Source organism: Chinchilla lanigera, unplaced genomic scaffold (assembly GCF_000276665.1).
Source record: "Chinchilla lanigera isolate Chin_1 unplaced genomic scaffold, ChiLan1.0 scaffold00028, whole genome shotgun sequence".
In the NCBI taxonomy this organism is placed as follows: Eukaryota; Metazoa; Chordata; class Mammalia; order Rodentia; family Chinchillidae; genus Chinchilla; species Chinchilla lanigera.
This window is the reverse complement of record NW_004955429.1, coordinates 10,282,279-10,384,968: the sequence shown is the minus strand read 5'-3', so window position 1 is coordinate 10,384,968 and position 102,690 is coordinate 10,282,279. Positions and strand designations below refer to the sequence as shown.

General features: G+C 38.3%; 2 protein-coding genes and 1 pseudogene across 2 annotated transcripts in view; 2 read left to right on the top strand and 1 right to left on the bottom strand.

Moving 5' to 3' along the window:
* Positions 1–18,896: 18,896 nt before the first annotated feature.
* Stam (signal transducing adaptor molecule (SH3 domain and ITAM motif) 1) lies at positions 18,897–78,012 on the top strand. The gene is made up of 14 exons (XM_005386961.2): positions 18,897–19,137; positions 34,131–34,215; positions 49,639–49,714; positions 49,795–49,890; positions 51,660–51,806; positions 56,661–56,751; positions 58,199–58,391; positions 60,203–60,297; positions 63,751–63,839; positions 67,704–67,791; positions 68,453–68,507; positions 69,242–69,395; positions 71,684–71,859; positions 75,965–78,012. Exons 1-14 carry the CDS (start codon positions 19,098–19,100, stop codon positions 76,197–76,199), a joined length of 1,620 nt encoding a protein of 539 aa, XP_005387018.1. The 5' UTR covers positions 18,897–19,097; the 3' UTR covers positions 76,200–78,012.
* Positions 78,013–87,515: 9,503 nt separating this feature from the next.
* LOC102015227 lies at positions 87,516–92,954 on the bottom strand (annotated as a pseudogene).
* Positions 92,955–95,099: 2,145 nt separating this feature from the next.
* Tmem236 (transmembrane protein 236) overlaps positions 95,100–102,690 on the top strand; it is a 42,411-nt gene continuing 34,820 nt past the window's right edge. The window contains exons 1-2 of the mRNA XM_005386960.2: positions 95,100–95,136; positions 98,710–99,147. Of these exons, the coding sequence (XP_005387017.1) occupies positions 98,792–99,147 (356 nt within the window). The 5' untranslated portion in view covers positions 95,100–95,136; positions 98,710–98,791. The remainder of the gene's footprint in view (positions 95,137–98,709; positions 99,148–102,690) is intronic.

Genomic DNA, 102,690 nt, shown 5'->3' with positions numbered 1-102,690 from the left:
GGGGGCGCACGGTCTGGGATTTCCGGGAGGGCGCTGTGGTTTTGCGCTCCCAAGCAGATGCCTGCGCCTGCTGGCGGAGGGCGCCTCTACCTGGGGAGCCCCCGAGGTCCTGCGCCCCAGAGGAGTGCACCTACCAGGGCCCGCTGTTGGAACAGACCTAGAGCACCTGGACTGGACGTGGCCCTGCCCAGCCCTGCCCTTTGGAAAGCGCTTTCTGGGGGGATGCAGACAAGTAGTGCGGTTTTCCCATCTAAGACCCATTCTCAAGAGCTCCTAGGCGAAAAGCTCCCATTTCGCCAGTTTCGCTGTCCCCAGCCAGATGCGCGTGCAGAAAGTGAGGACAACGAGGCTGACCCTCTTTCGTGGGTTTAAGGGCATTGGTAGCCGTTCGGTGCACAACGCTGTTGTGGCGAAACTGGAGGAAAAAAGGAACGACGAGACACCCCGAAAGGAAAGTTTGGTGTCTAGCCATTGGGCCAACGAGAGTCCTTTCCAGCTGGAAAAGTGGCCTCGCCCTGTCTCCCGTCCTCTGTATCTCTTTCACTTTTTCTCTTCCTTTCAAGATCCGTGCTTGCGCCTAACAGGTCTTTCTTCGCCCCCTTACAGCTCGTGGTTAAGAAGGCAGGCTCTGGAGTCAAGTTACTGAAATCCAAACCCTCTAGTCCTGACTCCACCTGTCTTATTAGCAGTGTGAACTCGGGTAACTTTACCTTCCTATGCCTCAGTTTCCTCAGTGGAGATATAAAAAAAAAAAAAAGTTAAAGCTCCTAGAGTTGTGAAATTGTCCTTGAAAAACACATACAGGCCTGAAACAGTTTGTCACGCCCCCCCCTCCCCCCCGGTCCGTGTGTTAGTGCTGTTCTGGTGATCTCGCCCTTAATTCTGCGATAAAAATTCTGCACAGGCGGAAGAAGCGACCTTCGTGTTAGGCAGGTCTCCTGGAACCAGAGTGGAGCCACTGAGGAGGACAGGAATGGGGACCGCAGGACGACAGCTTACACGCTAGCCAGGAGGTCCTACAGGTACCAAGTCATCCGGAAGAGTCAAGTAGAGCGCACCAATGGGAAGAAAGGCCAGGTCCATGTGGGTCTCTGCCGCCGTCCACCGTCCGGCCGAAGCAGGTCCAGGAGATTCCTGCAGGAGGGAACGACACTGGCGCAAGAGACAAACAACAAAGACACCAGAGGTCCTTCTGGTGGGCCAGAGCAGCAAGCTCCTCTGACACAGAGAAATGTTTTTTTGCTTTATTATATACTTTTGCAATTACATATAAAACTCTTAGATACAATGAGGTTTCTATTTTAGTTACAGATTCAGACATGGTTGACCTACCATCTGGCCGCAATCCTAGCAGGAAATCAACCTTTCTAAAGCACATAAAAGGAAGCAAAAAGATCAATCACTAGGTGTTCTCCATTAGGTATAATTTTTCATAGAATTGTTCACTTGTCTGCTGGACAACAGGACCCACATTTACAATATCTCCATCTAGAGCCGTTCTAGCGCACACAGGGCGTTTGCCTAATGTTTTCCCATGCAGTGAGGTTTGCGCTGCGCTCCCCTGCTGTTCTGGTGGGTGAACATTGCCACACAGGGAGTAGGAGACAGCCGCAAATCTCCATGGTGGCTTTTCCTTGCCCTTTCAACCCTGAAAGGGTGCCTTTTATTCTGAGCTCTGATTCCTTAACTACTTTCAGTTCTGATCCTTCAGGTTCCCAACCATCCTTTATCAATAGCACAGTGAATATTTGGAAAGCTATGATTACTAGGAGAGAGAGAGAGGCCGCACACCCATCCTAGCGGTGCGTGCTTTGCAGATAACCGCTGCCAGTCCTGACTTTGTTAAAGAACTGGCATTGGAAGGTCTCCGGTAAGTCTCTGCTCTAGCAGCTATGCCGAAGTAGCACTACCATCCTGCTGTCTGGAATTTGGAAAACTTCGAGGAAGACCGTCCAATGGGGGAAGAAGAAGGGAGGGCATAGGGAGAGACAGAAATGTCCGTTAGGAATAACCAAATAGCTAAAATTGCTCAAATATGATAAAAAAAAAAAACAATACTAAGAACCCCTATAAAAACACTTTTAAATTAGAAAAGAGAAAATGCAACTAGTATTTGCAAGTGGCAACACTGCTTGGTTAGGATATCCTAGGACTCCTTCGAAAAAAGGCTACGGGAGCTAGTGGCAGATACAAGGTCAATGCAACAAAAATCAATGTTTTTTTCTACATATGAGCCAAAAAAAGCTGGAAATGAAATTTTAAATAGAATTTCTATCAGCATCCAAAAACATGAACTGTGGAGGGATAAATGTAACAAAATATGTGCTAGTCTTGTACACTAAGAGCTATAAATCACGGCTGAAAACTAAATCACTGATGAAGGAAATGAAAGACAAGTAAATAACAATTCCATGTTCATGAACTGGAAAACTCAACACTGTTAAGATATCAGTTCTCCTCCGTCCTAGGTATTTTTACTGTGGTAAGGTAATTCTAATATTTATGGGAGATTCCTCTTAAGGCTCACTGTGAAATTACAAGATTCAACACAATGTAGTAGGAATAAGGAGAGACAGATATAGATCAGTGAAACGGGATGGTGTCCATATATAGAGCCATCAGTATATGGCTAATTGATTTTCAACTAAACATCTGTGATAATTCAATGTTAAAAGTATAATGTTCTCAAGAATACAGTATGACTAGTAGATGTCCATATAAAAATGGATCTCAATTTTTACACCATAAATATTAACTTGAAATGATGGATCATAGACCTAAATATAAAAGCTAAAATTATAAAACTTCTGGAAGAAAACAGAACCTTTGTGACCTTGGAGAGGGCAGATATTTCTTAGATACACACACAAAAAAGCAATAACTGAAAAAATGTGAAAGTCAAAGCTTTTAAAATTAAAACTTAGAAGCATAAAAATATTCACTATACGTTTATCTGGCAGGGAACTTGTATCCAGAATATATTAGGAATCCTTACAACTCAATAAACAATGTGATATTTTAAATGGGAAAAAAATCGAGCACACACTGTACAAAGGAAAAATAGAAACAGCCAATAGCATATGTAAAGATGTTTGATCTTATTAGTCATTTTAGGAAGTACAAATTAAACCACAAGGAGTTATCACTGCACCACCACTAAAGTTGCTAATATTTCAAAATGCTGGCAAGGGTGTGGAGCGATTGGCATTCTCATGCAAAAGGAAAGAGATGAGTGCTTTGGAAAACACCTGGCAATTTCTTTAAAAGATCAACATACACTTAATATTTGATCTAGCAATTTCATTCTTGGTGTTTAACCAAGAGAAATAAAAGCATATGTGCACAGAGATTTGGATATAAATGTTCCATAATAGCTTTACTAATAGTAACACTAAACTAAAAATAACGATGCATCCCTTAACATACGAATAGACAAATCATACCATGTTCGTACAATGGGATATTACTCAGCAAGAAAAAGGCATAAACTGCTACAGCACAAATAAATCTCAACAACTGTATGCTGAGCAACAATAGCCGGATATAAAATAGTACATAGTGTGTGATTATTTGTATACGGAACTCTAGAAAATGAGAATCTAATGTATAGTGACAGAGTTGTCTGGAGCCAGGAATGTCTGCAGAGAAAGCAAACTAATAATAAGCCCTTTTCAGAAATCTTTTTATGATAATATAAATAGGCTCAGGAGGTTGATTTGGTAGTTATACAGGTATACCTTTATCACAATTCAACATACTGAACACAGAAAATGGATGCATTTTTGTATGAATTATTACTTAGAGCTGATTTTAAAGTGTCATGAATAACAAGTATCATAAAGTGTGATATTGACCATATTATTCATGTTTAACATACAACTGAAGTATTGTGGCAGAATGCATTTGTAGTTTCTGGTTATTAATTTCCATTTGAAGTGTTTTCTGTTTAGTTTGGTTTGGTTTGGTTTTGATTTTTTGAGACAGGGCCTTGCTATGTAGTTCAGGCTAGCCTTGAATTCACTACATAGCCCAGGTGGTCCTTGAACCTGAAGCAATCCTCCTGCATAAGCCTCCCAAGGGCTGGAATTATAGGTATGAACATCTCATTTTCACAATAGTTATGCTCCTTACAAAGTTTAATACATTTACGTTTTAAAAACTGTGCGTGTGTGTGTGTGTGTGTGTGCGTGTGTGCGGAAATGGGGACTGAAACGTTTTAAAAACTGTGTGTGTGTGGTAATGGGGACTGAAATCAGGGTTTTTGCACTGAGCTACACCTCAGAATTCTGGGATTAGAGGCAAATTTGCTCAAATGGTGCCAGTTGTGCTAGTTTCTGCTCAAGCAGAACAAAAGAAGATACAATAATGTAGCACTGTGATTCTGGGCGTATGCCACCATATCCTGCTAAACAAAACAACAAAACAAACACTTTTAAATACCCTAGGAATAAATAATGTCAACAAATTTGTAAAAATGCCTTTTTAAAAAATTAGTAATTCTTTGTGTACTAGTGATCCAAAGGTGATCCCAAAATGAATGAAAAGTGAAGGCTTATCTTCATGACGCTAACAGGGTTTCATGGCAGATAAGAAAATTGTACAAATAAGTGTATTCCAGTGTGTCAGTAACATATCAGTTCTCATGTGCTGGGAAGCTAAACCACTCTCTCTCTTTTTTAGGATTGACCCCAGAGCCTTTGCACTGAGCTACAGCCCTCAATTATTATTTTGAGATGGGATCTTGCAAGCTAGGCTCTAGCTTGAAATCCTCTTGCCTCAGTCTCCAAGGGGCCAGGGGATTAGATTCATGTGCCACCACCCATGGCTAGCTTCCTTATTTTTTATGGTTATGAAAACTGAGTATGTCCTTCTAGAGCTTATCTAAAATCTCCTTCAGAATAAAATCAAATCTGGGGGCTGGGGATTTAGCTCAGCGGCGAAAGCACCTGCCTGGCAAGCGCAAGGTCGTGAGTTCGGTTCCCGGTACCGGAGAAAAACCAAAACAAAAAACAAAAGAAAAAAATAAAATAAAATCTGGCTCCAGGCTAACAGTTGCAAATCAAGCTGTTGCAGGTAAAAACTTTATACTCTACAGGTACATTATTATAGATAAGAATTTCATACTTAAAGAACTATTTAATAACTTTAAAAATTAATCATGAAAATGAATCATACATGTATACTATAATAAAAATTATGCATGACTAGATATAATATAAAAATGCAGTATTTTAAATTCTCCTTTGAGAAAATGTTCTATATTCAGAGAGATATTACCCAGGCAGCTTTTGAACAAAAATATTCTATGTATTTTTTGTTGTGCTGAGGTTGGAATTTCCTGCAAAGCTGTTGTCATTTTTCTGAAGCCTTTGAATGGTCAATGATGAGGGGAACAAACTTTTCCTTGATAAGGTCTTCATTTTCAAAGAGCCTTCTGGATAGTCCAGTGGACATCGAGTTACAGGAATCAGGATAAAACTACACAAGCTGCTAAGTGTTGCTAATCCACTGTCAGTTATTAGGTGTTAGATATACTCTTTATAGGACAGAAGGAGAAAAAGTAGAAGACTGAGTTGAAATAAAATAAATTGATGGAGTTTATATGCATTATACAACTGTCATTTATTGTGAAAAATTTATTTACAAACACTGGCATTATAAAGATTGGCTCACTTTTCTCCAAAAACAAAATGCTAAACCATGCCAGAAGAGCAGATGCCAGAATACCTCTTAGGGAAGGGATAACAATCTAGATTCAGGAGAATAGTTAGTCTGAGACTGTGATTTTCAAAAACTTTTGATGTTTTTGAGCTGCAAACCTCTGATATTTTTAAGTGATCATCTAAAAATGTTCATCATAATTGAAAATCATTGCAAAGGAGGTAATTTCTGCTTATTTGAAACAGCTTATAATTGAGATATAATTCACCAATGGTATTTCTGTGCATATTGAAAAAGTATAATTTGATAAATATTGACATGTATACATCCATGAAAGCATTATTCCAATCAAAGTAATGAAGCTGAGGCATCACCTCCACTTGACCCTCCCAATTACTTCGAATCTCCTTTTTAATATCCACCATGTAAGTGATTAAAAGTTTTTAATAAACACATTTTCTTTAGCAAATTCAGTGAAGCCATCTCAGTCTGTAATTAGCCTTATTAAAGAAATTTTAAGGAAACTAAATTGTTAACAATAGCTCTACTCAGGAAAAATATTTGTTGGATGATATTTAAGTTTGTGCCTTTGAAAGTATTTGCCATTTCTGATAAGTTGGTCATGATATTTTGTTATCTTTTTAATATCTGCAGCATCTGTAGTGAGGTCTCTTCTCTCATTTCTAAAATTAGTAATTTGTGACTTTTTTTTCCCTCAACAATCTCCCTATAGATTTATCAATTTATAGATCTCCTAAAAATCTTGATTTTGGTTTTATTCATTTTCTCTATTATTTTTTATTTCCTTTTTTAGTGATATGTATGCTGATGCTTATTTTTTCTTCTGCTTACTTAGGGTTTCATTTATTACTTTTTAGCATTCTAAGGTAAAAACTATGATAATCCATTTGAAATATTTTTCTTTTCCAGTATAGGTGCTATATTATACTATAGATATCTCTCAAAATATGCTGTATTTTTCTTTTTCACTCCATTCAAAGTGTTTTTCTTATTTCCATTTTTATTTTCTTTCACCCAGGATATTTAGAAATGTATTAGTTTCCAGAAATGTAGCAATTTAAAAATATCCTTCTATTGTTTATTTCTAATTTAGCTTTACTGTAGTCAGAGAACATACTCTAAATGACTTGAATTCTTTTAAAGTTATTGACATTTGTTTTATGACCCAGAATATGACCTGTTTTGGTAAGTACATCATGTGCACCTAAAAAGAACATGTGTTCAGCTTTTATTGGATGTAGTGTTCTATTGATCTCAATAAAGTCAAGTTGGTTGATAGGCTTGTTCAAGTCTTTTACAGACCTACTTTCTTTTTTTTCTATCAGCTTTGAGACAGTGGAGGTGATGATTCCAATTATAAACATGAAGTTGTCTATTTTCCTTTAAGTTCCATCACTTTTTGTCTCATGCATTTTGAATTTTGGTTATATACAAAAGGTAATGAATTGTTACATCCACTTGATTATTTAACCCTCTTATTATTTAAGGATTTCTATATCACTGGTAATACTTATTTTTCTGAAATATATTTTGTGTGATATTAGTAGAGCTACTATTGCTTTTCTATTAGTGTCAGCAGAGCATATCTTTATATTCCATAATATATTCTTATATTTAAAGTGAGCAAAAATAAATAAATAAAGTGGACTTCTTGTGGATAGTGTGGTAATTTTTGATTGGATGTCAGACATTGTATATTTTCCATTGTTGGGTACTGGATATTTTCCTGTTCCTATAACATTCTTGAACTTTACTCTAGTACACAGGTTATCTGAAAACAGCTTGACCTTTTCAGGTCTTACTTCTAATCTATGCCAAAGCAACTTTTAGTTTAAAGCTAATTTTGCCCTGTTCCTGAGGAAGAACACTTCTGCATACACAACCCTGAGTATTTTATCCAATAACCTTTGCGATGAAATATGAAATGTAATTCTGGTCTCTGCCCCATTTCTTGCCACACAGCTCCTTAATTCCTTGGAATCTCTGACCTAATGTCTTTTTGTGTACTAATGAGATGACTAGTGCCTGGGAAGTCCTGGATAGCCTTAGGATGGGGACAGGTAGCCAGGAAAAACAACCATGTGATTATACAAGTTCAGAGCTTTCAGTCTCACCTCTGTGAAAGGGCCAGAGTCTCAAGACTGAGTTAATTGCCAATGGCCAGTAATTTAATCTACCATACCTGCATAATTAAGGACATAAACACTCAAAGGAGAGAGTTTGCACAGTTTCTGAGTTGCTGAACGTGGGAAGGTGGCAAATCTGGAGCAGTCATGTGTTATATGCTTTTCTTTATCTGACTTGATTTTGAGTTCTCTGTCATGAGAGTAGCTATAACCTCTAGCCATACACTGACTTCCTGTAAAGGATTTGGCCAAGTATGTTTACAATGTGTCTTTCTCACATTACTTTCTAATCCTGGCAAACTACCTAAAGTCTAAGTGTCCAATTCATGATCAGATGTCCTGCCTATAGGAAGCTCATTTAAACAGGTATCCTTGAGTTATGATGGTTCAACTTAGGATTTTTTTAATTTGCAAATGATGATACAAAAGTGATACACATTCAGTGGAAACTATAATTTTCATCTTGATATTTTCCTGTCCAGGTAATATGCACTGCAATTGAATCTTGAGATGCTGGCAGTGACAGCAATTATTACCTCCCAGTCATCCACCCAACTGTGAAAATAACCAGTGTACTCCACAGTCTACTGTGTTGCTAAGCTATGATATTCAGTAGGTTAGGTACATTAAACTCGTTTTTGACATAATATTTTCAACTTCAAATTGGTTTTATTTGGGGATCAATCAATCTCATTCTATGTCAGGGAGCATCTATGTTGATAAATACCCTTGTAACACTTGTTGGACTGGTATCCAGTTAATCCCTACCAAGATACCTATTTTCTAGATGAGCTCTGACAAGGAGAGAAAGTGGGTTCAGGTATGTTGGTTAAAGAAAACACATGGAATAACAGAGGAGCTTCTTTCTTATAGATCCTAGAGGTAAGAGGACAGCGTGCTTTAAAGGACTAACAGGAAGGAGGTAGCTCTCCAGGACATGGTGTTCAACCAGTAGAAAGGAGAGGTGGCAGTTTTCTGTAGGCCAAGGCCTTTATGGAAATCCAAGTTGTTACCCAAATTGATTTCCCTTTGGGGAGTTCGAGCTGTAGGTACAGAACAAGCAGGCACATATTCTATGACTGAGAGTCATTAGCACAGCTGTGCAACTCATGAGGTGTGTGGGTGTCAGGGAGGTAAGTCAAATGTGTTGTATCCAGCTGCTTCATAGGGAAGTGGTCACCAGAAGACAGCTATCTGGATGGACCACACTTGGTAACTGGGAGAAGGCAGAGAATGAAAATGTATGTCAAGGGTGACTAAGCCCTGCTTCTCATACAAGAAGATCCAGGTAGCATAAAATTAGAACTCACCACAGCTCAGAAGCTCCACTATCTTTTCCCATACCTTTCCCTTTGTATCTCTTCCATTAGATTATTCCTGATTTATAGCCATTATAACAAACAGGTAAATGTAAATAAAGTGTTTCTCCCTGAATTGTGGGAGCCATACTAGCAAAAAACTAATACAGGGAGGAAATTGTGGGGACATCTGATGTATAGTGAGTCAGTTAGAAGCACACATGACAAAGTGTCTGCAGTGGGGGACAGTCTTGTGGGAGAGAGCCCTTACTTTGTGGGATCTGATGCTATCTGCAGATACATAGTGTCTGAATTGAGTTAAATTGTAGGACACCCAGTTGGTGTACAGAGAGAACGGGGCAATCACTTAGTGAAAAACCTCTAATCCATTGAGTCACAAAAGTGTTCTGTGTTGAGTGTGAATACAGAGATAAGTGGATGCTTTTCCCTTATATATTCTCTGAAACGTAAGAAGGGAAAAACGGAAAACAGAAACACTGTTATGCATTCTGATACTGCATACCTGCCAATCTGTCTGTACTTTAAAATAGCTTCCTTACACGCATCCTATTCTTTTAAGAATCCAGTTTGACTATCTTCACCTTTTAATTGGAGTGCTGGCCTTGTGCATTTAATGTTAGATTTAAATCTGTCATATATTCGGCTCTTTTTTGTCTTCATTTACTGCCTTCTTTTGAATTATTTAAGTTTTTAAAAAATATTCATGCATTTCCAAGAATATCTATTAATATAGATACTCATAGAAATTTGCTTTTTTCTTAGAAGAGGATATTGATCTAGGACTTATAGCATGCATTTTTAACTTACCACCATCTACTTTAAAATAATATTTGTATCACTTTTAAGTAACATAAGATTTCTTCAGCACTATTTCCACTTTCTCCTGTCAATGATTTGACACTGTTTTCTTGTATTTAAATGAATTTTAAATGAAAAAATATTGGGAGCTGCTGAAGCTGGAGAAGGATCACATGTGTGGGGCTGAAGCAAGGCTGGTTGGAGAACAAGGAGAGCCCGAGGGGAGCCATGTAAACAAGCTTCTCCAGTCCAGAGAACACCAGGCACCCAAGGCAATCCAAATAGGTTGATATGCAGAGAGGGGTCATGGTGACATCAGCCTGCTGAATGTATAAATAAATGTGCGGCAGCGGTTGAACAGTTTCTTTTCCTCCCATCTGGAGAGAGGGCTCCTCCCGATCCCAGCTTTCCGTATCTTGACTTCATTTCTTTACCTTCCTGTCACCCTTCATGGTCCTCACCCCAGGAAGTTCAAGAGTCACGCTGGCCACAGCAAAATGTGTCTTATATTTTTTTCATATGACCATTCTGATACTTCTCATTCCTTTGTGTGTATTCAAATTTCCAAGTGATACCATATTCCTTTTGACTTGGCAATTTTTCTTGTTGTCATTGATTTGGCCATCTCTCATTATGTAGATTTTGCTGATGATGAAAGCTGTGTGCCTTTTGTTTTGTATGTAATTCTTTACCTAATCTTTCTGTTTAAATTTTATTTATTTATTCTGTGGGACTAGGGATTGAACTCAGGGCCTTGAGCATGCTAGTCAAGTACTGTACCACTGAGCTAGTATCTCAGCCTTCACCTTTATTTTTGAAAGGTATTTTTGCTATTATGGAAAGCTGTAGTGACAATTTTTAAATTTTAGGGCTTTAAATATATGGCTGCATTGTCATTTTTGGCCTTGTTCTACTTTACTTTCATTAGTGCACATTAATTTTGCAGAATATAGATGTCACTTGGTGTTTCATTGTTTAAAAATTTCTGTAACGTTTTATTGTTAGTTTACTGTATGACATGACTTTTTATTTTTAAAATCTTCTAAGATCTTGTCTTTATCATTGATTTTCGGCAATTTGATCATCTTGTGTCTTGGCATAATTTTTGTTGTTGATTTTGGTTGCGGTTTATTTGCATTCTCACATCTGTGGAGACACAGGTTTCATAGAATTAAGAAAAATTTGGCAAATATCTCTTAAAGTATTTCCCTTTTTTTACTTCTTGTGGAACTCTACATGCTATATGCTGTACTACTGTGTATTTTCCTACTAATTAAGGTTCTGTTAATTTTTTTCAGTCTTTTTTTAGTATATTTATTAATTACTTTTGCAGTGCTAGAAATCAAACATGAATGCTAGGCAAGCACTCTACCATTGGCTTTTGTTCCAGCCCCAGTACTGGGGCTGCAACTTCAAGTTCACATCTCTTCTCTAGTGCCTAATCTGTTAATTCCATCTAGTTTGAATTTATCTTATCTGACTTTTCATTTCTAAAATTTCCATTTCCTTCTTGCTTCTACTTCTCTCATTTTACTCATCTTTTTGTGAATCCTTGAGATCATAGCTATTATGCCTCTTAGAAATTTTTATTTAATTGAATCATCACTTTACCTAGAGGGCCTATTTCTATGGCCTGATTGCTCTATTTTCTTTTCTTTGAATGGATTCAAATTTCTAAGTAGCATCTTATTCCTTTTGCCTGGAGAAATTTTGAACATGTTTGTCTGAACATCTGTCATTGGATAGCTTCCCAGCTACAGATGATCCTTCATATATTGAGTAATTTTTTAATGGAGTTGACCATTATAGAACTTACATTTTGGAATGATCAATTTTTTTTGGGGGGGGTGCTACAGTTTGAATCATAAATATCCTGCCCAAATCCCATGTATTAAAAAGGTTTGGTCCCCAGCTTGGCACCATGGGGAATGATAGAAAATTTTAAGAGGTAGAGCCTAGTGGGAGGTCTTTAGGTCATTGGAGGTGTGGCCTTAAACATGACTGTGGGATCCCACTCTCTTCCTGTCTCTTTGCTTCCTGGCTATGAGGTAAATGGTTTTGCCCCACCATGTGCTCCTGCCCTAATATGTTGCCTTGGACAAAGCAACATGGCCAGTTGATCATGGACTGAAACTTCTGAACTGTGAACCAAAAAAACTAGGTTTTCTTTATAAATTGGTTATCTCAGTATTTGTTATAGTAATCAAAAACTGACACAGGGATGGGGAGCATTCCTTTTAAGAGTTCCATGTTTCGCTTTACCCTAATCACGTGTTGCTCAGCTTTATCGTTTGAGAGATACATTTTAAGCTTTAAAAGAGTAGCCTTATTCTGAGAAGTATGTATTTATCTCAGATGCCCATTTTTGGATTGGGTCTTTGAATTTTGGGGGCCTGATTCTTAAAAATTCTTTATATGTTCTAGATAGCAGTCCTGGGCCAGGGATATAGCTCAGTGGCACAAGTACCTGCCTGGCAAGTGCAAGGTCCTGTGTGCAAGGTCCCGAGTCCCAACACCAAAAAAAATAAATAAATAAACAACAGATAGAAGTCCTTTGTCTGAGGGGCAGTTGCCTAAAATTTTTTCCCAACTCGTGGATTTTCTTTTTCCTCTGCTGGTGATTTCTTTTGATGTGCAAAAACTTTTCAATTAGAGGAGATTCCAGCTGTTGATTCTTTGAAGTATTTCCCATATGGAAATCAGTCTGGAGGTTCCTCACAAAACTAGGATTAGAGGTCTCATCTGACCCAGCTCTTCCTTTCTGGGTATTTTCCCAGAAGAATTAAAAACATCATACCACAGCGATATAGGTGCACCCATGTTTATAGCAGCACAATTTGTCATAGCTAAATCTTGGAAACAACCTAAATGCCCATCAACTGAGGAATGGATAAAAAAGATGTGGTGCTTTTTATACAATGAAACGTTACTCAGCTATAAAAAAAGATGAACTAGAGGCTTTTATAGGTAAATGGATGCAACTAGAGACCATACTCATAAGTGAAATAAAGCAGACCCACATGTATAGACATCATGTTGTCTCCCTCGTGTAAGAACATGAAAGAGTAAGTGGAATCCAAAATGTATAATAGATGTTGGGACAGGGAAAGAACTTGCTTAAAAGAGGAAACAGCTGGGATGATGGAAAGGAGAAAAGGAAAGAAAGGAGGAAGGGAAAAAAAATATATATATATATATACACAGAAGGACAGCTGGGATAACTGTACTGCTGATATCTGGTAGTGTGTTGAAAGGAACAGTTAATGCTTTATTTATTTATTTATTTATTTTACCAATTTTGCATGTCTATATCTGGTGATCTAAACAACCAATTTGAAGATAACAAAATGCAACATAACAACCATTGTTGAATTCCTATCATCTTGTTTGGTGAAACTCTGTATCATTTATATTTTTTTTGTTATTTTTTGTTTTCTTTAATGGCTTGATTAATCTTGCATTCTTACATCCAGTAATCTGACCAACTTTGATGAAGATAAAAATATGTAACATAACAACCACTGTTAATCTTTCTCATTTTGGTCTGAAACCCTGTATCATTCTTATCACTTTTGCTTTGTTTTGTTTTTGTCTATGTTGTTGGCATTTTACTATTGTTTGTTTTTTTTTAAATTCTCTTTTTAAAAAAAGAGTAGCCTTATTTCTCAGGCTACTCCCTATTACTAAGGCATTCCTCTGTTGGAGTATTTACTTGACACTCCAGGTATTCAATTAGGTCTCTGCCCTCTGGCTTTGGGAACTGAAATGATTCCTAGAATAGTATGAAATTTTGATATTTTCATGTTTGAGTTCCCTGGTAATAGTTTTTTCCTTAGACTTGAAGAATTTGTTCCCGACCCATGCCTAGATTAGCATATAGCCAAACTATCAAGATTTCTGTGCAGATTTCTGGAACTCTTCTCTGCACAGCATGCTCCTAATGGTCTCGCCTTCAAATTCTCTTCCCTTGGCTGCCCCAGATTCTGATTTTCATCTGTTCAATTCAATAAGACCTTCTGATACTCCTTGGATTCATTGTCTCTTTGGCCTAGCCAGAAACTGATTCTGGGGAAAACAAACAAACAAACAAACAAACAAACAAAAAGCCTGTTGGCAATCATAGGACTCAGTGCATATTTCCTTTCTCCTCGGGATGATAGCCCAGTACCTCGTGTCTCACGTAGGAAATAATTTGTTCCTTGTGTTTTTGTCCAGGGTTCTATTTGCTTATGTGACAAGATAAGACCAGATCCTATCACCTTCTACAACCAGTGATGAAAGTATGCCATTGTAACCATAATGTATCTTATTTACTGAATTTAACACCCTTTTACAAACAACACTTACTCTACAGAGCCCATAAATGTAGAGATTAAGAGGAAAGGATTTAAAATCCAGTGCTTAGATAAACAAGTAAAACGTTACAATATTATTGCAGCATTTAAATACGACCCCCCAAATTCCTTAAAACTTTTTCAACATTTTATCCCCTCTCCCTTTGTGTAGAGACATTGTGACTACCTGGCCAACAGAACACGACTGCAATGACTCTCTTCCTATTCCAAATCATTCTGGCCCTTGAGCAGCTCTGCTGACATGACCCAGTGTGGAAGATAGGCTTGCTGTTCTGCTGAGCTCTGACCACATTTCTGATTTGCAACGAGAAGAAACGATTGTTTTTTCCATGACACTAGATTTGGTGTGGATTTTATATAGTAGTCAATATCTGGAACAAATATCATACCATTAAGTGCTGTGATAAAGGTAGCAAATCAACCAATTAATTAAACAAATATTTCCTGTGTGCCTAGTACTGGTCAGATACCGAATCAGGAAATACTTTTGGGAAGTGAAATCGAGTGCAGATTTAGAGAAGGTCTAGGACCCATCTAAATAGAAGAAGCAGAAGAAGCAGAAAGAATTGCTTGTTTGAAGACATGAAAAGTACAAGGATATTTGGATGGCTGCTGGTAGTTTAGAAATGAAAGCAGGAAATAAAAAATACTGAAGAGTTGAGGAACTAACCATCTATGTGGATGAAATGCTAGAAAATTAGGGATTAATATTGCAGGCTAGAGACTCTTTGAATATGTAATCAAGAAATTAGTTGAATTAATGACTTTCTTCCCAATAGGTTACTCTCCAAAAAAATATTAAGTTACATAAAGCAGTTATCCCTATGATATTTCCAGCATATAAATTGGTGCCTGGAAATCATAAGGAGCTAATAAGCTTGTATGGAATGACTGGCAGAAGAAACAGGTAAGAATCTTAAGGGAATTATATGATCACATTTGTGTCTTAGAAAAATCATTCTGGCAGTAGAGAACAATTTGGAGATAAAGAGGTACATTAGCATGCACTGCCCTAACAAAATACCATAGTGTGAGTGATTTACACAGCATAAATTAATTTTCTCACAGTTCTGGAGGTTTGAAGTCTGAGATCATGTGTCAGTGTAGTCAGTTTCTGGTGAGGATTCCCCTACTTGCTTGCAGACAACTGCCTTCTTATTGTGTCCTCATATGGTAGAAGAGAGAGGGTAAGCAATATGGTGCCACTTACAAAAGGACACTAATCCCATCACAAGGCCCCATGTTCCATAACCTAATCTAAATCTTACTTTCCAAAGCCCACATCTACAAACTACCATTATGTTGGTATGTTGGTGTGGGGGCTTTGGTACAGCAATTTTAGGTGTATACAATTTATTATGTAAGCAGTAAGAAAGGAGGAAAAAATATTAAGAGGTGAATATAATACAGTAGTCTTTCCCCCAACCCCTTTATTCCAAGGGAATTTTTCCCCCAACCACTTTATTTCCAAGCCCTCTAAAGGATGCCTGAAACTGGGTATTACTGAGCCCAATATATTTTATGTTTTCTTTTCTACACATATAAGACAGGATAAAGTTTAATTTATAAGTTACACACAGTAAGAAATTATTAACAATAACTAATAATAAAAGAAAACAATTATAACAATATAATAAAAATGATGTTAATAAGGTCATCCTGATAACCAAAATGGCTGCTAAGTGACTAATGGGAGGTAGGATATACCACATGGATACACTGGACAAAAGGATTACTCACATCCTGGGCCACATGGAACAGAATGGTGGGATAATTTCATGATACTACTCGGAATGACATGCAATTTAATACTTGCTCATTTGTTGGAATTTTTCATGTAATATTTTTAGACCACAGTTAACCTCAGACTCTATGGATAAGAGAATTTACTGTAGTTCACTTAAGAGATGATGAGGATGGGTACTAAAGTAGTGACAATGAGGCTGCAGAGGTTGAATTTGAAAAATATTAATCATTCTCACTGAGTTGAAATGATTAAACTGTTAATAACCTTTCTGAGATGTTCCTTTTCTGGAGTCTTAAAATTATAGATGTTTTTCCTGGAGTAACTCCATTTGTATGTCAGTATCTTTATTTTTAATGTAAAAGAATTTTCAAAGTCAAATTGAGAATAAAGGAATATTTTAAAATTAGGCACAAAATTTATTAAACATAGTACAGAAACAGTTTAAGGTGAAATTGATAGTCTCTAAAATGTTTAAAACACTACAAATATGAATTTAATAATTTTCTTTATAAGTGCATATAACAAAAGTGAAAAATCTTGTAATTTCAGTATTTCAAAGGGAAGTTAACCTCAGAAAATAAACTTATTTTGTCTTTATGTGTCATTTGTCAAATATAATATCATAAATTTTGTATTTTGATAATGTTTATTTTTATAGCATATTAATCATAAAGACCAATAGCTGACATTGTTCTTGTAGGTCACAATACCATGGGTAAGGTTTATGATTGCTAATATGTTATCTTCATTGGTCATGTATTGATAATTAAGGCTTGGACAATTCAGTGTCATTATCAGAGTACAAAGTATGGTCAAATACATTTTCTTAAATACCTGGCTGATATAAGGAAAGTATGATAATGTACCCAAGATACTGTTTTGTAAATTGGACAACTTGTTACACGATTCTGTCAGCCTAGTAATCAAGAGAAGGTTTTCTTAAAGACAATGCTCTGATTCCTATGTCAATACAGTTTGGAAAAATTTTATATGTGTCATAATAAAGCACAAGCAAGCTTTTGATACTGGCTCTTCAAAATGTCAAGAGCTTATTAGTACTACTATATCACATTGTTTTGGATTATTGTAACATGTTTTTCTGCTTGTCAAAGAAAAACATGCTTGCCATTAAAATATCTGCAAAGTATAAAATGCACAAAGAACAAAAACATCATTCAGAATCTTACTATTTGGAGATAATCACGTTATAATATTTTTGTGTATTCCTTATAGACTTTCAAATTTGTAATTTTACATGGTTCTGGAAATTTTCTAAAAATTTATGTATTCAGATGTGTATGTAAATACAGATCTATAGTATCATCTTTCAAAGGCTGTATAGTTTTTACATCATGTGTACTAGAACTTCTTTGACCAATAATAATTTTAAGTTAGGTAAATGTACGTCATTTCTAATTTATGTGCAAAAATGAGTTTATATTTATTGTTTACTACACGCCAGGCACTGTTACAGGGTTTTGCTTGCACTAGTCTATTTGATCCTCACAACCTTATTATTATTCTTGTTCCTTAGAGATAAGGAAACAGATACCAAGAAACGAAGCAATTTGTCTAATTTCTTAATTTTGGACATTTTAGTGGTTAATAATACTTTGGTATTATAAACAATGTTGCCATGTATACCTTTGTTTGTTTTCAAAGAGTATCTTTATGATGAATTTCAAAAAAACAAAAACGAAAACTGCAAAACTGCTGGGTCCAAAAGCATTAAAAAGCCTGTTACAGGCTTCCAAGTATTTCCCTTAGAAAGATTGCTAACTTTCATCCAACCAACAATATGTGAATGTACAGTTCCTTACATTCGATTCTGTTACTTTGATTGATGGAAAACATTATCTGCTACTTTAATTTGCATTTTCACTTTTGGAAGTGGAACTTCATTGCAAACGTGCTTTTGTAATAATGCTTTCTATACTATGATACTAATTCTGTTGCGGACACGCCAGTATTTGTTTCCATGCTACTTTCTGAAGCGTTGTGAGTTAGGTAAATGTACATAATTTCTAATTTATGCGCAAAAATGAGCTAAGCTTGTACCAAATGCAATGCAAAATCTAGCAGATGCTCCTTCCAATTTCTCCATGACAGTGGATAATTTCTGTTACCTACACTTATATTAAATTCATATTTGAGGTCGCTGGAAATCATGAATCAGTTTCTAGCTCCGTTTCTTCCGTTTTCCTTTTTTTGTTTGCTCCGTTTGGAAAGGCTATCTGGGGCCGTGAAAGACCCGTTTTCTCATCAGCACAGTTGCTTGCTGATCGCACGCTTAGTCAGGAGGCGCCGACGCTGCTTTCCGCAGACTCGGAAGCAGGGCGCCTGGGGACTCCCGGGAAGGTGCCAGCGCCCTGACACTCCCCTCGTCAGGGATCCCAGCCAATTCTTTCGGCTCACATGACTTCATCAACCGAGTTCTTGTCTCCTCACCCTGCGAATGAAACTCATAGTTTTTTTTTTTTTTTAAACTTACATGACCCAAAAGAGTTTTTAGCACCCTTTGCGGGACTACAGTGTCCGACAAACGATCGAATTTGGGGCTGGGGGAGAATAATCGGAATTGCTAGGATCCTAGCTCGACCCACTTTATCTTTGCTCAGTCTCTGATTCACCCCTGGGGTTGTTAGTGGCCTTCGGTGCGCCTGGAGGACCCTGTTCTCCGGAACCTTTTGGCCAGGGAAAAAGCAGAAAATACAGCTATGAATCTTACTCCTTTCTGTAAGTAATCATAAGAACAGCTAGGCCGCGGGTGTTCCTTGAGGGGTTCTGCGCTGGTGGGGGAGACTCTGGACAGATTCTCAACAGGCAGAGCGGAGGGCGCCTACATTCCCGACATGCTCCGCGCGGGGGCCTAGCGAGCTTCTTTGCTGTTGCCGCCGCCGCCGCCGCTGCTCCCGCGGTTGCTGGGGGTGGATGAGAGGTGGAGCTGTCGAGTGCCAGGTGGTATCCGTCTCTTGCTGCTTTTGCCTGGGGAGTCTTCCTTCTTACGTCGCACCCTGACTCCGGTGGTGCCAAGGGGGAGTCCCTGCGGACACCTCGACACGCAGTGGCGATGCCTCTCTTTGCCACCAATCCCTTCGACCAGGATGTTGGTGAGTGTTCTTAGCGCTCGCTGTGCGCTCCCCGCCGACTGCGAGCCCCTTCTGTCCGCCCCCCGCGTGCCTTCTGGACCCCGGGGTCCCGGCCGAGCTTTTCCCCTTTCCGGAGAACCTTTCTTACGGGCTGGGAGAAGGTTGAGAGCTTGGCGCATCCTCTTTGAAAGAACTGGGACTCCGAGAACCTCTGAAATGGGCCTTGGAGCCCAGACCGTGGGTTTCGAAGGAGCTGCGTGAGGGGCTGGAGTCGGGGGCCCGGAGGAGCAGCTGGTGTGGCGTCTGGTGCTGGGACTTGGCTTCTGGAAGCACCGCGAAGGGCCGAGGCGTGCAGCGGGGAGAGTGGGATTATAAACCGTGTAGCAGAAGTGTTTGTGCGGCCACACGTTAAGCCTGTGAAACAAGCAGGGTGTTTCAGATTAGGATTTTGGGGGGATTAAGAAAAGATCGTTTTTAGTGGTCGCTGGAGGAAAGAGCCCCTGATGAAGGGCAGACTGTCAGAAAATACTGGGAAGGATGAAATATGTGGTAATAACTAAACTGAAGACCTGAGCCTTTGGGATGCCTTTCTTAGGTTGGGTCGAGAACTTCTAATCTGGAAAAGCGTCTGAAATGCTAAATTGGGGCCAGGGATGTAGCTCAGCGGCACAGCGCCTGCCTGGCAAGCACAAGGTCCTGAGTTCGATTCCCGGCACCCCCCCCCCGCAAAAAAAGCTGTATTTTTATTGCTTCCTGAACCATTGGTATTAGGTATGATCCATATCATGACACTTCAACAACCTATGTTTTGTTTATTTATTGTTACATTTTCTGACCTGAAGATAATAATTACGAGATTTGAATTTCTGGGTAGAGAATTTTGGGGTGCTTTGAATGTACTTAGAAATTACCTTGGTATGCAAGTATGGAAAGCAAGGAACAAATACCATATTCAGGTCCTGTAAGGTAGAACTTGATGGTTATTGCAGAAAAGGGATATAAGGATAACCCTGTGGAATTACTTTATATATCTTTGCATGTTTTGATTATGAAAGGTGAATTTTGAATTTTTCTCTTTGGGCTCTTCCTTACCGCGTATCATCGAAGCTTAGAGATTTGGGTTAAGACTACAAAACGGTTCAGTTCTGTCGCTGCCACTATCTAGGTCACAGTAAAAACCAGAAGTAAAGAGGCAAGGTAAATTCTTTGAGTTCCAGTGTCTTCATCTTTTAAACAAGGGAAAACACTTGCTTCTGTTCTGTAATTAAATGAAATAGTACGTGTAGAGCCTATACAGTGCCTTTGTATAATTAGATGCTAGCTCCCCCATCCCTAGTTTAAATGTCCTGAATCTTAGCAGTGGATGAAACTTTAGAGATCACCGATAATTCTAAATAAGTAATGAATTGGAAAATTGCATTTAATAAGCATTTGACTCGTTCTTTACAGGACAGTGCTCAGTGCCATAAGAGATACAATGATGAACACAATCTTGTAGCTGCCCCTCAAGCAATTTTACAACTTACTACATCAACTGTAGGACATATGCTTAGAGTAAAACAGCACTCCTTTCTTCTGTTTCTAGCGCTTTTATGTAGGTTTAATGATCCTATATAATAAACTGTCAGTGAAGCAGAACCAACTTTATATTCTACTGAGTTGTGAATTTGTTTTTTGGTGCAAGGGACTGAAACCAGGGCGTGCTCTGATTTTTTTTTCAACACACATATGCTTTGGATTCTGATAAATCTCTTAATGCTAAACCTGTTTCTTGAACCTACACCACCCGGTTTGAATACAGGCTCCTTCTTGCCTTTATGCTTTTGTTTTTGTTATCTTTCTGCATCTCCTCATGCTTTAATTCCAATTTAGAGGCAAGTTGTTTTACCTGAATTATTTCCTGAATGCTGTAGCCTAGGGTTTCTCAGTAGTAAGGGTACTGACCTTTTGAACTAGATAAATAATCTTTTGGGGAGTCTGTCCTGTGCAGTGCAGGGTGTTTTGCCTCATCATTGGCCTTTACACACTATGTACTAGTTGGCACCCTACTGCAAGTCATAATTTAAAAAGTCTCCAGGCATTAGTAACTTTCTCCTGGGCTATGGTCGGAGTAGCTCCCGGTTGAGAAGAGTGTTCTAGCCTATTGCAATTTTATGCCTTTTTCCAAATTTCTGCAAATTATATTAGTTTTTTTTTTGTTCATTTACCAAATTATTTAGCATTAGAGACAGCTATATTCTCTCTCTCTTTTTTTTTTTTTTTTCCCCCCCGGTACCAGGAATCAAACTCATGACCTTGCTCTTGCCAGGCAGGTGCTGTGTCCCTGAGCTAAATCCCTAGCCCCTATATTCTCTGTTTTGCTCCTTAATTATTTTGGTAGTTGCTACCTGGCAGGTGTTTTATATTTTCCAGAAAAGCTTACTTTTTAAACTTAGTCAAGTTTTATGTCTGGATCATTTCTCTTCTCATGACCCATGTATTGAAATATCACAAAATGTTTATCTTAGAAGAGCCTTTAGTCACCGGCAGTTAGTAACCCTTGGACGGAGTCCAGTGGATTCTTACGCCGTTTTTTTCTTTTTAATTAGTATAGCATATAGGGTACAATATGTAGACTACAGGATACATTTAACTGTTCCTTCTCACCGTGTCCACCAGTGTGTCAGTTATGTTAATTAACCCCAACTAATTCATCTAAAGGAATTAACAATCACTTTACATTTGAATACATTTATACTCTTTCAAAATTATTTTCAACTTTGTACACTGAAATTGTATGTACTATAACATTTCCTGTATTGAGGCAAAGTACTGGTGCTAGCCTTTTTCTTGAAGAAATGCCTGAACCTATCACTGCAGTATGAGCTCTGTGAGGATGGGTTTTTCATTTGTTACGTATCCCCAGCATGCTGACCAGTGTCTGGTGCTAATGGACACTCAGTACACTTCATGACTAAATCTGTTTCATTCTGGGCATTATATTTCTGCTTAACTCCTTTTTAGCCTTTATTGCTTCTGCTTTTTGCAGTATCCCAATGTTGAATGCCATGAGGATCAGTTCTGGATCCTTTTCTCCTCAGATGTTTTTCCTTTTGATGTCTTGGGAGGAAACTTACCCTAGTGTTAAGAATTTAGATCCTGGAACCCGAGTTAAAGACACTGCTTGAATTCAAGCAGGTTTGTTATCAGAAATGTGACTTTGGACTAGCTGCTTAAATATTCTCTACCTCTGTTTTCTTATCTTTAATATGGAATATGAGGATAATACTAGTTCTTAACTTAACAGGGTTGTTAGAGTTGGTGATAATACTAGTTCTTAACTTAACAGGGTTGTTAGAGTTGGTGTTTGTGAAGCACTTAGAAAAACTTCTGTGTTTTTATTTATAGAGATTTAAAAAGACCTCATCTAATTCCTTACTTTAAGTACCATGACTACTCAGGTGACTCTCGAATTTATGTACTTAATCTTAGCCTGAGTTCAGGCTTAGGTATCTATATACTGAGCATCTCCACTTGGGTTCTGCTAGTAGTCTGAAACAAACAAGTCAAAAACTCAATTCTTAGTTTCTTTCCTCTAACTTTCTGGGTTTTTTTTTTTTTTTTTTGAGTCAGGGTCTCACTAGGTAGTGCAGGTTGGCTTTGAACTGACTTATGTAGCCAAGACCGACCTCAAATTCATGACAGTCCTCCTGCCTCAGCCTCCCGAAATCTGGGATTACAGTTGTGTGCTGCCATGACTGGCTCCCCAAACTTTCTTATTCTTTCATCTTTGCCTGTTTCAGTAGATGGTGCCATTAATATTTCCTGCCACTCACTTCTGATGTCCAGAATTCATTATTGATTCTTTTTCCTTTGCATTCTGTACCCATTTTATGTGTAAGATCTTTTGGCTTTCTTTTTTTTTTTTTTTTTTTTAATTCTCTTTAAAATACTTAAAAAGTATATAGATCCAGAAACTCATCACTTCTCTCTACCTCAGCAGTATTATCATATTTGGTCATTGTAATCTCTTTCATGCATTATGTCAAGAGCTTTGTGGTATTCTTTTTTACTACGGTACCACTTACAATCATTTACAAAAGCTAGGGCCACTTTAAAAGTGTTCCATAATGTTGGTTACCTGCTCAGAACCTCCACTGTGTAGTTTCCGTACCACTCACAGGCAAATGCAGATCTTTGTTGTGGCCCATGGCCTGACCCCTTTCTGCGTCCCTGACGTGATTATGATTTCCTGACTGTCTTTGTCATGCCATACTTCTTGGACACTGTATGCTCATTTCTGCTTTTGAACTTAGCTTCACTTTCTTGGCTGAGGTTATTGCTGTCCTAGGTATTTGTTTCCCTAGTTACTTCCTGTAAAAAAAACAGTCCATCTTTACTCATCACTGCTTCTTCTTACCATATTTTTTTTTATAAGTACTTAACTACCTGACGTCAAGTGATTCATCAGTCTGTTGTTGCAGAATGTAAGCTCTATAAGGATGAGAATTCATTTCTGCCCCCAGTACCTTATGGACAATACCTGGTACTTAGTAACAACTCAGTGTATCCAAAAATGAATTATTGATATTTTCTAGGTTGTCAGTCTTGTATTTCTATTTAAAGTTTTGTTATGACATAAGGAATTGATTTATAATTGAACTTATCTTTCACTGTCTAGTTCTTCATTCATTATATGATAATTTTATACTGTTCTAGTCTGCAGAAGTGTCTTTGACTCATTCCCATCTCTGCTAAATTATTATGTATGTCTTTGTTTTTATAACAGTGCCTTTTTGTTCCTGAGCATACTACCTTGGATAACTCTACAATCTACAGACTTGGACATGTTTTTAATCCATTTGATTAGTCCAGTCGGTATCATAAACCATAGGCAGACTGATTTTTCTTCTGACGTGTGATTAGATGGAAAGACCTTGGCGGTGGACTTAAATTGTACCTGTAGCATTGACTATGAGGAAATGGGCAAAATTTATGGTAGGACAGGTACAGAACCCCTTTGGTTCACTTTTCACTTTTGCAAATTGGGATAAAAGTACCTAACTCACAGGATTGGTATGGGGATTATCTGTTAAAACACGGTATTCTGACTCCACTGCGGTTGGGTAAGCTTCAAAATCTCAGATTTAGGTGTTCAAGACTGTATTGGAACTTTGCTTCTGTTTTGATGACTAGTGCATGAGTTGTTTACTTAGTCACGTATTTTAAGAGCCCGAGAGTCGTTCTTGACTTCTGTAATCGTAATTCTCTATATGCCAAACAAATACACACTGCCTTCTGTGTGCCACACATACTGAACGTGCCTCTCAAAGATTCTCACGTCTTAGGACCTCTTAGCATTTGGCTCCTTTTCAGCTCATCACCCTCACTTTTCATTTTTTCCTGAAGGCATATTTCACTCCTGATTGGCTTTACACTACCCTGCTTTTCAGATGTGAAGCTTTTTTGCCTGACATATTCTCTTGATTTGTTCTCATCAGGGTTTTGTTTGTTTTGTTGTTTTGGCTTTTGGAAATTGAAACTTGAGCCTTGTGCATACTATACTGAGCACATACTACCAGAGAGTCAGACTCTACATTGGCCATTTTTGAAGAACTGTTACGTCTGTAATCTGACTTAATGACAGTCCTGTTCCTGTAGCCTGAATGTGACGGATAGTCATCCTTTGGGCATTTCTCATTCCCCAAATGTTTGGCAGTCATAAAATTTGAAAAAAATATCAGAAGTATCTGCTTTTCAGAAAAAAAGTTCCATTAGGAAGCCTGTTGAAATTCAGTTGAGACGCTTATGTGTGATTTTCTGTGTACTGCTGGACAAATTTCTTAATCTCTTTTAAATATCAGTGTTAGGAAAATCTGAGGATGAAATGAGATCATTATGAAGTTTTAAATTCTTTAGAGGCAAATCTTTGTTATTTTTGTCTCTTTCTGCCTTTCCCACAAGCCCTGTTTTTGTCTTAGAAAATAATAGTTTTGATTTCATTTGCTACTCACAAAACCATGTTGAACTGCTACTAGTATTTTATATTCTTGCAATTTGAAGATATTTCTTCTTTGATATCCTAAGAATTGTGCTACTAATTTTGTTGATCTTAAAGGAGCATCAATAAATGATATGAGCAATTTAGAGGTCTCAGATGAGTTGCATTTCTGATTTACATATCTATGTTTGAGTCAGGGGCTGAATTAGTCACTGTTCTGTTACTGGGACAAAATACTTGAAGCACACTATAAAGGAGTGTAGGTTTATTTTGTTTGATGGTTTCTGAGGTTTCAGTCTATGGGAAGCTGGCTCTGTTGCCTTTGGGGAAGCAGAAACATCATGGCCAAAAAATGTGGTAGAGGAAAGCTGCTGACTTCATGGCAGCTGGGAAACAGGGAGGAGCCGGAGAAAAGATGCGTCCTTCAAAGACAGACCACCAGTGCTCTACTTCTTCCAAGAGGCCCCATTCTCCTTACGGTCCCTTGAGCTATCAGATCATCAGCACACTGCTCCATTGATGGGCTTAGCCCCGTGATCCAGTCACCTTATGAAGGTCCCGTCTCTGAGGAGGTCAGTGTGATGTGGCTGTAGATAGCCCCACCCCTGAAGGAACACATGAGTCTGAACACATTTGAGATCCAAACCGTAACGGATGCTGATCCTGCTTGTGTGTAGCAGAATTGAAGGGGATTGTCTATGAGCGTCAGCCCATCTGCCAATGACTGTACTACACGTTCTTGTTTATGTCATTAGTTCAGCTCTCTTAAGATTATAGTTATAATAGCCAATTCATATTTGATCATAGTCTGTCATCTTTTAACTATAACTTTTTAATAAGTTTAATTTTAATTCACTTAGCAATTATATTTTTAAATAAGATAGTAAATTTTAAGAGTAAAGTATGTTCTTTTAAAAACAATATACTTAGAGCTGGGTATAGTGGTGCATACCCATGAGAGACATTGTCTCAAATTAAAAATTGAAAAAGGACTGAGGATGTAGCTTGCTGGTAGAGCATGCCTAAGTTCAATCCCTAGTATCAGAACAAAACAAAACAAAATGTACTTAGGTATTTTTTTAAAAAGAGAAGTCTGCTTGGCTAGCAGTCAAGAATAATGTATTAAAATACACTAGCAAATCAAAGCAATAGCGGGCTTTAGTTTTCTATATTGAAATAAATATTAAGACAGTGGTATATTGTTCTGGATGACTCGATCTACTTTGGGCTTCAGAGGGCTTGAGGATTTTGGGGGTAAGGTTTTGAGGTGTAGAAGCTTTATGTTTGGGACTCAGCATTTTCTGTGTTCTTAGGCTGAGGACATGGGTATTGAAAAGGTTACTCAAAGTGGAGTTTAATATCAAGGGCTCTACAATACACTATAGATGCTTGAATAAACACAGGTAAATTTAAGACAGTTTACCTATTTTCATACACTTGGCTAAAAAAAAAATATTGAATAACATTCTGAGCTGTTTTTTTTTCTTTTTAGATAAGGTCTCACTGTATAATTCAGGTTGACCTTAAAAGCAGTTTGTAGCCCAGGCTAGCCTTGAACTCACACTGATCCTCCTATCTCAGTGTCCTGAGTGCTGGGGTTATAGGCATAGGCTGCCACACCTGGCACATTTTAACATTTGTATTCTAAATAACCCACTTAGTTACTGGAATAATGTAATTTTCTGTGTTTTCTTTTTTCTTTCTTACAAACATTTTACATATCATAATTAAAAAAAATTTTTTTTTTCAAAAAGCCCAAGATGATCGTATCATTTCCTCCTTCAGAACTCTTTCTTGGCTATATCATGTTGCTTGAATCAGTACAAATATGTACCTCTTGTAGTATTTTAGTGCTTGGTGTGGTTCTATCTTCTTATTCCATCTTCTCACAAACTATTCTGTATTTCAGGCAGCCTAGATTCTTCAAAATACATTTTTTGGTTTTTGTAACTTTATTTAAATGCAAAGAAGAGTTCATTACTCAGTTCTCATGATTTCTAAGTATATCAAAAAGCCTTTTCTGATTCTCTTTTCTCTCTAGGCTCTTTACCTTTCTTTCAGCTTGTTTTAAGCTTTGTATTATTTCTGTGTCATCATTTCTATTTTATGAGATAGAGAATATACCTAGGCCTCATCTGCTAGTTTTCAGTTCCTTTTTTTAAATTTTAAGCCACTTCAGATAGGTTCTGACAAAGTTGAAAAACTTATTTCATTTTGTTGACTATGTTTCCAAATTTTATAAGTTCCTGCAAGTAAATCACCTTAGCAATGCAGGAGTGGAAAAGGGGATGATCCCTTTCTTCTCCTACATCCTTATAGCAAGAGACCAGTTAACATGAGAAAAACATAACAAACTTGATCATAGTTTTACTTGTCATAGGAGCCTTCAGATTGAAAACCCAAAAGCACAGGGTGAGCTGTTAGTTTTTATGTTTGTGTTTGGTGAGGCGGAGAAAGCCATGTGGAAGTGTTATTGACAGTGAAGGGTAGGAGCTAATGCTAATAGAGTGAGTAGGGAACCTCTGCAAACTTCCTCAGATGCTTTTTCACCCTTTAGTTTTAGCTAGCATTTCTTCCTCCTTAGTATGAGGCAAGACCCCTTTATGGGGATCAGCTCCTAGACAGAAGAGTAGGGGAAAGTTAGGATAATAATTCTAGTTTTTATGGCTGTGGGAGAAGGGGCTTGTTTCTACGACCCACCCTGAGGAAGAGGGGTTGAATTTCCTGGGGCTTTCCTGATGGGAGAATGAGGGACAGGAGATAGAGGGAAGGGTGAAATAAAACACTGCTTATGAGTTTTTTACTTGGGGGTCTCATTCTCTGAGCTCCAACCCTGAGATCACAGATGTTTTGGACATTTTGTATTCTTGCACAAAGAATAAGAGGCTTTTGTCTTCTCCAGTGTTAGAGAATTGTGGGTTGAATATGGTTTGAGCACATCCCTCAGAGTTCATGTGCTATAAGCTTGGTCCCAGTATGGTAGTGTTGAAGGTGGTGGAGCCTTTAAGAAACTGGTGCTAGTGGGAGATAAGTAGGTCATTGGGGCATTGCTCTTGGAAGAGATTAATGTAGTTCTGATGGATCCTGGTTTGTTTCTCTAAGAATAGGTAGTTGTAAAAAGAGTGACCCTGGCTTCTGAATCCCTCTGACTTGTGTTTTGCTACAGTATCTACATATACTTCTATCTTTGTTGTGCCATGTACCAAGAGGCCCTTAGTAGAGGCCATACAGATGGGACTGCCTCATCTTAGACTGCTGGCCTCTAAACTTGAGCTAAATAAACCTCTTTCAAATAAAGTATGCACTCTCAGGTAGTTTGTTATAGCAACTGATAATACACATAGCTAGTCACAGATACCCTATACACCAGTATCCATTAGTTGTCACTCACTGCCTCCGCTAAGTGCTTTGGCTAATTCACCAGGGCTGGTGGGTGATGGTGTATTCCTTGGGGCTGTGGTATATAGATCAGACAGTATAAGCCTGAAATATGAACACATTTGGGTACTGTCCATTTTCTGCCATTAAAGTCATCATGACCTACCTTCAGTTCTCAGCAGAGAGGCAAAAGGGGAAGGAAGAATGTTTTGTCCTGACCCAGGAAGAGTGCTGAAGAGACTAGGGAAGCAGACATTTTATTATCACTTGATCGTGGTCAACCATTACAAGTAAGAGCCTTGGTATTGGTTAGTCTATCTCTGGTTAAAAAATGGAATTTGTTACTGGGGATCTTGGTAACACTATCTTTCACAAGGTCTGTTCTTTGCATTTATTGTTGAGTTGTAGTGCTCCTTATCTTCTGCTTTTGTATTGTTGTTGCCTTGGAATATAGCAGCCTCCCCACCTCATAAGTTCTGTTTCTCCCATATTGTAGTCTTTCCCTGTTTTCTTTTTTTCTTTGTTTTGCTTATTTGTCTTTTCCTTAATCTTCCATGTTAGAGAATTTTCTCAGCTGATAATCCTTGTTTCTCTGTCCATGTCTAATACTTGAGAAATCAGAAGTACACTGAACATGCTGTCATGTGGTTGGACCTTCTTGACTTCAAACTTTATTATAGATTGGTCTTCACCAAGGAATCTCTCACTCCCTTGACCCTCAGTATCATATTTTCAGTATTTGTAAGTCTTTCTTGGGCTGAGCTACAGGGCCCAGAAAAGTCTTTGTCTTTCAGAGGATGATTGATAGTTTAGATGTTGAACAAGTCTTGCATAGGTAGAGTAAATCTCACTTGGCCATTGGTAAATATTGCCTTTTTACATATTGCTGAATTCAGTTTGCTGATATTTTCTTAAATATTGTTGTGTTTATGCTGGTTTATAGTTTTCTTGTAATATTGTCTAGCTCAGATATAAGGTGATGTTGGCCTTATATACTGAATGAGGAAGGATTCCCTCTGCTTTTATTTTCTGCAGAAGATTGTAGAAAATTGTTATATTTTTTTCCTTATATGTTTGGTAGAATTCACTGGGCCTGATGTTTTCTGTTTTGGAAGATTATTAATTTTCCTGGCCCAATTTTATTACTAGATTTATTTCTTCTTGTATGAATTTAGGCATATTATATTTTGAAAAGGAATTGGTCCATTTCCCAAATTTATCAAATATGTGGGCATAGAGTTCATAATATTTCTTTATCTTTTAACATCCATGGGAGCTGTAGTGATGACCATTCTTTTGTTTCTGATACTTACAATTTGTGTCCTCTTTTTTGTAACTTGGCTAGAGGCATGTTGGTTTTATTGATCTTTTTGAATAACCAGTTTTTGGTTGTGTTGATTTTTCTGTATTGCTTTTTCCTATTTGCAATTTGATTGGCTTCTGTTCTAATTTCTATTATGTCTTCTGTTTGTATTTAATTTGCTTTTCTAGTTTTGTAAGATTGACATGTATGGATTTTGTTTCTTCTAAGCACTGCTTTCATTGCATCTTACAAATTTTGATGTTACCATTTCTATTTAGTTCAAAATATTTTAAAATTCCTTGAGATTTTTTGATTCATGTTATTTAGAAATGTGTTACTGGATTTTGCAGCTATTTTTTGTTATGGATTTTCTAGTTTAATTCCTTTGTAGTTGGAGACCAAAGATTGTATGATGTTCTGTTTTGAATTTCTTTTCATGTGTTTTAGGGCTCAGGTCATGGTCTGTCTTGATGGATGTTGCATATTGTTATGGCTTATATCTGGGTGTTTCCCCAAAACCTCATGCACTGATAGGTGGGACTCTTCGGAGCTGGCTGGACAGGGTGTATGATGCTGGGATTAAGGGTGTGTGGTTCTAAATTAGTCCACTTATTGGAGTAATTCTGGTGTGGCTGAATAAATTTATTGAAGACAGAAGCCTCACCATATATGTGGCTGATACCACCCAAAAGGGTTGTATCCTGGATGGGATAAAAGCGAAAGGTAGGTTCGCATGCTGATGCTCTGCTGCTTGCTGCTTCATTGTCTCTTGCTTGCTTACCATGGACTGTTTCTCCTCTATGATGCCCTTTTGCCTTGCCACCCTGCCCTGGAGCCAGCTGACTGGATTGAAACCTCTACAAACTCTGAGCTGAAATAAACCTTTCTTCCTTTAATGTTCAGTATCATATATTTCATCTCAGCAACAAGAAAAGTAACTAAGACCCATGTGAACTTGAGAATTGTATTGTTCTGTTGTTGGATAAAATACTCTATAGATACAAATTACCTATAGTCTATGTTTTGCGTTGTTGAGTTCAACTATTTCCTTACTGATTTTCTGCCTGCCTAGTGTGTTCCATTCTTGTGGAGGGATGTTGAAGCTTTTAATTTTAATAGTGGCTTTCTTCTTACCACTCTTAATAGTTGATGTTTTATTTGTTTTTGTTTCATATATTTCAAAGGTACATAAACTAGAATTGCGGTGTTTTTCTGGGGAGTTGACATCTATTATGTTAGCGATGCTTTTTATCCTTGATAACTTTTCTTGCACTATAAGTCACCTTTGTCTGAAAACAATATACATAGTTGCTTCTGGGATTTTTTGTTTGTTTTTGGGTTGTTTTGCTTTTTGGGTAATGGGGATTGAATCCGGAGCCCTTCACACTAACTTACATCTCCATCCACTTTTCTAATTTTTTAATTCTGAGACATGATCTCTCTAAAGTTGCCTAGGCTTGGTTTGAATTTATGATACTCTTGGTTTGACCTCCCAGAGTGCTGAGATTATAGGTGTGCACCAGCAGGCCTGACTATTACTCCCACTTTTTTGTTTCTGTTTTTTCACTAGTGTTAACATGGTACAGGTACTTGGCTCACATGAAGTTACATTTAGTCTTTTAATGAATGAGCTGCGTCTCTGGACTGTGGACTTCATACCTCCTTTTCAGTCTTTCTCTCATTTAGGTGAGACAGTAGAGTGGGCTGTAGCTGAGTATTTCTGTTTGCTCAGGTAGCAGATGAGAGCAGATAGAAGCTGGGATGGCCCCTTACCTCAGGTGAATTAATATATCTAATCTGTGATTAGACTTAGTGACATCGTTTCTCTTACGGGTAGGCCTTGTTAAGAAAAAAAAAAAAAATGTATTTATTTTGACTCCTCACTGGCTGAATTGCAAGCATTCATAGGGCTCCTGTGCTTATCAGGGATTTCTCATGGTAATTGCAGGAATGTAAAAGACTTATGAGAGAGCTCTGGGTCAAAATATGACATAAAAATTTATGCCTTTATAGATGTGAAGAGTAATTATGCTTTCAGTTTAGAAATTTATCCTGGAACTCAGCCGTTAGGTCCTTATTTAGATAGTAATAAACTGAATGATGTTGTGAACAGTCTTGTTGCTTTGATCTCCCAAACTAATCAGAATGTGACATTAGACAGTTGGTTTCCAGTTTCCAATTTGATGTCGTATTTGCAGACCGAGCAGAAGTTGACCAGTGCAGGAACTATACACAGGAACAAAGCAGAAACTCCAAATGGAATGTTGCAGTTTCAAAGCAGAGAATTGTATAGTATAATCTGTGGATTTCAGAAAGATTTAATTGGTCTTGTATATGGCAAAGAAAAACAAACTGGTACTGCTGATGTCAGCATTGTACCGTGATGGAAAAATAGGGAAACCTCGACAAAATGGAAGCCAGAGATAGAAACTTTCTACAACAAAACTAAAAGTGGAGTCGATGTTGTTGATGTTATGCAGCAACTATGATGTCACTGGAAACACAGAGCACTGGCCAATGGTTGTGTTTTACTTGATCCTAGGCATGTATGGCATAAATAGTTTGATAGTTTTCAAAGACAGTAACAAATTAAAAATACCACAGAGAAATTTTCTGAGATAACTGTGGCTGGAACTCATAAGAGATCATTTACAGCAGAGGAAAGACAAAGTGTTTCTGACCAGGGAACTATGCAAAAATATTGTGGAGTATACTAGTGAGCTGACGGGTGAATAGGCAGGCACAGCATCCAAAGTTGTACTATGACAATAGAAAAACCAAAAAGATGTCAACTGTGCCCTACAAGAAAGGGACGGGAAAACAAAACATACATGCCATCAATGTAAATGATACTTGTTTATGATACATGTAATTTTCATGTGTGAAGAGTGCCCTTGGTGTGACGGTTGAAAACATTTTTTGTTGTAGAGTTCTATGGGCATTTCCATTATAGTTCGCATAGATTTTTATTTCTGAAGTTATCTGTTGGGTTTTATAAGCAAGTAAACAGCTGATGTGAAAATGTTGATGTTTATTCTAAACACTCATTACACATTTGATACTTTATTTTATTAGTTCTTATTTCTCAGCTAAGTGCATATTGTACAACATAGTAGGGAGCTCCTGACAGAACAAAAAGAGAAGAGAGGTGACAAGAATGGCCTGCCACATAGCACATGTGCTATCAGTGAAAGAAAGATGTGTGCCTGGAACGCACACTTGTCACGTGTGAAGACTGCCTTGGGTGTGGCAGTTAAAGTGAAGATTATTTCTGTGGTAGACTTTATGTTTACATGGTAGCTCACATAGGTTTTTATTTCTGATGTTGTGTCTTAGGTTTTATAAGCAAGTACCTAACTGATGTGAAAATGCTGATGTCTATTCTAAGCAATTATTATACATTTAATATTTTATTTTATTGACATTTTATTATTTAGGTGTGATAATTGAACTAAAAATTATTGGTTTTTTATTTTATTTTTTTTTTTTTGGTACTTTTTTTTATTTTATTTTATTTTTTTTGGTACCAGAAGTAGAACTCAGAACCTTGAGCTTGCCAGGCAGGCACTGTGCCACTGAGCTGTATCCCCAGCCTGGTATTGGTATTTTCATTGTAGTTCATATAGAAATTTATTTCTGAGGGCTGGGGATTTAGCTCAGTGGCACAGCGCCTACCTGGCAAGTGCAAGGTTGTGAGTTCGATTCCTGGTACTGGAAAAAAAAACAAAAAAAAAGAAATTTATTTCTGATGTTTTAGGTTTTAGAAGCAAGCACACAGCTGTGAAAATATTGATGTCTATTCTAAGCACTCATTACATATTTGATATTTTATTTTGACATCTTATTTTCTTATTTAGGTGTGATAATTGAAGTAAAGATTTTTTTTGTAGAGTGCTATTGGTATTTTCATTGTAGTTCATATAGAAATTTATTTTTGTTGTCTTTTAGACTGTGTACACCAAAAGCCAGTTGATGTTGAAATTTTTGATGCTTTTTATAAACAATAAATATTAAAAATGTAATACTTTACTTTTGTGATTTTTTTTCCTGTTTAACTCTCATTGTTTAATATAGTAAAACTCTTAAAATTAATAGTTCATCAATAAAAATATTCTAAAGAATAAAAATGGGTTTGAGACACCCATGACTATGCCCCTTTATGACAAAAGAATGTGTTATGCTCCCAGGGCTAAAGATGGATATGAAGGTCTTATTACCTGGTGTGCTGGCAGCTGTGTAGGTTTTTGTTAAAGCTTGATTAAACTAAACCTTGGTGATTTGAATGTGGTTACGTGTACAGAACTTTGAAGATCTTAAAAATAACATTTCTGCAATTCCTCTTGCAATCTGCAGAGAAAGCTACCAGTGAGATGAACACTGCTGAGGACTGGGGCCTCATCCTGGATATTTGTGATAAGGTTGGCCAATCCCGCACTGGGTAAGTGTTCTAAGTTTCAAAGGATGAAGAAAAAAGTAGGAGGTAAAGTGTGTTACATTTACAATTTAGTTTAAAAGGGGAATGTTTTTACAAGAACACTTTGAAGAATCATTCCATTTAGATTACTCCTTGTAATCTGCATGACCTGGTTGGTAAATGGTTAGTACTTTATTAATCACTTTTATTATTTTTCTTTTGTGAAATCTACATTTTTTCATTAGATTTTAGTCATTATTGTTTCCTCACTTAGCAAATTTTGTGGTTATGTCTGAGTTTTTTCTTTGTCACTTCTGTAGTATTCCACCCAACTTGATTATTGACTATTGAAAGACACAAATTAGGGAAATATGATGTTAAACTTTTGGCATGTATTACAGAGTTTTCCAGGTAGCACAGAAATGAATTAGCAGGTACGCATGTGATTTCCTGCACTCCTGGGGTAATAGCATTCAGCCATCAGTGGTCTTATTTACCATATATTGCCACAAATAGTATTGTCTCATTTGTGTACTTTCATATGAAAAAGACTAGGAAGCACTGTTCCATTGCACTTGGTTCTTCTGAGAGATAATCCTCACCACTACGCGGTACCTTCTTTGGCTATTCTTTTCTTATAGATATCGATGTTCCTTAAACTTTCCTTAGTTCTTTTTTCCTAATACTTTTTCCTTTAGTATCTTACAACTTTCAAGTATCTTTGTACGGGAGAAATCTGATTTTCACTTCTATTCTTCTTATCCAAGGACTGGTCCTGTGGACATAATACCATTTTTACATTTCATAATATGTAGTTCTTAATCTCACCATATAGAAAACTGAAATCTTGCCTCTTTTTGCTTTAAACCTGCTTTCACTTCTTTGTTCCCTGTTGGTGTTAATGACAAGATAATTTTTTCATTGTAGTTAAAACCTCAGAGTCTCCTCTATATTTATTTTGTTACTAAATTCTTTCACTCTTCACAGTCCTTCTCAAAATGTTGACTACAGAGTCGCCTTAATTCTTCAGCCTGTGCCATCAGGCAGGGGCAGCATGTCTTCTGTTGGGGGCCTGCATACCCCTTCACTCTAGCTTTTAGGATCCCTAGTGCACTTCCCTACATAGTTCCCAAAGACTGTCTTAGATGTGGCCCCACCAGGCCCTTTGTTATCTTTGCATTTCAATGTATTAAGTCTTGTTCTTTCTGTCTCTGCTCATTAATTTAATTAGAATTTGAATAACTGTTATGTGCTACATATGTATTCCTTTCTCCATTTTCATGTGGCCTGCTTTACTTGAGACATTCCTTACCTTGCCTGGAGTTGTAGATTGACATTTTGATATTTTTTTACAATTTCATCTCTTTTATATCTAATTCTTGCATTCACCTGCCGTATAACAGCCATGCTCATGAGTTGCCAGTGCTTAATTAATCCCACCTCCCTCCCCCGCAGTGCTGGGAATTGAACCTGGGGCCTTTACCCAGTCTTTTAATTTTGAGACAGGATCTCACTAAGTCTCCAAGTTGCCTAGGCTGGGCTTGAGTTTGCAGCTCTGCCTCAGACTCCCAGTGTGCTGGGATTATAGGTATGGGCCACTATGCATGGCACTTTGGTTCTTTTATTCCTTCTGTGTGGATATTTTCCTCTCTCATTTCTTATCTCTGTGACTTATATTTTTTCAGAAGCAATTTAGGTATCATTTCTCTCAGGGAGCCTCTGCTTAGCCCCTTTAATATCAAGTTTCTTAAAACACTATCCAAAGACATTCTTAGGGCTGTGGCTGTAGCCTAGGGGTAGAGTGCATGCTTAACATGTATGAGACGTTGGTTCAATCCCCAGCACACGCGCACATTTTCTAATTGTGTGTTGTCCTATGTTTTAGTAACTTGTAGGTAGTAAACTTAGATTTGTATTGTTTTTTTTTTTTTGTTTTTTGTTTTTTTTTTGGTTTTTCTCCGGTACCGGGAACCGAACTCACGACCTTGCGCTTGCCAGGCAGGCGCTTTGCCGCTGAGCTAAATCCCCAGCCCCCCAAACTTAGATTTGTAGAGTGAACAATTCTCCAGATTTTATGGTATAGAGGAAAGAAGTAAATAGCTTAGTAATTGAGACTGTGGACTGTGAAGTGAGACCGGGTTCAAATTCTGACTCTAAGCACTGAGCCATGTCGCAGTGGTAAGTAACTTGCCTTTCTGGGGCTTACTCTTCTAGTTTACCACATAAAATAGAATCTTTTTCATAGGGGGATGGCTGTGACTGTGAGATAGTTAACCGGTAAGGCGTTTGTAGCAGTACTTGGCATATATTTAAATGGGTGCAACTCTGGACACTTTTGATGAAAGTCGTATTTTGTGACGGTTTTTCTGTCGAGGGCTGGATGTCAGCCAAGATCTGTCTTCTGTATAGTTTTGAGATAAAACTTTTATCTAGCATTCTAATTGCAGAGTCCTCCTCTCACTCTGTTCTCGTTTTATCTTTACTTTGGAGTTATTTTATAGACACTTTTATACTTGATGAGTTGCTTGAAATCAAAAGACAAACTCCCTTTTATTACTAGAAATATTCCGTAGTTTTCTAGTTTAAAAAATAAGTTTGTAACCCATCTGAAATTCTATGTAGTATGTAATGAAGGTGTAGAGGTAAGTTCATTTTTTTTTGCATGTTAATCTTATTATACCAGAAATTCATTAGACATTCATTTTCTTATTTTGTTTCCTCACATTTGAAATGAACTGATTTACAGTTTTGAAAATATTTTTTGTTTGTATTTTGTTTTTATCCTGTGTCAATAGAGAGACATGTTTATTTTTTTAGTTTTTCAAGTTTATTTTTAGTCCATATGCTTTTTCTCAGGGTACTTTCTAACATTTGAGTTTTCACTTGCGGATTTTAATTAAGATTATATCACATCTTTGAATTGCTTAGCAAATATTTTCAAATTTAGTAATCTAAACAGTAATAATGTGTGGTTCTCTGTGTACCTTTGATGATATTTTTTCTCTTCTCCTTTTTACTGTCCTTCTTCTTTTCTCCTCGCATTCATGCTTTCCTCCTTTGTTAGTGGTTTCTAGTTTTTTTTTTTTAATTCCCCACTAATTTCCAAGTATTTATTTGTTTATGTAAATGGGTATCACTTTGTAGCTCTTGTTAGTAAGGAGTTGTTTGAAAAGTATTAAATAATAGATACCATTTTGATATTATTAAGGTTTTAAAAAGCATATTCCAAATAGTTGCTCATGTATGTATTTTTCTTGAGTACTGTTTTACTTACCTATGCATTTTTTTTGTTTCTGGTGTTCTTGTTGTCCCTTGATATTCTTACATTAGGAAATGGCATACACAAGCACTGCCTGCATGATTTTCATGCACTCTACCCACTTTTGCTTTCCTGGGCGCCTTTCTTCATTAAAAAAAAGATATGATTGCATTGTTAGAGAGCAAAATATATTTATATTAAATCTTGAAACATTTTCTTTGACATAAAAGTACATTTTCTCTTATTTAATTTAAAATATCTTTATGTGTCCCTAAAATTACTGCTCCTAAATGGCTAGTGGATAAATATTATATATTCCCAGATCAGCTAAATAGTACAGAATTATTAAGGTTCTTTTCAGATGAGCAGTGAAGTGCTTATGGTGGCATTCTTAATATTTGTTTTAAATTTATTTTTATTGTGGTATTGTATATATATGAAACTTACCTGTTTAACCATTCTGAAATGATTCAGTAGCATTGAGTATATTCACACTGCTGTACAGGTATCACCACTATCCACCTCCCTAATTTTTTTATGATCTCAAATTGAAATGCTGTACCCACTAAAAAATTAACTCATTTCTTCCCTCCAGCCAGCCTCTGTCACCATGTGTAGTTTGTTTTTGATCTTCAGATCATCTTTTAAGTAGTATTCATGAACAGCTTGTGGAGAGCTGGTTTGCTATTTAAGAACCTAGATAGATCTGTTTAGATACGGGTTGCTGATGGTAGCATAAGAACATTGAACAATATTTTCAGTTGCGAGTGAGATCTTCTAGATGCTTCCTGTGATTTAGAGAAGATTGACACGCGGGATTGGGGTGAGAGGGGGCATCAGTCCTCCTGACAAATTCAGATGGGGCAGATTGAAAATGGGAGAATTTGTGGATTGGAATGTATCTTAAAGGTAACCATGTATTAGGCAACAATCTAGATTTACTGTTCCCATTTGCTGTTAGCCTGAAACTTTATGAAAAAATAGGTGTATTTAAGAAGACAGATTCAGGGCAGGTAGAAGGATGTTAGGAAATGCATTTTCTTTCAGTAATATTGTATATCTTAATCAAAGTGATTTGTAATATGTAGAATTATTTACGTAATAATTTATTATCTCTTTTCTCATTTCAAGCCATCTGTCTTAGATTTGTGACAGTTTGGAAAATATCTTAAGGTTTTAAGAGGAGAATAAAGAACCATGATTGTGAAATTTCATTTAGTCATTTCTGTAACCTAGAGGCATGGCTCCCAGTGATGTTTTGAAAAATTGTCATTGAATCCTTTTTAAGCGAACTTTTGTATTCTCTAAAGCCTGCACATACACATATGCATGTGTATATTTGATTTATAAAATACAGGTGCGAACAGAAAGCATATACTTTCAAAAAAAATAGGTAAATACTCACATGGCTCAAAAATTAAAACAGTTTAAAAAGATGAAAGTTGACAAGTCCTAACTTAGGTCTCCATGTCTCACCCTTACTTCCTATATGGAGGCAGTTTTGTTTCTTTTGTATCTTTCCATTGTTTCTTTACACAAATGTAAAAATATTACTCCCATCCGTATATAATAAGTATATTATGTATACTATTCTGCACTTACTATTTCCTTAATGTATCCTGTTAATTTTAGAAATAAATTTCTGTTAAAGTCTGTTAGTGGAGAAATTTAGAAACCATTGTCTAATTTGACATCAGTTTTAGTGACAGATGGGATTTTTGACTCAATAATTATTGAAGAAATTGTGTAATAATTTTTAGTAATGATATCAATTGCAGGGAACTGAGTAGATGTAATCCTTTGCCTCATGTAGTTTGTTTTGCTTAAAAGCTCAGAATACCTCACTATGCTGAACTTAAAACTTTTAAAAAGCATTCTGAGAAATTTTTCAGACCTCTCAAGACATTCACATGATTTTCAGCGTGTAGTTCAAGTGCATGAGTAAGTGGTGAAGAATGCCAGCTGGGTCATGTGATGTGCTTGAACAGTCTCTGTTTGTCTGGAAAGTGAGAGAACTTTCAAGGTGACAGCAACAGTTTTCTTTAGCCTGCCTTCACATAATAAGTTAGTTTTGATTAGTTTATGTTTTATATATGTAAAAATAGATGTGGGGGTAGGTATTGACTGTCTACAATAATAAATTCAAATTATTGGTATCACTGATGTCTGTGTTACTTTATGCTTTATTATATTTTTGGGCTGTATAATATTTCTTCTTTCTGCAGTCTTTATTTTTTGTTAGTGCTTGTTTGTAGTACGTAATGGTGACATTCTTCTTGGTGAGGTGCTGCATGCCCATAACACATCTTCATTCTTTTCATCTCTTCTTTTCTCCTCCCTGCACTGTCTCCATCTCTTGGTCCCCTTTCTTTTTGCAAAAGATCTGTCTCCGTATTTCCCGTTATCTGTATTTCCCTTTGCTTCCTTCGATTTGGGGTGGCTGTACATATTTCTTTTTTATTTTATTTTATTTTATTTTATTTTTTTTTTGGTTTTTCTCCGGTACCGGGAACCGAACTCACGACCTTGCGCTTGCCAGGCAGGCGCTTTTGCCGCTGAGCTAAATCCCCAGCCCTCTTTTTTATTTTAAATAAAATAAAAATGATACAGAATTTCAAAACAAGATGATAGGAAATTAACAATCGTTATTATTTTGCATATTGTTATCTTCAAAGTAATTTCTCAGATTTCTCAGATATAAGCATGTAAGATTGATCAGATAATGTAAGCACTAACTGTTCCTTTCAGTGAACTAATAGAAATTAGTAGTACAATTATCCAAGCTATCTTGTGTGTGTGTGTGTGTGTGTGTGTGTGTGTGTATGTATGTGTATATATATACTCACTCCTTCCTTCTTTCCTCCTTTACCGCATCCCAGTTATTCTTCCCTTTTTGAGCAGTTTCTTTCCCTTTCACAATATCTGTTGTACCTTTTGGATCTTACTCTCAGTTTCTTACCCTAGGGAGACAATATGACGTTTACACATATGAGTGATTTATTTCACTTATGAGTATGGTCTGTAGAATGGATGTGCTACATTTTACATGTTAGCAATTTTTGCTTAGCTGTAATCAAGGTACAGTTGGCTGATGTGGAAAACATGATGTAATTCTTTCCTTGGCTAATAGATACATTTAGGTAATAAATCTTCGATTTAGTCAACGGAGAAGGATAAAATGGTTAGGGTTAGTGGTATTTTGTGAACAATATAAATGTGAGTTTTCAGGAAGGAATTTGTTAAAAGAGTGTTTCTTTTGGCTCTGTATTTTCTTGTCCAGGACTGGATTATGATTATTTCAGACCTTCAACTGGAAATTAATACAGCAGTTTTCTGAATTTTATAAGGGAAAAAAAATCTAGAGAAACAGACTTCTTCTAGTAGGAAGATGATAATTCTCCTTCCTCCCTCCCTCCCTTCCACTTTCCCTTTCTCCCTTCTTTCTAATTTACAGGCCTTAGCTTTCAAGTCTTTGAAGTGCTCTCAGAATAGTAGCTAACATTAATTGACTATTATTTGGTTTGCCACATGCCGTTACAGTACCCTGTACACATTTTACCTAATCACAGCTGCCCTAGAATACTCTAGGTTTTCTCAGTGCACAAAGGAGAAATCAGACTCGTATTTAGCATTCTTCTTAACATAACTGAAGTTCTTAGCTAGTTTCCTCCTCCATTCATACATTGTGGAGACTGGTTGTCTGTTTTGTGTGCATAGTGGTGAATCAAGTGGGCATGGCTTTTGCGATCAGCAATACTAACAGCCTACTGGTAGAAGATAGGAATAAATAAGAAAGGGATTGAGAAGACGGTAAGTGAGGTCCTTTAATGGAGCACAAAGGAGAGATCTACTTAGGGCTTTGCTGGAAGGATTTGAGTGAGTGAGTAATGCTATGCTGATTGTAAAGTTGATAAGAGGCCAAGAGCAGAAAGTAGTGCATCAGAGAACGAAACTATGGCATGTGGGGCCTGGGGATTTAGCTCAGCGGCAAAGCGCCTGCCTGGCAAGCGCAAGGTCGTGAGTTCGGTTCCCGGTACCAGAGAAAAACAAAAAAAAAAAAAAAAGAAAGAAACTATGGCATGTGAATGCTGCACGGTAGGGGAAAAACTTAGTCCCTCTTAAAAACTTGAGAAATATAGTCACTAGAACAGAGATGAGGTGCCCTAACTGTGCACATTTGGCTATCTTGTTTTGGGATGATATGCTCTGTAACTTTTTCAGACTGGTTCTTTCACTTAGCAGTCAGGTTCTTTCTGCCTGTTGTGGCTTAACATCTTATTTTTATTCCTGAATGATGTTCCATTGTAGCTTATGTATTTGCTGCAGTTTATTCATCCACAGGGTTGCTTTAGTTTTTTATAGTTATAAATAAGTCTGCTATAAGCATTCATACATAGGGTTTTTTTTTGGTGACTTAGATTTTCAGTTCAACTAGGTAAATAGCAAAGAATATGATTACTGGCTCCTATGATAAGAGTCTGTTTAACTTTGTAAGAAACCACAGAACCATCTCCCAGGTTGCGGTATGGTTTTGTTCTTTACACTGAAGCCTGTGATCTGTTTGGAATTTACTCCATTGGACAGGAGCAGGTATGATTCTCACTCTTCTTTACTGTTTGGCAACACAGATGGGCAACACCGTTTACCAACGAGCCCTGTCTTATCTCCTTTTAATGTGAAGTACTGCCTTTACATATTATATTCCTCTATGTGTTTAGATCTATTTTTGAGTTTTCTCTTTTGTTTCTTGATATATACCTTTTTATGTGCTGTTACCATATGACTTTATTAAAGCTTTATCATACTTTTAATATTTGATAGAATTATCTCCCTCGTTTATTTTTTTCTGGAGTTTTTCTAGACATTTTTGCCCTCTCCACCACCCTACGATAAATCTTATAATTGACTTGAATAGTTTTAAAACAAAACTTTCTTCTTAAATTGACTTGGTTTTAAATTAACAAATTTATGTCTTTTTCGATATCAAGTCTTCCTATCCAGGGACATAGCATATCTTTTTAGTATCCTTTAGTAGTGTTTTAAAGTTTTCTTATAAGTCTTCTACAGGTTTTATAATATTTCTTATGACATATTTTGTTCTTTTATTGGTCTTTAAGTGGGCTTTTTCTTTCACTGGTTTTCCATGGGACTTCTCTTCTTTTAGAACTAGGTTATTATAACATTCATATATCTAGAAGAGAATGTTCCATTGTAAAGGGGAAATTCTCATGATGATTTTGGAGAGAATAGGGATAAGAGGAAACTGACTCCTTGACTAAACAGTAGGGAGTGATAGCTGAATATATCTGAGTTTTCTGTTTTTACTTGCTTAGGAAATGATTTATTTTTTATTTTACTAACATTTATTTATTTATTTATTTATTTATTTATTTATATTGTACCTGGAATTGAACTCTGGACCTTGTGCTTGCCAGGCAGGCACTTGTGCCACTGAGCTATATCCCTGGCCCCTATTTTACTAACTTTTAAAACATCCTATGTTTTGTAGAATAAGAACTATAGAGTCCTACTGGCATTAGAGATTATTTTACACACAAACTGAGGTCCCAAGAATGTGGTAGAACTTATCCAAAAGTAGTAAGCAGAGGTAAGATTAGAAGTCAGGTTTCAGTACTTCCAGTTCTGGTTTTTTTTTCCCCACTTCGCTGTGCTGTGTTCTTACAACACTGACCTGTTATTTGTTTTTTTTTGTTCTGTTTTGTTTTTTGTTTTTTCCGGTACCAGAAATCGAACTCACGACCTTGCACTTGCCAGGCAGGCACTGTGCCGCTGAGCTAAATCCCCAGCCCTGACATATTAAAATCACCAATTAAGGTGGGATTTCATGTCAGCAAGGTCAAGTTTCATGAGATTATTGAGATTGCCGTGTTGTAATTTCCAATAAATTTGTCCATTTTTCCTTTCAGCTCTATTGGTGTTTCCTTTGTATAACTGAAAATTCTTTTGTTTCATATGTACGTACACATTTAAAATTGTGATGGTTTCTGGGGGGTATTAACTCTTTAATATGTAATGTTCCTCTTGGAACATTTTTAGTTTATTAACTAAACTAAACTGTAGTTTATTAACACATTGAAATCTTAATTTGCCAGTTTTAAAGATCATTTGTATCTATTTCTTCTGTTTCTTTTTTCTTTATTTCCACTTGTCTTTTAAATATCAATTCAGTTTTTATTGTTTTGTTTTATTTCCATGTAAAAAATAATTTTAGTGTTAGCCCTTTTTTACTTTTTTTAGCCATTGTTTTCTGTCTGTGCTTCAGATACTTTCAGGATATTTTCAGGTTTATGACTTTTTTATGCTTACCTGATTAATTTTAACCAGTTTTTAATTTTGCTATTTTTCATCTCTAGAGTTTTGTTTCTTTTTGTACAACATTTTCTTGATATTTCACTTTTTTGTACATCAACAAGCATATGTGGCAATAGCTCATTTGAAGTCTTTAACTGCTGATCCATCCTGAATTTTCTCCTAGCTATTGTATCCTAGTGTTCAGCTTCACATCATATCTAAATTTTTTGTTGAATATTAGGTATTCATGTTGTTGTTGGGACACAACAAGCTTTTTGCGCCCCTGTTAAAGAATGTTGGATTTTAAGTTTAGGCAACTTAGCAAGACAGTGTCTTGAAAAAGAACTAAGGATTTAGCTCAGTGCAAAGTCCCTAGGTTCCACCATCCTTAGTACCGAAAAAAAAAAAAAGAAAACAGGAATGTTGGACTTTATTCTTTCAAAATGTTACATCATTCTGTAGTTTATTTTTCAGTTGTTATAGTGTGGATTTAGGGAGCGTGTAGCTCTGTCTTAATTCTCTATTCACCAAATGCCCTGGATACTCAACAAGGACCATCCACTCTAGTATGATCTGTGACACCTTTGGGAGCTTTAAGAAACTTTTTACATATACTGTAGTTGTTCGTCACTTTCTGTCCAACCTCATGTAGCTTTTCATGTATGGTATTTTCCACAAAGGACCTGAATAGATGCCTTTGCAGTAATCTTGAGTTCTTTCTTCACTTTCTATTCTGTCTTGCAAATTCTAGCTCCCTCAGGCCTCCTGAATTCTGTTTTCTTTCTGCTTAATTCACTGGGATCATAGCGGTATTCCTAGGATCACCCTCCTTGCATTTGGGATCACCTTCCTTGTTCTTGGGATCACCTTCCTTGAAATACAAACTGTTACTCAGTTCTACCAGGCTCCTAATGCCCCCAAACAGTTAGTTACCTCAGTGTATATTTTACTTCTTTTTATTTGTCTCCAAAATATTTCTTTCTTTCTTCCCTGAATTTTATCAGTATGTTTTTGTGACACTTAGTAAATACATCCACGTTGTCTTCCTTTTCTGACACTTTGCCCTCACACTGGTGAAGGCTGCCACCCATGCTCTCCATTAAATTTCCCGTCATCATCTGTCTCTGCTTGCTTTCTCTTCCTACTTTCTAATCCTTCTCTGAAGTGGTCATTCATGTATTGTCTTGCTTAACTCAGTTAACTTGCTTAACTCAATCTATTATTTGTTTATTCTGTAACGTTGTTGAACATTTTATTGGTGAATCCTTTGTTTAATTAAATCCTCTTTGAGCTTGTTAAACATCTTATGCATTTGCTTCTGTGTTTCTTTTATCTCTTAAAACATTTGGACCATTTGTTTTTGAGTTCTTTGCTTATAGCTTCCTCTACTTCAGTGTTCATAAGATTGGATTGGGAGAAGTTGGGGGTTTGCGGAAACATGTTACCTTGCTTTTTTTTTGTTGTTTTTTTCTTGGTACCGGGAATCAAACTCATGACCTTGCGCTTGCCAGGCAGGCGCTGTGCCGCTGAGCTAAATCCCCAGCCCCTGCCTTGCTTTCTCTAGTGTTTATATTATTTTCGTGCTGTGGGCTGAGATCAGTTAGGATAGAAAAACTGACACTGCTGTGGAGATCTCTTTAGTCAGGTTCTGTCTACCTGTGATGTGTCCGTGGGTTTGATTATGTTTTGCTATTTGTAAGCCTATTCAAACTATTTAGTGTTAATATTTGAGGATCTTCTTAGTGTCCAACTTTCTTCTAGGGCTTAATCCCCTATGCCAATTAGAGAGGAGAAACAAACTACAGTAATATTGGCAATAGAAAGACAACTTACATATTGGCATACAGTAAAAACCAATTAAAAGCAATAGCTCTGCCACCATGAACAATAGAAAAATAATCAGCAGTATTAATAAAGTCAAGGGCTAACCAGTTATTGACATTCTATATGAATCAATAATAGCTATAGCCATACCATCCCTAACAATAGGAATGAGATGTGCAGTAATGTAGAGACAAATACAAGCTAGTATTGACATACAGTAATTATTTAAGAAAAGCAATAACTACCCCGCCATTAACAATAGAAAAGAATTCAGCAGTAGATCCGGGAGGCCTATGGCAGAAGAGGTTTGGGCCCTTGTGGCAGCTGAAGCAGAGAGGGCTAAGGACATATACCCGCCCAGCACCTTTATCGCCCAGATCATTAGGGAGGCACTCCTGGATAGTGTCAGCATCCCCAAGGGAACCTAGAGCTGCAGTCCACTGCCAGCATCTTGGTGCTGTGAGCCACATCCTGTGCCAGCGATCTCTCCATGAAAGGTAAATGCAAGACACTCAATGCCAGCGATATGCTTTTCGCTGTGGAAGACATGGAGTTCCACTAGTTCACTACCCCATTAAAAGAAGTTCTGGAAACAAACAGGTGGGAACAAAAAGTCAAGGAGGAAGTTTTAGAGCAAAAGAAGAAAGACAGAGACAAAAAACAGATTCATAGGAGCAAGACAGGCACTGGCATGAGGATAGTGATGAAGATGAAGAAAAGCAAAAAGAACAAAGAAGAGAAAGTAGGCAGCTAACAGAATGGGCAGGCTGTGGCACTGTGGAAGCTGCCACACTGAAACGTGGTATTTATGTGAGGTTTTTCCTTGCTAGGCAGAGGAGTCTTAGGTACAAATGCCTGAGAAGATCAAAATAAAAACTGACTATAAGTGTCAGAACCAGTGGTTCACCGACTCAGATCATCTGGGTAGCAGGATCCCATTTTTCTTAATCAGTCTGATTATGGCAAGGGGGATTCTGAATGACTAAAGTAACGCCATGGTCCCCCTTACATACTTACGTGTATGGCTAGATAGTTTTTTGACTACCAGTCTTCTTGACCCTTGAAAAAAGTAGTAATAACCTCCATGTTGTCTGCTGTGTTCCAGCTGTCAGAAGCATTGAGGGTTAGGAAAAATTGGGGCTTTGATCATGGTTAGCCAATATTTGATTGTACAGTAGCCTATTAAGAATAGTTGTAATGGACTGGGCATAGTGTCACACGATTATAATCCCAGCTACTTGAGAAGCTGAGGCAGGAGAATTGCAAGATTGAGCCCAGTCTGGGCAACTCACTAGATCTTGTCACAAACTTGAGAGCATAGGATAAGGCTGGGGATATAGCTCAGCACTCCCTGGGTTCACATCCCCAGAACTGTTTCTTTTTTTTTTTTTTTAACAATTCAGTATTAATAGCATAGCATCAACATAGCATACCTAAAAATGAAAGATTAATAATGGCAATAATAAAAATGTAAGGGGTGGGGCAGAGGAAATAAAAGAGGTAAAATTTGAATAAGAAAGAAGGGTGATGATGAGGCGAGAAAAGTGAGATAACAATCCAATTAAATAGTAAAAGAAAGTAAATAAAATTAGGTAAAGATAACAGAAAAAGGCAAGAAAAATAAAAAGTAAAAACAGAACAAAAGATAGGGGAAAATGCAAACAAAAAAAAGAAAAAGAGAAACGAGTAAAAAAAAATTCATTCCTGTGTTTGGGTGAGTGATTCCTTACAGAATCTGTGGAATTGGGATTTATCAGATGTTTGTGGAATGTAGTGAGTCACCTCTAAGGGCCTATTTTGTTTCCACACCCATTTTTTGCTGTGTGGATGCTGAGTCTCGGCTTGCTTTTCCCTCTGGGCGTTGTGAGTCAGTGGTATGTTGTCTGCCTGATGGCTCTATTCATGCCAGCTGCGTAGTGTTTGTGCCCTTCTGTGCTCCCTACCTCACCGCTGTCTCCACTGGCTGTATGGACTGTGGGCGTGTAAGGTGCCTCCCTTGCCCCAGAGGCCTTTCTGTCCATGCACCCCGCGACGTGGCAGCTGTGCAAGCCGGGGTCCATACCTGATTATGCCGGCAGATGGGAAGAGCAAACAGACCACTGAGCTTGGTGCTGAAGCAGGCAGTGAGGAGGGCCAAGCAGTCTGCTGGACTTAAAGTCAGCACTTCTAGACCCAGCCCCTTCCGAAACCCTACCTGCAACCTGGCTTCTCCCCACAGAGTGGTGTCTCTTAATCACCAGCCTCCTGTGTCTTTCATAACATCCACACACTGCTGCTTCACCTTCGTAGGGGTTCTGTGGATAGCCCGGCCCTTCTCCATGACTGCTTTGTGGCTCCTCCTGTCCAGTCAGTGCGGTAGGCTGACCTCAGAGACCCTGGCATGACGTTGTTCAGTGACTTCTGATTCTCAGCATAGCTCCGTCTTAATAAACCCCTTTCCAAAATGGCTTCTGATTGATCAGTCCCAGGTATGGTGGAGGCTGCAGTGAGTTCCTTCTCCAACTCTAGCCTACACATTCGGAGTACAGGCCCAGGCCGTATTTGCAATTTGTAATACCAGGGGATTTTGTCGGGGCTGGTGCTGCGCACCGAGGCTTTGCTTTTCCTGGGGGCTTCTGGCCCTTTCCGGGCTTACCTTGCGCATGTGGGGGTTAGTGTTTCTGATTGCTTTGTTCTTTTCCCTGTGTTGTCTTCAGTTTCTCTGTACTTCCTAGTTTTCCTGTTGACTTTTTCTTGATTCTCAGAGCTCTGCTTCTGTTTTCCTCCCCGAGGTTGCTGCTTTCCAAGTTTCTTGATTCCAGGTTTCACAAGGCTACATTTTCCTGCTGGTCCATCATTTTTAACCCCCTCCAACTGATTTACTTTTTGAAGGAATGAATTAGGGGAAAAAAACCCAGGCAAGGGAAGCATGGGGGGTTAGAAAACACATACACTCACGGGCTGGAGATGTTGCTCGGTGTGGAGCACTTGCCTCCTGTACACAGGCCTTGGATTCAATTCCTAGCCCTGAAAAGAAAAAGCTGTTCTGCCAGTTTTTAAGATAATCGTAACTGCAACAGAGAATCCCCTGAAAAAGCAATACAAGTTTGAGATCGAGGTGCTCCAAGCTGAGGATTTCTGTGCGGCGAGTGGAATTGAAGGTGCGGTACTGGTTTTGGACACCTCACTGGGAGCGGCACAGCGCGTGCTGCTAGCCAGACTTGAGCAGGAGAGTAGCCATGTGGCCCAGGTAGACGTAGAGGGAGTGTTTGGTTTCATGTGTCACCTGACTACCGAAGTCTCCCCATGATGCAGTGCCGGGCGAGGTCGTACACTTCGTCAGACTTCCCACTTGAACTCGTTCCTCATCACAAAGATCTTAACCTCACTCCTGTACGTGGTAACCTGTACATCTTAACCTCACTCCTATACAAAGATCTCAACCTCACTCCCATACATGTCAAGCGAGAACACTTGATATGTGCCCAGGTGGCCTTTTCAGTGTTACAGCTCTCTGGTGCCTGAGCAGTGCACTCTTCCCAGTTCCGCTGCATCTTTTCCAACGCGTCTGTGTTTTTGTCACTGCCTCGCTGTTGCACCTGGTTACTGGGGAGCAAGAGCTGCTGACGGTAACGGTCTCCCCTGGGGAAGTGCAGCCCCGTCGCAGGCCCAGGGGAGCTGTCATCACTGTGGAGGCCGTGGGCTGCATCCGGTATATATTTTAAATGTATCTTTTCCTTTTCTATTGTTTACTGAAAGAGTATACATTTGGTTGCATTTATTCTGTCACAACTAGAAGTAGGAGTCTTGGCCTACAATTTTATTTTCAAATGTTTTTCACCCAGCATTAGCCTGAGATGCCTAATGCGTGATTGCCAAGTAAATGAGCCTGTTAACTCTTTTTTAAAAATTTTAAAGGAACTAATTAGTGTACAGTGTTTCAAACATGTCATTATGAAACATTAAATAACTGCCATGTTTTTCCCTTTTGTGTAGTATCCTGTTGCCTGCTACAGTTAAAGGGAGGATGCTAGATGCGTAACTTATTAATTGTTAAATTTCTTACTTTTTAGACCTAAAGATTGTCTTCGGTCTATTATGAGGAGGGTGAACCACAAAGACCCTCATGTTGCTATGCAAGCACTGACTGTAAGTGATTCTGTTTTAAGCTTACCAGAAAATTCTCTGTCAGCGTTGATCCCTTTTAACTTCTGATTTTATGCTTTTAGCTTCTAGGAGCATGTGTATCAAACTGTGGCAAAATTTTTCACTTAGAAGTATGTTCAAGAGATTTTGCTAGTGAAGTAAGCAACGTATTAAATAAGGTAAGGAATGTTATTTCTAGAAATTAAGGTTACCTTCTTTCTTAATGTGTTTTGTTGTTCAGTCCCTCACATTTTAAATCACACAGAACTGTAGGATTATTCTGTGCTTGTGTTCATCTGCCCCCACCCCGCCTTCTAGGCTGTGTCTATCCATTATATAAGCAAGATTTTGCTAGAGGCTACAAATCCATGTAACTTTGAAAGTTGGCATTTTCAAGCCATATTAAAGTGTAGGTAGCTTCTTGTTTATATCATTCCTTCCATCTAAGAAAATATTTATCTTTCTATATCTAATGAAACAATAATACAGGTCTACTTTAGGCATTTTTGTTTTGTAGACAGAGGTATTTTCTGAATGTGGAACCCTTCAGAAGTACTGCCAAAATGTAGAACCAGAACACAAGACTCTTGACTGTTGAATTTCTATCTTATATGAATAAGACCATGACCCATCAGGCTTTTCAAACTGTACTGTTATTCTGTCTGGCCATACCTGCAACCGGAGCTGGTACATTGTGCTTACAGGGCATTGCTGCCAGAGATAGCCCCAGAACATCCCGAGATGGGGTGGGGTGTGAGTTTAAAGAAGGACTCCCTGAAGCCAGGGTGATGGGTCCAATGCATTTGTTTGTGGCACTTAGGAACTGAGGGCTGCACTGTCAGGATGGACAGTGAACAAGGTATTCTATGCAAGTACATCTGTAGCACACGGATGTGTTAGGGAGTTTGTATGAGAATTCACCTGCTCAGGGCTAGGGCAGCTCTCTTGGTTTACCAACATATTTGATCTTTTAGTGTGTCAGGCAGCAACAAGTCGTCAGTGGCTGGGAATGTTCAGAGCCCTGGCTTTGGGTCAGGCCTATAGAGGAAAACATGTAGCTGGCCAGGCCACAGTCCAGGTGCTCTGCATTTCTCCATCACGGCAAGAAAGGAAAACGGGCCCTAGGGGAGCCCACATGTAACTGCAAGGAATAAAGATTTGCATCCCACAATTCAAGAAGCTTTAAAAATTTAAATTAGTAACAAATGTGTGAGTTTTCCTCATAAAAATTTATATATTTTAAAGGTAATTATTTCTGGCTTTAGAAATTTTTTAGCATAAGACATCAAGAAAAAAAATTTAAATATTAAAAAGGAAATGTCTCAGGTGTTTTTGCAAAAACATGAGTAGTGCCAGGTTTTAGTAGAAAAAAGTGTCACAGAAATTTGATAATTTAAAATTTTGTGCTTTTTAAACATGATTAATATGATAATCCTTTTTGTCTTTTATAGTTATTTTTAGCTATTTTCTAATAATTAATAAGTGTTATCTTTTCCTGTCTTGAGTGTTTATGAAGAGATTTTAATATTGTTTTCTATAAGGTACAATATACAAACTTAGGTAGTGGTGCAAGCAGCTGTTTTGAAAAGCAACTACATATAAGTGAGTGGACTTTATTTTCCAAATGTTTTACAATTTATGCATTAGTTTTATACATAATGGGGTGAAATATTTTGAAAAACAAGGTTTTTGAGAGATTAGCCTGTAAAATCCCACAAACCAGGCTTCAGAAGATTATCGTGAGGAAAACACAACATTCATGAACACTAAAAATCAGGAATTAAGACTAAAAGAGCTGTACCATTTATTCTCTCACTGCAGTAATGTTTCACTGTTCTTCCAAAAGCAAACCAAAATGAACTACTTTTCCTTGTCTTCTTAAAGAGTCTGTTTACAGTCAATACCTAGGAAATAGAAATTTTCATTAATTTTTTTTCTGATGTCTTAGGGTCACCCTAAAGTATGTGAGAAGTTAAAAGCTCTTATGGTTGAATGGACTGACGAATTTAAGAACGATCCGCAGCTTAGTCTGATATCAGCAATGATTAAGAACCTTAAGGAGCAAGGCGTTACTTTCCCAGCTATTGGCTCTCAGGTATTTTATAAAGTTGTGTATGCTTCAGTTTCTCTAAAATAGCTACATGTACTGGAAATTTTCTTTTTTCTTCCATTCCTAGGTTTGTTACTCAGGAGAATTTTTGTTAATCATAATCTAGTATTTAAAGGTGAAAGAAAATGGTACAGTGAAATTTTAATATGTTCCAACTTCTTTTTTACTGTCTCTTCTTTGTAAATGAAGTGATTTACATTTTATAGTTTTTATATGGACAAGATGTCTTTACTGTATCGGATAACACTACCAGTTAAGTGCTCTTAAAGCTACAATTTTATCCACAAAAAATGACAGCTTAAAAATGAGGGTATTTTTAAAATTTAGAGATGAGTTTACATGTTTTATTGAGTAGGAAATTTATGAAGACCTGAATTTTATTTTCATTTTAAATTTTTTATTAGTCTGTTGCGTGCATTATGTAATGATCGCATTACATTCCTGGTGGGGAGGTGACATGTACGGAACACATCTCAGTTGTTCTTTCAGCTGCCCCCGCATCTCTTCATCCACTTCCCATTTGAAAGAGATCTATCTCCCTACCTTATATTATCCATCTTTTATCTTGCTCTTTATTTGTATTTCGGGTTTCTCATATAAGAGAAACCATGTGATATTTGAGCACATATGTCTGATTTATTTCACTTAACGTTATGGTCTCAAGGTGCATCTGTTTTCCTACGAATGACTCAATTTCAACCTTCCTTATGACAGAGTAGTACTCCCTTGTGTAAAATACCATGTTTTCTTTATTTCTCTATTGATGGACATATGGGCCAGTTCCAAGATGTGGCTGAGTTGTGAGTTTATGAGTTGTGCTGCTGTAAACATGGATATGCATGGATTGCGGTAATGTAAAATGACTTTAACTCTTTCAGAAGGATAGCTAGAAGGGAAATAGCTGGGTTGCATGGAATTTCTAGTTTTAGTTTTTTGAGGCATCTCCATACTGATCTCCATGGTGGTTGTACTGGTTTGCACTCCCACCAGCGATGTAGAAGATTCCTTTTTCCCTGCAGCCTCACCAACATTTGTTTGATTTTTTTGATGGTGGCCATTGAAAATGGGAAGAGATAAGAGGGGTTAATGGGAAGAGGAGCACATGAGATACCTTATTTCTTACTAAGACCTGATCAGTGCACAAGTCTCCATTCTCCCCAGCAGAGTTAGCTGAAGGGTTTACTCTCCCCTCACACCTGACATACAAACATACGTGATTGTGTAATGGGATCACTCTGAGAGATGTCATATAGGAACAGGTGACCATTCCATAGAGGCTTAAAAGGTATGGTAATTTGGTATACTTTCTCTCTCCATGATATGTATCAGGGCATATTACGAGTAGCCTGAGCTCTATGTGGAACATTGTCAGCTGTTCAGGGTTACCTTTGGGCCGCTGACCCCGTTCAGGAGTCATCTGGAGTATCTACTTTCATCCAGATCTGTCTAGATTTTCTTCCCAAGGTATTCACATTTTCTCTTAGTGCTCTTGAGATGTGAAGATCCAGAAGTATATCTGAAAGAAGAGGGAAGCAAATTTTCATTTGAAAAATCATACTATGTCTTTGAGAAGTATTTGTTCATAATTGGCTTTTACTAGGAATGATTCTAAGGGTGTGCAGTTAAAGAATAATTTTATGCAGAGTAACCCAAGATAGTAAAAATCCCTTGACAATAGAAAGAATGTTTATTTATCAAAGAGTAGGCTCAACACAAAGAATCAAAGAGCGCAGACGTTTAGTGGAATGGCATTTAGTGTTAGAATTTGTTACACAGAATGTGATGCATTGGCCAGCGTCCACCTCACCTGGAAGCATGTTAGGATGAAGCCGTTCAGGTACCACACTCCATACTGTGGACTCTCGGTTCGATGCCGCAAGGTCCCAGGTGACTGAGTGCATTTGAAGTTTGAGAAGCAGTGCTGTAGGTACAGCTTTCAGTGCAAGCATCAAACCATGTTTCACTCTACAAGTGGGCTGGCTGTTAGAAGGCGGTAATCATCGTGTGACATGTGTGCTTGCTTGGTTAATCTAAAATGTTAGCTGTGGGAACAACTGTAGGGGTCCTCTGATCTAATCATCTGATTTTACTGATCAGGAATGTGAGGCTGAGAGCAGTAAAGGAACTTGCCCAGGGTCGTGGCTTGCAGCTGACAGCTGGAACTAGAACACAGGCACGCTGACTCTTGGTCCATCGTTCTTGGCACTGCCTGGTTCTGCCTTCCTTTTGATAGAGTTTAGTAGAAATGTGTCTGTCCCTGCTGGACTTCAAAGGGTAAGAAGTACAGTCAACAATGGCAAGAGGATTTCTTTCGTTATTCTCTTGTTCGAACTGTTTAGGACAGAAAAGACTAATAAGAAAGTTAAGATTTTTCTTCTTTTCAGCTACATATTATAAAATATGCAAAAGCTAATTTTGTTAGTTGTTATCTTGCAGCCACAAGGAATATTTGAATACCTGTAATCCCAGCACTCTGGGAGGCTGAAGCAGGAAAGTTGTTCAAACCCAGCCTATGTTCAATTTCCAGGACCCTCCTCCCAGTAATAAGGAAAGAAATTATATATAATTTCAACTGCAGAACTTCGTCTAGATTTTAAACCCACTTAAGTTGCTTAGATCATCATTATGTTTTTATCAGGTTAGGTTTTTGTCAGCACATACTGAAAACATAATTTTCTGAGTATTTATTTTTCATTCAGGCACAGAAGAAAATAATGTAAAAATATTAAGAAAATTTATGCTTGAGTATCTACCACCGTGAAAAATGTGAGTTGGGAGCATAACTCTTGCTGCAGCTTGTTTTTGCGCTCCCTGTCAAGTGACAGACAGTCCTTCAAGGGCCACAGAAGATCAGGGTGTCCGGTGACATTCACCAGACTGAAAAAAATTCATACAAATGATAGAAGCTGTCTCAGACTAAGTATATTTTCAATTTTCAAAGTATATGATAGTTGTGTTTCAGAGATTACAGCTAGTGATGGTTCAGAATTGAGAATGCTTAAAGTTATATTAAGGGAATTCCAAAAAGTGTTTTTCTTATCAGCTTTTCTAAAATCAGTTCCTGTGCATTCATTTGACAGTACAAAATACAGTAAGTGAAGAATACAGGACTGTTCTTTACAGTAACACTGAGTGTTTTGCCTTCATTACGTTCAACAAACATTTATTGATTGCTTTTAATAGTTAGCAGCATTCCCTCAAGGAGCGTGCACTTCAGTTATAGAGACAGAGAAGAAGCAAGATAATTCCAGTAGGAGCTGGGATAGAAGCATGGTTCGAAGCGCTACTGTGTGACTTTTCTTAATTGTTTGCTCTGGGGACTGCAGATGTGGTTTGTAACGGTGCACAGTCTGCATCATTAATATTTGTCATTTGATGTAAAATATGAAGACCTTGCAACTGTGTAGGTCCATTGACTCCCAATCTCAGCATCCTTTGTGCTATGACTGTGAATTACCTCTGCTGACCTTATAGACCCTTGGAGATAATGTTACACCATTGCTTTAAACCTGGATGGGTGTCATCTCATCTTATTTTGGAAGCCGTTTGTGTTAATCTAATCTTCCATATAGATGGAGAGGCGCCCATGAAGTACAGGCGCTATGATTATCCTCAAAGAGGCTAACCTACCTCATGTTGCACTGCTAGAAAGTGGTGTGGGATTTGAACCCATGTTTGATTCTATATTTCATTCTTAACCACCTTTATCAGGGTGTTATCAGAGGAACACAGGAGGGAATGCTTGGTTAAAAGGTTTAGGAATATTTCATTGAGAAAGTGATACTTTAGCTGTTTACTAATTCAATAAGGGAAAAAAGTGTGGAACAAAGGGAGTCTGAAGAGGAAGCACATTAGGAGCAGACGTGTGTCAGAGGGGAGCAAGTGCCTGTATGTAGACTCAGAGCTGCCAGCAGTCTCTGGGAACTGATAGCAAGGTTGAAACCGAGGCTGGTAAAACAGGTTGGATTCTGATTTATGTTCAGTGAGTGCAGAGACTAAGGCCATGGAAATGATGAGTCTTGGGAGCTTGTCATTCCAGGAGTGTGAACCAGTTTGTCTGTTTACTAGCACGTTGCCTCAGTTACAAAATATCTTCAGTATAGGCAGTAACATGCTGTCAAAGTTAACTGTGCATTTTGGTTTACAAAGTAGGATTTTGTGAGCATTTATATTGTTAAGTAGAAATATGGGTTCCTAAGAATAATATTCCGACTTTTGATCTGGAAGGAAGCAGTAAACTATAACTTGAATAGGCATTACATGTTTTAAAAAAACTGCTTTTAAAATAATCTGCTCCCCTTTCCTCACTCCTTTTCTGTTTTTAATTTTTTTTTTAAACTTTAAATTTCCTGTAGTTTTTTTTTTTTTTTTTTTTCTGATTTGCATGCTGTTAAACTATTTATACAAATGTAGGGGTATGTATTTGACCTGTGTCCAGTTGCTCTCAGTCATTTTCTCCTAATGAATTTCTTCTTAGTGGTGTAGGCACTGTTTATTTAATTGTGCTTAGGCTCTACTTTTTTTTTTTTTTTTTTTTGCTTTTTAAACATTTTAATGTTTATTACTACATGCTTGCAGTACATGGTGATTACATTGATTGTAGGGAGTCTGTACATGTACGTGATATGTCTTAATTCTTCGTATGTCCCCTTCCCTTGCTCACCCTCCCCTCTTGTGGTTTGCCCCAATTCTGACTCTTCCCTCTCTTCCAAGGAGGATGTCATCCAGTTTGGATGTCTGTCTTCTTCAGAACTGTGTGGTCGATGGTGAGAGATTAGGTGTGAGCACAGGAACTGGTGAACAACCCTCAAATATTGTGTTCTTTATTTTTTATGCTAGGCTGCAGAACAAGCCAAAGCAAGCCCAGCTCTGGTAGCCAAGGACCCTGGTACTGTGGCTAATAAAAAAGAAGAGGAAGATTTAGCGAAAGGTGGGTTTTGAACTCCCTGATGGTGCACAGAAGATAACTTCCTAGCTGAGTATTATTTCCCTGGGATATTTGAACGTAAAGCAAGTAGAAGTTTACAGCTAAAGCAGAAATCTCCTTGGTTCCCTTCCTGGTGTCATGTCTTTCCTCTCTGAGAGGCATCTGCTGTGTCCTACGGCAGTGTGCTGATGCAGTGTGCTTTTTCCGTCCTCTCCCTGTGGACATTTTTCTGATTGTTTTCACTGTAACAAGTGTTAAAGTGAACACTTGCGCATGTTCTTTGTGAATATGGTGAGACTTTACTATGTGTGACTGAAAGTGGTGTTGCAGGGTAGGATAGGTCTCTCTTCAACCTTGCTAAATGGCTATATGGCTTTCTTCTTCCATCAATGATGTATGGAAGCTATTGTTGCTATGATGATCATTTTTAATCTGACAATGCTTGGTATTAATTTTTCTGTATCTGATAGTTTCGGAGTAATAGTGAACTATTTTTATTTTTTATATCCATGACTAATTGTGAGGTGGATCTTTTTTTGTATGTATATTGACTATTCTGATCTTGTCAGGTGAATTGTCTTTTTTTATTGTGCTTTTATTTTGATGATAATATGTACAAGTCTTTTAGATATTAATCTATTGCTGTTGTTTCTATTGCAAAATACTTATCCTGAATCCTTACCTTATATTTTAGCCCTGATAATTGTATGCTTCATAAAATAGAAGTTTGAAGGGCTGAAGGTATGGCTTAGTAGTAAAGCTCCTGCTTAGCATGCATTGATCCTGCATTCAGTCTCCAGGACCACCACACCCGCAAAAATTTAATATTACGTGGGTTTTTTTTGTTGTTGTTGTTTTTTTTGCCATGTTTTACTTTTTGAGGATATATCTTCCTCATGGTCCTAAAAGATATTTTCTTATATTCCCGTAATGGGGGAGAGAGAGGAAAGGCACTTGAGAGGGATCTGTTAGGTGAGGTTAGAACCTATTACATGACAGTTACCCTTGTGACAATAAAATTCAGGTTCTTATTCCATACTTTTGTGATTCTTATTAAGTAAATCTATAGCAGGGTGTGGACCTCTTGATGCTGGGGTGATTTTGGTTATCATTTTGTGAGTTTAAATTCTAAGAAGGTGAAAGAAAACCTAAAATTTCCGTTGTTAAGTTAAAAAAGAAGTACCTAAGAGTTTTTTTTTTTTTATTACCTAGAGTAAATTATATCTGTGTGGTAAAAATAAAAATGTGATGTTTTGTCAATTTATTTTTAAACTTTCAATTCAAAATACGTGAATACAATTGACAAAATGAGTTTTGTTTACTCTGTTGTATCAGGATATATCCAAGTTTCCAGCTGGAGTTGAAAGACTAATACCTTTCATGTTGAGATATCTGTTTGTACTTCTTTGCACTGTTAGCAAGATGAACATTTTGGGTCTTTATTTTCCAGCCATTGAGTTGTCTCTCAAGGAGCAAAGGCAGCAGTCTACTACCCTTTCCACTCTGTATCCAAGCACGTCCACCCTTTTAACCAACCACCAACATGACGGCCGGAAGGTTCGAGCCATATATGACTTCGAAGCTGCTGAAGATAATGAACTTACTTTTAAAGCTGGAGAAATTATCACAGTTCTTGATGACAGGTAATGGCGAATTGTAAATTGAACATTCATGGACATACCTAATACTTTCGTGTTTCATGTTATTTTTGTTGAATGCAGTGACCAAATCTAATCAAAGTATTGACTCGATGTTTTCTCAGAATGACAGCTGATTTGCTTTTGACCTGCTGTGTACATTCTTACTCTGTAGTTTCATTTTTTTCTGTTATACTATTTAAATAGTTTATTTGTTTTGGAGGTCTACTTTTATCTGTTCATTTTTGGTTTCATCTAATATTATAAATGTTAAATCAACCAAGAAGTTAAATTTTAGCAACTATACTGAATTTGTAAGAAACGCATAGTCTTTTGATTTTATTTATACAGAACAATATCAACATGTGGGAGAGAACTTTACGTGAAGTTATACATTTATATTATAGAGGAAGTGGTCCAGTCTATCAGTTTTGTTTTTAAGCTATAACTCTGATGTTGCAATTGAAAATGAATTATTACAGATTATTATTACTAATGATGTACTGAAATTTGCAAATGGTTTTAAAAAATAAATTCAGATTGATTTAAGGTTATTTCTATAGTGTCACTTCCTGTGTTAGTCTTGTTGCACTGCTCTAACAGACGTGCATAGACAGGGTGGTTTTTAAACAACAGAACTTTCTCATGGTTGTGAATGCTGGAAAGCCCAAGATCCAGGCCACTAGGCTTCCTGTCTTGTGAGGACCCTCTTCCTGTTCATAGACAGCAGTTCATTCACTGCCGGGACATGGCACTCTCTCAAGTCTCCTTATAAGGTAGCTACTTCCATTCTAGAAAGTTTTGCCTCCATGACCAGACGAACTTCCAGAGGCCCCACCTCCCAGTACCATGGCCATGAGGGTTAGGATTTCAGCATAGGAATTTCAGGGGGGCAAATATTCAGACCATAACATTTATACTTTAATATGTTTTCTTAAGTGAGGAAAAGCAGCTGTAAAGCTTGAGCTGGTTAACCGGAAATTGCACAAAACCTTGGTTATGTGTTGTTTGATAAAATACCCACTGCATGCTTGCCAGCCTTCCGGGCACTGGGCATTAGGGGCACAGTGGTAAAGTAGGCGTGGGTGTACACTAGGGAGTGTTCTCTTTTGTTGTTGTTTTTTTTTTTTTTTTGGTTTTTCTCTGGTACCGGGAACCGAACTCATGACCTTACGCTTGCCAGGCAGGCGCTTTTGCCGCTGAGCTAAATCCCCAGCCCCTAGGGAGTGTTCTCTTTGTGAGTGTTTAGTGCGAAAAATGGTGTCCTTTTCATATGTGTTTTGTTAGGAAAAAAAAAACCTTGTTAATATGTACTAGAAAGAGCAGTGGTTTAGGAATGAAGGTTTACATCTATGCTAGAGCCCAGGGTCTACCTGAAATTGACATGTTTTGAGCAGAAGAGCCTCTTTTAGATGAGAATTCACAGCTTTTATTAGATTCTCAAAGGATTCATTAGCTTTCAAAGAGATAGAAAACTAATAGTTTTCATTTGCTCTTGAGGGCTCACTTCTTATTTGTAATAAATGCACATTCAGTGAGTCCTTTACTGGGTTGTTGTGGGATTCCAATCTGGTAATAATTTAAATACATAAAAGAAAGATTTATAGAAATAAAAGCTTATAGGAATCCTTTCTGTTTTGTTTGTTTTTTTTTTTTTGTTTTCTGAGACAGGATCTCGCTATGTAATCCAGGCTGGCCTCAAACTTGGGGAGATCCTCCTGCTTCAGCCTCCCAGGTGCTGGGATTACAGTTGTACACCATCGTGCCCAGCTCTGGGAATCCTTTTTATAGTAAACTGTTCCTTTTGTTTATCATAGTGATCCAAACTGGTGGAAAGGTGAAACCCATCAAGGCATCGGGTTATTTCCCTCTAATTTTGTGACCGCGGATCTCACTGCTGAACCAGAAATGAGTAAGTGCTTTTCAGTGTGTTGATGAATGGCAGGTAACCCATAAACTTCTACTTAATTAACTTTCTGAAGCAGTGACTCACGGATACTAGTACCGCCCAGGCCCCCCCCTTAACACACACCCAAGTGTCAGGGCAGATTATTTATCAGAAAAAAAATCTCTAAGAACTGAAATCCTCTACCAAGATTAACTTTACACACATAGTGGACTTTTAAAAATTATCTGTATGTATCTGAATACATGCCACTGAACAAGTACAAATCTATTAAGTGTTACGGAGTTACTAGGTTTTTTTTTTTTAATCAGCTGTTAGAAGTATAAGAATGCACTATAATCTCAAAGGGTTTTCCTCCTCACAGGTCAGGGCAGTGTTCTAGTATCTTGCCCTATGTTTGATAGCAGGAGGCTCAAAGCATCATAATGGTCCTAAGCCGCCATGTCTGATGTACAGGAGCAGTCATATTGACTGATATTTAAATAATTATGGTTTTTTTGTTTGATTTCTAAACTTTTGCTGATGAGGAATGAACTAAAAATAAAACATTTATTTCTAGAAAAGCTCATTTCTAGAACGTTCACTTTTGGAGGAAAAGCGGTACCAGTGGCATCCGTGATACCTGCAGGAGGTGTAACTTACTGTGTTCTGTTAAAGCACTGGGAGACAGTTAGCTCCCCCTAAATGAACTTCATAGTGGTGAGCTTCGAGTCATCAAGATCTAAGTCGTAATCGCCCTCTACTTAAGTAAACAGAAAAGCTTGTGCAAGCCTTGAAAGATTTATATTAATGATTGAAAGGTTTCAGATTTTTAGAGTTTTTATATATAAGTCAGTAGGTTGTAGTTCTGTGGCAGAATATCTGATTTCATCTTTGTGCAGTGTCGGAAGAGATGAAAGAAAGTTATAAATCACAAGATTATTGGTTCTTACTTAGTTTATAAGAATTTGAAGAAAGGACTTTGTCTTGGCCATCTTTTTTCCCCACATTATCCAGTAATAGACCACATAAGTATCTACAGGAAAAGTAATACATACACACTATTGGCATTGAAGGGACTTCACTGCGCTGTGAAGAGAAGGCATTACCTGGAAATTACAGATCTGTAAGAAAGCACCGTCTTCTCATAGTTACAGCCACTGTGTTCACGTTACCTTTGTAGAAACAGGTTCCTGACATCCATACTTCTTATCAGGGTCCTTTTTCTTAGAACTTTGTGTAAATGGCACTGTGTAGTATGCTGTGGGTGTGTGTTGGGTGTGGGGTGGTAATTGGGGATTACTTACAGGGCCTTCACCTTCACTTTGAACTATATCTCCAGCCCTCTAAAAAAGTTTTTTTTTATAAGTCTTGTGACAGTGTCTTGCTAAGCCACTAAGTTGTCCAGGCTGTGCTCATGTGATTCTTCTGCTTCAGCCTTCCAGAGTGCTAAGATTATAGGTGTATGCCCGCATGCCCTGTAGAGGATTTTAGTCTTATCTTGTCCTGTCTTGTCTTGTCTTGTTTATGTACTGGAGTTGAGTTCAGGACCTTGCAAATGCTAGGCAAGTGCTCTACCACTGAGCCATATCTACGTTACTGCGCTAGCTTTTTAAATAACCAGACTTGTGGTGGCGGTATGTGTGCGTGCATGCATGTGCATGTGTGGTTTTCTTTTGGATTTTGGGACTTTCTTGATCCTTAAATCAGCTTTTGGGAAGTTTAGAATTGTCTTGGACAGAAATTCTGCTCAAGACAAGATTCAGGATCTCATGAAGAGCACGTAGCCATTGCACCTCTTTCTCTTCCTATCACTATGCAGCTTTAATGTAAGTCTGCTAGTCCTCCTGTGTTTCTCTCTGGGCAGTCTAAAAGAGAAGCAGAGATTAAGTAATGCAGCTGTTTCTCAGGCTTGGAAGATGAATGCTAGCATGACCTCCTTGTGTTAGTCTTTTAGAGGGAGTAGAAGCCCACTTCTTTTAACCTGTCAAATGGAAGCATCTGCCCTAATTTGTTTTGGAGATATAAGATATAAAAACACATTATCGTTCGTATATATAAATAATTTTTATATACTACATACACACGTATTAGTTGCTTGACAAAAAGAGCTATAATTTGCATATCATCAGCTATATGAAATCTGCCATGTCTTCTTATGGATAACAGCCATAAAAACAAAATTACCTGTAGTAGATGGCAGTTTCCCATGATGGGTGAATGAATCAGTTGAAACTTTTTGTATGTGGAATGCTTTGTTTTATGCTGGCTCAGATGAGATGAATATCGAATTTATGTTGGAAATTGAACCATTTCTGTTTTATGTGGAAGGACAAAACACAAAGCACTTAAGTGACAGGACTTCTTTGCTCGCAGTAAAATCACAGGCCAGATTGCAGGACGAGGATGGAGGAGTAGAGCGTGGCAGAGTGGTATTCAAATCCCGGCTTTGCTGTTTACTAGTTTTCTCTTGTGAATGGATTTTTAGTCTTTGTTATCCACCTTATGTATAAAATGGGCATATGACATCAAATTTGTTTAGAGGTTCTTTGGGAGAAATGGAATATTCTTCAAGCGCAATGATAGTGTAGTAAATACTTTCCTTCACTGATTCTGCCACTGACATTTTCCTGTCTGTCTTGATTCTTAATATTTTTGTGAATTCTGGTTAATCTCACAGAGGGAAGAAAATACAGAAAGGAAGTTCATTCCTTTAGAACTGCATGTGCCTCTTACTATTATTGGGAAATTCCTCATTAATAACTTTACATTTACTAGTTATATGAAATAGTTTTTAAAAATTGCTTTTGTGAGCAAGAGTTGTGTTTTTATCCATTGGCTTGCCATTCTCTTAATGACCCCTTTGTCTTTTCAAAATCTAACATAGCTAGAAAATCTGAGCTGATGTGTAGGACAGACAGCTCAGGGCCCAGCAAGGCCACTTGCAGAGTTCTTCGCTGGCCTGGATGTGACTGTCCTGGTGCAGGCTGGGTGGCATGCCAAGGAGCAGAGAGCTGGTGTTCAGTTCGCTACACTGAAACAGGGTGGTATTTCTGTCAAGTGGGATTTATCCTTAAAAGGACTGATAATTTAAAAAGAGAATTGATTTAAAGTACAGAGTTCTAAAAAAAAAGAAATACAGAGTTCACTTATACCACCGTAAAACTGTTTTTTCCCTAGAAGTTTATTGACTCTTCTATAGTGGGTGATTCATTTTTGTTTTAGAGGCATAACATTTTACTGAAGTCTTTTTTACAGAATCCATAAAATCTTTGCAAGGGAAAATTAAGAAATTTTGATAGAATTTGAAGAATGTTCTTAGCAGTGTTTTTCTGTTAGCAGCCCAATTCTGTCAGTTGAGTCTGTTTGAGGGGAACAAGTGGAAAAAAATCTAAGTTTTATCTTAGATTTTCAACTTAGCATTTCAAATATAATCTTAAATTTATTATAAGGAAAAGGTAATGTTTACGTATTTTACAGTTAAAACAGAGAAGAAGACGGTACAATTTAGTGATGATGTCCAGGTAGAGACGATAGAGCCCGAGCCGGAACCAGCTTTTATTGATGAAGTAAGTAATTTCCTCGGTGGTCACGGTTGTACTTTACGTTGAAGTTGGAATGCCTTTGCTTTCCTTTAAAATAATCAGTTACTTGACTAGTCTTGTGTTTTCTTAATTATAAAAATTCAGACAGTACTAAGTGTTCTTGACACTTCTTCTCCAGCCCCATTTTGACCCTGTCAGGACCTCCCCTGCAGGCTGGGGATGTGGCTTGGTGGCAGAATGCTTGCCTAGAGATGTGAGGCTCTGGCTCCTGTCTCCAGGAGGGAGCTGGGGAGAACATTCCCGCCTAATGCTGCAGAGAATGGGTTCATGGTTTAGTTATTCTCTTACACACTATGGATATTTCCAAGTTTTACTGCTGCTGTATCGCAAACAGTATTACAGTGAGACTTTTCGCACTTACGTCTTTCTGTGTCTTTAGATAGCCAAGAATGGAACTGTCAGGTTGATGGATCTGTGTGTTTTCCGTGTTAATAGATAGTGCCAAATTATTATGTAAATGGGGTTTTTACACTCACATTGATATTATAGCAGTACCTGTTTCCCCTTGTACTTAACAAGCATTTTAGAATTATTTGCTCATTCCTGAGAGACACTTACTGTCTGTTCTGTGAATAAAACAAGTTACTGTTTCTAAAAATTAAACTGCCATTAAATTACTACTGTGTAAACTGTTTCATGGGACTCTCATGGTTCCTCCTGGGATGGAACACATTTAGGTACTTTGGGAAAGCTGATGCTAGTTCCCTGTGAAATGTCTTCGTGTCATTGTCACATCTGAAACAATGCATGTTTTCAGTGATCATTCTGAAAGTACATTGTCGGTTGGACGGCAGCTCAGTCCATAGTCTCTGGAGCTAGATAGCAGTACCTAAACTTACACATCATTATGATTTAAACTTGAGGTAGTCTTGGATTAAGTTACTGTATCCTACCCACTTTAGCTTTATGAAAACCTCTGCTATTGTTATATATAAGGAAAGGAAGATTAAACTGGTTACTTTTTCATCTTTAAGCACGCTTGTGGTTTCCTTTTTCTATTCAGACATTGCTTTTCCAAATAACAATTTTAACATAACTGTTGAATTAACAGGACAGTATCAGATTATGGAACTAGCAAGCCATGTAAGATATCATCACCTCCAGGTCAAATTTGGGATGCAGCTATGTTTGTTTGCATATTTTATATGGCTCTACATGGGCAGACTTTTGTAATAGGAGCAGAGGATCATATGGCCTGCAGTGCCCTGAAGTTTCGCTGTCAGAAAGTGTTCGCTGGTTCCTGGTATAGATCATTAAGTATTTTTCCCTAAAACTGACCCGCCTGAGCGCACTTGCTGCCGCCGTCCATCCTTTTCTTGCTCTCCTTTGCCCTTGCGATTTTCCTCTCCCACTGTACAGGAGACAGCCCTGCCCTTTGCTTGTGTTGAAGCTTGCAGTGGTGCTTTGCCCAACAGCACAAAAATTTTCAGGTACAATTTTAAATATTGGTGTTGGCTTTAGGAAAACGGTGACTCTGATGACTGGGTAACACAGTGGAGATGGTCTTACATATTTTGCTACCAAAAAATAGAGGAACAAAGTGAATTATCAGTGAGTTGATGTTAAAAAGCAATAGGGCACTGATAGGGCACTGTGATTCTAGCATGAGACTTAAGATTAAAAGAATGCAAGAATATTGGTGGAACAACTTGTATTGAATTTGGGGAGGAAAAAAATGAACAGTTTGAACTTTCTGACAGAGACTGACTGTTGTTAGCTTTTCTGTGGTGCTGGGATGAACCCAGGGCCTTGGAGCTGAGTGCTGTGCCACTGAGCCACATCTCCTGTCCCAGACGGGTTTTTAACAGGGATGAATGTACATTGCTGTGCTGTTTTAATTCCTTTGGATATCTTTAGATGAAGTAACTTTTTGATATAATATCCTGGAAATCATGTCCTTTGAAACATATTAAACTTCTGAATATGAGAAGTCACCTTTAAAATATGTAAAGGGCTTTAGAGGTTTTTAGCATTCTTTTAGAAGAGACAGGAGGAAATGGTTAGAAGATGGTTCTTTTAGAGAAACAGTGTATAGAAGGTTGCCAAGAGTCCAACAGGGCCAGGAAAAGTTGTGTTAGGCGAGATTGCCTCGCAGGAGGAAATCCACGTAGACAGGCTGGTGCTCTATAAAGAAACGCATTTCTTTGACAGCAGATAATTTCAAATAGTATATAATATTCTATAAACAAGCAAACAGCTTATCCAAATGCTAGTTGACTGTCCATTCTCATTTTACCTTTTTTTTTTTTTTGGCTGTATACAAACTTTTCTGATACATGCCTTCCTCTTTGTAGACTTCTTAAAATTAAAATGGTGAACCGTTTACTTTGAAAAGTAGTAGCCATTTCAAAATCCAGAATTCATTTGTTCATCTGAGTTGAGTTTTTAAACATTTTTATTATTTTCACTCTAATGCTTAATTCATCCTCAAACTTCTCCTTCACAATTATTTTGGTTTTTTTGAATTACTGCTTTTCTTAGAATTAATAGCCTTTAATTATTATGCGACTTCTAACCATATAAAAGCTGTGCATGGAGAAGGCTTTGTGATTATTTCAGTTGTATTCTTTGGGAGCTTAGAACTAGTTTGATTAAAAATATATATGTACTTATCCATATAATTATGTAATGATGATTTTAGTTCTATTGATCCTTACAACCAAAGATCCTGAAATAGAGCTGAGCCATGAGTTGGAGAGATACCTTCCCGCCTTTTTCACATGCGAGAATACAGAAACTGCAAGTTTTCTGGCTTTTAGTGACACACTGAAACATTGGTGGAAAGAAAATGCAGAGTAAATCCTTACAGCCCGTCTTCCAAGAACAGCTGTAATAGAGCTGAGCTTGCCTCACTGAAACAGCAGCTGCTCTCACCACTGGGGAGAAGGCATGACTGAGTGGTTAGTCATAGCAAGCCATCGTTAGAGGGGTGTCACACCTGTTGTGTGGCTAAGCTACAGCTGCTCCAAACAAAGTGAAATCCTTCAGCGTGATATAAGGGGTAGAAGAACTCACACACTGTAAGTTTAAATGCGGCTCTATATCTTCTAATTTAAGAGAATCTCTGTTAGCAAAAATATAGAGGAATGGCTCTCTAGGGTCTAAGTTTACATGCTATTAAAGAGAATTCTTATAGGTAAATGGGTGCAACTAGAGACCATACTCATAAGTGAAATAAATCAGACCCGCATGTGTAAACACTGTATTGTCTCCTAAGAACCTGAAAGAGTAAATAAAACTTAAAGGTACAGTAGATATTGTGAAAGGGACAGAAACTGCTTAATAGGAAAGAACAACTAGGATGAGGGAAAGAAGAAAAGAAAGAATACACACACACACACACACACACACACACACAGCTAAGATAATTGTACTACTAATTTCTATTGGTTTATTGAGAGGAACAATTAGTGTTTAATTGTTTGTTTGATCAATCTTGCATACCTGTATCTGGTAATCTGAGCAGCTACTTAGAAGATAAGTAATAGAACAAACATTGTTGATTTCCTGGTTTTGAAATTCTGTATTGTTTTTATGTTGTTTCGTTTTTGTCTTTGTTTTTGTTCTTTTCTCTTTAAAATAAAAAAAATTTGAAAAAAAATTTAAAAAAATAAGAATTCTTGGGAGCTACAAACATAAGCAAAGTTGAAGTCTTCATAACTATAAATTATACCTGGCAAGCATGAGGTTGTGAGTTTGATTCCTGGTACCAGAAAAAGAAAAAACTATAAATTATGAAAGTTTTATACCCATTATCTGGTTAATAGAATGAAATACAATGTTTCATTGCAATTGGATGCTTTTATATTAACTATCTAATTCCTGTAGGATAAAATGGACCAGTTGTTACAGATGTTGCAAAGTACAGATCCCAGTGATAATCAGCCAGATCTGCCAGAGCTACTTCATCTTGAAGGTAACTCTTACTTTTTTGTTTACTTTGCAAAAACAAAGAATAACTGGAGAGTCTATCTGCTATACAAGAAAGGAACGAGTTTTGAGAATCATAAATGTAACATTTTTCACTTTTCTTTGATCCAGTTTCACTTTTTAAACCTTGGATAAAGCCTGAATTCTTACACTTTTTAATCCAGATTAAATATTTTACTCAACATCTTAGAACCTTGTAAAACGAAAAAGGTTTAAATTTGGTGACTAATGTTTTAGATTAAGTTATCACCATTATACTTTTTTTTTTTTTTTTTTTTTGGTTTTCCTCCGGTACCGGAACCGAACTCACGACCTTGCGCTTGCCAGGCAGGCGCTTTTGCCGCTGAGCTAAATCCCCAGCCCCTCACCATTATACTTTAAGAAAATCAGGGGCTGGGGATTTAGCTCAGTGGCAAAACCGCCTGCCTGGCAAGTGCAAGGTCGTGAGTTCAGTTCCTGGTACCGGAGAAAAACAAAACAAAACAAAACAAAACAAAAAAAAGAAAATCAATTTTGAGTTGTTAACTAAGGTTAATTAATGTAATTTGTATTATTCCAAATTAAATCTTTTATTTCTTTAATTATATGAATATTTCTCAGTCTCATTTTTTGTTGTTTTCTTATGTCTTCAATTCTTACCATTTTAGCAATGTGTCACCAGATGGGACCTCTCATTGATGAAAAGCTGGAAGACATTGATAGGTAACAGAACATGTATTATATCTATTTGTGTACCTTCTTCCCTGAAATTATCTCTGTACACTACAGAGTAGATTATGTCTGTCTTTTTAAAAAAGATACTTCAAGTTGGGCATGGTGGTGCACCTGTGAGCCTAGCGATCTGCGAGCCTGAGGCAGGAGGTTCACAAATTCAAGTCTAGCCTGAGCAGCTTAGCAAGACACTGTCTGAAAATAAATAAATAAATAAAGTAATTAATTAATCTTTTTAAAAGTTGGAGCTGTAGCTCAGTGCAGAGGCATTGGGTTCGATCCATAGTTTTGCCATCACCATTGCCAAGGGTTAATTAAAAAATATTCTAAAGGAACCATTCCTTATTTTCCCATTTTTAGCCAAATGTGAAGAATTGGGCTCATCTTTTTTTTAAAAGTAAGGACTTTGTTGACCTTTCTTGCATTAAGTCTTTTTAAAAGTAAGAGATAGCATAATCATCTTTCCTATAGTGGCATTACCAGGTCCCACACATGAACTATGGGAAAGCCTACCTATTTCAAGGTAGAATCAAGTACAGTACATAAATCTTAAACAATCTGGTTGCTTCTGGGCTAAAATATAAAATATTTTTATGGCAAGTTAAATATTTAATAGTCTTCTAGTGTTAATTTTTGTTATTATTCACATTTTGATATATTAGTGTTTAGAACTTTGTATCGTTTAAGTGAACAGCTGTGTTTCAGATTGCTCCTTTATGTTTCAGAAAACATTCAGAACTCTCAGAACTTAATGTCAAAGTGATGGAGGCGCTTTCATTGTATACTAAGTTAATGAATGAAGATCCAATGTATTCCATGTATGCAAAGTTACAGAATCAGCAGTATTACATGCAGTCATCTGGTGTGTCTGGGGCACAGGTATGCTTTGAAAAACTCAAGTATATTCTTTTAAGTTCTCTAATGCACATAAAGTTATTGAGAGGAGCAGTATTTTTGTGAAACGTGAAACTGAAAGTAATGTTTAGAATGAAAATAAAGCTTAATCAAATTTTCTTTAATGAATACAATGTATGATATGCTAAGTAAATCAGTCTTTTCTGTTTTAATTGCTGTTACACAGCCATAGGCAGTGGAATTGCTCATCAAGTTTTAAAAAAAATACACTTTGGCCCTGTCCCAGATCTACTGAATCAGAATCTTTAAAACTGAGGGCCAAATAACTATATATTTTTAGAGCTTCATATATAATTATCTGGATAAAAATAGTTTTTGTCATATTTAAGTCAAATTTCTAGTTATTACTGAATTCTTCAGAGAGTCTACAGGTTTTTTTTTTTTTTTTTAGAGTGAACTGCTTAATTTAGGTGTTCTTATCACAAAAAGAAAAAAAATGGGGAGAGGGAACTCCTGAGTCGATCGCTATGTTCATGGCATAGCTTACAGTGATGGCTTGAAGGGTGTATACTCACCTCCAAACCTATCAGGTTGGATACAATAAATACATACAGCATTTTCTATGTCAGTCATAGCTCAATAAAGTATATTTTTTAAAAAACCCATGAATTAAAATGTACCATTTAGAGAAATAAAAAGCAAACCTCTCTTAAACATCTAATGAACTTCCACTTATTCTTAAAAGGGAGACTTAAATGGAGTGGAAAAGAATGAGTTGAAAAGCTGTTATTGGGGCTGGGGATTTAGCTGAGTAGCACAGGGCCTGCCTGGCAAGCGCAACGTTGTGAGTTCGATTCCCGGTACTGGAAGAAAAACAGAAAAAAAAGAAAAGCTGTTATTAACCAACAAAATTCAGTATTTCTGTCTATTTTTTAAAAGCCGCCTTAATATGGAATTGCCCCCTCCTTTACAGTAGAATGCATGTCATGCAAATATAGAGACCCTTTCTTTCTTTATCTCACACAAATGGTGCGTGTTCTGGTTATAAGGAGTAATTAGCCAGATAACTCTGTTTTGTCCACTTACAGTGGCCACAGACTTTGTTCGGATTGTTTTTTCCCATGGTCCATTTCCCCTGAAATGAGGGTCAGCACCCAAGAGGTGAACAGCCAGGCCCAAGAAACACAAGGCTAGAGAATACCTTCGTCACCCGATTTGACTCAGACAAATAACCAAACTTTCACATTCAGTTTGCAAAGAACAGTGGGATACAGTTATAAGGACTGGTACAGGTGTGTTTGCAATGATACAGCACCATCATACCATTTTGGGTGCTGGTATGTGGTGAGTCTGTTAGGATTTAACAGAAACGTTAGATGACTATTGTCCGTGTCTCTTGCTGGTTGTTACTGTCTTAACACGTGACTGGTCTTACCACATAGACAATAGAAGTTCTTTTTAAACATAGGTAATGAATACTACAGAAAATTAAAACATATTTAAGACTGAGAGTATTGGAAACTTCCATCTCTCTAGATTAAAAAATTACAGATTTTAAATAGAGGAGTAGGCAAACAAATCCAGCCTGTTCCCTATTTCTTTTTATTTTTCTAGATAATGTTTTTATTGGAATGCACCTGCTGTCACTTGCGTCTTCATTGTAGGTGTGTTCTGCACCTGTGCAATTAAGTAGTTATACGGCATAATAACCGGAAATACTTGCCATCAAGCCCTTTGTAAGAAGCTTTGCTGACCCCTGCTGTAGGAAGTTAGCTTGCTCAGGGTCCAGTAAGTTTTACTTCTAGAAATGTGAGTTACATATACAGTCTATGACTATAAAGCAGTGAATTCACACCTCCTAAATACCCTTTAAAAATATCAATGTAGAAAGCGTTAAATATATTTAATGAAAAATCAATTATATTATTACAAAGTTTTAAGATATATTCCTTTAATGCTTCCGTGTGGAGATAAACATGAATCCGTTCATTGGTTAAACACAAAAGTCAGTAGTCCCTGTCACTTAAAAGTGTCTTTTTGTAAAACAGCTGGGGACACAAATAACTTAATTTTTCTCGACACAGCAAGTTTTGAAAGTGTGTTAAGCTGGCCGTGGTAGTGCATGCCTCTAATCTCAGTACTTGGGTGGCTGAGGCAGGAGGATCATTGCAAGTTCCAGACCAGCCTGGGTTACAGAGTAAGCTCAAGGGCAGCCTGAACTGCATAGTGAGACCCTGCCTCAAAAAAAACCAAAATAAATAAAGTGTGTGAAAGCTTCATAAGGGAATATGTTTTCTCATTGGCTGCTGTAGGTCTACCCAGGCCCTCCTCAGAGTGGTGCTTACCTGGTTGCAGGGAGTGGACAGATGAGCCATCTGCAGAGCTACAGCCTTCCCCCGGAGCAGCTGTCTTCTCTGAGTCAAGGCGCAGTTCCTCCGTCCGCCAGCCCAGCCCTTCCTAGCCAGCAGACCCCAGCTTCCTACCCCAAGTAATTGGATTATTGGTGTTGTTTGAAGATGGTGCTATTACAGTTTTTTCAATTGCCTGCAGGCAGATGGCCTCCTTTGTGGTGCAGAGTGGGGTCTCCAGGAAGCCCTCTGGCACTGAGAGGACCGGTTTGTTTGACTCGCTAAGCTGTACTTTAGTGTTAGTTTTGTACTTTTTTATGTTCCTATCAAGTGTTTTTGTTGAGTCTTTGATAGTTGATAATGTCTTTAACAATACTAGTAACTATATCATTTTTCCCCCCAAATTTCCCACTAAATGCTGTTACTAGAATATATAATCTGAGCTATTTCTTTAAGAAAATATTTTCTTATTTTTAGCCTATGTCAGAATTTAATTTTATTGTAGAAGGCACAAGAATATGCTTCTGTGGTCCCTGGGGCAGATAGCTGACTATGAGATGGCGGGTCCAGTTATTTTTGGCATTTACTTATGATGTTGTCTGCCATGCAGTTAAGTGGTTATTACTTACATAAATGTCTTACTTGAATTAATGGAAGACGAATTTGTTCCTTGAGACAGTAAGTCATAGGTTAAGAGGTTACCGAGCTATATTCTGCAAGTCATGGTATTCCGACTTGCGGCAGAGCTGTCGGGGTGGCATGGGCACAGTTTCTGGAACCTTTCCCAGCAGTGCTCCCTTACTGTCCTCAGTATTGTACTCACCTGCAGAGTCCGGTGTGAGAGGTGCTTAGAGATTTTTCAGGCATTATCATCTCGACCCATCTAGTATTCTGAAGTGACCTTAAGAAGGAAGATAATAGGGAGGCCTAACATTTATGGGGTGTTTAACGTATGCCAGGCACTGTGCCCTATGCTTTACACACACTAATTCATTGCTTCTCTGAAGGAGGTAACCCACTCAGCCAAGATTCAAAACCAGGCAGTCTGGCTGCAGAGTTGACACCTAATTAGTGCAATTTTGTGGTCCATCCTGATATAAATAATGGTACGAGCGTTGACTTTGGTTGTAACTTTATATTTTACAGTGCAGCACATATGGAAGGATAATTGGTGATGCAAATACCACGGGCCTGGCGTGTGCTGAACATTCCATAAATATTAGCTATTAGCATGTTCTCTCTCTGTACCGTATTCCTTATCTCAGTTTACAGTTCCACCATCCACCCGATGGCCTGGGGTGTAACCCTACAGTTCGTGCAGTGTTTCTCTCTCTTATCTCTGTTCTGTACGTGCTCCCTACCATGTCACCCATGCACGCAATTATTTGTTACTCTTCTAAATAACTCTTTCCCATTAATATCATTTCATCTTGTAGTTAGACTCTCATCATTTCTTGCCTGATCTACAAGGTCCCTGGCTTATAATCTTGCCCTGTGAGTCTCTCTATCCTGTTGCTATTTAAAGCTCTTAAATTTTTTTTAATTTATTTTTTATGAGAGCATGTTAGTAATATAGAATGGTGAGGTTCATTTTGGGAAATTGGTACATGCATTTAAAATATCTTGATTATTTTTAATCCATTAACCCCCTCCCTTTATGGCTTTCTCATTGTCTATAATGTAAGGCTCATATTCCTTACATTATAGATATGCTACTGAGGGCCACTCCTTCTTCAGACCTTGTCAGTAACTCCAGGTGTGTATCTGACTTCTCCTACCACGTACTGTAAGTCACAATAATAAGGTACTGGTGGTCATGCCGGCCACATACCAGGCCTTTGAGACTTTCCATCTTTGCTTATACTGTGGATAGCTCCCATGCCGTTCCCGACTGCTGCTGCTGTTCCTGTATATCTGTGCTCGTAATAGACTTAGTAGATTGACCAACCATCACTCTAGGTGGCTTTCGGAAACTATCACTGCCACCTTTCCCAGTGAGCAGTAAGTTTGACCTAGGATGACAGAAGTCTGAAAAAATACTGACTCTAAAACCAAAATTCTATGTAAGGGAATAAGAAATAGGCTTCTGGGTGTGAACTGAAGAACACTTTTAAAGCAACATCTGAAGCAACTGCCTATCAAAAACAACTACAGAAATCTTCATTGTCCCTGATTTGCAATCAGAAAGCTTGACTCGTGTATGCAGGTCATTAATGCAAGTAGATAGGTATCTTACCGTGACCCTCACTGCTGGGTTTATCTAGCAGTTTTCTTGTCCATTTAAACACATTTTTTTATATATTTATAAATATCTACATTACACATTCATATATAATGAAATTGTCTCAGAGCCTTTGCAAAGCTGGAAATTGTAATCGTTAGTGCTTAAGCATTTATCTGGTATTTACTGAGTTCCTATCTGGCATAGAAGTGTGTCATACAGTGTGCTATAAAGGTGCATGGAACTCAGTTCTGGCTCTTAAGATAACTCTAGTATGTGGGCGTGAGACAAGTAAAAAGGTAGCTGCCGGGGAGGAAAAGTGACAGGTGTGCCGTCGGACCTTCTTAGGGCACACGAGAGGTGGGAAAGCAAGAAGGCGTCTTAATGCAAATGAAGCTAAGAACTAACAGATAGGAATAAGCCAGGCTGAGAGGGCTAAATGTTGCAAGGTTGCGCTAGGACAGAAAGCACCTGTGGGCATGAACACGTGTTTCTTCAGAGGTGACATCAACAGCTTCGCTCTTTTCGTAGGATCAGGTTCCATATACCTGACGTCACATAGCATCTAAAGTGATGTAGGCACAGATACATAATAAATAGGGTGGTGGGTATAGAGAAAGCCTCTTACTTCTTTTGTATTTCTAAGAAAATAAAGAGAAATGAGATTATCAGACTTTCATCTTTACTCTTCCACTGGAATTTTTTTTGTCAAGAGCACTGGTGATTTCTCCATTGCCAGCTCCTGTAGTCAGCTGTTTCTCCTACCCTGTTTAACAAGTCAAATCCCTTTGTCATTTTGGAAATACCTTTTCCCTGGCCGTGACCACTGTCTCTGAGTTTTCCTTCTGCCTCACTGCGCCTCCTCCTCAGTCTCTTTTGCCTGGTGTCTCTAGCTCCTTGACTTCTGGATGTCTAGGGCTTGCTCTGGGGACTGCTTTTTGGCTCTTAGTGGTTAGTTCCTAGGGTCTCTTGTAGCCCTGTGATTGTGAACATCACACTTGCTGATGGCTCCCGAGTGGACGTGAATAGCTGATTGCCTGTGTGTTACCTTTTTGTGTGTGTCTTCGGGAATCTCACTTGACATGTCCAAAACTATTCTTTCATTTTCTCACACCCTTCCCATCCTAGTCCATTGTATTCCTGTCTGTATTTTTCTCCTTCTCAGTGAATGGGCACTCAGCTTTTTTTTTTTTTTTTTTTTTTTTTTTTGCCAGTTATAGAACTTCAGGCATTCTTGACTCCTTTGTCTATTAACCAATTGCAGTGAGACTTTCTCCAAAACTGACCCTTTTCCCATCTCCTCTGTCACCTGTCACGTGGGAGAATCTAATAGCCTCTAGCATTCTCGCTTCTATTCTTGTTCCAAAGAGAGCCTGTTAGAATCTAAGTCATCACATCACCCTTCTCAAAACCAGCCAGTGTCTGTCCATCTCACTCACAGAGTCCTCCCGGCTTTCACGACACTGTGTATTCTAAGACGCCTCTCCCTTAATCCTGCTGCTTAGCGTTAGGGAATTCTCAAGCTTGCTCTCTCGCAGTCCTTGTGGCCCGCTTGCTGTTCCTTGAACTTACCTGGCATTTTCTCTCTCAAATCCGTCTTTTTTGTGGCCTGAAACTTATTTTCCTGGATAATTGATATGACCCCCTCCTTTTAGGTTCTTGTTTAAATGTTGCCTTTTCTGAAAGGCCTTATCTACCACTGAGGATTAACTAGAATCCCTTGGGCCAAATGCTTTTGGTCCTCCCTACCACGCTGTTTTTCTCCATAGTACTTAGAACTTGCTTACATACTACAAATGTGTTTGTTATCCTCTTCCTACTCAAATGTAAGGTCCACGGTGACTTTTCTTTTTCTTTACAACAGCTCAGTTCCAATAACAAGCGTTTGATACATCATAGATATTTAATAAAAATTATCAAATGAATTTAAATGAATAGATGTTTGATAAATAGCTTTTCCGTGTGTCTCTGAATGGCTGTATAATGCAGTATTTAGCTCATTGGGTGTTTTTCTCCATCTGCAGTGCAATGGTTAGTTCTGTTCAAGGAACTACGTATCCCAACCAGGCCGCAATGTATAGTCCTCCTCCTGCCGCCGCTGTTGCTGCAACTGCTGACGTCACAATCTACCAGAACGCAGGAGCTAGTATGTCCCAGGTGCCAAACTATACCTTAACGTCGTCCGCCCTGCCTCAGCCCGGAGCCAGCCAGCAGCCACCTCAGCCACAGCAACCCTATTCTCAGAAGGCTCTGCTATAGGACCCGGCTTTCTTCTTTGTGGCAGACACCTGCTAAATGCCGCTGACAATGTTACAAGATCCATTAATATTGTAAGATTTGTTTCTCCTCGGCTTATAGGAATCTGTCTTGGTCAACAAATGCAAATATTTAAGAAGGTAGAACTCTCCGATCAGCACAGACATTTTAGAGGTTCACCTCTCCTCCCCCAGAGGAATGAAACTACTTACAACATTTAATTTCTTTCATAATATGAAGAATTGATACAAGATTATTTGTCTCGTAAAATTACCTGGTCTGCAAAAAAGTCAAACTTACAAAAACTGTTGTGGCATATGTTATGTACATATATTGATATATAACTTCATTAGTGGCCATTTGAATCACAATGGTGATCATGTGAATATATTTAACACTGTTAAATTAATTTACTTTGATATTTTATTTTAATCATGACAGTTACTCTGTTTCCTAATGTTTTCTGTAAATTTAAGGTAATTACACTATCCTTTCAACTGCGAGAGAACAAAGTTGTAACATGTTCATGTGAAGGCGTTGTTGTCCAACCTTCCTTTTAATAATTGACTAATTGTGAGCTAAACTTAAGTATATTATGTCTCTCTGTAGCCTCTGTGTACTACTGGCTGTCATCACACCAGCGTACAGTAGCTAAATTTTTGGTGCAGTTAAGAGAAATGACCATGTTCCCTTTTCAGCTTACGTTTTGGCATGATATTTCGGATACTGTGGGACCATGAGACAAAATTAAGTAGGATCATGTTCTTTATATCTTCTTTTTAAAGAAATAATGTCTATTTCCTTTTTCCTAGTTGAAGATCGTAATTAGGTTTCTAAGCTGTATACTGTGTTAATTGGTGGCAGTGACACCAAAGATAGAGGCAATGGATAGAAATTTTTAAACTTGAAAGAAAACGTGAGTTACACTACATTTTCAGTGTCTTGTAATTATTTAGGCTAGAAACAGAGTTTGATTCATCTGTCTTACCCTACTACTACTAGTCTTTTAAATATGTCTTTAACACATTGTATTCTTTAATTCTTCATTAAAATGGATACAAGTTGATCTTTCAAAGTAACTTATACTCCTGGCTTTGCTTATCAGTTTATGTATTTCTTGTTACCTTTCAAACTGGAGCTGTGGTCTGCTCTCTGTCCTTTAAAGTTCTGATGGAATAACTGTGGCTCGTATTTGGAAGTATTTTTGAGTGAATGTTTTTTTTTTAATCCATACAAAAAATGTTTTTCACTGACATTTTAATCATAAATATTTTTAATTTCCCTGGTTGTGCTCTACTATAATTTTAACACCATAATTTTAAAAAACTGAAAAATTGAGTTGAGTGCCATTTTGAATGAGTTGACTTAACAGGTTTTATACCATAAATGCAAATTTGATTGGTATTTTCTAAGGTTATTGTAATGAGGTAGATTATTTGACAAATGAGTCCATCTCTGGCAGATAATCTTAATGGTGACTGATTTCACAGATTAGGCTTTAAAGCACCCTCTTCAGTTAAGTGTTTTATGCTGATGTTGTGTTTTCCTGAGTTTAAAGTATATTGTCCTCAAATACTAATTTTAAAATTTCCATTCAAATTGCATTCTTTAAGTACTTTTATAAGTTACTTTTAATACACATTGTTGAAAAGATTATAATCTTTTTTGTTTCAGTTTGAATATTGTGGTTTAACTGATACATTTTTCCCAAGTCATATTGTATTTTTGTCATTAATTTTTGTTTACCACTGTATTCTCTTATCACTTTAATTTTGATATCCTTCATGTTATAAGATCAATTAAATATTTTCCAATATGCTTTTTGCCCTGTGAAAGTCAAAGAATAGTGAATGCAAAAAAAAGAAACCAAACCAAAAAACCCACAACCCTGCCTTTATTACAGTGAACATACAGTTTTCCATTACCTATTCGATTGCTGGGCTTATAAAGATTTAAATTATAAGCACTTAAAACTGATACCATATTAGTTTGTGCTTTTCACTTACTAAGAATAAATGTGCCAGGTGAAAAATTTTCAGTGAAAATTGTAGCCCTGGCTTTTCCTCTTTCAAATATCACAGCAAGGATGGAAGTAGGAGGAGGCCAGTTAAGTCACAAGTGATTTTCTTTTTGTTTTTTTGTTTTTTTTTTGGTTTTTCTCCGGTACCAGGAACCGAACTCACGACCTTGCACTTGCCAGGCAGGTGCTTTTGCCGCTGAGCTAAATCCCCAGCCCAAGTGATTTTCTTTTGAAACCTGTTGTGTTGCACTTTCAAGGAATCTCTCATTAGTATATTTCCTTATTTTGAAGGAGTAGAATTTATAAAATCAACTAACTATAAGGTAAACTTCTGTGAAGCCATTTTTATTTCTCAGTTTGTTTATTTCTTTCATAAAGTTTGAGGTATGTTTCCATAAAGGTGACGCTAAGTGGAAAAAATTCAATCCAGTTACTATGTAGCATAAATGGGCAACAGACTCCATGGTTCATTGGATGTAATAATATATGAGTGTCCTAAAACTATTACTAGTGACTTATAATATATGCTAATATGATTTTACAGTCTTTTCTAACTTGGTGGTCTTCCTTTACTGTTATCTATCTCCCCTAGTCAGTGAGGGCCCTTTTGATATGCCAAAGGATTCCCTTCATATTAAATACGTGTGGAACTTTTTTTTTTTCTGTACCTCTTAGTCTTATACTTAAAATCCTTAAAAGTCCATTATGGTTCATTTTGGATAGATACAGGTTTCCTGTATGATCAATGTCTTAATTGAGCTTGAAAATACCTTTTATCCAAAACATCAGGGTGGTGTGAGAAAATCATGAAGCCCTATGTGATAAACTGCAACCATAAAAATTACAGAACTTATTTTCCAAAAAGAGGTTGATTGGTATAATCGGTCAAATCTTTACCTATTATACATTAAAATCACTATTTTCTTTTTTCTCATCTATTTCCTTGTTTTACTTACCAGTTGTACTAATAATTATACTTTTTGGTTATGTTGCTTTTAAATTTTAATAACAAAACTGTAGTTTAACTTTTTTACTCTTGTATTTTCTGTGTTTTGGTGGTTTTCTTTTGTTTTTTGTTTGTGTGGCTTTTCTTGGGGAAGGAGTTGGATTTTGTTTTATTTTGGTTGATGAACTGCTTTTCTTCTTAGAATAAAAAATGTAGAAGAAACTTACCTATATTTTCCTTAAGGTCTTTTAATTACCTTTTACTTCAGAAGGGGAATAGGAATTACTAAGTTGGCTTCCTAAAGTTAGGTATCTGGTGCTATAAATGATGTTTGCCAGTAACTTTTTGTATTAAGACTTTTCAAGCCTACAGAATGATTGAGAGTAAGCTGTCAAACACCCAAATATTCTTCATCTAGATGCACTAATCATGAATAGTTTGCTTTATCTCCTCAGTGTATGTTTATGTGTACAAATCTGTATGTGTACATAGATGTGTCATCTACTCACATACACATTTTTGTGTGAATATGAAAGTTAGGGACATTGTAAACTGTACTTCTGAGTACTTTGTGCCTTTCATAAGGACACAGAGGGACAGTCTCTTGTAAAACCTGAACCATTATCACACATAAGAAAGCTAAAAGGCATTCTGTAGTACATCACCAAGCGACTCCCAAATTGCCCGTATATAATCTCAGTTAATATCCATGTCACTCCATTCCTTCGTTATACTGAGTTTTTAAAAATCTACACCAGTTGTTTCATGGAAAGTCTCACATTGTGGACACATCTGTGTTTTTTTATGGTGTCGCTTCACTTGATGCTATATTCTTGTGATTGTTATTTGTATTTTTAAAAGCACTTTCATCAGAAATATATGCTTTATGGTTCTAAGTAGTGAAACTAATTTTTTCAAGCTTATATCAAAAGCTGTACACATACCTGAACATTGTTAACTTTTCAGTGTCTGTATAATAGATCATAACAGGTTGTGGATGTTACTACAGCTTAGTATAGTTCTGTGGTCTTCATTTTCAGTTGTATTCAGAGTAACTGAAGAAAGTTTGTGCAGAAAAGAAACACAAGAAGAAAGAAGCAAAACCTCACTTTCTGCCATTCAAGTGAAAATCAGCTTTGTTTAGATTCTTTACCCACTCAACTCTCTGTGGATGGCTGCTACGTCATGTTAGAAGTATAATCCGCACTTACAGTACTATATCCTTAGGTGCGTAAATTTTGGAATGTTTTAAAAGATTTCTCATTACTTTATAGTCATGCCTTCTATGAAGATATTGAAATTGCTGGAAGAGGGAAATTTCATAAAAAAGAAAAAGTCCTTACTGTTTCTTAATCTCCTCTAGGTTGGTACCAGCTTGGGTGCATGTTGAATAAAATACACAGACAGCAGTCAAGTTAGGAAACACAGGCCAGTTAAAATGGTCTGTATCACCTGGTTTATTTAAAATAGCTGCTTTAGGAGCTTAAATTATTTTCATTAATGACTTTTAAAAAATAGAGATGTTTGCAGTCCATTATTTTTATCATGCATGTTCGAATGCAAGGTTTCTTAGCTGCAGAACCATTATGTGTCTTGCTAATTTAAAAAGTTACGGTATGTGAACAGTTTAGAAAGTACTCAGTTGAATTAATTTTCTATCATATCACATAAGGTAGGTAAGATGCAAATAGGAAAATTTATGTAAAGCATCCATATGATGTGTTTATTTTTCTCTGAACAAAGGAAATAAATCAGTTTTACTGTTTTGGAGTTTGTTCTTCAGAGAAAAAGATTTCAGTACAAGTATCTTTGATATTCTGTAGTTTGATATTCTGAAGTTGTAATCAAGAATGCAGATAAATTCACTTCATACTTGTCAAAGACACTTCATAATTTCATTTCTAAAAATAGATGCCACATGATAACAGTTCATTAATTTACATTGTAAATGTATTTATAATTTGTAGGCATCAATTTCTTGTAAAGGTGCTGGATGGTGATGATGGTATTTTCTGTTGAAGATAAAAATAACTAAAATTGTAGGAATTTAAGTAGGAGTTTCCATTTATTGACTCACGAATTTTAACCAGATACAGTTTTTGTCAAAAGATGTCTTGGTATAGATAATGTGATCTTGGGTACTCCATGCTTCTCTTGGAGTTACCTTCTACTTATTTGTAATTTCCAGGGCTAATGCAACTGCCTAATTCTTTGTAGCTTGTAAAAATTCAGTGCTTTATATCCTCTACTCCTGTCTGCCCCAAATGCCCCTGACATTCAGCCTGAGTAACCCACCTGTGCCACAGAATTCACCCTCTGGTAGCCTAGAAGAGGGAAAAGAGTGAAGTGGTGTCAATACTATGTGCTGACACTTGGGAACATGATTTTCAGCAGTCTTAACAGTTTACTTTCTGCAGATAATGTGAGGATACTGTATTTCCATTATTCAAATGACAAGGCTTTTGTTTCTGTTTGACCCTATCAGGGGCGTTTGCACTCTGGGTAGAAGTGCTTTCACGGGTACTTACTTGGGGTGAGGACAAGCTCTGGGGCATACTGTTCGTGTGCTGCTTTAAAGCAAGGAGATAGGTAATAGGTCGCATCAGACCATGTGAACTTTTACTGTTCTTGATGTTCTAGTAGGCAGAGTGGTGCAGGGGTCCTACTGACCCAAAAATGGTAATGGAGGCCGTGTGCTGCAGTTACCACGGTGTAGCTCTTTGGGTTAAGTGAGCAGCTTCCTAAGATTCTAGAGCAACGTGGAAACTTGGGGATTTCCTGGTTTTTTTTGCTAGCTAAGAGGATCTTCAAATAAACTGCAAAATGTAGGCATCACAAATGCGTGGCCTAGAAAACATGCCATTTATGCTACTTCTTTACAAGTTACAAGTAAAAGTAAGGTAGCCATTTAAGAAAAGTCGATTGTGGTGTTCATTACACGAATCCATGTTTATGCTCAAAGCAATGCCACGTGTATCTGGTTTTAGTTTTCCTGCTTTAGAAGATTAGATACCTTGTTGGCGTTTTTAAAAATAACTTTCCTAAATTAGTTTCTATTATTTAATGTAATATGATAAAGAAGTAATGGCTGATTTCAGGTATTGAGTAAGCTGGATGAGGTTTTTATTCTTTGTTTTGTAGAGGGAAAGAAACTTTTCTATTTATCACGATTGTAATATATTCTCCCTTTTTAAACGGATGTCTTTTATAAATTTTTTTTCTGTCTCATCATATTTTCAAGAATTGTCATAAAAGATAATACTAATTAGGCTTTGCTCCCCCCACCAGAAAAAAGTTTCTGTTTCATAGTAAATACTGATACTGTGTTCATACAGTTCATGTTCTTTCCTTTGAAAAGCAACTGAGCTTGTCCTAGAGTGTAGGGAAATACTTGAATATCAAAACTTCAGGTCTGTTTCATTTATGTGATTGGCAAGTATTAATTTACTTGGGGGAAAGGTAGTCCGGTAGATTGTCTTCAGGTTATTTTAATTTGTATTTGAAATTGAAAGATCTGTAGCTAGGACAGAATTACACTCGGCTGCAAGTTATTTTGCTTGCTCATTAAACTAGAGTATTTTTCCTTTTCTGTCTGCCTTTCATATTGGAAGAAGAAGATGTTTCTCAAGTTTTCTGCACCGTGGGAACAAATTCTTTTTGTAACTTTATTCAGCCTTTGTAGCTGTTAGCTATATAGAGTTGTATATTTGAAAGGCAGGAAATACCCCCCAAATTTTTATTTTCTGGAGCATAATTATTGAAACTTGATTCTGTTTATGCTCTTAGTAAAGTAAAATTGAATTAGTGTCAAGATCATGCCAAACGTTTTATGTGTGCTGTAATTAAAAACAGGAAATTGTTTTCAAAGTCAGGTAAAAGAGAATAGTAATATAAAGGAAAGGTGTTTGAGTAATACATTTTAATAGTTTTCTCAAAAGTAACCATTACGCGGGCGTGGTAATGCATTCCTATAATCCCAGCACGCTGGGAGGCTGATACAGGTAGATTCCAAGTTGGAGCCCAGCCTGAGAAACTTAGCAAGATTTTCTCTCAAAAAATGAAACAAATGCTTGGGATGTGGCTCACTGCCTCTCTCCCCCGCCACGTAATCGCTAAATTAAGACTTGAATAGCCTGATTTAAATTACCATGTTAAATGTTGTTTTTGGAAGTGATATGCCTAGTCTTTGTATCTGTTCCTGTCTTTTTAATCAAGTACTGTTTCTAACTCACTATTTCGGGACATTTATTGCAAGAGCTGTCATTTAAAATGCTTTACAGAACGTTTAAAATTAGGTGAGGAGAAACCTGAACATTGGTGGTGCTTTTCAGCAGATAACTTTTTGTGTATTGTTCTTTAATTGTTACAATTTTTGATGAAATGGAACTCAGTAGGTGAATTCTGCTATATATAATGCACATGATGCATTGTAAAAATCACTGTGTTCTGCAAAAGTCTTCAATAAAAAAGCCCCAGGGTTTGTGGAAAAATGAGGTCAGAGACAGCACTCGAAAACTTCAGTAACGACGTACTTAAGAATAAAGGTAGGAACCTACCTAGTCACAGTGTGGTACGTGCTGAACGGTGAAGAAACACATGAATATGACCACAAACATGGCACTTGGCCTTGGAAAAGACCTGAAGTGCGTATGGGAAGAGCTACAGCTGTGAATTACTGTGAGGCTTTGGAAAGAGAATCTGCCAGAACAGAGGGCAGGTTGTAAGGCCCGGTGTGACTGAGCACTTGTAAACTGCGGCTGCTGGCGATTGTGTGTGTGCGGGCACACGTGTGTGTATACCTGTAGGTGTTTTGTCTATTCCCTTACTGGCTGTTGATTTCCTCATTTCACAGTTTCTCCTCGGATAAAATGATACATGTGCAGATGTGAAATTTATGTTTTCCCTAGTTTATCTCCTGGAACAGATACATATTTTTCCAAGCAAGTGCAGCATCAGTAATGACTCTAAAAGTCATCTAGAGAAGGAGAATGAATGGCAGTCACCATTTATTTCCAAGTTAATACCCTTTATACTTTTAAGTAAATGGTAACAGCTCTAGGCAACATCTAGGATAAAAAAACTTCTCTCTTACCGTATCAGAAATGACTCCAGTTTAACATAAGAACACCTTCAAATTCAAATAATTGTTTTTTAGCTATTGATGATGGTTCTTCATTTGGTTGACCCAAGTATACACATGAATTTCAAGATTTACTAACTTCCTGCTACATTTTTACAGAGCACTAAGTAGCACTAAACTTGGCAGAAATTTCTTTAAATAAATGAATATCTACAAATCTGAATGCTTGAATCCAGGTCCTCACAAATTCAGTGAGGTAACCTTATTGAAACAAGAACAATAAATGTAGCAATGGGTCTGCTGTGGTGTCAGAATTAAATATTACACAATATACAAGTTGTCTCTAGAGCATATATTCTTCAGCTCACTTAGGACACTGCATAAAGAAATACACTATGAAGGATCCTGGGCTTGGTTCATGAGGACGCCAGGTTGCAAGCTAAGCCCCATTTAATCCCAGGATGTAACCAAACTGTAGTATTTAGGCAATGGTATGTTGGGTTTAAACACCACAGATGCTTTATAGGAAGACAAATGGAGTTGGAACTATTCTCAGGAGTGGGTCTCCTCGTGCTTCTCTCCGCCACCAGTGGGACTCGTCTCAGCCCTCAGACTGCTCACGTGAGGCTGGCTTGCTGTCTCCCATCCTGTTGAAATCCCAGAGATAAATCTACGGGATGTTTGCTTTCTGCTCTCGGGACTTGCAGCTTGAGATCACATTTTCTTTTTACCTGATCCCCTGGAAGACTAATCACTCAACTTCTTCTCTGTTCCCAGAACAATTATTTTTGTGGTTAAATCTGACAGCAGGTTGACATTTTGTCTGCACAGAGTGAATTTTTTCAAAAGAAAGAAAAAGATGTTGGGACTAAGTGATTTCCTATGAAAAATAGATTTTTGGTTTCCTGAAAAACCTGAGACTAATAGCCTGGAGTCTGACCTTTCCACGCCATCCTGTCTCCAGTTTGCCAGTGAGCTTTTGGAAAACCACACACCCTGCACCTATTAAAGAGGACCAGGACTGACCACTCGGCACTTGGAATTTTTGAGTGAAATTGTGAAACTGAATCTTAAATCTTATTTAGCTTGAATTTAGAACTAAAAAAGAGCAGTATAGACTGCTTCATTGTTTGGGTAGGACTCTTCCACTGTCACTGTTGCATCAATGAAGTAGGATTGTTTTGTTCACTTTTTGGTTTTTCTAATGGGACTATTAAGTTTGATATGTCTATGGCTCACATTCTGATTGTTTAGATTTTCCATGGTGCTCAGGATTGAACACCTGCCAGGCAAACAGTGTGTCCCTCAGCTACACTCCCCAGCCCTCATGTCCTATTTCTGTCAGTGCTTATGTAAGGCTTGACTGGAATCTTAAGGAAAGTGTCTGACTTGTAGCAGGCAGACTCTGGAGTGGTTCCCTATGGACTTCCCCCGTGATGCTCGCGCCTTTGTTGAAGTCCCTTCCTTGTGTGTGAGCAGGATGTTTGTGTACTTGCTGATAACATAGGCTGTGGTCAAGGTGACAGGAAGTCACTGTAGTGGTTATGACACAGAAGACTTCATCTTGCTAACAGACCCACCTTGGAATCAGACTCGGGGGGCTGAGCTGAGCCTCCAGAGAACCAAGCCCTGGCCACCATCATCCTCACAGCCTTGAGGAGGACCAGACTCCTGGCTCATAGGACCTGTGAGATAATAAAATCATGTTGTTTTAAGTCACCAAGCGTGTGATAATTTGTTCTGCAGCAAGAGACAACGTACAGGCTGGGAGGAGGCATGTAGAACTATGAAAGTCTAGCAGAAGGAAATTGGGTGAGTAAATCTTAGCTCATATGAGATGAGTATTCAAAGTCCCTTGCATAAGCTGTTCCTCAGGTGGAAATGTGTAACACTGCTTCTGAACAGCCTGCTTGCCCTTGTTTTGGTGTTACAGTCACAGAATAACTTGGTGATAATTATTTGCTTCGGGGGGGTGGTGGTCCACATTAGTTAGCAGTCCAGGTCTTTCTGATTTTCAAAGGTGAATTTTGGTGGTTTATGGGACTTGTTGAACTACCTGGAACCAGGCTGCAGGGGCATGGCTGCGGTTGGCTTTGTTCTGCTTGGAGGCCCTTTTGCTGTGCTTTCCATTGAATGTTGTGTGAGACTAATTGAACAGGTCTTGTCTCAGCCTCTGTCGAAAAAGATGAATCAGAATGACAGGTTGGTGTGCTCCTGGGAAAATCTGTCAAACACTAGATGAAAATGAGGCATAAACGTTGGCGCAAGATGACTCTGTAGTTCTTTCACATTTGTGCACGTCTTGCAAGCTGAGGCACTAACTTGCAAGCTGGGCTCTTTCTGAACATGTTGGGAAGGTAGAGGTAGTGTCTCGCAAAAAGGAGCAGGTCTGCTTACAGCAACTGGGAGATTCAGTTAGTGTCTCCTGAGAGCAGGGTAGATAGGTTTGTTGTAGATTTGGGTCCTTTAAGCTCAGGGAGTCCTCCTGGGTCCCCTAGCCCACTATAAGTGCAGGTGTCACCAGGCCACCTTCTTACTTCCCTGTGCCGTGAGTCATGCAGTCTTCTGTCGCCTCTTGTATCTTCAGTCAGCTTCAGGGAACTAACGCTGTTTAGCTTGGAACATAAAATCTCAGACCCCTCACAGGTCTTGAAAGTTGCATTGGGTGATTATAATAAAATCAACAGATTGTTGACTGTGGAACGTAAGTACATCCACTCATAACAAAACCTTTTCCAGAACGGGTTTGGATGCCCATGTGGTTTTTGTTGCTGGATAAAATTATTTCTAAAATATGCTATGTCGATAAGCAGATCTTCTCCTGAGTGGTTATCTGGGATGATTTCATGACTTCTTCACTCGCTGCATTCACTTTTTCTGGGCTTCAGTTTTCTTGTCTATAACATGAGAAAACTGTGTGTCCTAAGGTCCCTTCCAGGGTTAATACCTCCATGTGGTATACAAATTCTTTAATTTGATCTAGTCTACAAGCACATAAGCCCTCTTCAGGCCCTACTCAGGCTGCTTAGGTGCCAGGCTTAGTGCTTTTCAAAGGACCAGTTTAAACTAGGGTGCTACTACTATCCCCATATTACACATAAGGAAACTGGGACAAGAAAGTGTGGTAATGTGCCTGAGAGTGTTTCGATAACTCAGGCATAGGTAAAGTCTGTCTCTGTGTCTGTGTCTCCATCTGTGTCTCTGTCTGCCTGTCTGTCTGTCTGTCTCTGTTTTTGAGATGGGATCTCATTATGTAGTAGTTCAGGCTGACTTTGAATCACTGTATAGCCCTGGCTGCCCTCAAACTTGTGGCAGTCCTGCCTCAGCCCCTTGAGTGCACTGGTTACGGGTTTGTGGCACCATGCCAGGCTACAATCTATACTCTCATGCGCTAGGCTAAGTTGCCTGCCATCTCATCATTGAACAGTTGACCCACTACTGTGTGAGCAGTGTGTGCTGAGAAGGCAGCAAGCCACAGGGAGGAATGAGTAGGTCCTTGTTCTCCAAGATCTTGGCACTCTTGGAGAATTTGTGTGTGTGTGTGTGTGTGTGTGTCCCACAGCAGGTCTTTAATGTGAGCACTTGTGAGAGCACCTCATTAGAATACAAAATTATACATTAAAGATTAAGCTGGCTACAGGCTTTTTTTTTCAATCAAGGTCTTTTATTGTATCATTAAAATATCACATATTGGTCTTACAATCCAGAAGCTTGTTTCTCTGGCTGGATAACCCTTGGATCTCACTCATCTGGCTGCTGAATTGTTCCCTTTGCAGAAACATAGATACCATCCAAAAATTTTCTGATATCCTTTTTTGGCGGTCGTGGCTTGGTGAATCAAAGCAGCTGAATTTGAAACAAGCGCAATATCATTTCCTTCAGGGATTAGTTCGTCTTTCTGGGCTTGAGATACTAAGCAAGAAACAGCCCTCATAGGAACCCGGGAAATGTATTTTGCACCAGGAAATTCTGGATTTCAACAAAAGATCCATTCTCCTGAATAACGATGTTGATGGGGAAGTGAGCGTACACGGACCTCAGCTTGTACTGGAAGCCCAGCGTCACACTCTTGCTCATGTTCTGTGCATGACGACAGATCGAATGGATGGTAGCCTGTTCCTTTCTGTTTCCCTGAGCCTCTTTTTCTTTCCAAGGAGACTGAGTTCCACATTGGTGTGGTCGAAGTCCCTCCGCAGGGTTCCTCTGGGCCCTTCACAACAACTGTGCGTCCCTTCAGAGTGATGTTGACATTTTCTGGAATGTCGACAGTCTACTGAGAATGGTCTTCACTCTTACGGGAGATGCGCCAAAGGGAGGCTACAGGTTTTTAATTGGCTTCAGATTGTTTCTAAAACCCTCAAGGTTCTAATCTGATGCCAGTGAACTAGGTCAGACTCTTGCGTGGGACTATGGAGACATAATGGGCTCACAGCCTGCCTATTTGATATCTAAGTAATAAAATTGTGTGAAGAAATTACGTAGTTATGCTGAAGTGTTTTCCTGAAAGTTTAGGCAACCCAAATCCCCTGTATAGAGCTGCTTCGTGATAGTAGTATAATATTTATTTTGCATCCACCATTCCACTAAAGGTCATTTTTTTTTATAGCATTCACTTACTAAATGTTGAGTGAATGATCAGTTCCACTTCATAGGACATAGGCTGAGGCTCCAGAGAGCTCTTTGTATTGATCAGGTCCTGGAGGAAGCACAGTTACACTCGGGAAGCTCAGGGGAACAGGCTTTCATGGGACAATTACTTACTCAGGACTACAGGCACACGTAAGGGAGGCTGAGGCACCCTCACCTCTTCCCACCTCAGTGCTGACGGTGGTGAGTGGTGGGGGTGGGCTGCCCGGTGACAGCTGGCCCTGTGGAGGAGGGACACACTGCACAACTGTGGCTGCTGTGGCAGGCAGGCAGGAGGGACGGGGAATAAATAGCCAGCTCCTGCTGCCCTCTGATCTGCTGCCAGTCTGCTACTGGCTGAGCCCAGCTGGAACACAAGTGTCTGGCATTCCAAGGGGAGGGAGGCAGATGGCCAGGAGTGAGCGCGCTAGATGCGTATTTGGGTTGCAGTATGCAGTGTCATTTAATGCAATTCAATTCGCCACCTGCAAAAAATCAGTTTTTTCCCTCCAGCAATTATGCCATCGTACACATTACTTTATGTAAAGCCGAACATGTTCCACTTAACTGTTTAACATGCACATTGCTAAGAATTTATATAAAGTACTGAATTTATAAGTATGTGGTGCTGCTGAGACTGAATCATGAAAAATGCAAAAGAGACTTTTAACAAAGCTTATTTAGATGTCCATCCAGTTATAGAGGAAGGAGATTAATTCTGTAGGGCAGTCAATTTCTGATCTGTTGTTTTTCTCCAATATCTATAAGGCATTGATTTTTCAGACTTGATTTACTTAATGTAGAGAATATTCTAGGTTTGCCAAGCAGTCAAAGGAACAGCAACTGATTAAACTGCAGAATCTGAAGGAAGAGCATATTATTGGACGTATTGATAACTATCTGACATGCTCTGGGGATAGTAGCTGCCTTCCTAACATGATTTACTGTGAGCAACCCAAGGAGAATAATGTGTATATCAAGATTTTTTTAAAAAGTTTTTGAGTTTCCCAGAGAAGAGAATCACATGCAAGGAACACCTCTACCTTGGGGCAGCATCAGTAATGACCCTCTCACATAACGTTTTCCTGTCAACTCTCATAAGAGTTTGACACACCTTTACCAACAGAAATAGGCTCATAAGAAACCAGGGAGTTATAAAATGTCTAACCAGGCGTGCTGTCCAAGACACTGACGTCTCTGATCTCCAAACTATGTCATAGAGATGTTTGGTAAAATGGCCTGAAGAGTTTGAGTAATCTGGGATGCTGGTGCAAAGCTATCATTGAACAGGTGTCCCAAGATTTTCTTAGGTCCTACTGGTTTTGAAAACATTGCTACTAGGCATCACCATCCTTTGGAACAAACTTTCTTCTCCCACCTGGTCTGAGGCATCCGAGACATTCTGAGCAGCTGAAGAAAGCTGTGCACCGTCTTCCCCAAAAAAACGCTCTTGCCACGAGTTTTGCCTGTTATTTCAGGTGCCTCAGAGACCTCTGAGAACCCATGTGTGTAGCCTAAGTTAGGGAGTTCCGTCTTGTAGAGCTTGTGTTCCCCTCCTTCCTCTCCTTCTTCCCCTTTCCCGGTCCCTTTCCCAATCTCCAAGCTTTCCCTTCATCCTCTCCCCACCCGACCAATTGAGTCTCTTGTCTCATTCCCCCACTCTAGCCAGAGGTTGTAAAAATTGACAGAGGTTACAGTTTATATTCCTGAACACATGAAAAAATGAAAATCAGAGGAATCGGTATAGTTTCCATTTAAGCTGGTTTTCAAAACACAGAGTACATCTGTTAATGAAATACTCTGGCCAGGATTTCACAAAATATAATCTTTGGACTCTTTGAGGGAGAAAAGACAACGGAGGAGACCGGTGATCTGGGAAAATACGTGTTTTGCTTTCTTCTGTTGTCAAGGACATGCTTTCTGTTACAGAGCCTGATACGGGGCCCTCTTATGCCACAGGAAAAGTCATCTTTGGAGTGCAGAGGTGAAGCACAGATGTCTACTCAGGCTTGGCCAGAGTCTTGCAAAAATGTTCGGGGCCTGGATCCCACCAGCAATTACAGGGCTCCAGTCACTCAAAATTCTTAATTATAGAGACTAATTGACTTGTTACTAATTGGAATCAATCTATCAATCTGACACTGGCTCAGTGATAAAAATTTGAAGTGTGTTGCAGAGGAAGATCATTCAGATAAACTTAGATGCCTTAGTTCAGATAATCAATGTTAAAAATAGAAATCATTTGTGGGTGGGCCACAAATGATCACTGTACTTTAGTGATGGTGATTTAAACCCTTACATTTTGTGTATTTCTGTATTTATTATGATAATGAGCTAGATGTTTACATGGAATTGGTTTGCCCACATTTAAGTAAATAGGGGCGAAAAACAAATGGAGTTTTTAGAAACCTATATGTAGCCATCATATTTTGTATGTCGGACATTTCCTTTTTAAATTCCCGTTGCCGCATTGTAACAATAGCACCATGTTGAAAATGTGGACTTCATCCCTTGGGTGCTAATGGGGTCTAACAATGCGCAGTAGGAGGACAGTAAAGAGTTTCCATTATAGGCCACAGTGCTGGCTTTTCAAGGGCTTGTTTAGAAGCAAGGGTGGCCCTTGTCGGACCTCTGGGAGCTCAGGTTCAGGTGCCCGCTATTCCCGGAGTGATCAAAGTGGCTCACTGTGCCTGAATGACATGGTGTATGGTGAAGTCTGGAGTTGGGATGGGTCTCAGGCAGAGAGTGCTGACACGATCAGCCCCCTAAGCAAAGCTGTAGGCACCGAGTGTCTCATGAGCTTTCCTGGTTGGTAGCACGTCATAGCCACTGTCAGGAGCGGTCACTGGGGCATGACTGGGTCCTGGGTGACTCTGTGGGAAGAGGAAACTTGGTAGCGTGCTCCTTTCTGGCCCTTGTCCCTTTACTCAGTCTGCTTCGTGTCTGTTTGGTGCAGTGAGTCATAGCGATGAGTCTTGTGAGTTCTGGAAAATTATTGGAAGTGATGGTGGTTGGAGGCTTCCCCGTCGACAAGAAGATACAGTCACTACCTTTAAGGAGGTCGTGGATGAGTAAGGGAGTCAAATACATACATCTGAAACCACAGCACAAGGTTAGGGTTGGGTAACAAAAGCACTATAAGAAGGGATGTGGCTGGCCTGTAACACCAGCACTAGAGGTTGAGGCAGTAGGATCATCATGACTTCGAGGCCAACCTGGGCTACATAGTGAGTTCAAGGCCAGCCTGAACTGCATAGTGAGACTTTGTCTCAAAAATAAGATAATAAAAGAAAAAAGGGGGACCAGAAAATCTCAGCACTCCAAGAGGCTGAGGCAGGAGGATTACAAGTTTGAGCCCAGCCTTGGCAACTTAGCAACTCAAATTTTTTTTAAAATTACAAAAAAGGGTAAGGGATATAGTTTAGTATGAAGTCCTTGGGTATAATCCCCAGTGCCAGAGAAAAAAAGGGGGTGGGATAAGAACTAATATTGCTTACAACTAGATAATTAGATATGGACTTCAGTCATTTCAGTGTTTTATAACAAATTTAATAGTATTTCCTATTAGGATTTTTGAAAGAATCCCACTAGACTCGGGTTAAATGGAATTTATGGGTGGTCATCACTTTGCTAGAACTCAGCAGACCAGACCAAACCAGAATGGGTTCAGTTGTGCTAGATGCCCCATAGTCAAGCTGAACTTAAAACCTGAACCAGTTTAAAACAAAAACAAATTCACAGCCACCAGTCAGAAGGAGCACCGCAACCTGAGCTGGGGTTGAGACGTCTCCTACAAAGAAAGAAGTTTGCAGTGACCAATCTGCTTCTCGTTCCTCATTTCTGCTCACTTCAGCCCTTTCCTGCCTGGAAAACCAATGCCCGCTGCTTGACTCATTGGAGCTCCTCCTCCATTTTGTAGAATGGGATGCTGCCCTGATTCAAGAGCTGGAAGTAAAAGCAGTTAGATCATTAAATGTGTTGTAATTTTGCCTTTTGAAGCAAATTTTATTTTCTAAGCACAGGGGTGGTGTCTGCTTTTGGTCAGGAAACATTTACCTGAGCCTCCGGGTTGACTGTTGGCACCATCTCCCCTTTGCTCCCCCCATGCTGCGGTTATACACTTCCTGCTGCGTCCCTGTTGAAATTACCGATGGATCTGTCGGCTCCCTAACAGACTAGAAAGCCCTCCCTTAGCACTGTAGCTACTTGGTGAATCTACTTGGTGCATTTGGGAATTCATTCAGTCACTCATTGAACAAAGATGTGTTGGGATCCAACATGCCAAGCTAGCTTGAGTGTGTTACTGAGATCAAAATTGTTTAAAAAAAAAAAAAAGAAATTCCTGTCCTCCGAAATGTACACTGTACTTGGGGAACAGACAGTTAACATAATAAGTATATTCAATAAACATGGTATTAGTGTTAAGAGGTAAAAATGAGCCAGAGAGAAGGACAAGAAATTGGGGAGTTGATGTTGTAGGTAAGTGGTCTCACTGAAAAAGTGTCATTGATGAAGGGACACAAAGGAAGCAAAGTGGCTGCCTTTTGGGGTATTTTGGTGAAATATTTTCAGGCCAAGAGAACAGTTGGGACTGAAGCCTTTAGGTCTGTGTGTTTAAAGAATTTTAAAGGATTGAGAAGAAAAGTAGTAAAGAATTAAGGCAGAGAGAATGGAAGTTAAGGGAGAGCTGGATAAGGCTTCACAAGCTATGAAAAAGCGCAGGGCTTTTACTCTAAATGTGATGGAAGGGCACTGAGGCATTTTGATGAGAAACCATAACTCACCTCGCTAAACGCTTGTCAAACTAAATGGGCCAAACATAATGCAGAGTAAGCGGGTACAGTGTCTTACCTTCCACAGGACTCACACGTTCATCACCATGTTTAAAGAGGATACTTTAGGTTAGAAGGTTCCAAACTCATTATGTCTCCCAGAAGATCAACCCAGAATTGTGGATAAAATAAAAGAAATCCTGCCCCATTCAGTGGACTTATACACTGCAGATTAGCAAGTCATGTGGAAGGTTAAGCTAGTTTATTTGCAACGGCCAATTAACTCGGGAATTATCATTTTTGTTATTTTGTGGGAATGGGGGTAAGACACTGGAAGTGATTTCAAGTTAAGTTAACAGATGTGAGTAAAAATTTGATAATCTTTACTAGTAAAGATTAGGGAAATTTAAGCCAGAGCACCTATGTTAAATGTGAGGATGAATTTATGCTGATTAGGGCTGTACCTTACTTTTAAATGTTTTAATTATTTGATTAAATTTGTCATTATAATTCCTAGCTAACTGTGTATATAATTTGTTTGATGACTATAGTGGAAGAGAAAGTCTTCATTTATTTTCTTTCTTTTTTTAAGATCTGAGCAATTATAATAGAAAAGCATTTCAAGGTAGCATAAAGACTAGGGGTGTAGTTCAGTGGTAGAAAGCTTCTCAGATTTCTGGGTTCGATCTGTAGTACTGAAGGAAAAACACAAAAGGGTAATTGATTCTGTAAATGACAGGTCCATAAATTTTTAAAAAGTAAGAACATTCTGTATATTTTGTTCATTTTAAGAAGAGTCACCAGCTCTTTGGAAATTATAAATATCAGTAAACGAGGCTCTAGGACACGCTTTCACCTCCATAAATCCAGCTTTCTCCCAGGAGCAGTTTCACTACCACCAGCTCCTGCCTTTTTGCACATCAATATCACAGGATCACAGGAAACCAACCACAGATACATCAAAACATTCCTGGCAGTTGGTACATTTTTTTTCACAGACCTTGTCCCGAAAACAATGAGCAAACCTTGAGATTACAAATGATTTTACTAACAATTTTAGAGACTTTCAATTTTTGACTTCCTGCCTGCAGGAAGGAAATGACAGTTGGAAGCGTGGAGAACAGGTGTTCCCTCTGGACAGAGTATCTTCTGCTTACTAAAATAAAAATCACTGCATCAACACTCCTACGTGGAAGTGAATTCTAACCACAAGAGTCAGTCTTTCCACCGAGGGTTCAGCTTCAGAAATTCAAATCTGTTTTTTTTTTTTTCTTTCCCTACCAGGAAGTTCTTCAACCCAGCATGAAAGTACTGGGTACTAAGACTCAGGGTTCTTTGAATCAGTACTGAACTAACCCAAGTAGACAATTTAGATGGTTTGAAAATGTCCCCATTTGTGTTTTTCCAGTTATTGGCAGTGCGATTGTGTGGCAAATTCATCAGGGGACTTAGAAGGGAAGGAATCAGGACTGGAGTAAACTGGTCCCAGCTGAAGGGTAGGTGGCTTTAAACCCTCTTTTAATTTCCCTTTGTTTTTGTCTCCAAGTCAGGCTCTGGCGTTATTTTCCTTCCAGTAGCTTAATGTTGGCATAATGGCATTCTTTGGCTTTGCCAAGCTCACTAGTTGCTCTGCCAGTCTGTGGGGTATAATTCAGTCAAATGACTCTTTGAAAGAGCTTAAGATTGAAATCACTGAAGGCTATGCCTTGGACCAGACAAATATCACGCAGTCCTCTCCAGGCTGCTTTGTTAATGGCTCAAATCCATCATGGAACATGGAGCTTTTGAGGGTCCCCAGGTTGGTAATGGTTGGGAAAGATGTTGTAGCACTGGCACCTGTACTGTCTTTGCAAATACTGAGAAAGAGTGTATGTAGTGTTTCTTCCAGGATTCGTAATGAGATCAGTCAGTTCTGCAGTCCACAGGGACTTTATCTTTTCTCTCTTACTTTGGGACCAAAAGGAGCTATTGCTGTGGCAGAGAGCGACATGGTGGCTGTGACTGGAATGCAGCCCTGCAAGGATAAGGGGACCAAGGGAGGAAATCAAGGGACTGAGTGGATAGATTATATTGAGACATATAGAATATGGCCTTCCCTGAAATCTCAGTGGCAGCAACGGTATTCTCACGGAGTAAAGGGCAGTTAGCTGTTACTCAAACCCGGCACATCCCTTACTTACACTTCGCATCTTCGTTCCTTCCTTCCATGAATACGTAGTAAGGCTCCCTTATGTGCTCGATATGGTGCTGAAAATGGATGGATTCAAATTCCCATTATAAAAGAGAGAGAGAAGGGTGCAAGAGAGGAGAGGGCAGGGGAGGACATGTCTGGTCGGGAAATCATCCAACTCTTGCCCCGTCTTCTGCTCGCTGCTCGGCTATCTTGCCGCGCTGTAGTACCGCAGCTTTGTGGAAGTGAAATTTGTTTATCTGGCCCCTGCTTACGGAGAAGCAAGGGAAAATAAACCGGCGAAGGAAAGATTTAAAAACAAATAGATCCTGAAATTTCTTCAGTCACATTTACTATTTTAATCGCATTTTCTTCGTCTAAAAGCCTTTGCTAATTTTTGTGCCTGTGAAATATGCAAACTATGATGATGTTTATTTTTGTGTGTTTTGTTGCTTTTCTGTTTTTACTTTTTTTTCTTTTGGCAGTGTTAAGAATAGCTAAAAAATGTCCTTCATTCTCCCTCCCAAGCTCAGGGACAGCACTATTAACAGTTTGATGGGTAGTTTTCTGGATTTGCAAATTTACATATAAGTCTACAGCTATATTTTAAAACAAAGTGGCATCGTGTCATTCATATTGTTGTACAAAGCATCTTATCTGTATTGGTCTCTCCCCCCTCCATGTCCACATAACTCTTTCTCTCTCTCTTTCTCTTTCTCTCTCTCTCTCTCTCTCTTTCTCTCTCTCTATCATCTCTCTAGCTACCTTTCATGAGCATTCTTATGACTGATTTTCAAAGGAAAGGTTGTAGTCACACACGGAGAGGATTGCTGTAGCAATACATGGCTACTGCTTTGAGTTAACAGAAAGATGAACACAGGTCCAAAGTCACCTCCTCTGAGGAACCTTCTCTGATTCACTTCGCTTTGATTTTTATTTTATTTTATTTTATTTTATTTTTGGTTTTTCTCCGGTACCGGGAACCGAACTCACGACATTGCGCTTTCCAGGCAGGCGCTTTGCCACTGAGCTAAATCCCCAGCCCTCGCTTTGATTTTTAAAAATCCATTGTTTCCCCCCGAATCATCTAGTATATTTACATGCTGTCTCCAAATATTTGGCCCCTGCTGGTAAACACACTCCTTTGTTTGTTTTTTACTCGAACCCTTTTATTTGCAAAGAGCAATGGTCCTTTCTGTAAGAACACATACAAACCGGGAAATTCAGTACACGAGGCCCCTGTGGAAAATGGTCTTCCATGGGATGCTTGCTTCTCTCTGTCAGTCTCTTTCAACTTCTCACTGTCCAGCTCAGCATCCTCACTCTGCACACTCTTATGTTCATGTGCTGTTTGGCTTTTATTCATTCATTCATTCATTTATTCACTGACAACATTCACTTATTCATTCCATTCTTTCATCATGTAGTTAGTGACTATCCCTAGCATGCCAGGGATTGTTCTAGCATGTACAGTTTGGCTTGCTCTAACTCTAACTCCAAATCCTGGCCTTCTTTCACTCTGCTTAGTGCTTCTTAGCTCAGTTCCGGGGGATGAGATCTGACTGGCTTAGCTGATACCAAGCCTTGTGTTGATAGCTGGATATTCTGTGGCCCAAACACAATTGTTGTTTTTTAAATATTTGATGCACTTTTAGACTAGGGAGATTTGCCTGGAGGAGGCTGGGTGGTGGCAGGGTAGAGCCCTTCATTCACAGCCCTAACCTGCCTAGCCCACTCAGGTTTTACCTGCGGCTTTGGGTCAGCTCCCGTGGGGACCATGCTGATCCACCCACAGGAAATGTCCAATAGACAATGTTAACATGGCCGGTCCTCCTGGCAGCGCCGCACCTGTGTTCCATGCGCGTCACTGACTTTCCTTTCCAAAGGATCAAATGATTGCTTTTTCACTGCCTGCCATCTCCCTTCCCCAAATCCTTTATGGAATGTGAAGGAATATATCCTCAGTGGAGTTCTCTAGCATCACTTTCCCTAGTTCCTGCTGTGCCCCAGCAGATTCTTATTTACCACTGAAACCTGCCTGAATTTTGTTTTTTCTATCAGAAATGTCACCAACACCCTGTCCATCTTGATTGTCCTTATCTTACCTTTCCCTTGCCTGAGCTCAAAGATGAAATCCTCCCATGTGTTACTATAGCATTTAGCTTATCCTCTTGACCTTTGTCCCTTCTTGTTGTTTCTAGGTTTATTTTCATCACTGAACTGTGAACGTTCTCAGGAACCCCTGTCCTTAACGCATCTTCACGCTTTTAGGCCTAGTAAAGAAAGCAGGCACCACAGATACCCAAATATCTTTTCTGAAGAAAGGATCTGTGAACACAATTGTGTTTAAATATTGGATTTGCTTTAAGACTAGATATGGGTAGCTCTTAGCGTGTTAGTTCTGATAACAGGTTTCTAATATTGCCATTTTGGTTTCCTGACCAGTGAAATAAAAATAATGTCAATCTGTGTTAGATAGCAACCAATCTGCAATAATGGATAAATGTAAGTATAAGGCAGGATATCAGTTAGGAGACTGAAAAGGGACCCCAAACTCCTGTGTTAAGCACTGTGAAGAAAAATGAGAGGTAGTTTTCCAAAGATGAAAGCTCTGGGTTTGCATATCTCTGCCTGAATTTGCCTAGGCATAAAAATAGACTAGTGGATTACATCTCCTTTTCCTATTTGACTCAAATATTATTCCCATGTTTCTATTTAACAAAAGTTGAATATTGTATAAATGATTTTGTGTGAAAATCATCAATGAATACTTACATTTTAAAAGCCTCTTTTTAAAAAGCAGTATTCCAAGGCACATTTTAGAGTTCATTTGATCTCACAACGGATGTGCAAATACACTGTGGAAGTAACCACTAACACAACGGCCTGTGTCTTTAAGGGACTGTGACTGTTAAGTTAGAAGATCATCGAACCATGTGAGGGTCAATAAAAGAGTACGGTCACTGGTTAGCGATTCCAGGATGAGGAACTTGAACCTGGCTCAGTATCTGTGTGCCTATGTGCTGCTCACCACCGAAGCGAGAGAGCGCTGGATCCAGGGAAGCCTGCTGTTCCTCAGGATGGCTTCTGGAAGGATAATTAAGCTTGTGGTTTTTGAGCTCCTTGAGTTTGCTGCTTTCTGCATCCCCACACTTGTGATTATGGAGCAGTTTGCCACTGCCTACCACAGGGCAAGGAATATGTCCGAGAGAACATGGTATTGGCTGACCGTTTCCTGTTCTATTGCTTACGTGGCTGTGGTGACTCTGTTGATCTGGGTTCCCGTAAAAGTTCTTTTATACAAGAAGTGCCATCTTTACAAAAAGGTTACCGGATGGTAAGTAAAAGAGGTCTTTAGCTGGAAAATTCCTGTGATGCTTTTAGATAATTTCTAATGTGTATGTTACAGATGGATGTGTGCATTACATAAGTGTTAATAAGGTGAGATTAATGGTGTGGTTACAATCACTGTTTCTGTATTGTAATGATAGGATCTTCTACATTTTCTCTGGTCCTTTTTCTAAGCAATAACAAACTACATATGTTAATAAGAATGGTGTTAGCTGAGTACCTGAAATCCTAAGATGTAAACATTGCACCTAATTTCTCTGTACACTGAATTGCATAGTTGCCAGGGTTAACTTTCACAAATCCTAGTAGTGAGACTTTAATGTAAAATTTTACTTTGGTGTAAAACTGAAACTAGTATCTGTTTTTAAATGTTTACATGGCATTTTGTAGATCCAAGGCACCACTGCATCATTAACCCTTACTGAGAATTGTAAGCAATTGGTTTGTTTACTTAGAGTTTAAGAAATGCTTCTTCACAATGTTGGTAAATCCTATTGCCCTTGTGGTGGGAAAATACTTTTTCAATGATAATAGAGATACATTTTAAAGAAATCAAGTTTTATTTATTTATTTATTTATTTAGAAATCAAGATTTAACTTTGGTTTAACTAGCAGTTTCACTAGACTCATCTGTGTAAAGGTACTGAGAACAAATAATCCCTGATGTCAATGTATTTTTCCTTTTAGATATTTACACCTGATATCTTTTTCTTTGATAAGTTAAAACTTTTTCTCTTCCTTCCTTTTTTTTCAAAACTGGACCTTGAACCCAAGGTCTTCACACTGAGCTACAACCCCAGCCTCTTTTTTAATTTTTCATTTTAAGACAGAGTGTCACTAAGTTGCTAAATTGCCCAGGCTAGGCTTGAACTTGTGACCCTCCTGCCTTAGCTTCGCAGACTGCCAGGATTACAGGTGTACTCCACCACTCCCAGATAAACTTTCTTTCATAGTGATCTTTTATTTTAAAATAGAACAGTATACGCACACTTGAAAATCAAGCAGTTGAGAATTGAAACATAACAAAGGCAGAAATGTAAGGATAATGCATACAGAAAATAATCAGAAATGTCTTTGGGAAGATGCTGAAGAGGAAGAGGCCAAGTGTGGGTGGAGTTGGAGATGCGCTCTTTAGATACAAAGACCAGATGTGGTCCCCTGAAGCTTTTCAGAGGATTTTTCTGTTTTCCAAAGGTGGCGCTCTAACATGCCCCGAAGTAAACATTTTGTAGTTGGCCCTGCTTTTATTAACGGGGCATAGGGAACTTTCTAATCTTGACTAGATCCCTGGGGTCTCCTATGGTGCAACTGGGACCTAGAATGGACCCTCATCTCTCACAACCTCTAGGGATAATGCTTTGATTGTGCAAGACTCTGGTTGAACTAGAAATTGAGAGAATAATAGAAGGTCCAAATGACAGCAAAGTTAAACCAGCAGGAAGCTGGGCCCCTACATGCCAAGTTTGTTGGGGATTTGTTTTCACATTGGCTCAAATCCCTAGGACTTTGGCTGTGACTCAGGCAGAAATCTTTCCCATATCACGTATTGTTATTATCAGCATTATTATTATTAAGCTATGATTGGATCTTTAGAGATTATTTATTACAGGCCATGGGCTTCCTCCAGGATTTCATTTAATTCTGTACCTCATATAATATCTGTACCTCATATAATAGTTTAACTGAATGAAGTAGATCTTTTAATGAATTTATCATTAGTTTTTCCAACAGGAAAATGATGATTAGAGAAGTTAAGCTATTTGCCCCTCAGCCAACTAGTGAGTGAAAGAACTGCACTTTAGACTTAGGTCTCCCTCTAACTGCTATTCCTAATCACTACCCTAGACAACCTCTTTGAAGGACAAGGTTCCAATTTCCTGGGCAACCTAGATTAAGCATGTGTTATACTCCCCAGGCTATGTGATAATCTAGTGGCAGCAGGCATCTACAGATTTCATTCTGTACATCTGGTCTGGGAACCACCCTGTGCTAAAATAAAGTATCTCAATTTGTCACCACAATTACCACCTTCAGTGATTTCTTTTTTTTTTGGTTTTTCTCCGGTACCGGGAACCGAACTCACGACCTTGCACTTGCCAGGCAAGCGCTTTTGCCGCTGAGCTAAATCCCCAGCCCCAGTGTTTTCTTTTGGGATATCTTCTCCTAGCCTTTAGTTTCTGTTTGTGGGTGTGACTGGTCATAAATGCTTTAGAGTTTATAGTTTCAGTGAACTATGAAACTATTTGTTCAAGGCCTCATTAATGAGTACTGCCATAGAGTGATCTCTTAGTGGCATGAAAGAGAGGAAAACCATTAAACATTATTCTAGGAACTTTGCATGCTCCGTGTTTGCTATTGAATGTTAACATTATGACAACCCGATATAGTACAGGTGCGGATGTTCTCATATCGTCGATGAAGAAAGAGAAACCTAAAAAGTGTTTAACTTTGTAGAGTGATAAACCGCTAAGATTTGTAAACCCAGATCTATCAGATTCCATGATGTTTTCTATATCTCCTGCTATTTCTCCCTTATTCTTTTGAGCTTGAATGCTAAGGCTGTGTCAAGAAAAATACAACTCTTTAAATGCCTTTAGGATACATGTTTCCCAAAGATATGTGTTTCCGTATTATCTACAGATGATCCCCATAGATTTGTAGTTGGATATTACCTATGATGATATACAGGGTGTCAAGTCTTAATTGTTCAATAAAGATGATATGGAAATAATTGATACTCTAGAAAGTAGGAATTGAGAATAAGAATTAGTTGGCCATGGTGGCTCACACCTGTAATCCCAGCACTCTCGGCAGCTGAGACAGGACAAATATAAGTTTGAGTCCCACCTGAGCAACTTAGTGAGGCCCTATTTTATTTTTTTTTAATTAATTTATTTTTATTTTAAAGAGAGTAACACATGAGAAACAAACAAAAAAATAGAACAGTAGCAGCATACCAGTATCATGAACATAAACAAATCAAAGCAAGAACATTCAGAGTGATTCAGGGTCTCAAGACAAATTAATGCAAATCAACAGTGGTTGTTACACCACACATTGCCATCCTCAACTACATTGCTCAGATTATCAGATGCAAGAATGAAAGACTGCTCAAACCATTAAAGAGAATAAGAAAATAATTCTTCAATAAAACATTAGAGATAATACAGAGTTTCACTAGACAAGATGGTAGGAGTTCACCACTGTAATTCCACTGCATATTGTTACCTTCAAATCAGTTGCTCAGACCACCAGACACAAGCATGCAAAGTCGATCAGAACATAAAAAATTGTGAGCAACTCTTCTTTTCAATACACCATCAGACAAGAGCAATACAGTCATCACAGATATTCATATATATATTTATGTTTTGCCTTCCTTCTTTCTTTTTTCTACTTTCCCTCATCCCAGTCATTCCTTCAGATGAGCAATTTCTTTCCCTTTCCTATCATCTAGTGTACGTTTTGAGTTTTACCTAGTCTTTCAGGTTCCTACATCAAGGAGACAATATGATGTTTACACATGTGG

What these genes read in the sequence shown, in the direction of transcription:
- Stam (XM_005386961.2), top strand. Translation starts at nt 19,098, where the DNA reads ATGCCTCTCTTTGCCACCAATCCCTTCGACCAGGATGTTG. An exon ending in AGAGCTACTTCATCTTGAAG is followed by an intron (nt 67,792 to 68,452) that starts GTAACTCTTACT and finishes TTACCATTTTAG; the next exon opens with CAATGTGTCACCAGATGGGA. An exon ending in ACCCCAGCTTCCTACCCCAA is followed by an intron (nt 71,860 to 75,964) that starts GTAATTGGATTA and finishes CTCCATCTGCAG; the next exon opens with TGCAATGGTTAGTTCTGTTC.